This window comes from Mesoplodon densirostris, chromosome 9 (genome assembly GCF_025265405.1).
Source record: "Mesoplodon densirostris isolate mMesDen1 chromosome 9, mMesDen1 primary haplotype, whole genome shotgun sequence".
NCBI classification, from domain to species: domain Eukaryota; kingdom Metazoa; phylum Chordata; class Mammalia; order Artiodactyla; family Ziphiidae; genus Mesoplodon; species Mesoplodon densirostris.
The window spans coordinates 28433333-28576393 of NC_082669.1; the positions used below are offsets into that span (position 1 = coordinate 28433333).

General features: G+C 44.6%; 4 protein-coding genes and 1 long non-coding RNA gene across 7 annotated transcripts; 2 read left to right on the top strand and 3 right to left on the bottom strand.

Moving 5' to 3' along the window:
- Positions 1-23044: 23044 nt before the first annotated feature.
- On the bottom strand, positions 23045-25949 carry MRPS24 (mitochondrial ribosomal protein S24). Its single transcript, XM_060107713.1, has 4 exons — positions 25873-25949; positions 25717-25785; positions 25473-25584; positions 23045-23477 (listed from the first exon to the last, which is right to left on the bottom strand). Exons 1-4 carry the CDS (start codon positions 25909-25911, stop codon positions 23194-23196), a joined length of 504 nt encoding a protein of 167 aa, XP_059963696.1. The 5' UTR covers positions 25912-25949; the 3' UTR covers positions 23045-23193.
- A 7548-nt stretch (positions 25950-33497) lies between these two features.
- URGCP (upregulator of cell proliferation) lies at positions 33498-102579 on the bottom strand. 2 transcript variants are annotated; one of them, XM_060107712.1, is made up of 6 exons: positions 102492-102579; positions 91495-91618; positions 51476-51546; positions 38831-38863; positions 38574-38612; positions 33498-36826 (listed from the first exon to the last, which is right to left on the bottom strand). In XM_060107712.1, the coding sequence occupies exons 4-6, from the start codon at positions 38844-38846 to the stop codon at positions 34233-34235; spliced, it is 2649 nt and encodes an 882-aa protein (XP_059963695.1). In that variant the 5' UTR covers positions 38847-38863; positions 51476-51546; positions 91495-91618; positions 102492-102579; the 3' UTR covers positions 33498-34232. The 2 variants fall into 2 exon arrangements, with proteins under 2 accessions (XP_059963695.1, XP_059963694.1); XM_060107711.1 differs by lacking the exons at positions 91495-91618; positions 102492-102579 and adding an exon at positions 66498-66617.
- Positions 66771-99898, top strand: LOC132495773 (uncharacterized). Its single transcript, XR_009533334.1, has 3 exons — positions 66771-66962; positions 96465-96553; positions 99118-99898. It is a non-coding gene; the product is annotated as an uncharacterized LOC132495773 (long non-coding RNA).
- Positions 102580-114081: 11502 nt separating the features above from the next.
- DBNL (drebrin like) lies at positions 114082-126775 on the top strand. 2 transcript variants are annotated; one of them, XM_060108152.1, is made up of 13 exons: positions 114082-114239; positions 117893-117948; positions 120058-120170; positions 120781-120855; positions 121851-121997; positions 122794-122871; positions 123175-123326; positions 123434-123482; positions 123904-123997; positions 124600-124695; positions 124798-124910; positions 125144-125240; positions 125720-126775. In XM_060108152.1, the coding sequence occupies exons 1-13, from the start codon at positions 114157-114159 to the stop codon at positions 125857-125859; spliced, it is 1293 nt and encodes a 430-aa protein (XP_059964135.1). In that variant the 5' UTR covers positions 114082-114156; the 3' UTR covers positions 125860-126775. The 2 variants fall into 2 exon arrangements, with proteins under 2 accessions (XP_059964135.1, XP_059964137.1); XM_060108154.1 differs by having other exon boundaries at positions 123437-123482.
- An 864-nt stretch (positions 126776-127639) lies between these two features.
- PGAM2 (phosphoglycerate mutase 2) lies at positions 127640-129934 on the bottom strand. Its single transcript, XM_060108336.1, has 3 exons — positions 129521-129934; positions 129235-129415; positions 127640-127806 (listed from the first exon to the last, which is right to left on the bottom strand). The coding sequence occupies exons 1-3, from the start codon at positions 129932-129934 to the stop codon at positions 127640-127642; spliced, it is 762 nt and encodes a 253-aa protein (XP_059964319.1).
- Between the last annotated feature and the right edge of the window lie 13127 nt (positions 129935-143061).

Sequence of the window (143061 nt, forward strand, 5' to 3'; positions counted from 1 at the left end):
TGGGTCTTTGTTGCTGCGCACAGGCTTTCTCTAGTTGCAGCGAGCGGGGGCTACTCTTTGTTGCAGTGCACGGGCTTCTCATTGTGGTGGCTTCTCTTGTTGCAGAGCACGCGCAGGCTTCAGTAGATGCGGCGCGTGGGCTCAGTAGTTGTGGCTCGCATGCTCTAGAGTGCAGGCTCAGTAGTTGTGGCACACGGGCTTAGTTGCTCCATGGCATGTGGGATCTTCCTAGACCAGGGCTCGAACCCGTGTCCCCTGCGTTAGCAGCCGGATTCTTATCCACTGTGCCACCAGGGGAGTCCGAGAAAGCTTTTACTCTCTACCATGAGGGAGGGAGTCGGATTCTTTGGGAATAAAGGTTGTGATATATTAGTCTAGGGACAATCATTCACTTTGCTGAAACTTGAACCACTGTGTGTGTTTCCACTACAAGTCCCTCTGATACTTTCAGGACAGGCTTTGATTCAGAAAAACTCCATTCACCTCAAGAATGTGGCGACATCTCCCTTACAAAGGGCACAGTTGCCCTTCATGTGCTCGTGCCCCTTCAGCCACAGAGGCCAGCTGTACTCGGAGCTCTCCTATGGAAGATCTGTATGGCCCCACACCCCACAGAGGAGATAAAGTAAATAAATAAATGGAGAAAGTCTCTGAGGGCTTGGCATGAGCTCTGTCTCCAGCTCAGAAATAAAAGCTCCTCTAGGGCTTCCCTGGCGGCGCAGTGGTTGAGAGTCCACCTGCCGATGCAGGGGACGAGGGTTCGTGCCCCAGTCTGGGAAGATTCCACATGCCGCGGAGTGGCTGGGCCCATGAGCCATGGCCACTGAGCCTGCGCATCCGGAGCCTGTGCTCTGCAACGGGAGAGGCCACAACAGTGAGAGGCCCGCGTACCACAAAAAAAAAAAAAAAAAAAAAAAAAAAAAAACAGGAACAATATTGTACCAAATTCAATAAAGACTTTAAAAATGGTCTATATCACGGGGCTTCCCTGGTGGCGCAGTGGTTGAGAGTCTGCCTGCCGATGCAGGGGACACGGGTTCGCGCCCCGGTCCAGGAAGATCCCACATGCCGTGGAGCGGCTGGGCCTGTGAGCCATGGCCGCTGAGCCTGCGCGTCCGGAGCCTGTGCTCCGCAGTGGGAGAGGCCACAGCAGTGAGAGGCCCGCGTACCACACACACACACACACACACAAAAATGGTCTATATCACAAAAAAGAAATCTTAAAAATTTTTTTTAATAAAAATAAAATATTTTATTCAGAAAATGAAAAGATGGCACACAGAATGAAAGCAAATATTTGCACGTTATATATCTAATAACAATCCATTACCCAGAATACAATTACAATTACAGTTCATCAACAACAAAAAAGCAACCCGATATTTTAAATGGACAAAAGACTTGAACAGACCCTTCTCCAGATAAGACATTCAAATTCGTCAACAAGCACATGAAAAAAATGTTAAACATCATTAGTCGTGATCAAAACGCAAATTAAAGGCCACAATGTGATACCCTTTTACACACACTAGAATGGCTATGATCAAGAAAACTAAAAGTAACAAATGTTGCAATGATGTAGAGAAATTGGAACCTTTAAACACTGCTTGTGGAGCTCTCAAATAGTACAGCCTGTGTATACAACAGTTTGGCTTTTCCTCAAAAAGATAAAAATATAATTACCACATAGTTCAACAACTCCTCCACCCCTAAATATGTACCCCCAAAGCTGAAAACAGGTTCTCAAACGAAAACTTGTACAATATTCATAGCAGCACTGGTCACAATAGCCAAAAGCTAGAAACAACTCAAATGTCCATCAACTAGTCAATGGATAGACAAAATTAGGTAGAACCATAAACTGCCATATTATTCTGCCATATAAAGGGATACAGTAAAATGGTACAGCTACTATGAAAAACAGTATGGCGGTTCTTCAAACACTTAAATGTAGAATTAATGTACGATCCAGCAATTTCTCTTCAGGATATATACCAGAAAGATTTGAAACCAGAGACTCAAATAGATATCTGTACACCTATATTCATAGCAGCATTATTCACAATGACTATATTTCCACAAAGGTGAAAGCAACCCAAGTGCCCCTTAAGGGAAGAATAAATAAACAAAATGTGGTCTACACACAAAGGAATATTACTCAGCTTTAAAAACTAAGGAAATTCTGACACATGCTACAACGTGGATGAATCTTAACATCAGCCAGTCACAGAGGACAAATATTACATGATTCTACTAATATGAGGTACTCAGAGCAGTCAAATGCAGAGGCAGAAGGTAGAATGTGGTTGCCAGGGGCTGGCGGGGCGGGGGGGGGAATGTGGAGTTAGTGTTTAATCCATACAGAATTTCACTTAGGGAAAATGAAAAAGTTCTGGAGGTGGTCATATTTGTACAACAATGTGTGAATGCAGTTAATGTCATAGAACTGTATACCTAAAATGGTTTCAACGGTAAATGTTATGCATATTTAAACAATGAAAAACATGAATGAAGTACTGATAACAACGCAGATCAACACTGAAAACATCCTAAATGAAAGAAGCCATACAGAAAAGCCCACCAAAATTGGAGTTATCCGGGCACCTTAAATCCATCAAAGCTGTGAAAATGAGGGAAAGTCTCAGGAACAGTGCTAGAAAAAGAAAACTGGATCAGAAAGGAAAACGACATTTTCACACAGTTGGGATGAGTGGTAAAAGTTGAAGTGGGCCTGTGGTTTGGATTATAAGGTGGAAACCATAATGCTTTCCTCATTTGGGGTTATGTGGTGAGTGCCTGGGGTAAAACACACTGGAGTATTCGTGCCACTTCAGCAAATATGGTAAAGCATATGGTAAAGCTGAGGAATCTTAATGTTGAGGTAAAGAGTACTTTGTACTGCAATTGCAGGTTTTCCGTATGTTTGAAATTACTGGAAAGTAAATTACTTTTCAAAACAACCATTTCAGTATCATGCCAGAAAAGCAGAGAAGCATCAAACTTCCTTATAGAGACCAAGCCTCTGGAACTCAGATCCAGTTCACCCAAAGTGGTGAAGCTAATTGCCCTTGTAGGAGTCCACATGTTATTAAGAGGCACTGTGGGAAGATTGTATTAGTAGCCACCATGTCTTGGGTGTTGTGGATGACCTGGATATGGTTGAAACAGTGGGATTTTTAAAATTCCAATATTCCACTGCCCCATCAAAAATCTATTAGATGTTACAGTACACCTGAAACTAACACGACATCGTATATCAACTATACTCCAATTTTTAAAAAATTAAAAAAATAAACTCTTACAATTTAAAAGAAAACAACAGAACTAGTAAGCAAATTCAGTAAACCTGGAGGCTACAAAATCAATATAAAAAATTAGTTGCATTTCTATACACTGACAACAAACCATCAGAAAGAGAAATTAAGAAAACAATCTCATTTACGACTGCATCAAAAAGAACACAATGCTTAGGAAAAAATTTAACCAAGGACTTGAAAGACCTGTACACTGAAAACTGTAAGACAGTGAAGAGAGAAATCGAAGAAGATACAAATATTTGGAAAGATATTCTGTGCTTATGATTAAAAGAATTAATATTGTTAAAACACCTATCCAAAGCAAACTACAGATTTAACACAGTCCCTATCAAAATTCCAATGGCATTTTTCAAAAAAATAGAGCAAACAACCCTAAAATGTGTATGGAACCACAAAGGAACCCCAACAGCCAAAGCACCTTGAGAAAGAAGAACAAAGCTGGAGGCATCACACTTCTGACTTCACGCTGCACTACAGTGCTATGGTAACCAAAACAGAGTAGTTTTGGAATAAAAACAGGCACATAGACCAGAGGAACAGAAAAAAGAGCCCAGCAATAAAGCCACACATACGTGGTCAGTTAATTCACGACACATCAGCCAAGAACATACGATGGGGAAAAGACAGTCCTCTCGATAAGTGGTGTTGGGTAAACTGGACACCAGACACAAAAGAAGACCATAGACACCATCTTACATCACACACAGAAACTGACTAAAAACACACACGCAATTTTCCACATCAAGCCCTTCCTCTCCTGGGCCTTCTGAATACCGACTCCTCAGCACAGAAAGCATCTCCCCACTTTCCCTCACTTTTCTGCTCTTTCTCCCCCTGCAGGAGTGTCTCACCCAGCGCCTCCCAGCGGGTCCCAAGGAAACTGATCTCCCTGCTCCCGTTCATTGGCAGGCAGACAAGCCTCAGGCAGGGCCTGCGTCACAGAGGGGGGGCTCAGTGACCCCTGTGAGCCAGGGGGGAAATGCAGGTGCACCAAGCAGAGGCAGCACCCCTGCCAGCAGTCCTGCTGAGTCCATTAAATTTCAGAAAGTCAAACTAAAATGGAGCTGAATATCCCATAACTCCTCCAAAAATATTTAAGGAAAAATTCATTGGAGGTGATATGGAATGAAATGAATGTAGACACAAACGGTACAACTTATACCAAAATTTACTCAAAATTATCTATAGATAAATCTTATTTGTCTTTAAATATTTATTTATTTGTTTGTTTTTATTTGGTTGCGCTGGGTCTTAGTTGCAGCATGTGGGCTCCTTAGTTGTGGCATGCAAACTCTTAGTTGCGGCATGCACGTGGGATCTAGTTCCCTGACCAGGGATCAAACCCTCGACCCCTGCATTGGGAGTGTGGAGACTTAACCACTGCACCACCAGGGAAATCCCTACAGACAAATTTTAAATGCAAAACTGTAAAATATCTAGAAGAAAACTTAGAAGGAAATCCACATGACCTTGGGTTTAGTGATGAGGTTTAAAAAACAACACCAAAAGCCTATCCACAAAGGAACAATAAACAACATGAACTTTATAAAATTAAAAATTTCTACTATGTGAAGGACTTTGCTCAGAGAACCAAAAGGCAAGCCAGAAACTGGGAGAAAATATTTGCAACACATATATCTGATAGAATTTATACTCAAAATACAGAAAGAACTCTAAACTGTCAACTGAAAGAAAAACACACAACGTGAGAGTTGCAAGTTAAGTTTTATTCAGGGTCTTACTGAGAACTACAGCCCAGGAGACAAACTCTCAGTAGCTCTGAGAAGCTGTTTCAGAAGAGGCTGGGGAAGAGGCAGTATATATATGAATTTTTTGGCTGGGAAATACAAGTAGTCAACCATAAAAAGATTACTGCTAATCACAAAGAACAGAAATCTCAAGTTAATGATTTTAGTGCTTTTCTATGTATGGGAAGGTGCAAGAATCATTGAAATTTTTCCTTTGATATGCATCTTAACCATCTAGGGGCCCGAATATCCAAAGCACAGAGCGCTTCATCCTGTTTTTTCCATCCTGAATTCCCCTCAGGGCACACTGTCAGTGGGTAACTGCAGTGAGTTGTGACTCAATCCTTTGTATAATGATGAGTGATGATGAGTGACACTCTTGCTTTTGTTTGCAAAAACAAACAACTCACTGAAAATGCATAAAGATCTGAACAGACACCTTGCCAAAGAAGTTAATATACATAGTAAATAAGCATATAACATAATGCTCAACACCATACAATTACAAATTAAAACAACAGTGAGGAAGCACTGCACACCTATAGAACCACTAAACTAAAAAAAGAAAATGACAATACCAATTGCTGGAGGGTGACAAACAACAGGAATTCTAATTCATGGTTGATGGAATGACTACAGCCACTTTGGAAGATAGTTTTACTGTTTTTTTTCCAAAGCTAAACAAGTCTCACCTTAGGAGCCAATAATCGTGACTCTAAGTATTTAGGCAGCTGCTTTGAAAAACTGTCCAAACAAAAAATAGCATGCAACTATGCACAGCAGCTCTATTCCTAATAGCTAAAAACTTTAAGAATTTAGGAAGCCCTCCAGTAGATGAATGCATAAGTATGTCAAGGGGAGAAGAATATGCCACCCCCAAAATATGCCTCTTTGGCATAAAGGTTATTGGGGGGCTGATTAATTTTTAAAAACAGTAGACACAGAAGAATCTCTGAAAACCAGAATAGAATTGCCCTTTTGAGAGGGAAATTTACACTTTTAAGGGAAATCTCCATTTTTAAGGGTGTCTCCCTCTCTACCAGGAATAGAAGGATGACTAAATTTCAAGAAACTCTTATCAAAGAAGAAGGCCTGGACTTAAATCTGCATAACCACCACTCCCTCCTTTACTGTGCTTGGCCTGATAACCTCTCTTACCTGGATCCCCACTCCCTCCACATCTTCCTTTTGTTTTTAGATGAAGATGGTATTTAAGGATGATGGCGTAGGCCACTTTGGGGAGCTACTCATTTTTCCTGGGTCTCTCCCATGTATATAGGAGGTATTCATGTTATTAAACTTCTGTTTGTTTTTCTCCTATTAATCTGCCTTTTATTACAGAGGGCTCTCAGCCAAGATCCTCGAAGGGGAGAAAGAAAATTGTTTTCCCTCCCACACATATACAATGGAATACAATTCAGCAGTAGAAAGGGATGAAACATCAACTCACGTAAGGACACGGATGAATCTTCCGTGCATGTTGCCAAGTGAAAGAATTCAAACCGAAGGGGCTACAGTATGACCCCCATTTATACGGTATTCTGCAAAACTATAGTGATGATAAACAGATCACGGGGCAGGGGTCTGAAGTATTCCGTATGATATTTAGCGATGGACACTGCCCCTATACATGTGTCAGTGTAATGGAGCAGGGACCTGTGAGCCCTTCCCAGGACAGATGCCCCTCCCCCATGTCCTCCACCTGCCCCTTGTCTGTAGAAAAACTTTAGCCAGAGAATAACCTTCATCAGAGAAGTGAGAAAACGCAGAAGCAAAGGAAAGCAGTCAAACAAGACAACATAATTATAGTTTAGCCATTACACAAAGTCAGGGACCTTTAGTTCCTCCTCAAGGACTAGAGATAATTTTCTGAGCCATGTCCTTTGAGCTGTCCTGCAGATACTGAAAGCCCCACCAGGCGGAAGAAGTTAACTACATAATGACCAGACTGTAGCCATGACATGAGCTGTTCCACCTTGCAAAATTCCAAGAACTGGCCTCAAGGAAATGGGAACAAACCGACCCTAGAACTGAAGATTAGCTGTACTTAAAGCAATCAAGATGACATTGATCAGACCACCGCATGACCAATGTCAAGACAACTGTCAGAGCTGACTGTGCTATTCCGCACATAGCCCCCTCCCTCTGCCTATACACTCCTAAAACTCCCCTTTAAAAGTTCTTCCCTGCCCCGAACAGCAACTGGGATTTGGTTTTTGGATGCAAGTCCACCTTCTCCCCAGGTTGCCAGCCTCCTGAATAAAGCAAACTTTCCTTTCCTACCAACACTTGTCTCTTGAGTATTGGCTTTCAAGTGGCGAGCAGCCAACCCTGAGTTTGGTCACATCAAAACCTACAGATTTTTACAGAACAGTGAGTAAACCATAATCAATTCAAAGTAAGTTATTTAGGATGTAGGAGTGGTGCAGGATGGAACACAAAGTATGACAAAGAATCTAACTGCACTAGAGACATATGGGAAAAAAACTCACTGTAGGTTATGGAGCAGAAGGTACTGAGCTCAGTGATTTGGAAACGAATGGAATAACGGCAAAATGTACGGTTCCTAAACAGTGCACTGTATTTCATAAAGTCCTTTCCCATAGGGTAGTAGCTAACAATTCTGAAACCACTATATCTCTAATCTGAAAAGGAGCAATGAATTGAATAAATGGCAGGTAGTGGGAGCCAGGTTCCTCACTGTTGGAGTGGTAGTTTGTAAGGAGAGAAGGCTCTGCCCTCCTAATCCTGGGTCTGAGCTTCCTGGGAGGATGGTGCGGGGAACTGACTGGCCCTAGGGAGCGCACAGCTCTTTACCCTGGGAAGGCCCTGCATACAAAGGAACCTCACACCCAATCTTTCCACCCAGAACAGCTGGGCATTTAATTCTCAGCACTCTAGAATCAGTTAGTTGCAGCTTTCAAGACATTCTCACCCCCAAGCACATAAAGGGGTATGAAGGTCTTGCCTTATCCCTAAGTTGCCCCAGAATGCAGGCCCTTCCAGGTCCTGGGACGTGGAGCCAGGATGGAGGTGCCTGGGTCTCTGAGCAGCAGCAGAGAGCAAGGAGGGAGCCCAGTCCAGAGGGCAGGGTTCTCCTGAAGTCTGTGAGTTCTGGTGCCCTGATGAGATCCATTCCCAGTGGGGACACTGGCAGGGCCTGCAATGGTTCCATTTTCCACCTGAGTTCCTTTGATTAAGCCACGGCAAAACCATCACTGGATTCAGGTGTCTCCTGGTGGTTCAAACTCTGACACAACAGCTTTACAAGGGAGCACAAGAATGTGCTTCAGAACCTTCTAAAATGAGGAGAGAAGAGTGAAATTGAAAGAAATGAACCCCGAGGAGCTTTTCCTACAAAGACCCCCCCCCCGGGGGGAGAGAGAGGCAAGAACGGAAAAGCAGGGAACTGTTGAAAAACAGTCCCCGCCAAGCACCTCCCTTGCACACGGGAAAAGCATAAGGGCCATTGTGGAACACAAAGGCCTCATTCCTGATTGAGGATGCCATGCTGGAGGCCGCCCACAAGGGGACCCTCCCTTGAAGGTCCCTGAGTGGTGGGCTGCCAAGCACATGGTACAGAGACCTGGGAAATCCCTTGACCCATCCAGCCGCGGTGTGCACATCTCTAAGATCAGGCCACTGCTCACTGAATAGTAAAGCACAAGACTCTTGGACCCAAAGAAGTAACCCTGACACCAGCTGCCCCATCTGCTGCTAACAGTTTTCCAGTCTTCTCTTCCTGTCATGGCTGCCAGTGAACCTCTCCTGCACAGCAGCTGCCCCTACCTTCCATCTGCTATGCTCCAGCCCTCCTACAGCTAAAATTTTTGGAACAGAGTGCAGAAGAAAACAAGTGGCCATGAGCCAGAGCCTGAGGGGCACACCAGTGTACAAAGCTGTGCCCTCACCATCACCATCTGGACATGATGTGGCCCTCAGGGATTCTGGGATGTCTGGGTCAGCCTCACATGGGTGTCAACCTGGTCATGTGCACATACGTGAGCACCTGGCTGTACCTAACTCTTAGCAGTCAAGATGTCTGATCTTAGGGAGATTTCAACTCTGTAAGCCAGGTTATATACTACAGGGGTTGATGACTGTGAAGGACAGATGCTCCCCAGATCTAGGCTGCCCAGATCTTATCTCTGAGTCAGAGAGGCAGAGGAACACAGGGTCTGTTTGCTGGAGCCAGAGGCCTCCATAATCACACGTTTCCTAAAAGGCAGGCAGGAAGTCTAGCTCCCATTCTGGAATGTGCACATGCACTTGCAGAATGAGAACAGCCCATGTAACTGACCCTTTAATTATAAAAAAGAAAGAAAATCAGGTAAAGCAAATTGGCATCTACTAAGATGGCATTTTCATCCCGAACACTACTCGAGTGTTTTTTTAGGAAGGTTAATCTCATTTATAATAACTTAAAAAACTGAATATTCAGCAGCATGGCACTGACTAAATAATGCGACATTATGGAAACTTTGCAAACCACTTATTGGCATGAGAACACGCTTATGTAACAACATTGACTGAAACAAGAAGAATGCAGATTATGGAACAGATGTGAATGGGTGTGTGGTTCTGTGCACACAAGTGACATGACAACTGTGGAGCCAGTCTGGGGACCGGCCAAGGATTCTGATGTCAGGCAACAGCAACACCAAATAAGGGCCAGGCATCATCAAAAAATCTGCAAACAGTAAATGCTGGAGAGGGTGTGGAGAAAAGGGAACCCTCCTGCACTGTTGGTGGGAATGTAAACTGATACAGCCACTATGGAGAACAGTATGGAGGGTCCTTAAAAAACTAAAAATAAGGCTACCATATGATCTAGCAATCCCACTACTGGGTATATACCCTGAGAAAACCATAATTCAAAAAGATACATGTACCACAATGTTCACTGCAGCACTATTTACACTAGCCAGGACATGGAAGAAACCTAGAAGTCCACCGACAGATGAATGGATAAAGAAGATGTGGCACATATATACAATGGAATATTACTCAGCCATAAAAAGGAACGAAATTGAGTTATTTGTAATGAGGTGGACGGAGCTAGAGTCTGTCATACAGAGTGAAGTGAGTCAGAAAGAGAAAAACAAATACCATATGCTAATGCACATATATGGAATCTAAAAAAACAGCACTGATGAACCTAGTGGCAGGGCAGGAATAAAGACACAGACGTAGAGAACGGACTTGAGGACACGGCAGGGGAAGGGGAAGCTGGGACGAAGTGAGAGAGTAGCATTGACATATATACACTATCAAATGTAAAATGGATGGCTAGTGGGAAGCTGCTGCATAGCACAGGGAGATCAGCTCGATGCTTGGTGACAACCTGGGGGCGGGGAATAGGGAGGATGTGGGGGAGGGTCAAGAGGGACGGGATATGGGGATATATGTATATTTATAGCTGATTCACTTTGTTGTATAACAGAAACTAACACAACATTGTAAAGCAATTATACTCCAATAAAGATATTAAAAAAATAAATAAATAAGGGCCAGGTTTCTACCTCTCCCAAACCTAGACATGCTTCCTGAGAGCAGGTAAACACAAAAAGGTTATAAATGAGCAAAAAAACTCACTTGTGGGCTTAAAGTCCTCAAGGCCATTTGACCTATATCCTCCACCCAAAGATCTAAGAGCCTTATTAAACAGGAGCAAACCAGGACCAAAAGACCAAACACAGAACCTGCCACACAGTAGATATTTAATAAAGAACTGTTGAATTAATGTAGTTGCTCTTTTGTGGAAGCTGAGTAAGGGATCTGATACATCACACAGTTCTTTATAAAATAATCACTGAAAATGCCAGCCCTCTAACAAGGTCTAAGCTGACTAATTATAGAATTTAACAAATTTATTTTAAAAGGTAGCACTAAAGAGTGTCTTTGTAAAGAACATAAAAACCTGTCACATTCTTTGTCATACAAATTGACCTGTGTGCAATGTAGCCATTTAATAAAAAGCTAGGGCTTCCCAGGTGGCACAGTGGTTGAGAATCTGCCTGCCAATGCAGGGGACATGGGTTCAAGCCCTGGTCCCGGAAGATCCCACATGCCGTGGAGATACTAAGCCGGTGCGCCACAACTACTGAGCCTGCACTCTAGAGCCCGCGAGCCACAACTGCTGAAGCCCGTGCACCTACAGCCCATGCTCCGCAACAAGAGAAGCCACCACAATGAGAAGCCCATGCACCGCAATGAAGAGTAGCCCCGCTCGCTGCAACTAGAGAAAAGCCCGCGCGCAGCAAGGAAGACCCAACACAGCCAAAAATTAATTAATTAATTAATTAAGAAAAAAAAGCTAGCATTTATTAAACGTCAATTATTAGCAGGTGACCACTGGAAATAATGTTCTAGACCTGTTCTAGATGTATTTTATATATTCGATCATGCATATAACCAACTCTCTAGATGTAGCAAAAGATACACAACATGAGTTGCCAATTTATTTCTATTCATGATCAGGTGGTGGGCAGAGGGGAAGAAGAGAAAAACAAAACATCAAACCATGGTCCTTTATTCTTAGAGACCTCGGTCCTCCATACACGAAGGACAGGCTTGGCTGAAATAATGGCTAAAGTGGGTGAAAATGAAAGAGTAACTTAAACGCATTTACCCAGGAATGTTTCCCAGTTGAAAAGCATGTGAAGCAGGTATCTTCAGGGCAGGTGGGCATCTGGGAGCAGAGTGGGTGTCCACCAGCATTTGGGAGCCAGGACCGGGGGCAGGGGGACACAGGGGCTGCTCTTCCAGAGGCCTGCAGGGGGGCCCTGGTACTCCTGAGACTTCACTGAGATCCCCAGCCACCCACATGGAATAACCCCCTCAAGCCAGGCTCCTCAGATACGGCTCTCAAGACAGAGCCAGGCTGTGTCTGCATCCTTCAGGGCCCTTTGACGAGCTGCCATGAAGGAGGTTGATGCCTCCCTGCCCTCCCTGCACAGGTCCTGCATTTCACCCTCACAGCCTCAACTTCCCTCTGCAGGACAAAGCTCCCTCATACCCACAGACGTCTTCCGAGACAGCTGAAAGGTCTGGTGCTCAGACCCAGGAGTAACCAGCTGGGAGGTTCTACAGAGGCATCACTGATGATCGCTCCAAATTGAAAATGCTCACTTTGGAGAAAAGGAAACCCTTGTGCACGCTTGGTGGGAATGTAAATTAGTGCAGCCACAAGTTCCTCAAGAAGTTAAAAACAGAACTGCCATGTGATCCAGGAATTCCTCTTCTGGGTATATTTCTGAAGGAAATGCAATCAGTACCACAAAGAGATATCTGCACTCCCATGTTCATTGCAGCACTATTCACAATAGCTAAGTCATAGAAACAACCTAAGTGTCCATCTACAGATGAACGGCTAAAGATAATGTAGTATACACAGAAGATGGAAAACTATTCAGCCATAAAAAGAAGAAAATCTCACTATTTGGGATACATGGATGAACCTGGAGGACATTATGCTAAGTGAAAGAAGCCAGATGCAAAATGACAAATGCTGCATGATCTCACTTTTATGTGGAATCTTAAGTAGTTGAATTCATGGAAGCAGAGAGTATGGTGGTTACCAGGGGGAAGGGAGAATGGGGAGCTGTTGGGATATTAGTCCATGGGTACAAAGCTTTAGTTATGCAAGATGAGTAAGTACTGGAGACCTAAGGTACAACAATGTGACTTTACTAAATACTTGAAATGTGCCATTGAAAGGACTGAATTATCAAGCCATGCAGACAAAGATGAAGATTAAGTGCATATTAATTAGTGAAAGAAGCCAGTCTGAATGGACTACATACTGTTTGATTCCAGCTATATGACATTCTGGAAAAGACAAAACTACAGAGATGGTCGACAGGTCAGTGATGGCCCATGCTTTGCGGGGAGGGGTGAGTTGAAAAGGGGATTGGGTTGATGGAAGGAGGTCCAAATGGGCCAGATGAGAGTGAACTTCCTCTGGTTAGAAGATCATGTGATCATGCTGGGTATGAATGAAAAAGCCTGGGGTGTGTAGTACCAGTGTGAACAAGAAGGCTACTTCTCACTCTAGGAGACAAAGGTCTTATTCCATATTACATGTAACTATTTCAGAACCAGTTCTGACAAATTTAACTTTTACTATAAAAAATATATAACAAAAAATTTTCCATTAAACCATGTTTAAGTATGTGATTCAGTTGCATTAAGTATATTCACAATGCTGTGCAACCACCCACCACTGTCCACTTCCATATATCGTTCATCATCCCAAACAGAAACTCTGAATCCATTAAACAATAACTCCTCATTCCCTCCTGCCCCTAGGCCCTGGGAACCTCCATTCTTCTTCATGTCTCTATGAATTTATCTTTTATAGATACTTCATATAAACTGAATCATACAACATTCATCCTTTTGTGTCTGGCTTATTTCGCTTAGCATAAAATGTTTCCAACATTCATTCATGTTATAGCATGTGTCAGAGTCTCATTGCTTTTAAAGACTGAATGATTATTCCATTAAATGTACCATAGCACATGTGGTTTATCCATTCATCTGCTGACGGACGTCTGACTTATTTCCATGTACTGGTGATTGTGAATGATGCTACTATGAACACCCGTATACAAGTATCTGTTTGAGTCTGTTTTCAATTCTTTTAGGTACATGCCTAGAAGTGGAATTGCTGCATCATATGGCAATTCTATGTTTAAATTTTCAAGAAACCACCACACTGTTTTCCATAACAGCTGCACCATTTTATATTCCCACCAACAGCACACAAGGCTCCAGATTTCTCCATCTCCTCGTCATGTGAAGCTCTTCGGGAAACCTTCCCGGGTAGCCATCTTGGGATACAAAGATGGCAACAAAATTGGGATATTCTTTGAAAATAAGATGACTTACTCCTGCTAGAACCTGCTTCCATAGTTACTTTCCCAATACTTGGACACCCCTCTCGAACTTCTACACGAACAGTTTCTTCTGCCTTGATGCATTATCCCCGGGTGCCTGGAAAATCCCTTCCAATGCCAGCTCAGCTTGTCCTCCTTTGAGCAGTCTTCCTTGGTTCATCCATGTCAAGTTGCTGTCCTTCCCTTGGCGCCAGGCTAACCTTTGCCCACATCACTGGGTAGTGATTGTCTGAATGTCTGTTTCCCCCAAACCAGGAGCTCTTCCATGGCGGTCTCTGAGAGGGATCCTCAGCGTCCTCAGGGCACAGGATCAATCATGGTACATTGGAGGAAACCTTTGTCCACTGAGTGACAACCAGTTTAGGCTCAGGTAAAGCCCTGTGATGGGGCCCTCCAAGATCTTCCCTGTGCTCCTGTGTACCAGGCCATATACCATCCTCACAGAGCCTGCTGTCGGGGGGGAGGGGGTGTGTGCAGGGAGGTAGATATTAAATAGTCATCAAATCGCTCTTCCATTAGAGCTATTGTGATCAGTGCTATAAAGAAATTTACAGAGGTGGCCATATACAATGGGGATCAGAATATGGCTGGTGTAAATCAAAGCTTCTACCAAGCGGGACTCAATTAACATCGGTTTTACAAATGTAAAAGAAAATGACTTTTAGGTTGACATCTAAAGTTTGAGTACTGCATTAGTTTTCTATTAATGCTGTAACAAATCACCACAAACTTGGTGGCTTAAAAGAACACAAATATTATCTCACAGATGTGAAACTCAGAAGTCTAAGATGGGTTGGCAAGGCTCTGGAGAAGAACCCCTTCCCTCACCTTTCCTGCCCTGCAGGCCACCTGCTTTCCATGGCTCATGGTCCCTTCGTCCATCTTCACACCTCCAGAAGGAAATGCAGCTCTGCCAACACCCTGAGTTTAGCTCAGTGAGACCCAGGTCTGACTTCAGCCTACAAAACTATAAGAAATAAACTTATATTGCTCTAAGCTACTACATTTATGATCATTCAAAAGCAGGTGGGTAGGGCCTCAGGGGGCTGTGAATCCAAGGCAGGCTGTGATCCTGCCCCACCTTCACTTGCTGAGGAGGGGGGAAAAGTGAAACTAGAGCATACAAAACAGGGAGGACACTCACAGGAGACAGAGAATTTGTGGAGGTTCAGCCAGCCTGACAGGAAAACCAGGCACATCACTGCAGGAGATGGAGACAAATTTGGAGGCAGAGGAGAAGGAAGGACAGCAAGGAGTCAGTGCCCCCTCCCCAGGGCAACACTGCAACATGCTGGGCTTTCCCAGGTGACAGCAGTGACCTCTCTCGCAAGGGGGGCAGAAAGCGGAAGTGGTGAGCGGCTCACTGCCCAGCTGTGTGGATCGCAGCTGGAGGGATCCATTTCTCGCCGGCAGCACCCGGCTTTCTGAGAAGGAGCCCCCGTGACGGGGCAGGGAGTTGGGGAGGGGAGGAAAGGGAAAGAGGCGGATGAGAACAACAAAGGGCATTAAAGGGTGTGTTTTCTGCTGTCTGCTTCGGGATTCAGCAGGTCTGCCTTTGAACTTCTGGGAGTGCTCCCACTGAAGGATCCCCCGACCAGGCTGTGGGTAGCCTGAAGCCCCAGGTGCTAAGCCCTCACCTCCGCACACTCTGCCACCAGCTCTTTTTAATGTGTCCCTGAGTGCAGCCATGAGAGCCAGCACAGGTAAAGAGAAACCAAAAACTTGAGCTATACTGCCACCTTCCGGAAAACAAAAGAAAAGTTTCTAATTGCCAGCCTGTATGTACAAAGTAAGCAAAGGCTTCCTTAGTTAAGGAGGTTATTCGCTGCTTCAAATGTGATGGCAGAGGCACATTTCATCTGAAACTATGAAAAATCACGGTAATATGGCATCACAGAAAGAAAATGACAATGCTCCAGCAACTAAACTCCAATGTCCACAATGCTGTGATCTAACTGATAAAGAATTCAAAATAGCTGGTTTGAAGAATTCTATAAGCTACAAGGAAACTCAGAAAGGCAATTCGATGAACTCAGGAATAAAATTAAAGAACAGAAGGAGTTCTTTACCAACGAAATAGAAATTTTTATAAAGAACCAAACAGAAATTCTGGAGCTGAACCATTCAATTAACGAGATGAAGAATGCATTAGAGAGCTTAGGGCAGACTGGATGGAAGAAAGAATAAGCAACTTGGAGGACAGAAATCTGGAAATGACTCTTTCCTCAAAGAGAACTAAGTCTTTTAAAAAGTGAAGAAATGCTACAAGCTATGAGATTTAAAGAGAAAAACAAATATAAGAATAATTGTTATATCAGAAGAAAAGAGAATGAGAAGGGAGCAAAGAGTATATTTAGAGAAATAATAGCTGAGAACTTCCCAAACCTGGGGAAGAAACTGGATATACAAGTCCATGAAGCTAAGAGAACATCTAACCACCTCAATGCAAAAAGACCTTCTCCAAAATATATTATAGGAAAATTGTCAAAAGTCAATGACAAAGAATCTTAAAGGGAGACTGTGGGAAAAAAGGAAGTAATCCACGAAGGAACACCCATTAGGCTATCAGCATAGTTCTCAGAAGAAACTCTACGGGCCAGGAGAAAGTGGAATGACACACTCAAAGTGTTAAAAGACAAAAACTGCCAGCCAAGAATACTTTATCTGGTAGTTATCCATCATATTAGAAGGAAAATTAAAGGCTTTCTCAGACAAACAAAGCTAAGGAAGTTCACCACCACTAGATCTGCCTTACAAGAAAGGCTGAAAGGAGCTCTTCAAGCTGAAATGAAAAGACTAATTAGTGACATAAAAGCAAATGAAAGTACACAATACTCTAACAAAGGTGAAAAATAAACAGTCAGAATTAGAAAACTGTAACTCTACATATTAATGCAGTGGTGCATTACCCACTTAATATAAAGGCTAAAAGTACATTAAAAATAACTATAGCTATTGATATTATAATTTCTCAAAAAATTCAGTTTTCATAAAAAGAGGTAAATTGTAACATCAAAAGTATTTTTTAAAAAAGGAGTAAAATGGTGGAAACTTTATAAGTGGATAAAGTTAAGGTGCTATCGGCATAAAAATGACTATTTTATCTGTGAGATGTTTTATGTAAGCCACATGGTAACCACAAAGGAAAAATCTACAGTAGAGTCACAAAACACACACAAAAAAAGGGAGACTGAGAAAATTACCATGGAAAACCACCACTTTACAGAGGTAGACAGAAACAGAGGGAAAAGAAACTTAGAGATACAAAATAATCAGAAGGCAAACAATAAATAAGATGGCAGCACTAAGTCCTTACACATCAGTAATCACTCTAAATATAAATGGATTGAATTCACCAAACAAAAGACACAAAAATGGCTGGATTGATTAAAAAACAAGACCCAACTACATGCTGCCTACAGGAGACTCATTTCAGCCCCAAAGACACACAGGTTTAAAGTGAAAATAATAAAGAGGATATTCCATGCAAGAGGAATCCAAAAGAAAGTATGCATAGCCATACATATATCAGACAAAATAGGCTTTAACCCAAAAATGGTAACAAGAGACAAAGACGGTCATTATATTGATAAAAGGGTCAATACATCAGGAAGATATAACGATTGTAAATATATACACACCCAATACTGGAGCACCAAAATATATTAAACAAATAATAACATATCTAAAGAGAGAAACAGACAATATATTAATAGTAGGGGACTTCAATACCCAATTGTCAGCAATGGATAGATCATCCAGACAGAAAATCAAGTAAGGAAACAGTGGAACTGAACTACACTCTAGAACAAATGGAATTAACAGACGTATAAAAAAAATTCCATTCAACAGCAGAAGAATACACATTCTTCCCAAGTGCACATGGAATATTCTCCAGCATAGATAGTTTGAAAGGACAGAAAACAAATCTTAGAAAATTTAAGAAGATTGAAATCATACCAACTATCTTTTCTGACCACAATGGTATAAAACTAGAAATCAACAAGAGGAAAGCTTGAAAATCTACAAATATGTAGAAACTAAACAGCACACTTCTGAACAACCAATGGGTCAAGGGGGAAATAAAAAATATCTCAAACAATTGAAAACAAAAATACAACATATCAAAACTTATGGGGTGCTGCAAAAGCTGTTCTGAGAGGAAAGTTTACAGCAATAAATGCATATAGTAGGAAATTAGAAAGATGTCAAAAAACAAATTTCATAATTCGTGGTACTAGTAAAAGAAGAACAAATTATGCCCAAAGTTAGTAGAAAGAAGGAAATAATAAAGATCAGAGTGGGAAACGAATGAAATAGAGACCAGAAAAACAATAGAAAGGATCCACAAAACTAAGAGGTGGTCCCTCCAAAAGATAAAATTGACAAAACCTTTACCTAGACTAAGAAAAAAAGAGAAGACTTAAATAAATTAAATTAGAAATGAAAATGGGAAAAAAAAGAAAATGGAGACATTACAACTGATAAGGCAGAAATACATAGGATCATAAGAAATTATTATGAACATTATAAGATGAAAAATTAGATAACCTAGAAGACATCAATAAACGTCTAGAAACACACAACCTATCAAGACTGAATCAGGAAGAAATAGAAAACCTGAACAGACCAATAACAAGTAAAGAGATTGAATCAGTAACCAAAAACCTCCCAACAGAAAACCCCAGGACCAGAAGGTTTCAATGACAAATTCTACCAAGCATTCAAAGAAGAATTAAGACTAATCCTTCTCAAACTCTTCCAAAAAACTGAGGAGGAGGGAATACTTCCAAACTCATTCTAGGAGGTCAGCATTACCCTAATAACAAAGCCAGATAAGGACACAATGAGAAAACTATAGACCAATATCCCTGATGAATATAGATGCAAAAATTCTCAACAAAGTATTAGCAAACAGAATTCAGTAACACATAAAAAGGATTATACACCATGATTAAGTAGGATTTATCCCTGGAATGCAAGCATGGTTCAACATATGCAAATCAATAAACATAATATATCACATTAATAAAATGAAAGAAAAAAATCACATGATCATTTCAATAGATGCAGAAAAAGCATTTGACAAAATACAACATCTTTCATGATAAAAAAAAAAAACCACCCCTCAGCAGATTGGGTATAGAAGGAGCATACCTAACATTATAAAGGTCAAATATGACAAACCCACAGAGAACATTATACTCAATGGACAAAAACAGAAAGCGTTTGCTCTGAGATCAGGGACAGAATAAGAACGACTACTTTCACCAAAAAAACTGAAAGCTTTTGCTCTGAGATCAGGAACAGAACAAGAATGGCTACTTTCACCATTCTTATTCAATATAGCATTAGAAGTCCTAACTAGAGCAATTAATCAAGACAAAACAAAAGCATACAAGTTGGGAAGGAAGAAGTAAAACTGTTGCTATTTGCAGATCATAGGACTCTGTATATAAAATAATCTCCGAAACTCAACCAAAAAACCATTGGAACTAATCAACAATTTCAGTAAAGTTGCAGGATACAAAATCAACATACAGAAATCAGTTGCATTTCACACACTAAGGATGAAACACCTGAAAAAGAAATAAAGAAAACGATTCTATTCACAACAGCATCAAAAACAACAAAATACTTAGGAACAAATTTAACCAAGAAAGTGAAAGATCTGTATGATGAAAACTTCAAGGCTTTCCTGAAAGAAACCAAACTCACAAACAGTTCAGAAGACATCCTATGTTTATGAATTGGAGAAAGTAATATTGTTAAAATGTCCATATTACCCAAAGTCATCTATAGATGCAATGGAATCCCCATCAAAATACCAATGGTATTTTCCCCAGAAACAGAAAAAACAATTCTAAAATTTGTAGGGAATCATAAAAGACCCCAAATAGCCAAAGCAATCCTGAGGAAAAAGAACAAAGCTAGAGGTATCAAATTTCCTGATTTCAAACTATACTACAAAGGTATAGTAATAAAAAAAAAAAAAGTATGGTACTGGCACAAAAATAGACACATAGACCACTGGAACAGAATATAAAGCCCAGAATTAAACTGCTACTTATATGGTCAACTAATATTCAACAAGGAGCCAAGAGCACCCAGTGGGGAAAGGATAGTCTCCTCAACAAATGATATTGGGAAAACTGGAGAAACACATGTAAAGCAATGAATCTGGACACCTATCTTACACCACTCACAAAAACTCACTCAAAATAGATCAGACTCAATACCTGATACTATAACTCCTCTAAGAAAACGTAGAGAAAAAGCTCCTTGACATTTGTCTTGACAATGATTTTTAAAATACGACACCAAAAGCACAAACAACAAAAGCAAGAATCAACAAATGGGACAACATTAAACTTTAAAGCTTCTGCACAACAAAAGAAACAAAAATGAAAAGGCAACTTGTACAGGAGAAAATGTTTGCAAACCATATATCAGATAAGGGGTTACTATCCAAAATATATAAAGAACTCACAGCTCAAAATCAAAAAAGGAACAACCTGATTTAAAAATGGGCAGAAGAAATAAAGCCACCTTTCCATAGAAGACATTCAAATGGCCAACAGGTAAATGAAAAGATGCTCAACATCACTAATCATCAGAGAAAATGCAAATCAAAACCACAGTGAGGCAACACTCACACCTGCTAGGATGGCTACCATCAAGAAGAGAACAGGTAACAAGTGCAGGCAAGGATGTGAAGAGGACACCTACGCACTGTTGGTGGGAATGTAAATTGGTTCAACAACAGAAAACAACATGAACCTTCCTCAAAAAAAATTAAAAATAGACCAACCATATGATCCAGCAATTCCACTTCTGGGTATATAGCTAAAGGAAATGAAAACAGAATTTCAAAGAGACATCTGCACTCCTATTTTTATTGCAGGATTATTCACAATAGCCAAGACATGGAAACAATATAAGTATTCATCAAATGGATAAAGCTCTCTCTCTCTCTCTCTCTCTCTCTCTCTCTCTCTCTCTCACACACACACACACACACACACACACACACACACACACAGGAATATTATTCAGCCTCGAGGAAGGAGGACATTCTGCCATTTACAACATGGATGGACTTGCAGACATAGACAGAGTATGACATCACTTACATGTACAATTTAACAAAGCTAAATTTTTAAAAATAAGTGATTAGCAGGGGATGAGGGGGTGGGGGGACAGATGTTAAGAGTACACATTTACAAGTAGTATATAAGCCCTAGAGATATAATGCTTAGTACCGTACAATAGGGACAAAAATATTATAATCATCAAACTTGCTGAGACTATAACAATTTTTCCAACTACCAAAAAGAAAGGATAATTTTGTAATGAGATAGAGGTGCTAATTATTGCTACAATCACATTAAAATATAACAATGTCCTTAAATTAACATGTTGTACACCTTGAACTTATATAACTTTACCTGTCCAATGTATTTCGATTAAAAAAAAAAAGGATCAGGGTCAAGGTCTGGATGAGTCACTATCAAGGCAAGGGTGAGACTAAGGGTCACAGTCAGGTACAGGATTGGGTCAATGTCAGGTTGAGGATTTGAATAAGATTCAGTACGTGGGTGGATCTGGGTCATGAGGGTCAGGGACATAATCGAGTCCAGCTGCGGTTCAGTCAAGGTCACAGTCAGTGTAAGGGTGAGGGTCAGAACACCTTCTGGTCAGTCAGTATTATGATGCAAACGTGGAACAGGGTGAGGGTCAAATTCAGATGAAAAGCCAGGTCCAGGATCAGACTGAGTGTGAGGGTCAGTGTGAGAGTGAAGGTCAGAAGGGTCAGGGTGAGGATCAAAGTCAGGTTCAGGTTGAGGTTTGTCGTCAGGGTATCAGGGTGAGTCTCAGGGCCTGAATGACAACTTCAGGATTGTTGAGTCTAATAGGGTCACGGTCAGGGTCAAGAGTAGGGTCAGATCTGTGTGAGGGACAGGGTCTGGGTGATGGCTGAGTTTCAAGGTCAAGGTCATAGTCTGGTTTAGTGATGAGTGAGGATCAGGATTAAGGTCGGATTTAAATGACTTTCAGGTTCACAGTCAAGGTCCTAAGAGTTTGGATGAGAAGCATAATCTGTCAAAGCGAGCATCAGTGTTACCAGTTAGGATGAGTTAGGGTCACCATAAGGGTCGAGACAGTGTTAGGATGAAGTCTTCAGTCAAGTTTCTGACTGAGTCAGGGTTACATAAATGTAAGGGACACAGGGTCAGGGTCATGGTGAGTCAGTCAGTTAGCATTGGAGACAGGATGGGGTGGGGTGGGGCCTGGTTGGCACCCTCGGGTAGGAGTGAGACTGAGGGTAAAGGTCAAGTTGTGGGTAGGATCAGGGACGATCAAGGGTTAGGATTAGAGTGGGTGTGTTAAAGTTCAGGGTCAAGTTAAGGGTACCAGGATCATGGTCAAGGTGAAGGTCATCAGTGTCAGGGTGAAGTTGAAGGTGAGCAATCCCTGTCCCATTTCCCAGCACCATGTGTGGCTTTTGCAGATGCCACTTTCTGAAATGTTCTTCCTCCATTTACCTGCATATCTATATTCCTCACCTGCTTGGCGTCTTCAATGCGGCCTAACCCTACCTGTCCCCTACCTGTCCCCTTCCGCTGGGATACAAGTCTTATGAAGGCAAGGATCTTGGAATGGAATGTTTTGGTCATTGATGGGTTCCAAGCTACTCAGAAGAGTGTCTGGCACAGACTAGGTGCAGTTAAGCTTGTTTAATAGATGACTGTTTGCTACAGTATTTCTGGGGGAATAAAAGTACATCTGGATTACGACAAACTGTTCACAGTAGCTTCCTCTGGGGTAGAATTACAAGTAAGCTTCACGGCTGATTTAATACATGTCCATATTGTTTTATAATCTCCAAAAATGGCTCTTTCCATTTTAAGAGAAAACAAAGAACTTCAGGTAAAGTTCCTGACACAGTGATGGGCACAAGATACTCACTGAACCATAGCTATTACCTAAACCTCAGGAACTGGCGGCCTTCCTGGGAACCCTGGAGCACTCTCAAAGAAACCCTATTCTAGTTCTCTAGGCAGACCAAGAAGCAAGACAACATAGAGAGTCTATTTATTCAACAGCCAACTTCAAAGACAAAGCCTCAGTAGTCTGAGGGGATGCATTTCCCCTGTTTCGACTTCAGTCCTTTTCCACAAGTTTGTCCTTTGCAGGCTACAGTTTGATGCAAACAGGTTGGTTGTCCTAGATATACTTATACACAACCTTTGAGGGCACAGTTTGCAGGTGCAGATGCACAGGACACTTGTAAAAGTGGGACAGCAGAGTCTCACTGTAGCCCACAAGGAAGTAGAACTTATGTGCAGGTAGCTGCCTCAGGACCAGGGCACAGATCTCCAGCTGGTTAGCCCGGCGCTTTAGAACAAGCTGGTCAGCCAGGCAACCTGGGAAGGTGCCCAGCATAAATTTACGAAGGAAAACATCTTCCACTATTCTCTCTGCAGCATGGTCCTCCCCATCCAGGTTACCTGAAGAGAGAAGGGCACCATGGTGAGTTGGCCAAAACTCCAGAGGTTAACATCCAAGAGCACTGGGCACTCAGGTCCACACCCCACTCCAGCCTCTTCTCCTTTCTTCCTTAAGTGGAATAACACTCTAGAGTTCAAAGAACATTATTCCAATAATCCCCAAACAAATCCTGTGAAGTACGTATTATCATTATCCTTGTTTCACAAAAGAGAAGAATGAGGCCTTAGCAAGGGCACAAAACTCAGATGATTCTTCTATGTAGACATAGAGTACCCCTCTCCTTCTTTCTTGACTGCCTTATAGAAGCACTGGTCATCCCACGGACCAGAGAGATGAGGCCACCAGCTACTTTTTTTTTTTTTTTTTTAATTTATTTATTTTTGGCTGAGTTGGGTCTCCGTTGCTGCTCGCGGGCTTCCTCCAGTTGCGGCTCTTCGTTGTGGTGCCCGGGCTTCCTACCGCAGTGGCTTCTCTTGCTGCGGAGCACAGGCTCCAGGCGTGCAGGCCTCAGTAGTTGTGGCTTGCGGGCTCCAGAGCGCAGGCTCAGTAGCTGTGGCGCGTGGGTCCAGCCACTCCACGGCACATGGGATCCTCCCGGACCAGGGCTCAAACCCGTGTCCCCTGCATTGGCAGGCGGATTCTCAACCGCTGCGCCACCAAGGAAGCCCTACCAGCTACTTCTGACACGAGGGATGTGAGCTCTCTCACTGACTATAGAGCCACGGCCTCAACCAGTGGATTCTCACTGTGGACCACGGAACCTTTGCACCTCTTACAGTATCTGTTAAGAGTCTCCACACTCACACCCAGACCTTAGTACTAGAACTTGAAAAGGTTGGGGGACAGAAATCCATATTCTAAGGTAGTTCTCTAGACAGGTGTATCTCAAACATTCAAGTTGAGAACCCTCAGAGTGAACAAAATACTGTGGATCCTCATCAACTCACAGTAGTTATGTTCTATAACGTCACTCGTTATGTTCTATAAAATCACCATGAACAACGAATTAGCAAATGCTAAACCACTGCTCCTGGTGGAAATACAGTTAGGTTTCTGCAAGCCTTTGGTTACAATATTTTTATCAACAAAGTGATGTGTAGCCTTATTTTCTTTTTCTGTTTAAAGACACCTACAAATGGCTGATTAACACTGCACTCTCTCCCAACAGCTCTGTAACTCATGCCTGAAGGAAGCTTTTCTAACAATCATGCCATGTAAGGTACACCACAGTCTTCTTGAAATTAGGAATACGAGAGAGCACTTCAGCATTACAGGCTATTTCAAGGCAGTGGAATCACCAACAAAAAGTACAAAACTTGAAAACACGGCACTCATAGATCTCGAAAAGGGTACTTGTTTACAGCATGCGAGCTGAAACTAGAAGGCAGGGCCTTGTTCAACCGCAGCTGGGAAGGTGCATGTGGGGTGCTTGCTCTGCCCACGTCTGAGAATGAACGTGAAAGCACCTAGAGTAGGCAAACTCACAAACATGGAATCTGCAAATAACCCGGGCAAACTGTACATACCTGTAGTGAAAGATGTGTGCTTCAATATTTACAACAGCCTTCCGGGTCATCGAATTCCAAGGGGTTTCACTCTTTTCACTGCCTCTGGGCTATTTTACATCCCTAAATTACACATAACGGGCAGCGACGCAAAACAACTGTCTTTAGGCATGCAAACAATTTCTGTGGAAGTTCAACCGAACCCTTGAACCGTTGACCCCCATGGAAAAAGCGTTTTGCATCCCTTTCAAATATATTTCAACGATCCTGACCACATACGTCTGTCTATTTTACTCCTCTTTTGAAAGCGTCTGACTGATTTCTGAACCTCGCGTTGAGTACCGAGTTAAACACAATCTCTGACACGTGTTCACGTCGTGTTTATGTGACAGACAGTCACGACTGAGAACGCCTTCCCTGGGGCCACGGGTCGGGCCCACAACACGTCCTCGTCCTCTCCCGCCACCGCGACAAGCATCGTCCCCTCACCTGTGTGCAGCGACAGCCAGCCCTTACGATGGGCGATGTGGTGCGGCGCGTGCGCCTCCTCGTAGGTCACTGGTTTGTCCCCCTTGCCCACTCGGACTCGGGCCGCCCGGTTCTGGAAAGAAAGAGGGCCCGTGACTCTCCGTGACCACAGACCCAGGGCGCGGCCTGGATCACACCCTCGCCCGCAGGTCCTACCCTCCGAGGCCGCGGGCGCCCAAACCCCAGGCCTCCACGCCGCACTTACCTTGGCGCAGACCGCGGAGGTGTGCAGGGCGCGCCAGACGCACGGCAGCTCCCGGTTCCAGGACAGGACCTGTAGGGAGAGTGGGGCATAAGACCGAAACTAGGGCTCCCCGCGCCCCTCCTCCAACCGCCGGCCCCGCCCGTGCCCCCCACTCACCAGCGGCCGGAGCCTCAGACCGCAAACGGGCGCCGCCATCTTGGGCCGAGAGAAGAGCGGGGCGGGGCGGCGTCAGGTTAAAGGTCAGGCGCGGGCGAGACCACACGCGAGACGGTGCGGGGGTGCGAGCCTCTCGGCCGGGCGGGTGGGTGGGGGGAGCTGAACTCTCCGCCTCCCCCCGCAGCCCTGGACACGTCTTGCACCCCTCCGTCCTGCCCCAATCGTGGTTTGCGTCGTGTTTCAGATCCGGAAACTGGATGATGCGCAACGTGAGGTTTCGCGGTCCGAGAGCTCGCAGCGGCCGGGCGAAGAGTGTTTTGGCGGGGGGCGGGCCGGGGGAAGTGGGCGCCCACCGCCCCGCCCCTCCCGGGCGGCGGGGACTGTCGGGGGAGCGGAGCGTCTCACCAAGTCCTAGAAATTAGGCTGCTGAGTCCTGTCTCCAAATAATATCCTTTAAAAAACAGAAGAAAAGAAAAGAAAGAAACACCCTGACTTTTATCCACAAATAGAGAGGAAATATGTTTTGGTTAAAACTTTACCTAGTTCTTGGGAGGGGCAAGATAGGGGTAGGGGATTAAGGAGCACAGCCTGCAATGTAAACAGAAAGAGGCTACAAGAAAATACTGTGCAACGCAGGGAATATGGAAAAATTTTTTATTTTATAGTAAGTGAAGTATAACCTATAAAAATATTGAATTACTGTATCGTACACCTAACATAATATTATAAACGAATATAATATTGTAAACTCACTGTACTTTAAAAATCAGCCAGTTCTTCAAGGATGGGTTATGCAGAGGGTAGTGTTTCACATCTGACCATACCCTAGTGTCTGGTCCTTGGGGAAGGAAAATTTTAAGGGAGAAAGGGCTGATGGTCGCTTAATTCCTGGAGATGTTACAGAGCTGCTGTACTCAAACCAAAGCATTGCCACTGTAATTTGTATCCAGTAATTATTTTCCGAGGGCAAAATAGCAGCACTGGATATCCTAGTTCAGAACTCACACATAGTAATGGAAAAAAGTGGACTCTGGATTTAGGCTCAGGTGTAACAATCTTTGTGCAATTGAGCCTCAGTTCCATAATCTGTATAATGGGTTTTGTTAATAATAACCACTCATAGAGCTGTTATTAGTTCTGTTAGGTTGAATCATGTGAAATTGCCATGTGAAATTGGCCATTTTGACTGAATCATCCACCCTAATGCTCCTTACGTACTGCTGTGGTTTCCTATGGAAGGGAGGACTAGATTATCATCTATGTGGAAGGGAAATGGAGGCAAAGGCAGACAGTGAGCCGCCTCACATCACACTGGGGAAGGTCCAAGAGGGACTCTTGGCTTCAGTGCAGTACATTTTCCATGGTCAAGATTCCTCTGACCATTTGGAGGTGATTTCTCCAAAAAGGGACAGCATCTTTCATGTCCACTCTACTAGGAATATTTTATTTCTAAAATTTAAACTGTGGCCTCCAGCTGTTCTGCATATTGGATAAGGGGACAAAACAGGAATAAGATGTTCTCCAATCACAATACTATCCAAATATAAGAACTTTCAACTTTAACTGAAGGACCCTTTTTTTTAAATTTATTTTATTTATTTATTTTTGGCTGCATCGGGTCTTCGTTGCTGCGCGCGGGTTTTTCTCTAGTTGCAGAGAGCAGGGGTTACTCTTCATTGCGGTGCGTGGGCTTCTCATTGCGGTGGCTTCTCTTGTTGCAGAGCACGGGCTCTAGAGCGCAGCCTCAGTAGTTGTGGCGCACGGGCAGAGTTGCTCCGCGGCATGTGGGATTTTCCCGGACCAGGGCTCGAACCGGTGTCCCCTGCGGATTCTTAACCACTGCTCCGCCAGGGAAGCCCCTGAAGGACCCTTTTAAGCTGGTAGTCTTTTTTTCTTTTTAAAGTTTCCATAAAGTTTGATAATTTGATAATTTTATATAATTTTGTGGATGTGCTCCAAAGTGGTGAGGAACATGGGATCTGGTATCTGAAATACAGCTTCCTGGCTTTGCAATTTCAGCAAGTGACTTGACCTTGCTGAGCCTCAGCTTCTCTCATCTATAAAATGGGGACCATAATGATTGTTGTGAAAACCACACTGTAAAATAAATGCCTGATGGAGTGAGCAGCTAATGAATGTTTTTTTTAAAAAAGGATCGAGTCCCTGCTATCTGCCTCCTCTTAGGGAGATGAACCAGCCATTGAGGGTCCATGAGAACTCACTGGAACACCACCAGAGGAAAGGAGAAGAGGCTGGTTCTCCATGCAGGTGACAATGGCATGGACTTCTATCGGAGCAGCAGCAGGCGGTGCTGTCCAGCTGAGCAGGGGCTGTTGTGCTTGGGGTTCAAGTTTTGCCACTCTTCCTTAGGCCTGAAGAGTCTCCCAGGAATTCCAAACTGATCTAGATCTTTCATTGGCCTTTTGTTTATTATCTTTGTTTTATACTATGCCTTGTTGCAAAAAGGGTTTCACCTGGTTCCTTGAAGGGCGGGGGTGCGGAATGGGGGAAGGGCATCACGTGAATGTGTTTGCATGATTTAAATAACTTAAAAGTGCATTTTAATGCATTCGTATGAACTGTTACATTGTTTTAAATCACCAATAGAAAAATTTTAGTAGGATATTTATTTCTATTTAAGAAAACACTAACAGTGTTTTGATGCACTTTTTGCGTCTCCCATCAATCCTGTAAAGGAGGCAGTATTGTCCAGGTTTGGCAAATCAGAAGATGGAGGCTCCGAGACTCCCCTGGGGTTCCAGAACTAGCCAAGGGTAGCAGCCTTCTTGTTCCAAAGCATGTGCACGTTCCACATCTGAGGTTCCACTGCACCACGGGGTGGGAGTGAGTGTTCAGAGCCGTGCAGGATGGAGGAATGGGCTGTGTGTCTGTGGCTGGACACAGACCACTCAGGACTGGCCCTGGGGGGACTTCCAGGGCTTGGAGAAGCCACATCTAGGAGCAAGGGACTCACATGAAGAGGCTGCCTGCTCCCCTGCTGGGGGCTCCAGACCAGAGCCTTGAGGAGACAGGGATGTCCAGCTGTTTATTCTCACACATGAGCCCCTGTGCTCTCCTCATGATAACCAGGAGGGTCCAGACTCCCTCTTTTGCTCTCAGAGCAGCGATTCTCCACGCCGGTTGCACATTAGAGCCCATTGGGTCCCACACCACAAGGACAGTACTGGACGGGGCATGGCACCCGTCCTTTTTCAGTGCTCCTTAGATAATCCCAATATACAGCCAAGGTTGAGAACCAGCATCCTAAACTCCAGGTTTATGTCAGAGACCCCCAGAACCTGATCTGTAGAGACCCCTTTGCAGGAGAGGGATATTGGATGGTCCTTACAGCCCTTTCCTACCACCAGTCCTGCAAGGCCATCACAGCTCTTAACTCTGAGGGGACTGGGCCACAAGACAAATAGGGAGCTGCAGTGTGGTCTGGATTTTTTTGAAGACAGTCTGTCCCGAGGGCTCACCTGTATCAAAGGAGAGAACACTGGCCAGGCCGTGGGGTGACACTGTGCAAGAGGGAGACTCTGAGCCTACCTGGACTTGCAGAGCACAGTCCAGCCTAGAACATAGTGTTTGTTTCCTGGAACTCACCAGAATCCAGCCTCAGGGAGAGTTGCCCCAGGCAGAGACGTCTGCCTTCCTGTTGGCTGTGGGATTAGCGGAGACAACTCCACTCATGTTGGTGCTCACAAGACGGACTTATTCTGATTCAGAACTGCTGACACTTCACATTTTGTAATCCTATGGTTTTTATATTACTCTTGCTAATTCGTTTTCTCCTAATAACCAACCCATTCACCAAGAAGAATCCCAGAGGTTCTCGCAACCTCGATTCCGGGAACTAAGCCAAACAACCACTGGGACCAAAGCAGAGTCTTGAACTGTCTTCTCTCTTGCATAGGCAGCCAGGGGGCTCTTACCCCATGTTTCCCTTGAGCTCCTGCTGCGTTCTCCTACCCCCACTCTGCTTCTGCTGAGGTGCAGGAAGAAGCGTCAAGTCCCAAGCTATAATTACTGACTTCAGCTTTGGGGCGCTGAGGAAGTCCAGTCTCCCGATAGTGGAACCAATTAGAAGCACCCTTTGCCACACCGGTACCCTGGGCTGAACGTCAGAACTCCAGGGCTTGGAGTAGATGGATAGGAGGAGTGGGCCTCATGTGTGACAGCCATGGAGACCTCACTCCCTGATTCTCAGATGCTGTGCTAGACCTGGACACACAAAAAAATGGGCTTGATACCCTTCCTTCCGATGGGGAGCACAGAGAAGCAGGCAAGCAAAAGGAGCTTAGATAAGGACCATGACAGGAACACATAAAGGCCCCTGACCCCCTCAGGTGGTAGAATGGAGGTGGGGCTGCCATCAAAGTCCGTCCTGAAGAAGTGCCAGCCTAACCAAGAACAGGTGGAAGGAGGCCCCAGGCAGACAGAGCATGAATGAAGCCACAGAGTCCAGAGTGTGTGGGTCCTGTGGGTGAGGGTGGAAAGTCACAAAAGCCAGGACAAAGGGCACCTTGGCTCTCTCTTCTGTGGTTCTGACTTACTGGTACTTGTAAGGCTGCACTCTGATGTAATTTTGTTGAAGTTTTAGGAACTCAGGATAGGTGTGTAGCGTAAATCATTTTTTTATTACTGGCTCAGAAAGAGAGAAAGGATTTTTCTTTACTGTGTTAATTCACATCTGAGGAGCTGGGGAGAGCTACCAGATCAAGTTTACATTGGTACACATTTCTCAGCACCAGCCCTGCTAGATAATGTGTTTCAGCAAACCTAAGATAACATCGATTAGAAGACATTACTTGATATACCATTAAGAAAGAGAAACGGACGCAAATTAATTTTAAGATACCACTGATCGATTACAAGATGAATCCTGTTTGGCCTGTTAACATGTTTGAGGTCGATGTAGAAGGCACACAGCTTCCTTTGCACGAGCCTCATGGGTGCACAGACTGGTGTAGGCACAGCTTCGGGTGCCTTACGTGCACAGGCTGGCTCCTCCAAAACCAGCTTTTGTGCACTCACCACAGAGCAGGTGCTAGTAGTGGGAAGTAAGGCTTAGAGAAGTTGAATGACTCGCTCAAGGGCCGTGTAATTAGCAGGAAGCAAGACCAAGTTCAGAACCAGGCCTCGAGTTCTGTATGCTGAGGGAGCTACTTCCCATCTCCAGGGAGAGGGACAGGGGCCCTTGTGCCCAGTCTTAGACTCCCAGGCCCATTTACTCCAAGATCACTGACATGGTTCCTGCTTTCACCAAAGTTCCTGATCCCCCTGGGAGCAGCCCAGCCACCCTTCTCTCTCTGAGAGCCTGTCACATCACTAAGCTGGGCTCCAAGGACACTGCTGCCCAGTAGCCCCATAGCAAGTTCTGTGACCTCTCAGACCCTAAGATGTCTTCAGGTCTGATGTAGGCGGGCCCTCTGGCTGTGGTGAACCCAGGAATGGCTAGGGTAGACTGATGTTTAGTGTTCTGGGCTCCAGGGCACCAGTCAAGACCCGGGTATTGTGGAAATTTAATTACAAGAGCGACACTGACTTCAGGGTCTGAAGGTGAACCCCTCTCTCAGGTCATGGAATTCCACATCAACCCCTAAAAACGGGTGATGGGAGCACCATAACTGACTCTGGAAAAATCGCTTGCTCCAGGGCAACCTGTCCTGTTCCTGCACCTGAGAGAGGCAATGGTCTGTGGACACTGCCCAGGCAGTTGCAGAATACCTCAGTTGCTTGACTGTGAGTCCTCCAAGGCAGTCCTGCCTGGGGCTGCCCGAGGGCAACCTCTTGCTCAAGAGGTTACATTCAGTCTTCAGACTGGTCTGTTTTCAGAACTTTAAATACACTGGGCAAATGTTTGATGTGATGTTGTAGTTTCTTAGGTCCTAGGGATATATGGAATAACTTTCCTGATTACTAAGCAGTTATTAATCTATCTTGGATCCTGCATCCTTTTGAAAATCTGTTGAAAGCTATGAACTCTTCCTCCCCTCTCCCTTCCAAAAAAAGCACACACCTAATTTTCAGGAACTGAGTGACTGAACCTTATGTTTGGACAATGGACAGACCCAAAGTAAAGAATCCTCAGGAGCCACTAAAATAGGGAGCCACTAAAGCTGGCTTCCCTGTTTCAGATTTCAGGAATAGCTTGAATCAATTTTTAAAGGAACTGGTTGATAGTCAACAATTGTGAGAGAGATTTCCAGTGCCTGAACTTGGGGCCCGGGAATATCCTGGGTGAAATTCCTACAGTGCTAGAGAGGCAACTGGGTAGTTTTCATGGCTCTAGGGGGAAAAAGTAAGGAGAGGTATTGGTATTTCCAGGTGATCCAACATCTTAATATTTGTGTTATTTAATGATCCACGAAGAAATAAATTTGTAGTGCCTGAGGATTAGACACTCTTTTTTGAGTTTCAGAAGTGAAAAGGTTTAAAGTGAATTTATTAGCAAAAGATTAGGTTTCGGGCTTCCCTGGTGGCACCGTGGTTGAGTCCGCCTGCCGATGCAGGGGACACGGGTTTGTGCCCGGGTCTGGGAAGATCCCACATGCCGCGGAGCGGCTGGGCCCGTGAGCCATGGCCGCTGAGCCTGCGCGTCCGGAGCCTGTGCTCTGCAACGGGAGAGGCCACAACAGTGAGAGGCCCGCATACCGCAAAAAAAAAAAATTAGGTTTCCTGAGTTCCAGCACTTCTTCCAGCCTCCGTTTCACACATCAGAGCCAGATTCCCGGAACACAGGGGCAACTTTCTGGACATCATTGGAGCAGTAGGTGGAGCATCCTGGGGCCAGAGAAGGGGCTGAGAGCCTTGGAACCCAAAAAAGGGTTACAGTCCAGAGGGCTCCGTTTTCGAGTCTGGGAGGAGGAGTTCAAGGAATAGAGAGAAGCTCCTGGTTACCACCCGGGGGCCTGATTTTCCTGGAATCACAATATACAGAGGGGAGGAGGCCCTAGGGCCCAAGCAGAGATTCTCAGAACTAGTGACACAGCTGGGATTGGGGTCTGAGGCCAGAGAGGTGACCCTGGCCCTCGGTAAGGGCCAGCACAGACGAAGGTTCCAGCTGGAGACTCAGCAGAGGAGGAGCTCCACGTTCCGGCTCACGGTGTCAAGTGGGCCGCGGATGATGCCAGGGAGGAGGCCTGGCGCTGGAGGCATGGAAGTGAGATGAAGGGCTGACACCCGGGGGCAAGGCTGGGGGTGAGCCTGGAAGCTGTGGAAGTTTGGGGAAGATGAACGGCCGGGTAGCAGAGGCGCAGAGCTGAGGGCACCGGCGTCCCCATCAGCTCTGCTCTGCCGATGCAGGTCTGTGGGCTGGACAAGCTGCTTAACTGCTCTAGGCCTCCTTGCCTTGTCTCTAAAACTGGGTAAGGATGGAGCTGTTTTGGAGCCCCTGTGAAGATCCTTAGTTCTGTTTTCCAGTAACAGGCTGAAGAATGGATCTCTGCTTAAAGAGAGGGGACGTGGTGGCATTTTTAAAGACACCTCTCTCAGGTGTCCACTATTTCAGATGTTCTAGTAAGCAACCCCCTCAGACAGACACTGTGATCCTCTTGGAGGAAACAGAAAAATTAAGGCACAGAGCGGAAGCCGCCTGTTACTATCATTTGTGCATTCACTAGTTTCATTCATTCAACACACATTTATTAAGTGCCTGCAGTGCGCCAGGCCCTGGGGGTACAAAGTTGGGTAGTGTACAGCCCCTGCTCTCAAGGAGCTCACAAGTCTAGGGGAGAGGCAGACACGTGCACAGGTAAGTCACGCTGCGCGTGCTCAGTGTTGCGGCAGAGGTGTGAACGGAGCGCTGTGGGCGTGCAAAAGCCCACAGGAACCCCTCCTGAGGCAGGGTCGGTCAACACACAGAATATCACGGTAGCCCTTGCCCACGGTGGGCCCTTTCCTCAGTGGGCAGGACCAGGTCACCGAGGCCGATGCTGAGGTTCGCTGGAGGGAAGGCCTACCTCTGCCTCCTCAGGGCAATGCCCCAACCCTGTCCCCGGTACCAGCTGCCCGGGCTGCAGTGCTCAGGAGCCACTCTCCACTCCAGAGGCAGAGAATGGGGCGCAGCTGTATGAAAGGCCAAGCCACCAGGGGACTCGAAGTTCACAGACAAAGGACAAGTTACCGCTTGTGTCTACACCTCCTGCCCCAGGGTTCTTATACTCCCAAGAGCATCTCTGAGCTGATCTGTGAGGTTACATCCTTCCCTGACACTGCGTAGGCAACTCCAGACCTGGGCCCCGTCCGTCACTTTGCTCCCCTCTCAGAAGCTGGGCACAGCCCCACGTGGACACCCCCATCAGAACAGGCTGCTCGCGGCGGGCCTCTGGCAGCTGGACTCCTTTTCTTTCGATGCTTCACAGCCGTCGTACCAGCTCGATGAGCTGCTGAATGTTTTTGTTTTGGTTGGACAGGCCATTCCGGATGTTTTCCAGCAGGCACCTCTTCAACTCAAAAATGGCCTCACTGTAGCCCAAGCTCACAGCGGCCATGGGGGGCACTCCATGCCACAGGCCAGGGATGTGCCAAACGTGCTGCTTCTCAGGGTCACAAAAGGCCAGGCCCGCCAGCGTCCGGATCCCGCCGCCCTGATCCTCCATGTGCACCGTGGCTCTGCTCACATCCCTGGGCTCGTCCGGGAACTGCTTCCTGTCTCTTGGCTTGGAGCCGGGGGCAGACGCATCCTGAAGGCTCTGGTACACAAACTGATAGTTGGGCATGTGCCCTGTTTTCTCCAGCCTCAGGAACGCATGCAGGATAGCCGGCGGGATGTCCCTCGTTTCGGCTAAACTGACCACGGTGACGTCGCTCAGCCCCATGATCAGAGTGGCCAGGGAAGCCTCCTGCTCCAAGCTCTCCCCTGCCTCGGTCAGGGCTCCGCCTATCAAGCCCCCAGAGTGTATGACCAGGATGTGGTCACAGCCCAGGTCCTGGCTGAAGCTCTCGGCCACTGTCAGGAGCTGCATGAAGGCCCCTCGAGGAGCACGGCCCCTTCCCGTGGCAAACCGCAGCCCAAACATGGTGTTGAGGAGGGTGGACTTGCCTGTGCCCGGCACGCCGAGCACTGACAGGACGACCAGGCGCGACCTCCTGTCCAGGCGGACGTGCAGCTCCTTCAGGAGCCCCGTGACCCAGCGCAGGGGGGCGCTCAGGGTGTTCCCGTCGATCAGCTCCAGGGGGAGCCCCTTCAGCAGCAGTTCCAAGGCCAAGCCTGGGAAGTGCGCGAACCGCCTCTGCCCTGCCGGCAGCTTCCCGGCCTCCACGAGACAGCTTTCGGCCTCGTAGAACTGCCCCATCTCCCGCAGGAAGTGCTCCACCCCAAGGGGCTCCGGCCAGAGGGGCTCGCTGACGTCCACGGCCCCACGGTGCTTTGCTCTCAGGGTACGCATCGTCTCCGGAGACGGTCTTGGCCTTGGCTGGGCCGCCCGGGCCAGTCCCCACTCCATCCACCTCAGGAAGTACTGCTTCTCGCCCAGAGAGGGGCTGCTGATGCCCGAGATGAACTCCTGAAGCCCCCAGGCAGGGTCGTGGCCGTTCTGCTGCGTTCGAAGTTCCAGCAGCCGATGCCTCAGCTCAGCCCTGCACCTCTCAGGGGGGTCCCCAGCCCACTGGGCCTGGCAGAGCTCCCTCTCCACCTGGGCCGCCTTTCTCCACGGGTCCCCCTGGAGCCACAGCTCGGCCCGGCGGTAGGCGTCCGAGTCCTGGATCTTCCTGGTGATCTGCTCCATCCGGTCCTTCGCCCGCTGGCACTCGTCGCAGTCCTCGTCGACCTTTAGCCCCAGCTTACGGGCCGCGTGCGCCATGTCCTCCACGGATACCCTCCTGCAGGGGGCCCGGGTCACGTGCGCCACGATGGCGCGGACCCGGCGCACGAAGCCCGCGCTGTCCGTGCTGCTGACCTTCACCAGGACGTGCGAGGGGTCCATCTTCAGCACGGGGATTAACCTGTTGAGAAGCCGCAGGTTTGTGTTTCGCTTCCCGCGGTAAGGGCTCAGGATGAAGTAGTATTGCGTGGCCGACCCCTTCATGGAGCACAGCAGCTTGTATTCTTTCTTGCTGATGTTGTCGGTCAAGATGAACACGGCCGAGGAGATTTCCGCCAAGAGCTTAAACTGCAGCCAGTGAGAGCCGATGTCACCTCTCAGGTTGAGAAAGGCCACGGGCTCTGGGAAAATGTCCAAGTCCTCCCTGCCACTGGGAAGAAACCAGGAAATCTCCACCAGCCCATCCGCAATCTCCCGAGGGTTGGTGCCCAAGTTCAGATCCCGATGCCAGAAACAGTCCCGCTGCCTGTGGCCAGGGCTGAGCACGGCGTTGAGAAGCTGGGACTTGGAGTTGCTGCTGACCTCCATGCGCACGAAGGCGAAGGCGGGCGTTCGCGACAGGACCACGCTGTCTTCTCTGAAGCTGCCCACCGCCCTTGGGGGCTGTGACCCCCATGTCCGCACAGTCCCCCTCATGGCCCACAGCAGAAACGTGTGGTAGTGGTTTTCTGGGTCGGGCAGAACGAGAGGGAGTGCAAACTGGCAGAGGGACATTTTGAGCACGATTTCTTGTTGCAGGAAACTATCCGAGGAAAGCAGAAGGGCACAGAGAAGGTCCAAGGGGTTCACAGGCGTATCGGGTGTTGGCAGCTCAGAGAAGGAATAGATGTCCGCAGAGATGTCATCGGCCGTGTCCCAGTAGATGATCTCCTCTTCCACCTGGCTCTCCTTCTCCACAGGCCTGGTGTCCGGGGGTACGTCCAGCACCATGGTGGTGTTCCTGGCTTCGGCGTTGAGGGCCTGCAGCTTCCTGAGGAAATTCCAGGGCAAGTCTTTGGGAGCCTGTGGAGCCCAGTTCTTCATGCTGTCACTACTGATCTGCAAGGAGTCCTGGAGGCTGAGTTTCTGTGCCTGGTATGTCTCTAGTCCCAAGAGGGACAGCATTTCTTGTAGTCTGCTCCTCTCCACTGTGGGGAGAAATGAAGATGTCAGCACTTAGCCTGCGTGTCAGGGACCCAGGTTAGAGGTGGGGAGGGAAGAGCCCAGCCTGGCATGTAGGAGGTGGCCTCCTTCAGGGTAAAATGCAGGCACCCCCAGGCCACCTGAGACCAAGACAGAAGTAACATCACCCACCCCAGATTCAAGTGGGGTCGGCAACGTGTGACATGAAGAGGGAAGAGAAAAGGACGCCTGCGGCAACTGTTAAGAATTGGGAGGATCTATGTAAAAAAATGTCTGGTTTCTCTTGAAACGTCCGAGACTGAGCAACACGAAGCCCAAATTTAATTGGCTGGAGTGAGCAGCTGTGCACCCTAGATGTGGAACACAGGCCCCATTCTCTGGCCACGCCTCCACTCCCTCCAAGATACTCCTGTGCTTCTGGCCCAGCAGTGGATTCCCTAACCCTGTCACCAGAAATTCCCCATAGGGCACACAATCACTGATTCACTTTGGTTCTCTGGTTAATGTTCTTTGCTCTTTACAGACGAGTTGGAAAATGTGTAAAGGAAACAGGGAGTTACTACTGGGTACAGAGTAACAGAAATCACAGATAAATAACATTTTGCAAAACTGAGGTCAATAATATGGTTTTAAATTCTCACTGATAAACATATTTGGTAGAAATTATCACAAGTCTGTGCTTATTTGTTCAGATTTTCAACCATAACATCCAATACAGTATGAATTCTTACAAGCACTAGATGCTCAGGACAGTAAGGCCACCTGCAAAGGTTTCATCCACCGACCCCGTTCTTGGCCACGGCCTCTTATCCATTTTCATTGCATATAATTTCCTGCATATAATTGGTAAACTTTAAATGGTAAGTCTATTAACAAAATAAATCAATACAAATCCTGCTGAGCTCCAGGATTCTCTCCATTCTTTTCTCAAAAGAGGAAGCTACTATGTCTGTGATGCTACCTTAAATGTGGATATAAACCACAGGAGGAAGCACAGGTGATCAGCCCTCTTCTTGTTTCCCAGGAAGTCATATGATGGGTTCAGGACCATGCCTGGTGAACAGCAGGACTCAAAGCACTGGAAAAGAGGGGTCTCATTCCCCTGTAGGGGTCCACTTGCTGCCTAATGTATCTCTTCAGAAACTCCACCCTCCACAGGGGCTGAGAGAGTTCTGTGGGCTGTGCCACCACCCCAGAGAGTACAGGAGCTGGCAAACTTGTTGCAGAAACAAAAGAACTCTATGGGGAGAGAGACTGTAGTAGAAATCCATCATATATGTAACTCGGGTTTCTAAGTGTTGCCTGAATGAAATCAGGGACACTGTTTTTCTTATCCAGACAGAGAACAACTGTTCTTCAGTAGCATGGTAGCTAAGTGCGACAGGGAAAAGCCAGAGCAAACACACCTATTAATATATGCACTCATGCCCAGTCCGGGACCCTTGGCAGATCTATTATTGAAATCACTGGATCAGACGAAAGATTCCCAGACTTGGATGTGCTTTAGAATCACTTTGGGAACTTGTTAAAAATAAGATTTCTCGGCTTTACTTCCAAAGATACAAACTCTCTGTGTTAACTCTGTATGGTAACAGGTCCCCGGGGAGTTGTCTGTCTGGCAATATTATTTATGGCACATAAAGGGTTAATGGACTAGCAGTGATTTTGATGCAGTCAGGGGTTGGAACTACCAGCCCAGATGATGTCTTCCTTCAATAGGACAGGCAACGAGAGCAGAGAGAAGAAACATACCTGTTGGAAAGTCACTGTCCTGAGCCTCATTCGGACCATCTAAAAAAAAGCAAAGGAAAATGAAGTGTCAATCAAATCAGGTGGCTTGAATTGACACAAATTAATTTTGTGTCAGAACCCTCTCTCTTCCTTACTAAGATAGCAACTTCTTCCAATTGTTCAAAATCTAAAATCCCAGTTATTGTTCACTTTGCCCTCTTTCCCCAATCCAATCTGTTGCCAGATCCTGTAGTTTCTCCCTCCATAATGAAACTCACCATCATCTCCTTCCATTTCTCTCCATTCCAAATCTGGAAGGAAAAAACATTCACACACAGTTAGTTTCATCAGCAAGTTAGGACCCTTCTACCAAAAAGTTCAAGTGAAGAGCTGGTAGCTAATGTTTATTTTGAATACTATTATTAGCTTTGGTTTTTCCTACATAAATTTCATTTGTTTACAACCCCAAAAATGACACAAAGTTGTAATAGCTACACACAAAATAATGATTTGCTCTATGATATACTCCTTGTAAAATTTACTAAATTTTGTGAAAATAAAATATAAATAACTTCATGAAACATACATAGATTAATCTTTGATTTTAGAAACTATTTAAAATATAAGTTGATATAAATTCTTTGGTTTAATTTCAAGATTACCTCCTACAAACTTTATTTTTATTCTAGCATAAGGAGTTCCTGTTATCACTTCAAATGATGCACATGTATGGGGGGAGGGCATAGAGTGGGGAATAGCTACAACTTACAAGTAGACATACTTGTTCAAAGTCTCTAACAGCATACTGTATTCATCAACACTAAGTACTTTTAATTACTGAATTATTTAATTTAGTGCTATTCAGATATTTACATCGGGAAAAAAGACCGTAAAACCCTAGATTTGCTAGCAAAAGGGGAATGATGGGAGCAAGACTTCTCTGTACATATTTTTATTGTTTCAACTTTTGATCAAAGTAAAAGTATCACCTATTTCAAAATTAAAATTTTATTTTTTTTTTTGCGGTGCGCGGGCCTCTCACTGTTGTGGCCTCTCCCGTTACGGAGCACAGGCTCCGGACGCGCAGGCTCAGCGGCCATGGCTCATGGGCCCAGCCACTCCGCGGCATGTGGGATCCTCCCGGACCGGGGCACGAACCCGTATCCCCTGCATCGGCAGGCGGACTCCCAACCACTGCGCCACCAGGGAAGCCCTAAAATTGTATTTTTAACAGCCTATAAATCAGGAAAAAATTATGACAGTTCCAGATTTATTCTCTCATGATTTCCATATAATCAGATAGATAAACAATTCAGTCTTCTTTAATCATATCTCTGGGAGATACACATGAAGAGCTGGAAAGAGAAAAACAAGAGAAGAGGAAGGGGGCTTTGGAGAGCATGAGCATGAACATACTAGAGAAAACACAGATGATTCATATAGATTGAACCATAGTGTTGAGCAGTCTAAAGATTATTTTATTCACAGTGGACAAAAGACATCAGAAGAATACTTCCAAGGAGCCTAAAATGCCATCTGAGAAGTTACAATGGTTAAAGACGAGAACGGGACACCTAGGGAAGCCTGAGATGGGATCAAGGTGGCTCTGAGAGAGTAGTTTTGAGCTGGAAGCAAGGAATAAACTTCAGACCCAGAGAAGACAGGGCCTTGCTTTGCTAGTAACAGGAGATAGCTCTGATTTGGAACAGAGAGATAATAGGTGGATAAAGTCAACGTGGATAAATAGGTGGATAAAGTCAAGCACAAAGTGGCTGAAGGTCACGCTGTCAGACGAAGGAAATCGATGATGAGGCGTGGGAGGGCTTCTGAGTAGAGAACACTGGAAGCCAAGATAACCATTGGTCACCAGCAGACTACAGAAGAGGCAGAAGAGGAGGCACAGGGCTTCAGCCAAGGACACAAGTCAGCAGCAAATACAGGAGGCCAGCAAGGGCTTGGTACTGTGGGCCAAGGTCTCCACTATATTTTCTGTTGGACAAGAACTGGTCAGGGTGGGACAGGCTTGGGTTCCAACCCAGTGGGGATGTTGGGCTCAAATGGAACACAAGGGGCAGAATGTGGACAGGACCTACCACTGAAATGAACTCTAAGTGGGGCAATTAAAACCATCTCAGCCATCAAATTGAATGACTGTTTTTTTCAATTATTAAAGTAGCCAGTACTCATGCTGTAGAGTTTTTCACCACATTTTGGAATGTTTGTTATTGGGCAGTAAATGGATAGTTAAGACACTATTTGACACGTTGGGGCTGTTAGTGTTAAGAATGAGCTATGGACACCAACATGCAAAAGAATGAAGTTGAACTCCTACCTCACACCATATATAAAAATTAACTCAAAATGTATCAGTGACCTAAATATGAGCTAAAACCATAAAACTCTTAGAGGAAGACATGAGGGTAAATCTTCATAACCTTGAATTTGGCAATGGATTCTTAGGTATGACACCAAAAGCACAGGCCACAAAAGAAAAAACACATAAACTGGACTTCATTAAAGTAAAAATCTGTATGCATCAAAGAACATTATCAAGAAAGTGAAAGACAACCTACGGAGTGGAGAAAATATGTGCACATCATATGTGATTGGGTCTAGTATCTAGAATACATAAACAACTCTCACAACTTCATAACAAAAAAGACAAAAAAAACTCAATTAAAAAATGGACAGGGCTTCCCTGGTGGCGCAGTGGTTGAGAGTCCGCCTGCCAATGCAGGGGACGTGGGTTCGTGCCCCTGTCCGGGAAGATCCCACATGCCACAGAGCGGCTGGGCCCGTGAGCCATGGCCGCTGAGCCTGCGCGTCCGGAGCCTGTGCTCCGCAACGGGAGAGACCACAACAGTGAGAGGCCCGCGTACCGCAAAAAAAAAAAAAAAAAAAAAATGGGCAAAGAACTTGAATAGACATTTCTCCCAAAAGATATACAGATGGCCAACAAGCACATAAAATGATGCTCAACATCATTACTCACTAGGGAAATCAAATCAAAACCACAGTGAGATACCACTGCACACCTACTAGGATGGTGATTTTAAAAAAAGGATGGAAAATAACAAGTATTGACAGGATGGGGAAAAACTGGAACCCTTGTATCTTTCTGGTGGGACTGTAAGTGGTGCAGCTGCTGGGGAAACAGTTTGGCTCTTCCTCAAAAAGTTAAACACAGACTTACCATTTGAGTGAGTAATTCCACTCAGAGGTGTATACCCAGAAGAACTGAAAACAGGGACTCAAAACAAGTACAGGTACATGCATGTCCATAGATAGCATCACTGTTCACAATGCCCCAAATGTGGAAACAACCCAGATGTCTGTCAGCAGATGAATGGATAAACAAAATGTGGTCTACCCATGCAATAGAATATTATTCAACCTTAAAAAGGAACAACATGGACGAACCCCAAAACACAATGCTGGGTGAAAGAAACTAAACAAAAGAGGGCCCATATTGTACGACTCCATTTATAGGAAAATACAGAATAGATAAACAAAGGCTTAACATAGATTGGTGGTTCCTATAGGGACTGGGAGGAAGGAGGGATGGGAGAAACTGCCTAACGGATACCCAGTTTTACTTTCAAGTGATGGAAATGTTTTGGAAATGAATAGATAAGTGGTGATTTCACAACTTTGTGAATGTACTAAATGTCATAGAATTATTCGCTGTAAAATGTTTTCCCAATATTTTTCCTTTTTAAAAGTTGTGTTAAAATACACATAATATAAAATTTACTGTCTTAAACATTTTTAAGTGTACAGGTCAGTGGCATTAAATATATTCACATTGTTGCATAGCCATCACCACCATCCATCCCCATAACTCTATTCATCTTGTACATACGAAATTCTATACCTATTAAACAATAACTCCTCAATCTCCCCTCTCCCCAGCCCCTGGCAACCACCATTATATTATACTTTCTGACTTTATGATTTTGACTACTTAACTCACATAAGTGGACGCATACATTATTTATCTTTTTGTGACTGGCTTATTTCACTTAACATAATGTTCTCAAGGTTCATCCATGCTGTAGCATGTGTCAGAATTTCCTTCCTTTTAAAGTCTGAATAATATTCTGTTGTATGTATATACCACATTTTGGTAGTCCATTCATTCACTGATGGACACTTAGGTTGCTTCCATGTTTTAGTTACTGTGATTAATGATGCTATGAACCTGGGTATACAAATCTCTTTGAGACATTGCTTTTGATTTTTTGGGGTATATACCCAGATGTGGAATTGCTGGATCATATGGTAGCTCTATTTTTAATTTTTTGAGGAGCCTCCATACTGTTTTCCACAGTGGTTTCACCATTTTACATTTCCACCAACAGTGCACAAGGGTTCCAGTTTCTCCACATCTTTGCCAACCCATGTTCTTTTCTGTTATTTTTATAGTAGCCATCCTAATGGGTGTGAGGTGGTATCTCATTGTAGTTTTGATTTGCATTTCCCTAATGTAATTAGTGATGTAGAACATCTTTTAGAGTGCTTATTGTCCATTTGTATATCTTCTTTGGAGAAATGTCTATTCAAGGACTTTGCCCATGTTTGAATCAGGTTTTTTTTTTATTGTTAAGTTTTAGGAGTTCTCCATATATTCTGATATTAATCCTTTATCAGATATATGATTGCAAATATTTTCTCCCACTCTGTGGGCTGCTTATACTCTGTGGATAGTGTCTTTTTGATGCACAAATTTTTTAAATTTCCATGAAGTCCAATTTGTATATTTTTTCTTTTGTTGCAGGAGCCTTTGGTGTTACATTCAAGAAACTGTAGCCATATCCAAATTCACGAAGCTTTTGTCCAGTGTTTTCTTCTAAGACCGAGTTTTCAGTCTTACATTTAGGATTACATTCATCCATTATGAGTTAATTTTTGTATAGTTTTAGGTAAGAGTCCAACTTCATCTTTTGCAAGAGAATACCCAATTTTTCCAGGACTATTTGTTGAAAAGACTGTCCTTTATCCATTGAATGGCCTTGGCACCCTTGTCAAACATCATTTGACTGTATATGCAAAGGTTTATTTGTGACTTCCTATTCTGTTCCATTGGTCTGTATATCTGTTTTTATGCCAATATCACATTGTTTTGATTACTGTAGCTCTGTAGTAAGTTTTGAAATCAGAAATTGTGAGCCTCTAGTTTGTTCTTCTTCAAGATTGTTTTGGCTATTCACTGTCCCTTCAGATTCTATATGAATATTAGAATGAATTTTATATTTTTGCAAAAACTGTCATTGGGTATTTGATAGGAATTGCACTGAACCTGTAGATTGCTTTGGGTAATATTGACATTTTAACAATGTTAAGTCTTCTGGGGGGGAAAGGCAAGATAGGGGTAGGGGATTAAGAGGTACAAACTACTATGTATAAAATTAATAAGCTACAGGGATATATTGTACAGCACAGGGAATATAGCCAATATTTTATAATACCTATAAATGGAGTATATAACTTTTAAAAATTGTGAATCACTGTTGTACACCTGAAATTTATATAATATTGTAAATCAACTATACCTCAATAAAACAAACAAACAATATTTAGTCTTCCAGTCCATGAACTTGGTAACTCTTTCCACATATTTATATCTTCTTTAATTTCTTTGAAAAATATTTTATAATTTTATTGTACAAGTCTTTCACCTCCTTGTTTAAGCTAATTCCTAAGTATTTTATTCTTTTTGACACTATTGTAAATGGAATTGTTTTTTTAATTTCCTTTTCAGGTTCTTCATTTTAGTATAAAAATGCAATTGATTTTTGTGTGTTGGGTTTGTATCCTGCTACTTTGCTGAATTCATTTATTAGTTCTAATAACTTTTTTTGTGGATCTTCAGGATTTTCTATGTATAAGGTCATATCATCTACAAAGATAGTTTTACTTCTTCCTTTCCAATTTGGATGCCTTCTTCTTGCCTAACTGCTCTGGCTAGAATTTCCAGTACTAGATAGAATAGAAGTGGTAAAAGTGGGCATCATTCCCTTGTTCCTGATCTTAAAGGAAACGCTTTCTGTTTTCACCATTAATGTTGTTCATATATGTCTTTTATTATGTGAAAGTAGTTTCTGTCTCTTCCTACTTTGTTGAGTGTTTTTTTTTTATGATGAAAGGATATTAACTTTTGTCAAATGATTTCTCTGCATCAGTTGAGATGATCACATGGGTTTTTTTCTCCTTTGTTTTGTTGATGTGGTATATTACATAGATCTATTTTCATATTGTTAAATCATCCTTGCAATCCAGGAATAAATCCCACTTGGTCATGGTGTATCATCCTTTCAATATATTGCTGAATTATGTGTTTTTTTTGTTTGTTTTTTGGGGGGTTTTTTGTGGTACGCGGGCCTCTAACTGTTGTGGCCTCTCCCGTTGTGGAGCACAGGCTCTGGACGCGCAGGCTCAGCAACCATGGCTCACGGGCCTAGCTGCTCTGCGGCATGTGGGATCTTCCCGGACCAGGGCATGAACCCGTGTCTCCTGCATTGGCAGGCGGACTCTCAACCACTGCGCCACCAGGGAAGCCCTGAATTATGTTTTAATATTAGTGTTTTGTTGAGGATTTTTGCATCAATGTTCATGATGGATATCGGTCTGTAGTTTTCTTTTCTTGTAGTGTCTTCATTTCAGCTTTGGTGTCAAGATTATGTTGGCCTTAGGAATGAGTTAAAAAATGTTCCCTCCTTTTCAATTTTTTGGAAAAATTTGAAAAGGGTTGGTATTAGTTCTTCTTTAAATGTGTGGTAAAATTCACCAGTGAAGCCATCAGGAACAGGGCTCTTCTTTGTTGCAAGGTTTTTTTTTTTTTTTTTTTTTTTTAAATTATTGTTACTGATTCAATCTGCTTACTCCTTATAGGTCTATTCAGATATTCTATTTTTTTGTGATTTAGTCTTGTTAGGTTAGGTCTATTCAGATTTTCTGTTTCTTTGTAAATTTTGTGTTTCTAGGAACTGTCTATTTCACCTAGGGTTATCCAATTTGGGGGCATACAATTGTTCATAGTACTCTATTTTTTATTTCTAAATGTCCCCACTTTCATTTCTGATTTTAGTAATTTGAGTCTTCCCTATTTTTTTCTTAGTCCACCTAACTAAAGGTTTGTCAATTTTGTTGATCTTTTCAAAGAACCAACTTTTGGGTCACTGATTTTCTCTATTCTCTATTTCATTAATCTCCACTCTAATCTTTATTATTTCCTTCCTTGTGCTAGCTTTGCATTTAGTTTGTTCTTCTTGTCCTAGTACAACTTAAAGTTGTAAAGTTAGGCTGTTTATACGAGATGTTTCTTGTTTTTAATGTAAGCATTTATAACTATAAATTTCCCCCTCATTACCACTTTTGATGCAGCCCATAACTGTTAACATGGTGTGTTTACATTTTCATCTATATCTTCTTAACTATTTTCTGATTTCCTTGTGATTTCATTTTTGATCCACTGGTTGTTTAAAGGGACGTTGTTTAGCCTCTGCAATTTTGTGAATTTTCCAGTTTATGTTATTGATTTCTAATTTCATCCCACTGTGGTCAGAGAAGATACATTGTGTGATATCTGTCTTTTAAAAAACCACTGAGATTTACTTTGTGGTCCTACATATGGTCTATCCAGGAAAATGTCCCATGTGCACTTAAGAAGAATATGTATGCTGCTGTTGTTGGGTGGAGTGTTCTGTATAAGTCTATTAGATTATTGTGTTGTTGAAGCCCTCTATTTCCTCGCTTATCTTCTGTCTGGTTGTTCTATCCATTATTCTGAGTGGGGTATTGGAATCTACAACTATTATTGTAGAACTGTCTATTTTCCCCTTCAATTCTGTCAGTTTTTGTCTCATATATTTTGATGGTCTGACATTAGGTGCATAAATGCTTATAATTATTATATCTTCTTGCTGTTTTGAAATATTTGTTAACATGTAATGTCCTTCTCTGTCTCTTGTAACTGTTTTTGATTTAAAGCCTATTTTGTCTGAAATTAGTATAGCCACTGCCATTCTGTTTTGGTAATTATTTGCATGTAATATCTTTCTCCATCCTTTTACTTTTACAAGTTTGTGTCTTTGGATCTCAAAAGTGAGTCTCTTATACACTGCATATAGTTGGACCATGTGTTTTTATCAATTCTGCCAATCTCTGTCTTTTGATGGGAGAGTTTAATCCACTTACATTTAAAGTAATTACTGATAAGGAGGCACTTATTTCTATATAAAAAACAAATTTTCTATAGACCTATAGCTTTTTGTCCCTCATTCCCTGCATTCCTCTCTTCTTTTGTGTTTAGTTGATTTTTTGTTTTTTTTTTTTGTGGTATGGGGGCCTCTCACTGTTGTGGCCTCTCCCGTTGCGGAGCACAGGCTCCGCATGCGCAGACTCAGCGGCCATGGCTCACAGGCCCAGCCGCTCTGCGTCATGTGGGATCTTCCCGGACCGGGGCACAAACCCGTATCCCCTGCATCAGCTAGAAGCCCTAGTTGATTTTTAAGTAGTGAAATGTTTGAATTCCTTCTTGATTCCCTTTTGTGTATATTCTATAACAATTTATTTTGTGGTTGCCATGGGGATTACATTTAATGTCCTAATGTTGTAACATTCTAATTTGAATTTATAGCAGTTTAACCTCAACAACATACAAACACTCTGCTCCTTTACACTCTGTCCCCACTGCTTTTGGGTTTTGATATCACAAAATTACATCTTTATATAATGCATGCCCCCAAACATAAACTAATAACTCTTTAAATGCATTAGTCTCCTAAATTACATACTGAACAAGATTTGGAGTTATAAACCAACAGTAATGCTAGCTATTACATTGATTTTTTAATTTAAATATATTGGTCTCTTAAATCATTTAGAAAACAAAAAATGCAGCTACAAACCATTGTTACAATAATACTAGCTATTATAATTGCCCATGTATTTGCCTTTACCAATATCTTTATTTCTCCGTACAGCTTAGGGTTATGGTCTAATGTTCATCTTTGCAGCACACCCTTGAGCACTTCTTCCAGGGCCAGTCTAGTGGTCACAAACTCCCTCAGCTTTTGTTCATCTGGGAATGTCTTGATTTCTCCCTCATTTTTCTTTTTTAATGTATTTATTTATTTTTGGCATTAGCAGGCAGATTCTTAACCACTGCGCTACCAGGGAAGTCCCTCTCCCTCATTTTTGAAGGACAGTTTTGCTGGATACATGAATCTTGGTTGACAGGTTTTTTTTTTAAAGCACTTTGAATATATCTGCCTACTATCTTCTGGCCTCCAAAGTTTCTAATGAGAAATCTGCAGATAATCTCTTTGAGGATCACTTGTGTGTAATGATTTGCTTCTCACTTGCTGCTTTCAAGATATCTTCTTTTTCTTTTTCTTTTAAAAATTTAATGATAATGTGTCTTGGTGTACGTCTCTTTGAATTCATCTTATTGGAGTTCATTGAGCTTCTTGAATGATTACATGTATGTCTTTCTTTAGACTCAGGAAGTTTTCAGCCATTATTTCTTCAAATATTCTCTCTGCCTCTTTCTTTTCTCCTTCTGGGACTCCCACATGAGTATCTTGGTCCTTTTGATGATGTCCAGTAGGCTCTATGTGCTTTTCTTCAATCTTTTCTCTTTCTGTTCCTCAGCCTTGATCATTTCCATTGTCCTATCTTCAAGTTCCCTGATTCATTCTTCTGCCTGCTAAGTCTGCCTTTGAATCCTGCTAGTGAATTTTTCATTTCAGTTATTGTACTCTTCAGCTCCAGAATTTTGTTTTGGTTTATTTTTAGGTTTTCTATCTCTTCATTGATATTCCCATTTTGTTCACTCACCGTTCTCCTGACTTTCTCCATATCTTCCTTTAGTTCTTTCAGCATCTTTAGGATTGTTGTTTTAAAAGCTTTTTCTAATATATCTGCCATAGTCTTTTCAGGGACACATTTTGTTGATAGATTTTTTTCCTTTGAATGGGCCATACTTTCCTGTTTGTTTGTATGCTTTATGATGTTTTTGTTGAACACCTCTGAATATAATAATGTAGTAACTCTGGAAATCAGATTCTTCCACCTTACCCAGGGTTTGCTATTGTTATTTTTTGTTTGTTTTTTGGTTTTGATTGTTGTTGGCTGTCTCTGTGCCGAGGATCAGCCTAAGGTGTAAACTTAAGGTCTTCTCTGGTCTTTTCTGAGCATTTTCCTGAGAATGCACAATCACTTTCTAATTTTCCCCATATATGCAGTTGTTTCTTGCGGGGGGGTGTTTTTTTTTTTTTTAGTTATTTATTTTTATTTTTGGCTGTGTTGTGTCTTTGTTGCTGTGCATGGGCTTTCTCTAGTTGTGGCGAGCAGGGGCTACTCTTCATTGCGGTGAGCGGGCTTCTCATTGCAGTGGCTTCTCTTGTTGTGGAGCGAAGGATCTAGGAGCGTGGGCTTCAGTAGCTGTGGCACGCAGGCTCAGTAGCTGTGGCTCGCAGGCTCTAGAGCACAGGCTCAGTAGTTGCAGCGCATGGGCTTAGTTGCTCCGCGGCCTGTGAAATCTTCCCAGACCAGGGATCGAACCCGTGTCCCCTGCATTGGCAGGCAGATTCTTAACCACTGCACCACTAGGGAAGCCCCTATGCAGTTGTTTTTGAATGTTCTAGTCTTTAATGTGTGGCTTACAAAAGAGGAATAAGCAAAAAATGATGCAGAGAAGGTGTTGGCCTTTTAATTCCCCTGTAAGTCACTTCAGCTGGAGGGGGAGAGGCTTGAAACAATGTTTGGAGGTGTGACAACTGCTGCCCCCCTCTTTGTCTTCACTTCTGTGATCAGAAGCAGCAATCAGCAATTAGAGCATAGATACCTGATATTTGGAGGGCAGGGGTTTTTTGCCCACCCTCATTCCCACAATCTGTGTCAGGTTGCTCTAAGATCATGTGCACAGCTGCCTGCCACTTGGCTGGGAGTGGGAGATGGGTAGCTGCTACTGTGTTTAGAGCTGAAACTGACCAAAATTAACTGCAGTTTACCCTCTAATTCTTCCACTGGAAGTTGCAAGCCTTCAACAGACTCTAGAGTTCCAGAATAATTACACAGACAGATTCTGCCAGCACAACTGCTGTCCAGGTGGGGAGAGGGATTCCTGGTGCTTCCTGTGCCATCTTCCAGAATTCTCTTTAATGATTTAAAATAAATGTTTTAAAAGAATGAGTTATGAAGTAATTAGAGTCCTCAGACTTGAGATAAGGCAAATACATTCTATAGGATGATTATATAAAGCACAAACCAGGCAAAACTAACCCTACATCTATGCTTTTGGAAGTCTGGAGAGTGGTTACCCCTGGCAGAGGCAGGGTAGGAAGTGATTAGAAGGTGGACTTCTTAGGTGATGTTTTCGTTTGGCTTCTTCTCCTGGATGCTGGTTAACATAGGTCAGTTCACGTTTGTGAAACTTTATCAAGCTATGCACTTACAGTATGGGCACTTTTCCATATGTATATTATACTTCAATACAACTTTTTTTTAATCTTATAGGTTGAAGAGCTTACTTTAAGTCTTAAAAATAAAATATGTACTGAAGAGGAATTCACATACCTCAGGAAGAAATTTTTTAAAAATAATTACACAAGGCTTATTCACTGGAGAGACACACAAAGATAGAATTTGGGGGAAGGACCAGAAGGTCTCTGAGCCTCAGTTTCCTCAAATGAAACAAAGGACCAATAATAACTATCTTATGAGGCTGTTGTAATAGGGCAACCTAGCTCACAGTATGCCAGTAAGGTTGTTTCTTTTCCTCAGCCCACTCTCAAATTTTCTTTCCTGGTTTTCTATAGCAATGCCCCCTAATAGAACGTCTTGTGATGGAGCAAATGTTCTATTTCTGCACTGTTAAACATGCAGCCACTCGCTGTATGGCTACTGAGTACTTGAAATATGGCTAGTGTGAATGAGGAAGTGAATTTTTAATTTTGTTTAATTTTAAGGTGTGTGCCTAGTGGCTACTGTATTGAGTAGCCAAGATCTTGAGACACTGAAGGGCTCTGGGCAATTACTGCTTGATCCCAACTTTGCTATGAGCCTTGACCATGAACTCCCATAGTGCCAACCTTCTAGAATTTAAGTTCCATGAAGACCAGGACTTTTGGCCATTGTATTCACTACTGTTTCCTATATTCACAATCCCTACAACAAGGCCAGCACATGGTAAATAGTCAATAAATATTTGTTTGAATGAGTAAAATAAAATTGGATTAACCCAAATGTATTTGCATATTTTTGTGGGGTTATTTTTGCATAAGGCTATTAATATCCAATAGAACACATTCATTCTGAGAAGCACCAAACTAATGAAAGATAGATGAAAGATAGATCCAAAATGATATGAAAGATAGATCCAAAATGAGTTATTAAGAGAAATTAAGATGTCTAGAGTGTGGCCACCACACCTTAAAGCTGAAGTCATGAGGGGCAGCTACAGCCCCACCCCTCCAAATCCCCAAAGAAAGAAAAACCAGCTTATAAGGACCATGATCAGGAAGACTATAAGTCCCAGTCTCCTAGGGACAGTCCCAATTCATACCTCTTGTCCCAACAAAACACACTGTTCACTCTCAGGTGTGCCCAGTTTAGAAACTAGACAGTTGCCCTCAACACAGCTCAGAATGGCAGGAACAGCAACGTGCTGAAATTGGAGTGATGTGTTCCCGGTAAAACTGTGTGGTAAATACCTTTTTAAAAGTGAATCCTATTTTGGATATATGAGGGAAGCTTAAAAGACCCTTAAATGGGTCTTCTTGTAAAAGGGAAAATAAAAACCTTATACTTATTTATTTTTGAGGTCCATGATCCACAGCCCAGGGTGGTGCTAGAATCCAGAATCCCAATGGGCCAGAAGAAACAAATCTGCTTCCGAATAGACACAAGCCCAATTTTACCTGCAATGGCCACAGCTGTTCGTCTCTCAGATGCTTTTATTTCTGGGACCACTTCTCCCAAATCTGAGTGTCTGAAACAATTTCAGAAGAAAATTATAATTAAATTAATGAAATACCACTTTCACCTATCAAATTGGCTGCACATCAAAATCTCTTGAGGAGCCTTTGGAAACTACAAATCCTGGTTACACTCCAGATCCTCGAAACTAGAATCTCAAAGCCAGGCCTGGGCATCTCTGCTTTTAAAAGTGCCCACACTGGTCTAGAGAAACCTGCACTCTCAAAAACTGTGAGACAGAGCAAACAGCCATTCAGAAAAACATAAAACTATACATATCCTTTGACCAGTAATTCCACTTCTACCCTAAGGAAATAATTAAAATTTAGTTACAAATATGTGGATGACAACTTTATATATAATAGTGAAAAACTGGATGCTTTTTTTTTGGCCATGTTGGGTCTTCATTGCTGTGCACAGGCTTTCTCCAATTGCAGCGAGCGGGGGCTACTCTTCATTGCGGTGCATGGGCTTCTCATTGCGGTGGCTTCTCTTGTTGCGGAGCATGGGCTCTAGGCGTGTGGGCTTCAACAGTTGTGGCACGTGGGCTCAGTAGTTGTGGCTCGCGGGCTCTAGAGCTCAGGCTCAGGTGTTGTGGTGCACGGGCTTAGCTGCTCCGTGGCATGAGGGATCTTCCCAGACCAGGGCTTGAACCGGTGTCCCCTGCATTGGCAGGCAGGTTTTTAACCACTGCGCCACCAGGGAAGTCCCCTGGATGCCTTTTAAATCAAAGTACAATAATAGGAATTATGGTACAGTCTTATTCTGCAATCATTAAAAAATATTCTATGGATCTCATTTTGTGGACAAAAAGATGTTGTATGATATGTTATGGAATGATGTTAATGATATGTTCATTAGTGGGGGAAAGTCAGGTTATAGAAGAGTATGTACAGTGTGATTACTATTTAATAAAACTATGTCTGTTTATCTATACGTGTATACAGGGAGATCTAGAAGGATGTTCATCAAAGTTAATAGTGTGGGCAGGGAGGGATGATCCTGAATTAATTCAAGTAGGCTTGATAAGTACAGTCTATTTAAGAATAAACTATTTTAGGTATATCATAGGAATGAGTAAATGTGTTGATTTCATCAGAAGTCAGGGTTCCATTGTTGAAGAAAGGGTGTACAAATAAGGAATGGAAGGAGTTAGAAAAAGAATTCACAGAGCTACACTGGAACTGGAGGTCCTGGTGTGTACTCGTGATTTCTATATGCATGCTCGTTGTATACATGTGTATCCATTTGTGTAAACGTGCATACATTTCTTAGCTCTGTCTGAAAGGGCCACGAAGCAAAGACACTATAGTACCAGTGAGCATACCAAGCACCCTTTAATATCATTCCACACTAACAGATACCAGGTCTCCTTGGAGAAATTACAGATTCCAGGGCTGGAGCAGCAAAAGAACAAGATGAGCCTGAGCATCTTATTTCAGAAAATTAGGAAGTGCTCAAAAAAAGAAAAAAGAAAATGCTGGGGCATGTCACAGGACACAGGAGCCAGCTTGAAGGGGCTCCCACTACCAAGTGTGAGTCAATTTGGGCCTGAATATAACTAAATACAGTAATTAATTTAACACCATTGAAAAACAGGTAGGGCTTCCCTGGTGGCACAGTCGTTGAGAGTCCGCCTGCTGATGCAGGGGACATGGGTTCGTGCCCCAGTCCGGGAAGATCCCACATGCCGCGGAGTGGCTGGGCCCGTGAGCCATGGCTGCTGAGCCTGTGCGTCCGGAGCCTGTGCTCCGCAACGGGAGAGGCCACAGCAGTGAGAGGCCCACGTACTGCAAAAACAAACAAACAAAAAAAAAAAAAAAGAAAGAAAAACAGGTATTAATGAGCCTGTATAGATAACAAATAGATAAACAAATCGGGGGGGTGAGGGCTCTTGTTTATAACAGAACGCTAATGTGAAGGGTGCTGCAGCTGGCACAGCATCACTTTCAGAATCATCCTAATCAAGAATGGTTCAAGCTGGCAACACCAATGAATGCCAATTCTTGCAGTAAAATGTTGACAAGGAGCAAGATACTTGCCCAGGCTCAAAATGTTTCCTCACAGATTGCTTAATAGGTGCTGGGAGAAAAATAAAACCTAGCAATTATACTTGGCTGGGTAATCAAAGCCAGTGACCATGGGGACAGATGGCTATGTGTGCCCCCAGCTGTGGTACCCTGAGGAAGGACACATCATCACCTATACAGCATTCTGGCTGAGAATGTAGAACCCTGATGTCATCATAAGGACAAACCCAAAATGAAATGTTATGCTAGAGGGGGAGAACAATATTATCTCAAAGTATGAATGTCACAAAAGAAAAAAAAAAGATTGAGGAAATGTTCCAGATTAAGGGTGCTAAAGAGACAAGAAAAAATGCAATACCTAACCCTAGACTAGATCCTGAACTAGAAGGAGGCAATTGGGGGTCTACTGACTAAATTTAAATATAGGTGCTGTCAATGTCACATTTACTGATGTTGATAACTGTACTGTGGTTATGTGAGAGAATATCTCTATTCTTAGGAAATAAGACACTGAAGGATTTAGGGATAAAGGGTGATGATGTATGCAAGTTACTCTCTAATGGTTAAGAAAAAAATTATATACATGTGTATTTATGTGTGTGTGTGTATACACATGCATACACATAGAGAGAGACAGCAAGAGAGAAAGAATGATAGATGAGAATGGTAAATGAGCTAAAATGTTAAGAATAGGAGATTCTGTATAAGGGGCCTTTTTCATTTTGTAATTTATCTCTAAGTAGAAATTATTTCCAAATAAAATGTTTTAAAATTAATAATGGTTAGTTATTTCTGGGTAGTATGATACCCATTTATTTTGTCTTATTTGAATTTTTTAAATAGAAGAGGCATGTATTGATTTAATAAAACTAAATGAGCTATTAAAGTAATGCTGTTAGTCAGGGTCAGAGCCAGAATCAGCTATGTGTGTGCCCCAAGAAAACTTGGTAATCGGGCACCCCTTCAAACCAATGTTCTTCCAAGAGTGTACAGGTTTAAACTTTAGTTTGTGGCAGGCCCCCTCAGAGACAAGCAATCCAGTTCCATTTAATTCATCAGAAAGAGAACTGTTTTGTGTTAATCAAATCCACCCTCCTAGAGGAAAGAAGGATTTCAGGACGCTTGGTTGTTATTCCAGCATGTTCCCTGAAGGTCTCATCCTCAGCCCTCTCCGAAGGGAGTTGCAGTAACCTCAGTGGTCACCGTGTTCACGGCTGTTTTAGCCACTTTATCAGTGTAGAGTACTAGGCAACTCTCTGACTTAATCTGACCCTGATGCTGATAAAAATGGGACTTTTCATTGTCTTCTCTTTGTTTTTCTGAAACGAACATATATTGCTTTTGTAATAAGAAAAAAAGGTAACCTTAAAAAAAGAAAACATGACTGGTTAAAAATAGTTTCCCAGAGGGGAAGAAGCAGGCCCGCCCTGGTGGTGGCATGGAGCCCTGTGCTGAGACCCAGGTAGGACAAGGGCAGAGGACAAGTAGTTACACCCAGGGCGTTGCCCGGCCTCTTCCCACCGCACACAGGCTCTCAGGACACACTCACCAGAATTTCCCAGGAGGGGAGCTTAACTCCAACCCTATATTTTCCATGCAAGAAAGTAGAAAACAAGAGTGAAATGATCACAGGGACAACCCTGAGTTTGTGCTAATTTCTGAAAATATACATATAAATCTGTTCTTCATTCTTGCCAACAAAGTTCACACCTAATTGAGTCTCTGTGTTGTAAACTGGAAGCAGAGGCAAGTCTTGCAAGAGAGAACAGCAATAGAATGTCACCTTTGTGCAATGCTTTTTAATTTACAACTCTGCTTTCAATACCTGTATGGCCTGAATTGTGTCCCCTCAAATTCCTATTTTGAAACCCTTTTGGATATATGGCCTTTAAGGGAGTAATTCAGGTTGAATGAGGTCACAAAGGTAAGGCCCTGATCTGATGCGATTGGTGTCCTATGAGAGGAGGAGACCCCCAAGAGCTTGCTCTCTCTCTGCAGGTGCACAGAAAAAGGCCAGCTGAGGACACAGTGAGACAGTGGCCATCTACAAGCCAGGGAGAGACACCTCAGGAGAAACTGAATCTGCCTGCACTGGGATCTGGGACTCCCAACCTCCAGAACTGCAAGAAACGAATGTCAAGTTACCCAGACTGTGGTCCTTTGTTATGGCAGCCTAAGCAGCCCAACATCACCAAGCTAGGAAGCACAGGGCCAGAACCCGAACGTGAATCTTCTGCTTCCCTTTTGGCTCACTATTTGTAAGGCTCAGATAGGTTTTAGGTAACTTATAATTATAGCTGGTAATTACAAAAACCACAAAAAACAGCCCATCTGCCAACTCCAAGTCTTGCCAAGCCTGCTCTTGCCTCCACAGGCAGACAAGACCAAGGGAGTGAAAACAAGCAGTGCTTCCAATGGCCCCAGACGTGAGCAGAGCGGCCTTCTACAAAGCAGTTTTTGCAAACTGCTAATGTCTTTTTCTGATTCCAAAAATAAGACAAATATACAGAAAAGTACCAAGAAAATGCCTTTGCTCTTTTGAACAATTACTCAATATGTTAACCGATTCTCCCCGACCCCTGCCTCCTACTTCTGACCTATTCATGTTGCTGTAGCTCATTGCATTAATTGATATATAGGACTACATTCTCTGCATCCCGTTTTACTTCCTCATTAAGGGCTATTTAGATTTTGGTCTTCTCCTGAGGCCCATGTGGGTCCTTTCAAGACCCCAGGGCATACAGCCAAAAGTGGAACCCAGCTCAAGCCCTGCCTGGGGGCCACCAGCACAGAGGTCCGGCCCAGGCATGGGCTCCTGGTCTCCATGCTGCCCAGGCCTGTAGCCTCGGTGCCGTGGCATCACGGCTCAACTTCCCTTCTGGGGGCACCTCCCCACACAGACTTCTCTCCAGGGCAAGAAGTGATCTGAATGCCACCCTGAGGGCCAAGCGTGTCCAACAGTTCTTTCTCACGAAGTTAGGAAGCAGACATCCTGGTTTGTGCACAGGGCTCCCTTCAAGTCTGGCAGGCAGAGTCAAGACCCTGACAACTCTAGGCCATCCGCCTCACTGGATGTCAGTCCTAGGAGACAGGGCAAGGCACACTTATCTCTGTCCTTCATTCTCTTTTTCCATTGCACAACAGAATTACCTGAGGAGCTTTTCTATTTATACCCGGAGATTCTGATTCAGGAGACCCATCTCTGAAAGGGAGATGCCTGCTACCACCTCAGAGCTGGGCACTCCTTGGACAGTGCCCCTCAAGGGCAAGAATAAACTGTCCAAACCTTGCGAGCAGGGCTAATTCCTGGCAACAAACCTGGCTCCTTCATTGGGTGGTGCCAATAAAACAAGATGGCATAGAAAATCTAACAAAAGGAGACTAAAAATGGGGCAGCTGCTTACCATAATGTAATTGACAGTATATTATTAATAACTTTGGATAATAGTTTGACCCAATTTTTGCTGTTTGATGCTAATAGCTTTCAAGATCTTCCACTTCCTGACCTGCCCCACATCTGGGCCAGCAGACAAGAAAGCCTGAGGGCTCCTTTCTTTGGTGTTAGCTAGGGACCCTCACCCCATTACAACACCCCAAACAAAACAAAAAACAAAACAAAACCTGAGGCCAGTTGCTCTACCCAGAAAGCCTCACTAAATTAGTAATAAACTTTTTCAAACCCTCTTGGTGGGTTGAACTGTGTTTCCCCAGAACATATGTTCAGGTCCTAACTCGCTACTATGAATGGGACCTTATTTGGAAATGAGGTCTTTGCAGATCTAATTAGTTAAATTAAGATCATGTCATACAGGGGTAGGGTGAGCCCCTAATGCAATGAATGGTATTCTTATCAGAGGAAAATTTGGATACACAGGGAAGAAAACATGTGACAATGGAAGTGGAGACTGGAATGATGCATCTACAATCCAAGGAACACTGAGGATTGCTGGCAGCCACCAAAGGGTAGGAGAGGGGCTTGGGATAGACTCTCCCTCACAGCCTCCCAAAGGAACCAACTCTGCTGACACCTTAGTTTCAGACACCTGGCATCCAGAACTGTGAAAAAAAAGATTTCTGTTTTTTTTAAGCCTCCCAGTCTGTGGTACTTTGTTTTAGCATCCCTACCAAATGAAGACAATGGATGTGTGGCTCTTGACAGCTGTATTAGTTTCTGCCTCTCTTGACATGGGTTCTCCCCTGTATGTGTCCACATATCACTCTTTTTGAAAATACTTTTATTTATTTATTTTTTTGGCTGCATTGGGTCTTCGTTGTGGCACGCGGGATCTTCGTTGCAGCACGCGGGATCTTTTTGTTGTGGCGTGCAGGCTCTTTGTTGCGGCACGTGAGCTTCTCTCTAGTTGTGGCACATGGGCTTCAGAGCGTGTGGGCTCTGTAGTTTGCGGCACACGGGCTCTCTAGTTGAGGCACATGGGCTCAGTAGTTGTGGCACGCAGGCTTAGTTGCCCTGTGGCATGTGGGATCTTAGTTCCCTGACCAGGGATCGAGCCGAGGTCCCCTGCATTGGAAGGCAGATTCTTTACCACTGGACCACCAGGTAAGTCCCATGTCTGTGTCTCTTCTCTGCTTCTTTTAAGGGCACCAGTCACTAGATTCGGGCCCATCCTAACCCAGAGCAACCTCAAATTAAGTAATCACATCTGCAAAGAACCTATTTCCAAAAAAGATCACATTCACAAGTACTAGGGGATAGGACTTCAACATATGTTTTGAAGGGAACACAATTTGTCCACAATATCAGAGCCAAAACTAGGGGCCATCCCACCTCTGCAAGGTGACCACACACTTTGAAAAGTTTAAAACTCACTGTGCAGCAGTGGGGACTGGCTGAGAAAACATACATGAAAAGTTTCCATCAAACAGCACATGAGGACAAGTAGATGTCAGTTATTATGACGTAGGTAATAGACAAGCACCGTGAAGCCTGGCACTTTAGTCCCTGAAATGTGCTGGCACATGCAGGGAGCGTGGCAGAGGGACCCACTGCAGTCCTGCCTTTATGCACCTAGAATTTCCTGAAGGCAGGAGAGGCAGCACACTGGGAAAGGACACCCACCTCCTATGTCAGGCAAAGGTGTCCTACCTACTGCTAATGCCCCTCCAGCAGGACCCTGGGCCAAAAATCATTGCTACACCCCAACCTAAGAGTGTTGCAAGGAGAGAAGCAGTGTAATGAGCAACAGGTCTTGGTCCCAGGTTCGTGCCATGTAGATTCACCATACAAGAGGAAACAGCTCTAAAATGCTGCCCCAGTCCTCCAGGAGTTTATACTAGGGTTAGGCTGGGGAGATACTATGAACACTCATTACATGAACTCTACAAAATACAGGTATGTTCATCTTTTATTTATTTATTTTTTTTGAGGTACGCGGGCCTCTCACTGCTGTGGCATCTCCCGTTGCGGAGCACAGGCTCCGGACGCGCAGGCTCAGTGGCCATGGCTCACGGGCCCAGCCGCTCCGCGGCATGTGGGATCTTCCCGGACCGGGGCATGGACCCGCGTCCCCTGCATCGGCAGGCGGACTCTCAACCACTGCACCACCAGGGAAGCCCCAGGTATGTTAATCTTTAAAACAAAGCTGGCTGTCCCTGTCCTGCACACCTAATCAGGTTGCTACAGGGACCCAGAGAGATTTACACATGTGAAGCAAGTTTATATAAGGCAGCGTTCTCTTGGATTTATCCACACATTTATTTCCCACTAGGAACTTTTCTAGGAGTTTGGGATATATCGGCGAAGGACATAAATGTCTCTGCTCTTAGCTTACGTTCAGTGAGGGGGGGGGAAACTGACAAGAAACAATTTTTGAAAGTTTTAAATAGAAGATACACTGGGAGGTGTTAAGTGCTCTGGAAGAAAGAAAGTGTACACTAGGATCAGGGGACCGGGCATGTGGTGACCGGGGACCGGGCATGTGGGGCACAGACTGCTGTAATTAGGTCAGGGTGAGCCTCCTGGAGAAGGGGACATGCAAGGGCAGGCTTGGTAAGAGAGGAGGGTGTAAGCCACGCGGCTCCCTGGGGAGAGCGTTCCAGGTGCCACGCAGCCCCAGAGGCGCTCAGGGATCCGTGGGAGGCCGGTGCAGCTGTTATGGAGTGAGCAGGAGGAAGGCAGTAGAAGAGAGAGGCCAGGTAAGACCGAACTATCTGGGCCATAGCAAAGACTCTGGCTTTTATTCTGGAGGATGGGCTGAGTGCAAGTCGACATGCCTGTTTGATGTTGAGAACAGATTAGAGATGACAAAGATCAGACCTGGGTGGCAGCACCAGAGGCGACAACACAGGGCTGGGCTCTGAACGTCTCTGTGAAGGACTGGACAGAGTGTGTGAGAAAGACAGAGTCCAGGAAACCTCCAAATGTTCAGGTTCAGTAGAGCTGCCACCGTCTCGAATGGGAAGCTGTGGATGAGCATGACGGGACCATGAGCAAGACCTAGTGCTCATGTTCTGGCCCAAGACCCGTGGACGACCTCCGTGGAGATGCTGAGCGGCACAGGGGCTGCAAAGGGCTGGGGCCGCTTAGGGAGGGCAGCACTCCACAATGTATCCAAAAGACCACTGTTGGCTCCCTTCTTACAGACACACAGTCTGCCCACAACAAAGGCAGAGCACCTTGCTATTGATCCATGAGAACAGAAAGAAACGATGATGTGGAAAAACTAAGAGATCAACTGGAAAACTGCTGTGAGCAATGAGAGAATTCAGTAAGCCGGGGACATACCAAACATTTTTTTTTTTAAAACCCAATTGTCTTCTTATATACAAAGAAGTTTAGCGATGTGAAAGGAAGAGTCCCATTTAGAGTAACAACAAGAAAAAATTTAAGAATACACATATAAATGTGCAACGTCTATATGAAAAGAATTTCTAAAAACTAAAGAATATAAAACACTTGGACAAATGAAAAGCCATATCCTTTGGGGAAAGGAAGGCTCACTATAATTTTAAAGTCAATTCTCCCCAAATTAACCAATAAGTGAACTTAGGTTTGAAAACAGAGGAGCTGATTCTATTCAGAAATATTTGTGCAATAATAATCAGGAAAATTCTGAAAAAGAACAGTAATGAAGGCGGACAAAACCTGCGAGACAGTAAAACATACTACAAGCCACAGTAAGTTAAGGCTGTAGCACTGGTTCATGAATAGACAGAGTTCAGTCAAAGAAGAGCCTAGAAACAGGCCCAAATACAGGTGGGAATTTTGTCCCTGATCCAGGCAGCTCTAAGTATCTGGTGATTATTCAATTACAACAACATGGAAAAAATAAAGGTAAATCGCTACTACTCCTTTCACCAAAATGAAAACTACCTGAATCTAAGAGGTAAATTAGAAAATGAAACCAAAAATGCACTGAAAGAAATATTAAAGCCTTAAAAAAAAGATCTCAGAGCAGGGAAGGCTTCATACAGTCAAAAGGTAAATAACAAAGGAAAAGCATTTGTAACACAAACAATGAAAGTTCGTTTTCTCAATGTACAAAGATCTACAAATCCATGAGATGGAGCCAAGAATCTAAACAGAAACAGAGTAACAAAAGGCATCTCCAAAAGGCATCCTGGGTTTAAAACAGAACAAGGAGGAGGACACCAGTCCACACTGTGCCCTGCCTCCCGGGAGGATGCTTCTCTAAGGAGGATGCCAGTTTCTCAGACAGGAACAGGGGGCAAGGTGCCTGAGATTTCATTTATGTTCCTTTTATACCTTTTGAAATTTTTACCATATGCATATATTACTTGTTTTTAAAAGTAAGGCAACTAACAATTTTATAAAAAGTTACAACGCGGAGAATGTAGGACAGAACCACTACTTCTGAACTACATGCAGGTGGTCTCACTCAGAATATACAGAACTCCCGGAGGGAATTCTTCTTTAAAAGAAAGAGCCGCCTCTAGGTTATTCCATGTTCAGCCATATTTCGTAAAAGCATAATTGAAAGTACAACCACTCTGCTAATACAGACAAACCAAGTGAATACCACAAACCAAGTGAATACATTCTTACTTCAGTTTCGTCCCGAGCGTGCGGGAGAGACAGGGCATGTGCTTTGTGATCAGAACAAAGTACTGAGTCCAACATTTTTGTTGTGCCTCAGTAACCAAATTTAAACCCACTATCCATAATGGGGTCATTTGGCATCAAGTTCGAACTTAAACTGCTTAGGTGGGCCTCAATTTCCTCATCCATACAATACGGATAATAACAGTACTTACTATAGCGTTGTTGTGAAGATTAAATACCATATTATAAGCAAAAGCACTTAGAACAGGGCCTAACGATACACTCTTTGGAAGGAGGCAGGATCTAAGTTTAAAAGAACATTCCCTTGGGCTGGAAAGCCCCTGCCAGGGGCTCATGGTTGTGGATAAGAAGAGGCTCTCCTTGAGCTGGGGGAGAGGTTCGCCACACGGCACTCCATCTGATGAAGCACTGGCACATCTGTCACCTACAAGGAGGTAAGTGGGCTTTGGTGAGCTGCTCTGCAGAGCCAGGGATGATTCAGCTACAACACCCCTCCCAGTTCTCTCGTTTTCTCCAGTGGGGACACACTCGGGTGGTTGCTGGCTCACTGGGCAACCCCAGATCTACTGGGTAAGAGCAAGGTCTGCATCCCGCTGGCAAAGCCATGTGTGTTCTCTGGAAGCCACAGCAGCTCCTGAGCAGAGGCCAAGGGCTCCTGTTCGACCTCACCCAGAAGCAGTTACATACCTTGTCTGACTTGCTCAGTGTCTCCTCCCCGCAGTGTGATCTGTGGGCCTTTTCCTCCCCACCCCTGGCCTGGCTAGAGGACCCATCCTCCACCCACTGTGAAGAGCTTGGAGCTCTTGTGGCCCATTTGGACCAGGCTGGGCTTCAGTGGGAAAGCTGAGCCCTTCCCAGAAGGGGAAGCCCAGGATCCTTTCCCTTCCCACAAAATGTTGGTGTTGGGAGAGAATCTTCCTGGACAGGGAAGACGAAAGGTTGAAGTTAAGTCCGGGGTACTTTTAAATGTCCAGTGGATGTTAATGGGAGTGCTTTCAGTTCCAAGGGAGATGAATCCTGTGGGAGTGACCAGGAAGGCAGATGAGGGGCTTGGTGGGGCTCCTTGCCTCCCACACTTTGAGTCCAGGACAGGTCTCATTACATCACTCCTGGCCCAGTGCAGAGACTACTTAAGTGCTACGATGACCACATTTTCTGAAACAAAAACCTGAAGGTGGGGCTTCCCCGGTGGCGCAGTGGTTGAGAGTCCGCCTGCCGATGCAGGGGACACGGGTTTGTGCCCTGGCCCGGGAAGATCCCACATGGCACGGAGTGGCTGGGTCCGTGAGCCATGGCCGCTGAGCCTGCGCGTCCGGAGCCTGTGCTCTGCAACGGGAGAGGGCACAGCAGTGAGAGGCCCGCGTACCGCAAAAACAAAACAAAACAAACAAACAAAAAAACCTGAAGGTAAGAGTTTACTTAAGGATATGGATGGTAAGAATTCGATGTTAGCAACCGGATCAAAGAAATGAGGACTGACTATTTCTGAAGAAATATAGGAGTCAGGGAGGAAGTTTCTATCTTTGAACATGGGGTGAATAAAGATGCCATTAGCTTCCTATTTCTTGACTCAATAATTCCACCAGACAGGCAAAACTTTTAAAGTCTGATGTCCTCACATGTTGGGAGGTGGAGAGAGCCCTTAAAATGTGGTGGTGGAAGGGTAAGGTGGTACAATCATTGATAAGCATACTTTGGTAGTATCAGCTAAAACAATGGGCTGGCCCTCTGACCACAATTCTTTGTATCTACTTCAGAAAACCACTTGTGCGTGTCCAGAGGGAGACACCAATTGTGCAGCATTATCTTACAAAGAAAACTGAAAACATTCTTAACTAAATAACATAACCATGACCCAGAATATTATAGAAATGTCAAATTTTAGGTAGATCTGTTCTTTGTTCTCACATGAAAAGCATTTCAAAGCATATTGCTGGGTGAATAAAGCAAGCTGCAGAACAGTATGAGTCCATTTATGTAAAAAAGGAGCAAATAAGTGTTTAAGGTGGCAAATTTTACGTTATGTGTAAAATAATAAATTTTAAAATTTGGGGGAAAAACAGAGCAAAGAACAAATATAACATGTAAATGCAATAGAAAATGTCTGTCGGGATACCTGCCTAACTAAGATAGGCAGGGAGGTTGGGGGGTAGTGGGGGTGGGGGGGGACTCTAGTTGTATCTGTAAGGATATCTCTCTGATAAAAATAATGGCCCAATTTAAAAGACACCAAAATGTTTAAAGTGGTGGTCTACAGAAAGTCAGACTACACTTGATTTTTATTCTCTGTTTTATACTTTTTTTGTTTTTCAAATTATCTACCATTAACAATCTGAAATATATATATATATTTTGCACAGCTAACTAGGTTTGCTATCCCTCTAGGTGGGTATGGATGGATGACTGTAAACTTGCTATGGCTAGGAGCCCCTTCGAGACAGGATGCAGATGGTGAGGACTATAGACCTTGGTCCCCGGAAAATGCACACGGACCCGAATGCTGCATACGGTTTCAGGGAATGCAGGACCCTGGAAGCCCACCCAGTCGTGTACCCCAGGTTAAGAACCTCTGATTTGGACATTTAAAGCTGCAGAAATGGATGCAATCATGCAGAGAACGTGTGCTAGGTAGGAATTAGCAGAGATGGGCTACGGAACCCAAGGAAACCCCAGCAATGAAGAAGCAGGCAGAGTAAAGAAGAGATGGGGGCCGTCAGGAGTGGAGGCCCGCAGAAGAGGGTAGACGGTAGCAGGCTGATGAGCTCCATCTCCCCTGTCCCCTCCACCTCTTCCATACTGCTGTCACATGGATTCCCCAAGAGCTTGATGACAAATATCCTTCAGTGAACAGTGGGCAGTAAGCCCACAAAAGGAGGCCAGGTCCTGTAGTCTGGCCCTGCCTCCGTCTCTGGCCTTGTCTCTCCTTAATTCCAAACGCACTGGGCTGTGAGTCATCTCAAATTCTCAAATATATCTTTTCCTTTGATGCCTTCATTCTTGTCCTTTTCTTTTCCATAAGGGCTAGCACATTGGTAAGCTCCTCAAAAACTGTCAGAATTTCTTCTTTCCTTCCCAACTCTCTTACGGAAATTGTCACTTAGAAAAGAACACCAGATTTGGAGGCTCCTCCATGAACAGCCCAGCAGAAATCACGGCTCCCCTCCCATCCCGGCCCTGAATCTCTGGACTTGTTCCTGCAGCACCTAGTCTTACAGGCTGTATGTCTGCTGACTTGGAGAGGCCACAGAAGCTTAGGAAACCAAGTCTCCCTGGCTAGACTCTGGTTTACCAGCAAAGCCTGCAGACATATGGAGACGTAGACTGTCCCCAAATTTGTATATACCATAATAAGTACATAGTTCGTTCCATGAAATGATGTAAAGTATACTAAAAACGCGGTGACCTCAGCTTTGCAATGGGTACCCCTCAGAAATAAGTACCAACTGCAGACTCATGAGATCCCTCAAAAATAGTCAGGACTGCAAATATCAAATCTGCACTTACATGACCTTCCACAGAGACACAGTTTAGGGACTACTGGCCCACAGAAGGGCACACCAGCCGAGCATTAAGTCCGCCTCTGACTTAATGTAGTGGGCTGGGATACCCAATGCACCAGCACTTTTTAAAGGCTTCAAGGCAGCCCCACACAGGCTCAGCCACCCACTACTGCCTCCGGTGCGCCCTGCCTCACCTTTTCCTGATACGAGGGACAGGAACCCAGTGGGACCTTGAACCTCTGGGTGACAGCCTGGCATTCTGAGGGATGAGCTGTTTATTCTAATTACAAGCTCAAAGTACTGGGTACTTCTGACCGCTCCTCCCCAAACCTAGACAGACAGCAGGTAGATGGGAAATACCCATGACTTGGCTGGAGTCAAAACCCAGCTCGCTCCATCAAGGCCCACTGCACTGAGCCAGTTCACTGCAGTGAACTTCCCTCACCTGTAAGGGGCCTGATATCCATCTTCTCTGCCTCTCAGCCCACCATTCCCCCCACCCCACCCCATGCGCTAGTAAAAGCCCTCTGTGATGTGCAAGGATGCGCAGCGAATTGCTACCATAACCACTAGGTCTGAGACACACTGAATGGTGGACAGCAGTCAAATGAAGCCTGTTACCAACTAAGCAATGACCTTGACACTAATTTTCCTCCTCTGTGAAGTGTAGCTGTTGCATTAACTCTTGTCATTCCCAGCTTTCACGACTAAATTACCAAAACAAAAAGTAATCATAATGAATTGCTGAGGTTTTACTTTGCAAAAAAAAAAAAAAAAATTTTTTTAATTACAAACTCAGTGGGTCACCATCATTTCCTAAAAGAAAGAACATTTTCACACCAAGACAGTGGAATGGAAGTGATGTCAGAATAGGGGCAGCCACTGTACCCGGGCCCGCGGCCCAGCCCAAGCTGGAGGCCCGGACCAGGCCGAGGCAGGGTCTGCCCCGGCCCCTGCTCCGGACGTTCGGGGACATCCAGGCTGCATCCCGACGGCGGTGAGAACCCAGCATCAACTCCAACGCGAGCAAGTGGAGAAAACAGATGCGGAAGGCAGGGCGGCAGACGCCGGGCGAGCACCAGACGCCGCGGCTCCAGGCCGGGGGCGCCGCTGGGAGGTGGGGGGCTGCCGATCCCGCACGCCCTCCCGCTCCGCCCGCCCCCCACCGCCGGCCTCCGCGCCCCGGGCCCCGGAGCCCGCCCCCGGAGCCGAGATCCTCAGCCCGCCCCCGCCCGGGCCGCCTCCGCCCGAGGTCGGCGGGAGAGGGCCGCGGGGCCTGGTGGGCGGGCGGGCGGGGGTCCGGGGCCGCAGGCCGGGGAAGGCCGCCAGCGGCGGCCCGCAGCCCCCACCCCGCAACCCCCCGCCACGGCGCGGCCGCGAGCGCCGCACTCACCCGGGCGACGCCATGAGCGCGGCGAGGTCTCGGCGCTGCCGCCGCCTCCGCTTCCTCCGAGCTGAGCGACTCCGCCGGGGAGGGGCCTCTCACCGGCCGCCGGCCGCCCGCCCGGGCAGCTCCAGGCGGCGGGGGCGCGGGGAGGGCCCCGGGTCAGCCGGAGACGGGTGTGAGTGGGCCCGGAGCCGGAGGAGAGTGAGGCCGGGTATCGGCTCCGAGCGTGGGGGAGCGGTGGAGACTCGGGGAGGGGGCCCGGGGTCGGCCTGGAGCTGCCTGGGGGCGGCGGGGGCCTGGGCGGCACGGGGCAGGCACCGGGGACGGGGGCGGTCCGAGACCCGCAGCCCCGACCCGCCCACCTGCCCAGGTGCCCAGGTGCCCGCAGGCCGGGACTCGCCGGGAGGCGCCTTTGGTGCCGCACCAGCCGAGAAACTGCCCCGGGGGCCACGAAGCAGCTGCAGGACCCAGGTGAAGTCACCACCTCCCTGCGAGATGAGTTTGATTTCCTTAAGAAAAGCCTTTTCTTTAGCTCTGGAGGACGAGGCGTTATTATTAGTAAGCAAAACGATAACTTTGCTCTATCTTACTTGGTATGCTGCCTTGCCCGAGTTGCTGGCCTCTCAGAGCCGGTTACCCATTGTAAAAGGTGTGTCAAATCACAATGAAGCCCTAAGGACTGTGGAGGCACTTTTTATTAGCCTTTACATTATATTATTTACCAATAATAATGAGTCTGTAATTCCTGCGGTGGGTTTCACAGCATCAGCGATGGGTACTTGAGCCTCAGTTCCTGTCTCGGCAAAATGAGTTTTCAGAGATAAATGAGCTCTTGTAAGTAAAAACACTTAAAAAGCTCTGGATAATGAAAACCACTGTTGATCACATTCTGTGTTATATTAAATATTATTAATAATCATTACTCTATTATTTTTACTACTAATAAGAACAAGAGACAGTAGAGCTGTGACTGAAAGCCTTGGCTCTGGAGCCAGACTACCTGGGTTGAAATCTGAACTCTTAACCAATTACCAGCTCTGGAAGCTCAGGCAAGATAGAAGCTTCCCAGGGCTGTAGTTTCCTCAGTTGAAAAATGAGGATAATAGGTCCCTTCCTCTCTCTGAGGATTGAATGAGTTAATATTTGTAGAGTGATTAATACATTGCCTGGTAAATGGCCTCTTAACCTCCCGTGAATCCATCACATCCTTCTTTCCTTCAGTAAAATGGAATCTCAGAATTGCTGCCTTGAGTTCAGAAGATAATGCTCTGTAAATGTGAGCTGATAAGTAAAGCCACGGGGGTTTGTGAGACCCAAAGTAGGTATAAATCTAAGAGGACCAGGGTTAAGGAAGAGTTTGAGGAGTGGGCAACTGCTAAATGGCCTGATGCAAGGCAGTAATGACTGCCATTGGAGTGGGGGAGGTCAGGTACTTTTTAAAAATAAGCTGTTGGTTTTAAAACATGTTTTGAAATAATGAATAGTGTTAATTCAATGAAATTATTCTTCCTCAGTATGAGTTTTACTAGGTATGTAGCATTTCACTGCATGGTGGACCATCATATGTTTTAACCAACCCCTATTATTAGACAAAATTTTGCTGCCAGTGTTTCATTATTATAAAGAATGTGGACAGTAAATATTCTTACAGCCAAAACTCCCCATATACATCCATGAGTATTTCCTTAAGCTAAGTTCCCAGGAGTCAGATGATACTAGTATTTTAAGCCTTTTCAGATACATATATAATCTCTGTATGTGTTTGTGTACTTATACACACATACACAAACACATATATACTAAAATACATATACACATATACTTACATATATACATACATGTATACGTATACACACACGTATATATACACACACATAGAGACTGCTGTCCCAGCATAGTCACCAACACTGATGATAGTGCCAGTTTGCCAAAGGTCTCAATAAATTTCACAGTTTCTTTATCACTGCAAATTTGATAGGTTAAAAAACAGTATTTTGGCAAAATGGCAGGCTAGGAAGTTCCAAGCTCACCTTTTCCCACGGAAACATGAAGAAAACAACCAGAAGCTGTCTGAACTCATTTTGTAGTGTCTCTAAAAAAGTTAAAGGTTTACAGCAACCAAGCAAACATTCAAGCAAGAAAAAGCCATCCTAAAAATGACAGCAAAGTTTTGTGGCATTTTCACTTGCCATCGCCCCACTCCTTCCCCAGTGTGGCAGTGGTCTTGTTCTTGAGAAGGTAGCATCCTGTTTCCCAGTCCCCACGTTCCTGTCACCTTGAACTGGAAGGAGCAGAGCAGACCTTATTTTTATACTACCTGACCTGTAAGAAATGGTAAAGGTAGTCCTTCAGTTTGAAAGGAAAGGATGCTAGACAGTAACTCACAGCAGTGTGAAGATGGAAAGATCTGACAAAGAAATACATGGGCAATATAAAAGGCAGCATTACTTTAATTTTGGTAGCAACTCCACTTTTTTATTTCCAACAGGACCTAAAGGACAAATACATTAAAATACTTATAAATTATAAATCTATATTATTGGACACACAACATATAAAGGTATAATTTGTGACATTAATAACAGGAAGGGGAAACAGAAATGTATAGGAGTAGTAGAGTAAAACATGTCATTACAAAAAAAAATCAGCTGAACACAAAAGAAGGCAGTAATAAAGACAAATGCTGTAAGACTTTTTTATTAAGTAGCAAAGTGACAGTAGTAAGTTCCTCCTTAAGTGTAGTTACTTTAAACGTAAATAGATTAAACTGTCTGATCAAAAGGTAGAGATAGGCAGAATGGATTAGAAAAATGATCCAAATATATACAGTCTGTAAGAGACTCACTTTAGCTCTAAAGACAGAAGATTGAAAGTGAAAGGATGGAAACATATTCCCTGTAAATATTAACTAAAAGAAAGCTGGGTAGGCTATACTAATTCAGACAAAATAGACTTCAGTTTAAAAACAAGAGATAAAGAGAGACATTATATATTAAACAAAAGTTAATCCAACAAGACAATTATAAACATGTATGTACCAAAAAGAGCCCCCAAATATATGAAGCAAACATTCACAGAATTGAAGGGAAAAATCATTCCACAAAAATAGTTGAATACTTCAATAATCATTTTCAATAGTGGATAGGAGAACCAGACAAAAGATCAATAAGAAAATAGAGAACCTAAACAATACTACAAGTCAATTGTACCTAACAGATGTCACCTGAAAAAAATGCACATCCTAAAAGCTGACAATTATGTTTTATTAGGACTTTCTGAGGACTTAAGCCCAGAAGACAGCCTCTCAGATAGCTCTGAGGGGCTGCTCTGAAAGGGTAAGGGAGGAACCAGGATACATAGAAGTTTTGCAACAAAAACCAGGTAGTTGGAACATCAAAAGATTACTGTTAATTAAAGAAAATCCAGACATATCAAGTTAATGAATTTAGCACTTTTCTATGTATGGCAAGATGCAAAACTATGGACTCATTGAAATCATTCCTTTGATATGCACTTTAACTATCTAAGGCCAGTATCCTGTTTTTAACGATCCTGAATTTCCTCGGGGTACACAGTCTGGGATGGCTGCAGGGGCTGATGGCTTGGTGGCTGCAACATACTTTGTTTACTGGTATGGCAGTCCACACAGACATATACAGAACACGCCACTCAATAACAGTAGAGTACACATTCTTCTCAAGTGCACATAGTACACTGTTCGGAATAGACCATACATTAGGCCACAAAACAAGTCTTAATAAATTTTAAGAGACTTAAATCATCTTTAAAGATCTTTAAAGATACTACAAAGTTACTTTTCTGATCACAGTGGAATGAAACGATACCAAAAGAGAAGGAAAACCAGAAAATTCACAAATATGTGGAAATTAACACACTCTTAAAAATCCAATGGATTAAAGAATAAATCATAAGGGAAATTATGAAATACCTTGCTAAAAATAAAAACACAATATATCAAAGCTTATGTGATGCAGCAAAGTCAAGGCTAAGAGAGAATTTTATACCTGTAAACATCTATGTTAAAGACAAAGAAAGATCTCAAATTAATAACCTAACTCTATGTCTTAAGGAACAACAGCAACAACAACAAAATGAAGGCAAACCAAACTCAAAGCTAGCAAAATGAAGCAAACATTAAAGTTTAGAGCAGAGAAAAAATAGACTAGAGGATAAACAATAGAGAAAAATCAATGCAATAAAAAGTTGATTCTTCGAAAAGATCAGCAAAATTAACAAATCTTTCGCTCAACTCACTAAGAAAAAAGGAGGGAAGACTCAAATTACTAAAATCAGAAATAAACGTGAGGACATTACTACTGATTTTACAGAAACAAAAATAATTTTAAGAGAACATTATAACAGGTGTACACCAACCAACTGGATAACCTAAATGAAAAAAAATTTCCGGGAAACACACTATCAACTATAACTCAATAATTAAGAAAGAAAAAATCTGAATGAATCTATAACAAGTAATGACATTGAGTTGGTAGTCAAGAAACCTCCCAACAAAGAAAACTGTGGACCAGGTGGCTTCACTGGTGTATTTCACCAAATACTTAAAGAAGAACTAACTCAAATACTTCTCTAACTCTTCCAAAATGTTAAAGAGCACCTCCGATTTTATGAGGTCAATATTACCCTGATACCAAAGCCTGACAAAGAAACTATAAGAAAACTACAGATCAATATCCCTTATGAATATTGATACAAAAATCCTAGCAAACAGAACACAGAAACATAGAAAAGGATTATACATCATAACCAAGTGGATTTATTCCTGGAATGCAAGGATGCTTCAAAACATGAAAATCTATCAGTGTAATATATCACATTAATATGATGAGGGGAAAAAAAACCACATGATCATCTCAATTCACGCAGAAAAAAACATCTGACAAAATTTGACAATCTTTCACAACATAATACACTAAAACTAGGAACAGAAGGAAACTTCTTCAGTATGATAAAGGTCATATATGAAAAATCCAGAACAATGATGAAAGCCTAAAAGTTTTTCCCTAAAATCAGAAACAAAAAACAACAACCAAAAAAAAGAATGCTCTCTTTTGCCACTTCTGTTCAACATAGTGCTATAAGTCCTAGAAAGAGCAATTAAGCAATAAGAAAGAAAAAAAAAGGCATCCAAATCGGAAAGGAAAAAGTAAAATTATCTCTGTTTGCAGATGACATGATCTTCTATGTAGAACATCCTAAAGACTCCACCAAAAACTGTTAGAACCAATATATGAATTCAGTAAATTTGCAGGATACAAAAGTCAACATAAAAATCAGTTGCATTTCTATACACAAATAAAAACCTATCCAAAAAGGAAAGTAAAAAAACTAAAAATCTCGTTTAGGATAGCATCAAAAAGAATAAAATACTTAGGAATAAGCTTAATCAAGGAGGTGAAAGACTTGCACACTAAAAACTATAAAACACTGATTAAAGAAATTAAAGAAGACACAAATAAATGGAAGGACATCCCATGTTCATGGATTGAAAGAATATTGTTAAAATATCCATACTACACAAAGTGATCTATAGTTTCAATGCAATCCCTATCAAAGTCCCAATGGCATTCTTTACAGAAATAGAAAAAATAATCCTAGAATTCACTTGGAACCATAAAAGACCCTGCATGTCCAAAGCAATTTTACACAAGAAGAACAAAGCGGGAGGCATTACACTTCCTGATTTGAAAATATATTACAAAGCTGTGGTCCTGGCAATAAAACAATGGAACATAGTAGAGAGCTCAGAAATAAGTCCACACAGCTACAGTCAACTGATCTTCGAGAAGTGTATCAAGAATACTGGGAATTCCCTGGCAGTCCAGTGGTTAGGACTCTGTGCTCTCACTGCCGAGGGTCAAGGTTCAATCCCTGGTTGGGGAACTAAGATCCCACAAGCCAGGTGGTGCAGCCAAAAAATAAATAAATAAATAATACAAAATTGGGAAAGGATAGTTTCTTCAATAAACAGTGATGGGAAAACTGGATATACACATGCAAAAGAATGAAGTTAGATCATTGTCTCACACCATATAGAAAAATCAACTCAAAATGCATTGAAGACATAAACATGAAACCTTTATACATAAAACTCTTAGAAGAAAACATGAAAAAAGCAAAATTTGGACTTTGCGATGATTTATTGGATATGAAACCAAGAGCTCAGGCAACGAAAGCAAAAATAGACAAGGAGAATTATATCAAACTAAAAAGCTACTGCACAGCAAAAGAAATAAATAACAAAATGTAAAGGGAAGCTATGGAATGGAAGAAATATTTGCAAAAGACATATCTGATAAGAGGTTAATACCCAAAATATAGAAGGAACCATTAAAAATTGGGCAAAGAACCTGAATAGATGTTTCCCAGAAGAAGACAAAGAAATGTCTTCCGTTATACAAACAGGCATATGAGAAGGTGTTCATCAGGGAAATGCAAATAAATTAAAAAATGAGATATCACTTCACACCTGTTAGAATGGCTATTACCAAAAAAAATTAAAAATAAAAATAAAAGATAACAAGGATGGTGAGGATGTTGGTGAGGATGTTGAGAAATGGGATGCCTTGTACACTGTGGCTAGGTATGTAAATTTTTGCAGCCACTATGGAAAACCCATGGAGGTTCTTCAAAAAGCTAAACATAGAAATACCTTATGATCCAGTAATCCCACGTCTGGGTATATATCCAAAAGTATTGAAATCAGAGTCTCAAAGAGATATCTGAACTCCCATATTCATTACAACATTATTCACAATAATCAGGATATGGACACAGCCTAAATGACTATCAATAAATGAATGGGCAAAGAAAATGTTGTATATAAATACAGAATATTAGCCTTTAAAAAGCAGCAAATTCTGCCATTTGGAACAACCTGGATGTAACTGGAGGACGTTATGCTAAGTGAAATTACCAGACACAGAAAGACAAATCCTGGGACTTCCCTGGTGGTCCAGTGGTTAAGAATTCACCTTCCAACACAGGGGATGCGGGTTTGATCCCTGGTCAGGGAACTAAGATCCCACATGCTGCAGGGGCAACTAAGCCCGCGCACTGCAACTACTGAGCCCGTGTACTCTGGACCCTGTGTGCCACAGCTACTGAGCCCACGCTCTCTAAAGCCCGCACACCACAACTAGAGAGAAGCCCATGCGCCAAAACGAAAGATCCAGCATGCCGCAACAAAGATCCCACGTGCCGCAACTAAGACCCGACGCAGCCAAAAAAATAAAAATAAAAAGACAAATATTACATTATCCTACTTCTATGAGGAATTTAAAATAATCAAATTCAGAACCAGAGCATAGAATATTGGTTACCAGGGGCTGATAGGAGGGAAAAATAAAGAGGTGTTGGTTGGTGAAAAGGCACAAAGTTTCAGTTACACAAAATGAGTAGGTTCTGGAGATCTGCTACACAACTTAAGCCCTAACAATAATATACAGTATACTTAATCTGCAAAGAAAGTAGATCTTACGTTAAGTGCTCTTACCACAAAAGAAAAAAAATGTATGATAAATATATAAGTAAACAAATAAATAAATAATAAAATTAATAAATGAATGGAGTGAGAGGAAACTTTAGGAGGTGATGCATAACTTTATGGCCTTGATTGTGGTGATGATTTCACAGGTGTATACTTATCTCCAAGCTGATCAAGTTGTATACATCAGACATATACAGCATTTTTAAGTCAATCATACTCAATCAAGAGGTTAAGAAAAGGTCAGCTGCATTTCCATACACTAAAGATGAGTAATAACTAAAAAGAAATTGAGAAACTAATTCTGTTTATATTAGCATCAAAAAGAAAAAATATTTAGAAACAAATTTATCCAAAAAGGCAAAACATGTGAACACTGAAAACAACAAAACAATATTGAAAAACATTAAAGAAAATATAAGTGGAAAGACATCCCATTTTCACATTGGAAATCTTAATATTAAGATGTCAGTACTAACAGCAATCTACAGATTCAATGAAATCCCTATGAAAATTCCAAGCATTTTCTACAGTAATAGAATAATCCATCCTAAACTTCATAAGGAATCTCAAGGAACACTGAATAATCAAAACCGTTTTAAAATAAAGTACAAAGTTGGAACTCACACATCCTGATTTGAAAACTAACTACAAATCTACAATGATCAAAACAGTGTAGGGCTTCCCTGGTGGCACAGTGGTTGAGAGTCCACCTGCCGCTGCAGGGGACACGGGTTCTTGCCCCGGTCCAGGAAGATCCCACATGCCGTGGAGCGGCTGGGCCCGTAAGCCATGGCCGCTGAGCCTGTGCTCCGCAACGGGAGAGGCCACAACAGTGAGAGGCCCACATACCACAGAAAAAAACAAAAAAACAAAAAAACAGTGTAGTACTGGCATATAGGACAATGGAATAGAATAGAGTCCAGAAAATCTCAAATATATTGTCATATATATAATTGAAGTATATTTGATTTACAGTATTGTGTTAGTTTCAGGTGTACGGCAAAGTGATTCATTTATATATATATAATATTCATTTATATATATATTATATTTTTTTTTCTGATTATTTTCCATTATAGGTTACTACAAGATATTGAATATAGTACCCTGTGGTATACAGTAAATCTTTGTTGCTTATCTATTCTATGTAGAGTAGTTTGTATCTGTTAATCCCATACTCCTAATTTATCACTCCCCCCTTCCCCTTTGGTAAATATCAGTTTGTTTTCCTATGCCTGTGAGTCTCTTTCTGTTTTGTGTATAGGTTCATTTGTATTATTTTTTATATTCCACATGTAAGTGATAGCATACAATATTTGTCTTTTTCTGTCTGACTTACTTCACTAAGTATAATATTCTCTAGGTCCACCCATTTTGCTACAAATGGCAATATTTCATTATTCTTTATAGCTGAGTAATATTCCATTATATAGATAGATAGATAGATAGATAGATAGATAGATAGATAGATAGATAGATATCACATTTTCTTAAGCCAATTGTCTGTTTATTGGCACTTGGGTTGTTTCCATGTCTTGGCATGGGGTGCATGTATCTTTTTGAATTAGAGTTCTTGTCTTTTCTGGGTATCTACCCAGGAGTGGGGCTGCTATATGATAGCTCTATATTTAGTTTTTTAAGGAACCTCCACTGTTCTTCATAGTGGCTGTACCAATTTACATTCCCACCAACAGTGTAGGAGGGTTCCCTTTTCTCCACATGCTCTCCAGAAGTTGATATTTGTAGACTTTTTGATGATTGCCATTTTGACCTGAGTGAGGTGATAACCCATTGTGGTTTCAATTTACATTTCTCTAATAATTAGCGATTATGAGCATCTTATCATGTTGCCCATCTGTATGTCTTCTTTGGAAAAATGTCTATTTAGGTCTTCTGCCATTTTTTTCATTGGGCTGCTTGGGGTTTTTTTTTTTGATATTTAGTTGTATGAGCTATCTGTATATTTTGCATATTAACTCCTTGTTGGTTGCAACATTTGCAAATATTTCTCCCATTCTGTAGGTTGTCTTTTCATTTAGTTGATGTGCGAAAGCTTTTAAGTTTGATGTAGTCCAGTTCATTTACTTTTGCTTTTATTTTTTTGCCTTGGGAGACTGATCTAAGAAAATATTGCTACAGTTTATTTATGTTCGAGAATTTTTGCCTGTATTCTCTCCTAGAAATTTTATGGTATCATGTCTTATACTTAGGTCTTTAAGCCATTTTGAGTTTATTTGTGTATATGCTGTGAGGGAGTGTTCTAATTTCATTGATTTACATGTAGCTGTCCAGCTTTCCCAATACCACTTGTTGAAGAGACTGTCTTTTCTCCATTGTATATTCTTGCCCCTTTTGTCACAGATTAATTGACCATAGGTGTGTGGGTTTATCTCTGGGCTCTATATTCTGCTCCATTGATCCATATATCCCTTATTGTACCAATATCACACTGCTTTGATTACTAGAGCTGTGTAGTATAGTCTGAAGTCCAGAGGATTATGCCTCCGGCTTTATTCTTTTTCCTCAGGATTGCTTTGGCAACTCTGCATCTTTTGTTTTTCCAAATAAATTTTAGGATTATTTGTTCTATTTCTGTGAAAAATATCATGGGTATTTTGATAGGGCTCACATTAAATCTGTAGATCGCTTTGGATAGTATGGCCATTTTAACAATATTAGTTCTTCCCATCCAAGAGCATGGGATATCTTTCCATTTCTTCGAATGGTCTTCATTTCCCTTATCAATGTTTTAGACTCTTCAGTGTATAGTTACTTCACTGCCTTGGTTAAGGCAGTGAAGTAACTTCCTCAGAGAGGCCTCGCCACCCCCTGCCCACTGTGGACCCGCCGGTACATGTGAGGTGATGCTCTGTCCTTTCCCACAGCGCTCACCACCTTGGCAATGACTGGATCTCCACTTCTGCCTCCCCCACCAGGTGGTGAGCCCCCCGAGGGCCAGGCTGGCTGTCTCGTTGACAATTGTGTCCCTAAAGGCAGTGAAGTAATGAGTAATAAGTATTTTATTATTTTGGACATGATTTTAAATGGGATTTTTTTTTGGCTGTCTCTTTCTGACATTTCATTGTTAGTGTAAAGAAATGCAACAGCTTTCTGTATATTAATCTTGCATCCTTCTACCTTGCTGAATTCATTTATTCTAATAATAGTTGTGTGGACACTTTAGGGTTCTCTATATGGAGTATCATGTCCTCCGTAAATAGTGACAGCTTTACTTCTTCCCTTCCAAATTGTACTCATTTTGTTTCTTTTTCTTGTCTGATTTCTGTGGCCAGGACTTCCAGTAGAAGTTGAATAGAAGTGTTGAATAGAAGTGGTGAGAGTGGGCATCGTTGTATTTTTCCTGAATTTAGCAGAAAGGCTTTCAGTTTTTCACCCTTGAGTATTATGTTGGCTGTAGGTTTGTCATAAATGGATTTTATTATGTTGAATTATGTTCCCTCTATACCCACTTTGGTGAGTTTTTAATCATGAATAGATGTTGAATTTTGTCAAATGTTTTTCTGCATCTATTGAGATGATCATATATTTTTTGTCTTTCCCTTTGTTAATGTGGTGTATCACATTGATTGATTTGTGTATGTTGAACCATCCTTGTGAACCTGGGATGAATCCCACTTGGTTGTAGTGTATGATCGTTTTTGTTTTGTTGGCTTCAGTTTGCTAATATTTTGTTGAGAATTTCTGCCTCTATAATCATCAAGATATTGACCTATAATTTTCTTTTTCTTTTCTTTTCCTTTTTTTTGTTTTTGTTTCTGTTTTTTTAGTGTCTTTGTCTGGTTTTGGTAACAGGGTGATGGTGGCTTCATAGAATAAATTTGGGAGTGTTCCCTCCTCTTCAATTTTCTGAAATAGTTGGAGCAGGATAGGTGTAAATTCTTTGTATGTTTGGTAGAATTCCCCAGAGAAGTTGTCCAGTCCTGGAATTTTGTTTGTAGGGAGTTATTATTATTATTATTATTATTATTATTACAGAATCTATTTCACTTCTAGTGATTGGCCTGTTCAAATTACCTGATTTTTCTTGACTCAGTTTTGGCAGGCTATATATTTCTAGAACCTTGTCCATTTCTTCTAGGTTGTCCAATTTGTTGGCATATAACTGTAATAGTATTCTCTTTTGATTTTTTTTTTGTATTTCTGAGGTATATGTTGTTATTTCTCCTCTTTCATTTCTTATTTTGTTTATTTGGGTCTTCTCTCTTTTCTTCTTGGTGAACCTAGCTAGAGGTTTGTTGACTTTACCTTTTGAAAAAAAACAGCTCCTGGTTTCATTGATCATTTTTATTGTTTTTAATATATATATTATTTATTTCCACACTTATCATTATTATTTCCTTCCTTCTGCTGACTTCGGGTGTTGTTTATTCTTCTTTTTCTAATTCTTTTAGGTGGTAGGTTAGGTTTTGTGTTTGATATTTTTCTTGTTTCTTGAGGAAGGCCTATATCACTATGAACTTCCCTCTCAGAACTGCTTTTCTGCATCCCATAGATTGTGTAATGTTGTATTTGCATTGTCATTTGTCTTGAGGTATTTTCTGATTTCATTGTTGACCTGTTGGATTTTTTAGCAGTATGTTGTTTAGTTTCCTTATGTTTGTTATTTCCCCATATTACTTTTTGCAGTTGATTTCTAGTTTCATATCATTATGGTCAGAAAACATGCTTGTTGTAATCTCTATCCTCCTGAATTTGTGAGGCTTGTTTTGTGACCTCCTATGTGGTCCATCCTAGAGAATTTTTCTTGTGTGCTTGAAAAGAATATGTATTTGGATGTAGTGTCCTGTAGATATCAGTTAAGGCCAACTGGTCTATTGTGTCATTTAGGACCTCCATTGCATTATTGATTTAATTTCTGGAAGATCTGTCCCTTGGTGTCAGTAGATTGTTAAAGTCTCCTACTATCATTGTATTATTGTCCATTTGTCCCTTTATGTCTGTAATTATTGTTTTAGTATTTAGGTGCTCCTCTATTGGGTGCATGTTAATGAGTGTAACATACTATTCTTCCCTTTATCATTATATAATGTCCTTCTTTGTCTTTCTTTATGGGCTTTGTTTTAAAGTCTATTTTGTCTGATATGAGTATTTCTATCCCCAGTTACCAGTCATTTCCATTTGCATGAAATACATTTTCTCATCCCCTCACTTTCATTCTGTGTGTGTCTTTCACTGTGAAGTGAGTCTCTTGTAGGCAGCATATTGTAGGGTCTTTTTTTTTTTCAGTCTGCCACTCTATGTCTTTTGATCACAGCATTTAGTCCATCAACATTTAAAGTAATTATTTATTGGTACATACTTATTGCCATTTTAAACCTTGTTTTCCAGTCATCTTTGTAGTTCTTTTTGTTCATTTCTTCTTTTTGTTTTTCCTTTTGTGGTTTGTTGATTTTCTTTTGTAGTACACTTGAGTTCCTTTCTTTTTGTTTTTTGTGAATATATTGTCTGTTTTTGATTTGTGGTTACCATGGAGTTCAAGTATGTTGACCCATACTATATATATTTGCTTAAAACTGATAGTTGTTCAACTTCAAACACATTCTAAAAGATGTACCTTTTTATATACCCCTCTGCCACACTTTGTGATTTTTATGTCCTATTTTACAACATCATGTTTATTCTTTTGCTGTTAATTGTAGTTATCATCACTTTTACAGATTTTTAATTGCTTTTTAAGCAATCCTCAATCCTTTCATATGTTTGCCTTACCTATTGTGATTTCCCCTTTCCTCTATTCTTGTTTCTGTTATTTCATTATTTATTTATTTATTTATTTATTTATTTATTTATGGCTGTGTTGGGTCTTTGTTGCTGCTCGCAGGCTTTCTATTGTTGCGGTGCATGGGTTTCTCATTGTGGTGGCCTCTCGTTGCAGAGCATGGGCTCTAAGCATGCAGGCTTCATTAGTTGTGGCACACAGGCTCAGTAGTTGTGCCTCATGGGCTCTAGAGTGCAGGCTCAGTAGTTGTAGCACATGGGCTTAGTTGCTCCATGGCATTTGGCATCTTCCAGTACAGGGCTCGAACCCATGTCGCCTGCCTTGGCAGGATGATTCTTAACCATTGTGCCACCAGGGAAGCCCCTTGTTTCTTTTCTATTTGGAGAAAACCCTTAAATATTTCTTTAGGCTAGGTTTAATATTGCTGAATTCTTTTAGTTTTTGCTTGTCTGAGGAATTATTTATCTATTCTTCTATTCTAAATGATAATCTTGTTGGATAGAGTATCCAAAGTTGTAGGGTTTTCCCTTTCAGGAATTTGAATTTATTGTTTGACTCCCTTCTGGCCTGCAAATTTTCTCTAGCAAAATCAGCTGATAGTGTTATAGGCGTTCCCTTGTGACCTACTCTTTGTTTTTCTCTTGCTGCCTTTAGAATCCTCTTTTTATCTTTAAATTTTGCCATTTTAATTCTTATATGTCTTGGTATGGGTCTGTTTGGGTTCATCTTATTTGGGATCTTCTGTGCTTCCTGTCCCTGGATATCTGTGTTCTTTTTTTTCAGCCATAATTTCATCAAATACATTTTTGATTCCCTTCTTTCTCTTCTCCTTCTGGAACCCGTATTATGCATCCGTTGACATGTGCTGTATTATCCCATAGATCTCATATATTGCTTTTTTTTTCTTTTGTCTTTCTGTCTGCTGTTCTAGCTAGGTGATTTCCATTTTTCTGTCATCCAGATCACTTATTCGTTCTTCTGTGTCATTTAGTATGTTATTCATTGCTTCTAGATTGGTATTTATCTCAGCAACTGAATTATCTAATTTTGGTTGGTTCATCTTTATAGTTTCTAGTTTCTTGTTACAATGCTATGCATTTCTAATGATAATCTGTCTTAAGTCCTTTAGTTTTTTTTGTTTTTTTTTTACTTTTTGCGGTACATGGGCCTCTCACTGTTGTGGCCTCTCCCGTTGCGGACCACAGGCTCTGGATGCGCAGGCTCAGCGGCCATGGCTCACCGGCCCAGCCGCTCCGCGGCATGTGGGATCTTCCCGGACCGGGACACGAACCCACGTCCCCTGCATCGGCAGGTGGACTCTCAACCACTGCGCCACCAGGGAAGCCCAAGTCCTTTAGTATTTTTAATACCTCCTTTTTAATTGGGTTCTAGTAAACTGAGGTCTGTTTCATTATTTGTTCTTTCAAGGGATTTCTCTTGTTCTTTTTTTTTCCTTTTTTGCGGTACATGGGCCTCTCACTGTTGTGGTCTCTCCCATTGTGGAGCACAGGCTCCGGATGCGCAGGCTCAGCGGCCACGGCTCACAGGCCCAGCCGCTCCGTGGCATGTGGGACCCTCCCGGACCGGGGCATGAACCCACGTCCCCTGCATCAGCAGGCGGACTCTCAACTACTGCGCCACCAGGGAAGCCCCTCTTGTTCTTTTAATTGGGAATAATTCCTCTGCCTTTTTATTTTACTTAACTTTATCTCTATGAATTTAGGAGAAACAGTTGTCTACTGTGATCTTGAAGGGGAATTTTTATGTGGGAGCATCCCTGCGTAGACTGTGTGTCCAATATTTTTGGTGCAAGGGCTGGTTTTGGTATGGATACCAGACATATCTTTCCTCTGAGTGTGCTGGCTGTTATCCCCTTGATAGGGGGCGTGGTTGGTGTTTCAGTGTCTAGAGCCTGTGCTGGATATGAGGTGGTTCTTTCTCTTTGTTCATGGCTGTCACTGCCCTGCTGGGGGCAGGGTCCATTTCCCAGTTGGAATAGAAGCCTTGAGGGTTGGGTTTCATCAGGCTCTGTTACCCTCGAGTGTGTCGCCTGCCCCAAAGTTTGTAATTGCTGAAGTAAGTGAGGCCTGTGTGGTCACAGCTAACCTATGGGTCACCCATGCAGGTGTCCATGGTTCCACTCAGAAGCATCCCAAGGTTCCGTCCCTTTCTCTGTTATGTTCATCCCACATTTAGTGCAGGGCTGTGGTGTGGAGTAGGCTGGGACTGGGGGTTGGGGCATTGTGGCTGCAGGAACTGAGGTGACGGTGCTCCATCTGAGACCTGGGCTGCCTCTTTGGCAGACTTCTCCAAGGACCTGTCTGCCCCAGATCTAGTGCTAATCTGTGGTGTGTCTAGTGCTAATCTGTGGTGTGGAGTGGGTGGAGTTGGAGCACTCATGCTAGGACATAAGCCACTGTGTACTCCTGCCCAGGGCCAGTCTGCCTGAGAGTCAGTGCTTAGCGTTTGTGCATTCTTATGGCATCACCCAGTGTGTGCGCTGACAATGTCTGCCCAGCTAGGCTTGGTGCCCCAGTGCATGTGCTGACAGTGGTCTCTGTGGTTCCACCCAGATCACACCCCAGGTGCCCTGGTCTGTCTCTGCATAACTAGACTGATCTTTGCCCTGATCTTGTGCCAGGCTGTGATGTGGAGTGAGCAGGAGTGGGGTATTCATCCTTTTGGACTGGGAAGAGTGGCAAGGTAGCAGCAGCCAGTACAAGGCTCTCTCCACCCTGATTCTTATCAAGCCAACATGCAGGCACTGCTCACAAGTAGAGTCTAGGCTTCCTCAGCCCTTCTATCTGTCTCAGCGGATTTCCCAGCAGACAAGGGGGCTTGTCTCCTCCCTGCAGGACCCCAGAACTGGGATGCCCATATTTTTAGTCAACCTGCTCCCCAGGGTGAGAATTCACCTATGTGGACTACTGTTCCTTACAGATCCCTGCCAGGGGTGCAGGTTCTGACCCAATGCCTTTTTTCCCATCCTGCACAGTTACATGGACATCTTTCTTCCAGCTTTGGCTGTATAGGAGTTCTTTTGCCAGTTTCCAGTTAGTTTTCCGTGATTATTGTTCCACATGTAGATGTACTTTTGATGTGTTTGTTGGGGGAGGTGAGCTCCATGTCCTCCTACTCTGCCATCTTGGTCCCCCTTGGCCCAATATACTTTTGACTTAAGTACTAAGGCCGTTTAATGTGGAAAGGATGGTCTTTTCAAAAATGGTGCTAAGAAAACTGAATATCCACATACTGAAGACTAAAGTTGGACTTATACCCCACATCATATACAGAATTACTCAAATGAATCTAAGACCTAAACATACAAGTTAAAACAATAAAACTCTTGGAAGAAACATAGGGGAAAAGCTTCCAGGCATTGGATTTAGCTATAATATTTTGGATATGGCACTGCAAGCATAGGCAACAAAAGAAAAAATAGATAAATTGATCTTCATCAAAATTTCAAATTTTTGTGCATCAATGGACACTATGAAAAGAGAGTGAAATGGCAACCTATAGACTGGGAGAAGATATTTGCACATCACATATCTGATAAGGGATTAATATCCAAAATTCATAAGGAAACCCTACAACTCAACAACAAAAAAACAACCCAATAAAAAATGGGCAAAGGGCTTGGCTAGACATTTCTCCAAGGCAGAGAGATATACTTAAAGCCTCCGAGTATATGAAAATATGCTCAACACAATTAGTCATTAAAGAAATGCACATAAAAACCACAATGAGATACCACTCCCCACGTACTAAAATGGCTACAATCAAAACAACAAAAAACCCCAAGTGCTGATGAGAATGTAGAGAAATTGGGACCCTCAGACACCATTGGTGGGAATGTAAAGTGATTCAGGCACTGTGGAAGACAGTTTGGCAGTTGTTCAAAAAGCTAAACATAGAAATTCCATATGATCCAACAGTTCAACTTCTAGGTATATGCTCAAAAGAATTCAAAAGAGGAACTCAAACAGATACATGCACACCAATATTCACAGCAGCAATTAATCACAATCGCTAAAAGATGGAAATAACCCAAATGTCCATCAACAACTGAGTGGATAAACAAAATATGGTATAAATATAAAATGGAATATTATTCAGTCATAAGAAGGAATGGAATTCTGAATCATGCTACAACATGGATGAAGCTTGAAAACATGCTAGGTGAAGTAAGGCAGACACAAAAGGATAAATATTGTATGATTCCATTTAGATGAGATAACAAGAACAGGCAAATTAATAGAGAAAGAAAGTAGATTAGAGGTTAGCAGGGGCCAGAGGTATGAGAAATGGGGAGTTATTGCTTAATTGTTACAGAGTCCCTAGAGATGATAAAAATTTTTTTTTGGAAATAGATATAGTGATGTTGTGGTTGCACAACATTATGAATGTAGTTAATGCCCCTGAATTGTACACTTAAAAATGATTAAAATGGTACATTTTATGCATATATATGTTACCACAACAAAAAAAATATAAGAGAATCAATTACATATCTCAGAGTCTTTTAAATATATTGTTGAAATTAAAGAATTACTAGAGGTTATGTTTGCATAATCTTTTAAGTATACTAAAAACAATGGAATTGTATACTTTTAAGTGTTGAATTTTACAATATGTGAATTTTAAATCAATTTTTTAAATTAACCATATATATGTCTATAAAGTCATTCTCAAAATGTTTCAGATTAAAACAATATGGACCACATCTCTGACCACAATGCAATTAAAGTAGAAATTAATAAGACAACTTAATAATATTTCTATGTTTAGAAATTAAGAAACTCACTTTTTTTTAACATCTTTATTGGAGTATAATTGCTTTACAATGGTGTGTTAGTTTCTGCTTTATAACAAGGTGAATCAGTTATACATATACATATGTTCCCATATCTCTTCTCTTTTGAATCTCCCTCACTCCCACCCTCCCTATCCCACCCCTCTAGGTGGTCACAAAGCACCGAGCTGATCTCTCTGTGCTATGCGGCTGCTTCACACTAGCTATCTATTTTAAGTTTGGTAGTGTATATATGTCCATGCCACTGTCTCGCTTTGTCACAGCTTACCCTTCCCCTTCCCCATATCCTCAAGTCCATTCTCTAGTAGCTCTGCATCTTTATTCTCGTGTGTGGGTTTATCTCTGGGCTTTCTATCCTGTTCCATTGGTCTATATGTCTGTTTTTGTGCCAGTACCATACTGTCTTGATTACTGTAGCCCTGCAGTATAGTCTGAAGTCAGGGAGCCTGATTCCTCCAGCTGTTTTTTGTTTGTTTTTTCTCAACATTGTTTTTGCTGTTCAAGGTATTTTATGTTTCTACACAAATTGTAAAATTTTTTGTTCTAGTTCTGTGAAAAATGCCATTGGTAATTTGATAGGGATTGCATTGCCTCTGTAGATTGCTTTGAGTACTATAGTCATTTTGACAATATTGATTCTTCCAATCCAAGAACATGGTATATCTCTCCATCTATTTGCGTTGACTTTCTTTGATCAGTATTTACAGTTTTCTGCATACAGGTCTTTTGCCTCCTTAGGTAGGTTTACTCCTAGGTATTTTATTCTTTTTGTAGCAATGGTAAATGGGATTGTTTCCTTAATTTCTCTTTCTAATCTTCCACTGTTATTGTATAGGAATGCAAGAGATACCTGTGTATTAATTTTGTATCCTGCAACTTTGCTAAATTCCTTGATTAGCTCTAGTAGTTTTCTAGTGGCATCTTTAGGATTTTCTATGTATAGTATCATGTCATCAGCAAACAGTGAGTTTTCCTTCTTCTTTCCCCAATTGGATTCCTTTTATTTCTTTTTCTTCTCTGATTGTCATGGCTAGGACTTCCAAAACTGTGTTGAATAATAGTGGTGAGAGTGGGCACCCTTGTCTTGTTCCTGATACTAGAGGAAATTCTTTCAGGTTTTCTCCATTAAGAATAATGTTTGCTGGGCTTCCCTGGTGGCACAGTGGTTGAGAATCCGCCTGCCGATGCAGGGGACACGGGTTCATGCCCCAGTCCGGGAGGATCCCACATGCCGCGGAGCAGCTGGGCCTGTGAGCCATGGCCGCTGAACCTGCATGTCTGGAGCCTGTGCTCCGCAATGGGAGAGGCCACAATGGTGAGAGGCCCACGTATCACAAAAAAAAAAAAAAAAAAAAAAGAATAATGTTTGCTGTGGGTTTGTCATATATTGCCTTCATTATGTTGAGGGAGGTTCCCTCTATCCCCACTTTCTGGAGAGTTTTTATCATAAATTGATGTTTAATTTTCTCAAAAGCTTTTTCTGCATCTATTGAGATGATTATATGGTTTTTACTCTTCAGTTTATTAAGATGGCGTATCACATTGATTGATTTGCATATATTGAAGAATCCTTGAATCGCTGGGATACATCCCACTTGATCATGGTGCATGATCCTTTTAATGTGCTGTTGGATTCCATTTGCTAGTATTTTGCTGAGGATTTTTGTGTCTATGTTCATCAGTGATATTGGCCTGTAATTTTTGTGTGTGATATCTTTGTCTGGTTTTGGTATCAGGGTGATGGTGGCCTCGTAGAATGAGTTGGGGAGTGTTTCTCCCTCTGCAATTTTTAGGAAGAGTTGAGAAGGATAGGTGTTAGCTCTTCTCTAAATGTTTGATAGAATTTGCCTGTGAAGCCATCTGATCCTGGACTTCTGTTTGTTGGGAGTTTTTAAATCACAGTTTCAATTACAGTACTTGTGATTGGTCTGTTCATATTTTGTTTCTTCCTGGTTCAGTTTGGGGAGGTTGTACCTTTTTAAAAATCTGTCCATTTCTTCTAGGTTGTCAAGTTTATTGGCATATAGTTGCTTGTACTAGTCTCTTATGATCGTTTGTATTTCTGTGGTGTCCATTGTAACATCCCCTTTTTCATTTCTAATTTTATTGATTTGAGTTCCCTCCCTCTTCTTCTTGATGAGTCTGGCTAAAGGTTTATCAATTTTATTTATCTTTTCAAAGAACCAGTTTTTAGTTTCATTCATCTTTTCTATTACTTTCTTCATCTCTATTTCATCTGTTTCTGCTTTGATCTATATGATTTGTTTCTTTCTACTAACTTTGGGTTTTGTTCTTCTTTCTCTAGTTGCTATAGGTGTAAGGTTAGGTTGTTTATTTGAGATTTTCCTTGTTTCCTGAGGTAAGTCTCTATTGCTATAAACTTCCCTCTTAGAACTGCTTTTGCTGTGTCCCGTAGGTTTTGGATTGTCATGATTTCATTTTCATTTGTCTCTAGGTATTTTATGATTTCCTCTTTGATTTCTTCCGTGATCCATTGGTTGCTTAGAAGCTTATTGTTTAACATCCAACGTGTTTGTGTTCTGTACATTTTTTTTCTTTCATGTAGTTGATTTCTAATCTCACAGCATTGTGGTCAGAAAAGATGATTGTTATGATTTCAATTTTATTAACACATTATTGACCGGAGACGTATTAATACATCTTTTGTTACCCGAACGTTATTGACCAGAGACGTATCAATACGTTCTTAGAGAGTGCTACAATTAACATCACTGTGCAATTTGTTAGAGCTTAAATTGATCAAGGTTCTTTATACAACTTACAATTATCGTTATCATTCACATTTTGCTCCATTAAGTTTTTGTTCCAACCTTGTATATATTATATACGTAAAATCTTCCAAAATGACGCATTGCAAAATTTTGAGTGAAGAAGAATTTTTCAGTCAATTTTATGCAGATACTTTCTCTGATTGTCTGAGCGACATATGTACTAGTGTCTCAGAAGATGATAGTTTTTCAGAATACAGTTCTGATTCAGATGATGTGAATATTAGACCAATAAAAAGATTTTAAAAAATAGTGACTGATTCTGATACAAAAAGTGAAAATGAAACTCAGGGTGCTGGAGAATGCACCTTTGCTTCTACAGAATAGTGAATTGAAAACAACATTTCATGAAAATTAGAAGATTTTACAGGTATGTCAAGTGTCTCTATTGAAGGCAATAATCCACAAAGTGTTAGTGAAATAACAAAATTAATTTTTGGCCAGCCAAAATAAAAATCACCAGCTAAAGGCATTACTTTCTGCAAAAATCCCTGGGTCAATAATCAGTAAAATTTACCGAGGCTCGCTTTGTGGCCCAGCATGTGATCAATCCTGGAGAATATTCCATGTGCACTTGAGAAGAACGTGTATTCTGCTGTTTTGGATGGAATGCTCTATAAATATCAATTTAGTCCATCTGGTCTAATGTGTCATTTAAGGCCTGTGTTTCCTTATTGATTTTCTGTCTGGATCATCTGTCCATTGATGAAAATAGGGTGTTAGAGTCCTCCACTGTTTTTGTGTTACTGCTGATTTCTCCTTTTATGGTTGTTAGTATTTGCCTTATAAATTGAGGTGCTCCTATGTTGGATGCATATATATCTACAATTGTTGTATCTTCTTCTTGGATTGATCTCTTGATCATTATGTAGTGTCCTTTTTGTCTCTTGTAACAGTCTTTATTTTAAAGCCTATTTTGTCTAATATGAGTATTGCTACTCCAGCTTTCTTTTGACTTCCATTGGCATGGAATACATTTTTCCATCCCCTTACTTTCAGTCTGTATGTGTCCCTTGATCTAAAGTGGGTCTCTTGTAAACAGCATATATACAGGTCTTGTTTTGTATCCATTCAGCCAGTCTATGTCTTTTGGTTGAAGCATTTAATCCATTTACATTTAAGGTAATTATCCATATGTATGTTCTTATTGCCATTTTGTTAATTGTTTTGGATTTGTTTTTGTGTTTTTTCTTCCCTTTTTCATTCTCTTCTCTTGTGATTCGATGACTAACTTTAGTGTTGTGTTTGGATTGCTTTTTCTTTTTTGTGTGTATCTATTGTAGATTTTCAGTTTGCTGTTCCCATGAGGTTTTGATATAGACATCTGTATATAAACAACAATATAGATTGTTTGAATTCAATAAAGACAATATAGGTTGTCTATAATTTCAAATGCATTTCCGATATCCTGCATTTGTGCTCTCCTCTTCTCACAATTGCTGATTTTGATATCATATTTGTGTGCAGATGATTTCCTACCTTTACTGTATGTTTACCTTTACCAGTGAGCTTTTCATTCATAATTTTCTTGTTTCTAGTTGTCGTCTTTTCTTTTCCACCTAGAGAAGTTCCTTTAGCACTTGTTGCAAAGCTGGATGGTGGTGCTGAATTCTCTTAGCTTTTGCTTGCCTGTAAAGCTTTTGATTTCTATGTTGAATCTGAATGACAGCCCTGCTGGGTAGAGTATTCTTGGTTGTAGGCTCTTCCCTTTCATCACTTTAAGTATATTGTGCCACTCCCTTCCGGCCTGCAGAGTTTCTGCTGAGAAATCACCTGACAACCTTATGGGAGCTCCTTGTATATTGTTTGTTGCTTTTCCCTTGTTGCTTTTGATATTTTTTCTTTGTCTTTAATTTTTGTCAGTTTGATTACTATCTGTCTCAGTGTGTTCCTCCTTGGGTTTATCCTGCCTGGGACTTTCTGCACTTCCTGGACTTGGGTGACTGTTTCCTTTCCCATGTTAGGGAAGTTTTCAGCTATTATCTGTTCAAATATTTTCTCAGGCCCTTTCTCCCTCTCTTCTCCTTCTGGGACCCCTATAATGCAAATGTTGGTGCATTTCATGTTTTCCCAGAGGTCTCTTAGACTGTTCTCATTTCTTTTCATTCTTTTCTCTTTATTCTGTTCTGCGGCAATGATTTCCACCATGCTGCCTTCCATGTCACTTATCCGTTCTTCTGCCTCAGTTATTCTGCTACTGATTCCTTCTAGTGTATTTTTCATGTCAGTTATTGTATCATTCACCTCTGTTTGTTTGTTCTTTAGTTCTTCTAGGTCTTTGTTAAACATTTCTTTTGTCTTCTCGATCTGTGCCTTCATTCTTTTTCTGAGATCTTGGATCATCTTTACTATCATTACTCTGAATTTTTTTCAGGTAAGTTGCCTATCTCCACTTCACTTAGTTGTTCTTCTGGGGTTTTATCTTGTTCCTTTATCTGGGACATATTCCTCTGCCATTTCATTTTTTCTAACTATCTGTGATTGCAGTTTCTGTTCCACAGGCTGTAGGGTTGTAGTTCTCTTGCCTCTGCTGTCTGCCACCTGAGGCTGTCTGGTGGGAGGGACTGGTACCTGCCCACTGGTTGGTGGAGCCGTGTCTGGTCCCTCTGGTGGGCAGGGTCGTGTCTGAGTGTGTGTGCATTATCGGGTGGCTGTTTATTAAGGAGGACTTTAAGCAGCCTGTCTGCTGATGCATGGGGCTATGTTTCAGTCCTGTGGTTGTTTGGCCTGAGGTGTCCCAGCACTGAAGCCTTCAGGCTGTTGGGTGGTGCCAGGTCTTGGTGAGAAAATGGCACCCTCCTAGAGGGCCCATGCCAATGAGCACTCGCCAGAGCCACTGCCACCAGTGTCCCTTTCCCCACAGTGAGTCACAGTTGCCTCCTACCTCTGCAGGGTACCCTCCAACAATAGCAGCTAAGTCTGGCCCAGTCTCTTATGAGGTCACTGCTTTTTTCCCTGGGTCCTGGTGCACATGAGACCCTGTGTGCACCCTCCAAGAATGGAGTTTCTCTTTCCCCCAGTCCTGTGAGAGTCCTGTGGTCAAACCCCAGTGGCTTTCAAAGCCAGACTCTCTGGGGGCTCTTCCTCCCATTCCCAGGCCCCCAAGCTGAGGAGCCTGACATGACGCTCTCAACTTTCACTCCTGTAGGAGAACTGCTGTGGTATAACTATTTTCCATTTTGTGGGTTGCCCACCCAGTGTGTATGGGATTTGATTTTATGGTGATTGCACCTGTCTTACCATCTCTTTGTGGCTTCTTCTTTGACTTTGGATTTAGGGTATCTTTTTTGGTAGGTTCCAGCATTTTTTTTTTTTTTTTTGGTCAGTGGTTTTTCAGCAGTTAGTTGTGATTCTGGTGTTTCCATAAGAAGGGGTAAGCTCACATCCTTTTACTCTACCATCTTGCCTCCTCTCCTTCCATTAACTCTTTTCAGGGACAGATTTTGTTGATATATTTTTTCCTTTGAATGGGCCACACTTTCCTGTTTTTTTGTATGTCTTCTAATGTTTTTGTTGAATACTGGACATTTGAATCTAATAATGTGGTAGCTCTGGAAATCAGATTCTTCCCCCTTCCCCAGGGTTTGCTGTTGTTGTTGTTTTTGATTGCCATAGGCTGTCTCTGTCCTGAGAATCAGCCTAAGGTGTAAAGTTAAGGGCTTATGTATTTCCTGAGACTCTTCTTAGGCATGCATAATCACTTTCTAATTTTATCCATATATGCAGTTGTTTTTTAATAGTCTAGTCTTTAATGTCTGTCTCCCAAAAGAGGAAAAGCAAAAAATGAAGTGGGGGGTGAAGAGTGCTGGCCTTTAAATATCTTGAAAGACACTTGAGCCAGATGGGGTAGGGGCTTGCAATAATGGGAGGAGGTGCAACAACAATGGCTCCCCTCTAGCTCTATTTGTCTGCACCTCTGTGATCAGAAGCAGCAATCAACAATCATATAACAGATCCCTGACATTTGAAAGAAAGGGTACTTGTTGCCCACCCTGACTCTCACAAGCTGGGTGCAAGTTGCTCCAGGAACACAGTCACACAGATTGTGTGTTGGGAATTGGTAGCTGCTACTGTGCCAAATGTTGATTATTGACAGAAATTTACCATCCAAGGGTTCCCATAAAAGTTACCTGTGTTCAACAGACTCCAGAGCTCCAAAACAGTTACATCAGATGATTCTGCTGGTGCAATTTTTGCCTAGCTGGGTAGACAGATTCCTGGTGTTTCTGGCTCCACCATCTTCCCAGAAGCCTCCTTTTTTAAAAAAAAAAACAAAAAGTTTTGTTTTCATTCATTTTCTCTGTCATTTTTCTAATTTATATTTCATTCATCATCTCTGTTCTAATCTTTATTATTTATTCCTGGTGCTAGCTTTTGGTTTAATTTCTCCCTCCCTTCTAAGGACAGTTTGGGGCAGATTTAGGATTCTTGATTGACACTTTTCAGTGTTTTTCTTTTGGCACTTTGAATATACCAGCCCACTGACCTCTGGCCTCCAAAGTTCCAAGTGAGAAATCTGCTGATAATCTTACTGAAGATCACTTTTATGTGATGAATCACTTCTCTCTTGCTGCTTTCAAGATTTTCTTTTGCTTTCAACAGTTTCTGTGTCTTCAGTGTGACCTTCTTTGAATTCATCTTATTAGGAGTTCATTAAGGTTTTGAGTGTTTATGTTCATGTCTTTCTTCAAATTTGGGAAGTTCTTAGGCATTATTTCTTCAAATAATCCCTTTGCTCCTGTCTGTCTCTCTCTTCTTCTGGGACTCCCACAATGCATGTTGATACTCTTGAAGATGTTCCACAGGTTCCTTGGGCTTTGTTCACTTTCCTTCAATCTTTATTCTTCCTGTTCTGCAGACTTGACAATTTCAATTGTTTTATCTTCTTCTTCACTGATTCTTTCTTCTCCTACTCAAATCTGCTTTTGACTGGGATCTAGTGAGTTTTTCATTCAAGTTATTGTACTTTTCAGCTCCAGAATCTCTTTTTGGTGTGGTCTTATATTTTCTCTTTATTCATAGTTCCATTTTGTTCATACATAATTATCTTGACTTTCTCTGTGTCTTCCTTTAGTTTTTTGAGCATCTTTAAGACAGGTTTTTTTTTTAATTCTTTGTCTATTGGGTCTGCCATATGGCCTTTCTCACCAGTTTCTGTTGATTTTTTTTTTCTTTGCATGGAAAAAAATTTTTCCTGTTTCTTTGCACATCCTATAATTTTTTTCCCTGAAAATTTAATATTTGAATCTAACAATGTAGTAAGTCTGAAAATCAGATTGTTCCATTTCTCAAGGGTTTCCTTTCATTTTTGTTTACTTTATTAGTATTTTTATTGTTTTATGTTCTCTTTCCCAGGGATCAGCCTGAGGTATAAACTTAAGGTCTTATCAGGTCTGAGTCTGTGTTTTTCCTTAGACATGTATGGTGATCTGTACATGGGTTGCTTTTGAATGTCCTAGTCCTTAAATGTCTGGCTCCCAAAATAAGGAAAAAAGATAATAAAGATGGAGAGAAAGGTGCCAGCTCTTTAAATCTCCTAGAAGTTGTTTCAGCTGTAGGGCTTGGGGCTTGCAACAATGGGAGGGGTGGTGCAGCAATGACTGCCCACTTCTATGTCTGTACTTCCATTATCAGAAGCAGCAATCAACAATCAGAAAACAGGTCCCTGATATTTGGAGGACAGGGTCCTTATTGCCCACCTTGGGTCAGCAAGCTGCATGTAAGCTGCTCCTGGTACAAATGCACAACTGACTGTCTCAGAGCTGAGGGTGGGGGATGGGTAGCAATTGCTGAAATTGACCAAAATTAACTGCAATTTCCCATTCAAGCCTTCTCCTTGAAGTTGCAAGTCTGAATAGACTCCACAGTTCCAACATAGCTATATCAAGCAGATTCTCCCAGTATAATTGTCCAGGAAAGAAGACAAGGTTCCTGGCACTTCCTACTCTGTCTTCCCAGAATCCCAAAGCTCTTTTTATATATTGCTGAATTCCACTTATTAATGTTTCATTGAGGATTTTTTGCATCTGTATTCATGAGAGATATTAATCTGCAGTTTTCCTTTCTTGAATGGTCTTTGTATGGTTTTGGTATCAGGATAACACTGGCCTCACAAAACGAGTTGGGGAATTTCTCCTTTTCTGCTTTCTGGTAGATAATGTATAGAATTGCTTCTTCTTTTAATGTTTGGTAGAATTCTCTGCTGAAAACATCTGATTCTTTCTTTGGAGTTTTTATGTTTTATTTCTATTTTATTTATTTATTTATTTGGCCACACTGCATGACATGTGGGGTCTTGGTTCCCTGACCAGGGATTGAATACATGCCCCTTGCATTGGAAGCATGGAGTCTTAACCACTGGACCTCCAGGGAAGTCCCTTCTTGGGAGGTTTTAAATTAAAAACTCAATTTCTTTAATATTTATAGAACTATAAAAATTTGTCTTCCATATTGAATGATTTTTGAGGAATTAGTCCATTTCACTTTAGTTGTCAAATTTAGGTATGTAAAATTATTTATATTTCCTTATTACTCCTTTGAAATCTACAAGATTTGTAGTGGTATCCCACTTCATTTCTGATATTGCTAATTTGCATCATTTGGCAATATTATTGATCTTTTCAAAGAACCATCTTTTGCTTACTTTCTCTATTGTTTTTCTACTTTCAACTTGCACCTCTGGGTTTACCCTGCTCTTCTTTTTATGGGATCCTAAAGTGAGAGCTTACATGATTTTCTTGAGACTTTCCCTTTTTTCTAATGTAAGAATTTGGTGCTATAAATTTTTCTCTAGCACTACTTTAGTTATAGCCCACTCATCTTGGTATGTTTTAATTTCATTTTCATTTAGTTCAATGTATTGTTTTTATTTCCCTTGAGACTTCCTCTTTGACTCAAAGATTATTTAGCAACTTGTTTCCAACTGTTTGGAGATTTTCCTGTTATCTTTCTGTTACTGATTTTTAGCTTGGTTCATTTGTGGTGAGAACACACACAGTATGATTTCAATTATTTTAAATATGTTGAAGATTGTTTTATGGCCCTATCATGGTAAGTGGTCTATCTTGGTAAACTATCCACGGGAACTTGAAAAGAATGTGTATTCTGCCGTTGTTGGGTGAAGTGGTGTGTGTGTGTGCGTGCTGCATCATGTTAATTTATGGTACTGTTGAGTTATTATATAACCTTGCTGATTTTCCATGTAGTTCAGTCAATTATTGAAAGAGGGGCAATGAAGTCTCCAACTATAATCATGGGTTTGTCAATTTCTCCTCTCAGTTCTGTCCGTTTTTGCTTTAAGTATTTTGCAGCTCTGTTTGGTACATACAAATTTAGGATTGCCATGTCTTCTTGATAGACTGACCCTTTCAGTATTATGAAATGCCCCTCTCTGACCCCAGTGATTTTCTTTGCTCTAGAGTCTACTTTATCTGACATTAATGTAGCCACTACAGCTTTTTTCTGATTGTTTGCATTGCATATCTTTTGCCATTTTTTTACTTTCAACCTACATATACCATTAATTTTGAACTGAGTTTCTTGTGGGGAGCATATAGTAGGGTCTTGTTTTTTATCTACTCTGTTCTTCTCTTTTAGTTGGTATATTCAGACATTTACATGTAATATAATTATTGATATGCTAGGACTTCAGCAGGGTTTTTTGTTTCATTTTGTTTTGTTATGTTTTCTTCTTCTGCCTTCCTTTGGGTTACTTGTACCTTTTTTTTTTTTTCTTTTAGAATTCCATTTTGCTTTATCAATAGTGCTTTTGAATGTATCTCTTTGTATAGACATTTAGTTGTTGTATTATATTATGCACACATAACTTTTCATAGTCCTCTGGTGTCAAGATTTCACCAGTTTGAGTCAAGTGTAAAAACCTTTCAATCCTTTCAGTTCCTTTACCCTCTGTCATTTATAATACAATTGTCTTAAATGTTTCCCCTACATGCTTTGAAATCCACAGACAATGTTACAATTTTTGCTTCACTCACCAAATATAATTTAGAAAACTTAAGAGAAAAAATTCCATTGTATTAACTAATATTTTTACTCTTTCTATTGTTCTATCTCCTTTCCTGATGTTTCAGGAATTCTTCTTTTATCATTTCCTTTCCAGTTCAAGAACCTCCTTCAGCCCTTTTTTTTAAAAAAATAGGGTGGATCTACTGGTGACAAACCCTTCTAGTTTTCCTTCATCTGAGAATGTCTTGATATCTATACACTTTATTCCTGAAGAATATTTTCACTGCATATAAAATTCTTAGTTATAGTTGTTTTCAGCACTTGGAAATGTGATGCCCCTTCCTTCTGGCCTCTTTGGTTTCTGATAAGAAACTTGCTGTAATTCAAATTGTTTTTTACTTATAGGTAAAGTATTATTTTTTTCTTTCTGCTTTCAAGATTTTTCATCTTTAGTTTTCAGAATTTTGACTATGATGTATCTTGGCATGATATTTTGGGGGGTGCATCCTATTTTGGGTTAGCTCAGCTTCTTGAATCTGTAGCTTTATGTCTTTTGCCAAATTTTTTTTCAGTCATTATTTATTCAAATATGTATTCAACCTCACCCTCCTTCTCCTCTCCCTCTGGGATGCAGATGAGATAAATATTAGATCATTTGTTATACTACCACAGGTCCCTGAGGCTCTATTCACTTTTTTTTTCCAATCTATTTTTCTCTGCTGGTTAATTTCTATTGTTTTATCTTTACTTTCACCAATCCTTTCCCTATCATTTCCACTCTGCTACTGAATCCATCTAGTGAGTTTACTATTTCCTTTATTGTAATATTCAGTTTAAAATTTTCCATTTGGTTCCTCTTTATATTTTGTATTTCTTTGCTGAGACTTTCTAGTTTTTTGTTTCAATCATTTTCAGATTTTTTTAATTAAAGTATTTTTATCATGCCTGCTTTAAAACCTTTGCAAGAAAATGCCCATCTCTGTGTCATTTCTGGTTTGGTGTCTGATGATTATCTTGTCTTTCTCAAGTTAAGATAGTCTTGGTTCTTGGTATAATGAGTGATTTTCAGTTGTACCCTGGACATTTTGATTACTGAATTGAGACTCAGATCCTATTTAAACCTTCTGTTTTACAGGCTCCTCTGACATCACATCAGCACAGAAAGGAAGACCCCACCTCAATTCTACCAAGTGGGGGTGAAATTCCATCACCCTGGCTGGGAGGGTATGATGATTAATTTTATATGTCAGTTTGACTGGGCTATAGGATGCCTTGATCATAAAGATTATTTCTGGGCTTCCCTGGTGGCGCAGTGGTTGAGAGTCCGCCTGCTGATGCAGGGGACGCGGGTTCGTGTCCCAGTCTGGGAAGATCCCACATGCCGCGGAGCGGCTGGGCCTGTGAGCCATGGCCACTGAGCCTGCGCGTCCGGAGCCTGTGCTCTGCAACGGGAGAGGCCACAACAGTGAGAGGCCCACGTAACGCAAAAAGAAAAAAAAAAAAAAAAAAAAAAAGATTATTTCTGGATGTGCTGTGAGAGTGTTTCCAGAAGAGGTTAGCATTTGAATTGGTGGACTGAGTAAAGCTGATGGTCCTCCCCAAAGTGGGTGGGTATCATCCAATCTATTGAGAGCCTGAACAGAACAAAAGCTCAAGCGCAAATGCTTGAGCTGATATCAATCTTCTCTTGCCCTTAGCGTTCCTGGTTCATCTCTTCTTCCCACCTCCCTCTAGTTTCTCAGGAGAACCCTAATACGAGGCATGAGGGGTGGGGGGAAGAGGGGAGAGTGCCTTGTAACTGCTCCCTACATGTTCATGACTTTCATGAACACTATGTCATGTTCATGACTTTCATGAACACTATGAAGGATGAAAGGTCTCATTATCATTGGGTGGCCATGACAATCCCAGCTTCTCTTGGTCTTTTCTGAAATCATCCCAGCAAAACAATCATGGAAGTCTAGGTTCCCCACTTAATCTTTGCTGAGGGGGATTACAGCCTATTTTGTTCCATGGTGTTTGGCTGCAGTAAAGCAGTTATTGTCTGTAAGTTTTCTGTCTTGCTAAGTTGCCTCTTTCCTGGTCCTTATTTCCCCCCCAAATTCATTATTTTGAAGCCCTACCCCTGAGTGTGGCTGTATTTGGAGATGGGGCCTCTAAGGAAGTAATTAAGGTTAAATGAGGTCATAACGTTGGGCTTTGATCCAATAGGGCTAGTGTCCTTATAAGGCACACCAGAGAACTAGTGTTCTCCCCATGCAGCCCCACTCCCTACGTAGATGCACCAAGGAAAGACCATGTAAATATATAGTGAGAAGGACCAGGAAGAGAGCCCTCACTGGAAACCAAGTCAGCCAGAACCTTGATCTTGGACTTCTGACCTCCAGATCTGTGAGAAAATAAGTTTCTGCTGTTTAAGGCACCCAGACTGTGGTACATATGACAGTCCTAGCAAACTAATACAGATTCCCTTGGCTCAAGGTTTTTCAGGGGTTGCAGTCAAGCTGTCAGCCAGGATCATCCCAAGGCTTAAATAAGGAAGGATGAATTTCCAAGCTCATTACTATGGTGTTGGCAGGATTCAGTTTCTTGTGGGGTGTTGGGCTGAGCGCCTGTTTTTCACTAGCTATTGCTATGAGGCCTCTCTCAGTTCCTTGGCACAGGGGCCTCTCCACAGGGCAGCTCCCAATATGGCAGCTGGTTTCCATCACAGTGAGGAAGTGAAGGAGCAAGGCAACAAGAGAATGAGAAAGCAAGAGTGTCTGCTCAAGAGAGAAGCCAGTCTTTTACTTAACCCTAATCTCAGCAGTGACATCCCATCACCTTTTCGATTCATTAGAAACGTCACTATATCCAGCCCACACTCAAGGAGAGAAGATTTAAAAAGGGCCTGAATACTAGGAGGTAGGTATTGTTGGAGGCCATCTTAGAGGCTCTCTACAAGCTTTCAACGGCCAAATTTGGGACAATTTGAGCAGCATAATAAATGACACTAATGGATTAATACTGATAGAATAAACATCCATGAGTCCATACTGTTATAAACAAAATAATTGAATGAATACAGATCTTCAAAATATGATGGGGTTATGTCCTGATAAACCCATAAGTTGAAAATGCATTTAATACACCTAACTTATGGAACATCATAGCTTAGCCAAGCCTATCTTAAATGTGCTCAGAACACTTACGTTAGCCTAAAGTTGGACAAAGTCATCTAACACAAAACCTATATTATAATAAACTACTGAATATCTCATGTATTTTATTGAATACTATGCTGAAAGTAAAAATCTAGAATGGTTGTAAGGGTACGGAATGGTTCTAAGTGTATTGGTTGTTTACCTCCCTAACTGTGTGACTGACTGGTTCACTGCCACTGCCCAGCATCACAAGACAGTATCATACTACATATCACTAGCTCAGGAAAAGATCAAAATTCAAAATTCGATGTACAGTTTCTACTCAACTTCTATTGCTTTCACACTGTCGTAAAATCAAAAAATTATAAGTCAAACCACTGTAAGTCAGGGACTGTCTGTAAATAAATGGAGGGGAAAGGACAGCTCTTCCTTAGAGTAGAATTCCATTTAACAAAGGTAGAAAGAAAACAGGAAATAGAAAATCACCATTTGGTAAATACCACAGTAATACTTGCTGTGAGCAAGAATGAAATCTACAATTACTGGATGAAATTCTGATTTAAAAAATAAGGTAAATGCAAAGTCTTAAAGTTTCTCCCCACAAGCTACTTATTAATTTAAAAAGAAAATTTTTTAACTTTACAGTGGAGAAATCTGATGAATAACAACAGAATGATCAGACTTAACCAGTAATGACTTACCAATTCACGTACCTCTAATATGATGCACCAAGAAGGGCACATCACTTCTGTAATCGTCTTGCCAAAAATGCGTCAATCAGAAAACCCAAATTGATTGATTTCTCATCAATCAGAAAACCCCAATTGTGGGACATCTTACAAAATAATTTTCCCATACTCTTCAAGTGTCAAGATCATCAAAGACAAAGAAAGACTAAAAATTGTCTAAGATTCCAGGAGGCTAAGGCAACAGGATAAACCTACGCAACATGGGATCCTAAATCGGATCCTGAACCAGAAAAAAAGACATTGCTTGGATAAATTTTTTTTAAGAACCATCTTTTATTGAACTATTTTGTTTATTTTTTTAAATTTTTATTGGAGTATAGTTGCCTTACAATGTTGTTAGTTTCTACTGTATAGCAAAGTGAATCAGCTATATGTATACATGTATCCCCTCTTTTTTGGATTTCCTTCCCATTTAGGTCACTACAGAGCACTGAGTAGAGTTCCCTGTGCTATACAATAGGTTCTCATTATTTATCTATTTTATACTTAGTATCAATAGTGTATATTGACCCCAATCTCCCAATTCATCCCACCCCCCTTTCCCCCTTGGTATCCATGTTTAGATAACTAATGAAATTTAAATGGAGACTGTAAATTAGTAAAGAGTATTGTATAGATGTTAATTTTCTCAAATAATTATATTACAGTTATGTAATATACTAACATTAAAAGCTGGATGAAGGGTATACAAGAACTCTGAGTATTGTTATATTTCAAACAACTTTACAGACGTATAATTTACCCACTAGCAATCCTGCTCTCCCTCAGCCCTAGGCAACTACTAATACACTTTGTCTCTAGAGTTGCCTATCCTGGACCTTTCATATAAATGGAATCATATGGAAATGGAAGCTTTTTGTAACCGACTTCTTTCTTTCAGCATAATGTTTTCGAGGTTCATCCATTGTTATGTGTTGAATTGTGTACCCCCAAAAGATGTTGAAGTTCCCAGTACCTGTGAATGTGCCTTTATTTGAAATTTGGATCTCTGCAGATGTCAAGTAAAGATGAGGTCATTAGCTGTGGTGGGCCCTAATCCAATGATTGAGTCCTCGTAAAGAGGGGAAATTTGGACAGAGATAGATACACTTAGAGGGAAGATGAGGTCAAGACACAGGAAGAACACCATCTGCAAGCCACAGAATGCCTGAGGCTACCAGAAGCTAGAGGATAGGCATGGAAAAGATTTTCTTTCACACCCCTCAGAAGAAACCAACCCTGCCAATACCTTGATTTCAGACTTCCAGCCTCCAAAACTATGAGACAATAAATTCCTGTTAAGCCTCCCAGTTTCTGGTACTTTGATATGGCAACCCCAGAAATCAAATATATTCATGATGCATATTATCAGTACTTCATTCCTTTTTATTGCCAAAATTATTCCACTGTGTGGCTGTATGACATCTGGCTTATCCATTCAACATTTGGGTTATTTTGACCTTTTAGCTAGCATAAAAAATGCTGCTGTAAATATTTGCATACAAGTTTCTGTGTGGACATGTTTTAATTTCCCTTGGGTATATACCTAAGAATGGAATTGCCAGGTCATATAATTGTATGTTTACCTTTTTAAGGAACTGCCAAACTATTTTCCAAAGTAGCTGCACCATTTTATATTCCCACCAGTGAAGTGTGAGGGTTTCAACTTCTCCACATCCTCACCAACACTTGTTACCATCTGTCTTTTTGATCATAGCCAAGAGAGTATGAAGTAGTATCTAATTGTGGCCTTGATTTGCATTTTTGTAATGACTAAGGATGTTGAGCTTTTTTTGTTTTATGTGCTTATTGGCCATTTCTATATCTTCTTTGAAGAAATTTCTACTCAAATCCTTTGCCTAGTTTTTAATGAGTTTATCTTTTTTATTGACTTGTAAGAGTTTATATATTCTGGATACTGAATCCTTATCAAATATATGATTTGCAAGTATTTTCTCTCATTCTTTTTGCTTTCTTGATGGTGCTGTTTGAAGCACAAGTTTTACATTTTTATGAAGTCCAATTTGTCAACTTTCATATCTTTTATTATATTTGCAAAACTTCAGTGCATCTAAAATTACTTCAACATAAAAAAAACTATAAAAATCTATGTAAAAAGTTTAGAAGACTATGTTCTAGACTACCAAAAGGAAGTAGAAATGGAATTTTTCATTTGCTATTCAATACAGTTCTGTTTCTTTTCTTTTTTCTAGATTATACAAGTGATGCAAATTCTCTGGAAATTTTAGAAATTAACATTAGTAAACTAATGTAGTAAACTCACCATCCAGGGATAACCATCACTGTCACTGAAATTTATAGTCTCACACAAACGTATAAACATTCATAAAAATTGAGGATCATTTGTTCTATGAGGGGAGAGCCATGTAAACAATGTGGGGATGGATGACTCATGGACTAACAGGAATTTGTGTTGCCATGCTACACCAAGGAGAGGTGGTGCCCAACCAGGGCCATTCAGAGGGCGATGGCTTGAACTGGCTTTACAAGGTGAGTGATGGCTGTGCTTTAGGGGAAAAAGAGAGAGAAGTTTTCTAGAGGGCAACCAGGAGTAAAGGAATGTCAACGGAGCAGTGATGTAAACCCCTGATAGTAAGCCAGACTGGATGACACTGGATTCTGAAGGGCCTTCCATGGCATGGGATGCAATCCATGCAGGCCACGGGGCGTCCTTGAAGACTTCTGGACAAAGACATGGCCGGGGACCATGGAAATGTCTGAGATATATTTTATATTCTGCGTACTCACATGCAGATGACCATACGTCCTGGTTGGTCGGAGACAGCCTCAGATTACACCTTTGGTCCTAGAGTTGCACCCCCTTTCACTCTCAAAAGTGCCCAAATTTGGAGGATAAATATTATCATCTACACACACACACACAAACACACACAACAGAACTTTCACAATTCTCACCTTTATTATGCGAAATGCACTGAGATTTTGCATTCTGTTTTATTTCATTAAAATATATATATATTGGTTGCAACCCATTAAACTGACTTTGACACACTAATAGCTCCTAGCCCAAAAACTCTGACCTAGATGCCTGTCAGGTCTTGGGAAAAGGGGGAAGAAGACAGTTAAGTTTGGATATGTACAGTTTAAGGCCGTGGTTCTCACCCTTGGCAGTGCATCAAAATCAACTAAAGCATTACTGAAAATGCACATCTTCAGGTCCACTGCATATAAAGCTCTACTACGTGTATTTCTATGGAAAGAGCTGTAGCATATTTGACAAATAACACATGAAAGGGGATGAATACTTACAGAATTAAGTTCAAAGCAGAACCACTACTTTCAGGAGTATGTGACAGCCTGGGATGGAACACGGCGCGGGGGTGGGTCAGAGGGCACGGCCGCGGTACCTCCTGGGTGTTCGGCGGGTCCCTGTTAAACCAACGACCGCCCCTCTCTCCGCCAGCCTCCCTAGACCCTCACTGACCCGGGAGGTAGGGTCGCGGGGCGGCAGAGACCAGAGGAGAGGCAACCGGCGGCGCGGCCGCTCCGGGTCGCCAGGGCCTGCTCCACTCAACGGCGCCGGGACGCGCCGGGACGCGCCGGGACGCACCACAGGCAGAACGCCGCCCCATAGTGCCCCGCGGCGCGCACGCGCAGGCGGCCGTTCCCAGCTTGCAGCCCAGCGCGGCGGCCAAGCCGGCCGGGGGCCGCCTCTGGCAGCCCCGGGCCGGACGCCCCTGTCCCCAGCAGCGGGGGCAGGATGGCGCTGAATTGGATCCAGAAGGTAAGGAGTCTTCCCGCCCTCAGGCTCCTTGCTAGTCCGAAGCGTCGATTCGCGAGCGGGGGTGGCGCGGCCGCCAAGTGAACGCAGCTGAGAAGGAACGGAGTATGGCCACACCTGCCACTAAGAGAAGCAGAACCAGCGCCCGCGCGGCCTTAAAAGGGCACCGCGCTGCGTGCGGGGCGGGGCGAGGCCACGTGCCTAGCGTGGGGCGGAGCGGGGCGAGCAGAGCGTCTCGACCCGGCACTTGGAACCAGCTGCGGACTCGCCACGCCTTGGGCCATGTGCGCGGGCTTCCTGGGCAGAGTGACGGCGGCGGGCCCCAGAGGAAGGAGGGTATGCTCTTGTCGGGGGGTCTGGAGGGCTGAGCAGAGGAGTCGAGTTTGGAGCTGGGCCCTAAGGGATGAGTAGGATCTCAGCAGGTGCAGAAAAGGGACAAGGGCATTAGTGGCCCGGGAGAGACGACGTGGTTGGGCTTGGAGCGGGGAGGGGATGACTGGGGTTTAAGCGCTGCTGGAGCAGGGGATGGGAGTGGGTGGGCCTTAGGGGCAGTGCTGGGATAACTTTTTTATCCTGTAAGTAATCGGGAGTCCTTGCAGGCGTTTAATATATTAACTAGAATTTGGAAAATGCACAACAGTAGAAGAAAGAAAAGGTATTTTCACTTCTGCCATATTTCACTTCTGTTTGTTGACATTCTAGCATATCTACTACCAATCTTTTACCTATACTTAAAATAAATTATGCTATATTTTGTATCCTGCTTTTTCATATAGCATTAAACGTGGGCATTTTTCATGTTGTGAAATAGTATTCATAACGGTAATTTTTTTTTTTTCCCAGTACGCGGGCCTCTCACTGTTGTGGCCTCTCCCGTTGCGGAGCACAGGCTCCGGACGCGCAGGCTCAGTGGCCATGGCTCACGGGGCCCAGCCGCTCCGCGGCATGTGGGATTTTCCCGGACCGGGACACGAACCCGCGTCCCCTTCATCGGCAGGTGGACTCTCAACCACTGCGCCACCAGGGAATCCCCATAACTGTAATTTTTAACATTAGCATTCCGTAAGTACATTACCAGTAACTTATTTAATCATTACCTGTAGTGAGTAAACACACTGGACATGGATGTCAGAGGGCAAGGCACTTAATCATTCCCACCCTCCGTGTCCACATATTTTTACAGGTGTTTTTTTGAGACTTAGATGATACATGTTTAGTACATGTTTGGCATATATCAAGTGCTCAGTATGAGTTAACTGCCCCTGATATTCTAAATTTTATATAAAGTAAATAATGCTGTAATAAGCATCATTGTGTGGTGAGCTTAGGCTTGATTGCCAGAGGTGAGATTGCAGGATCTCTAAGGGTATGGCTCCTTTTTAATAAACAGCCCTCCAAAAAAGAATGTTTTCGGCAAATTATTCTCTGAAAGAGGTCATCTGTCATCCTAGGACTTTGAGACAGGTGAATGACATGCTCAGATCTGTGTTGTAAAAAGAGCCTTCTGGCTCTGATGTGGCCTGGAGTGGGCCAGACACTGGAACAAAGGGAGAGTGAAAGTCCAGCAAAGGCTTCATCCGAGTGAATGACCATGGAATGGATACCGAGGCAAGAACTATACTTGGATGATGTGGAAGGGCAGAACTGACAAGACTTGAAAAAGAGTATGTGGTGAAAGTGAGAGAGGGAGGTGCACAAGATGGGTAGCTGGCTGGATGGTAGTATTACTGCCTGTGTTGGGGAATCAGACATTGTGAGGGCAGGGAGCAGGGTGCGGGAGATAAGGAGGGTAGGTTTGAACTTACATGTGTGAACATGTAGGCTGGTAAGATTTACAAAAAGGAGAACTAGGAGTAACAAGCTTGGACCTTGAGGATGACATGGGAACCGTAGATGTAAGGTAATTGAGGTCACAAGGCCAGGGAGAACTTTCCTTGGTAGGAACCAATAAAGGAAGTAAGCAGAGCTGGCTTCACCAGTATGTGACTCATAAGGTCTCACAGGGCCCCTTGTGAAGGACCCTGCCCTTGGTTTAATGCTGTGCAGTCACCGTCTTGAAATTCTCAATAATTTTGACCAAGAAACCCCGCATTTTCATTTTGCATGAGGACCCTGCAAATTCTATATCAAGACCTGGAAGAAACAGCCCACAGTGGTCAGAAGACATCACTGGGATGAGTTAGGAAGCCCTGGCTGCAAGTAACAGAGACCCAGCCACCCTTGCTCACAGAACTGAAGGTCCATAGAGCTTTGGAAGTGATTTTGGAGCTCCTGCTCTGTTTTTGTGAAATTCTCTGGACTGAGTAACTCTGGGCCCCAGAGCCCACTGGACATACCCTGGGAGACAAGGAGGCGTTGGCTTCCAGAAGTTCTCAGAAAGCCCAGCAAATCTTTTTTTTTTTCCTTTACCCCTTGTTATGAATCATTTCACATGCTCATTCTTGAACCGGTGGATAGTAAGGGGTGCAGCTCCTCTTAGACCTGGGGCTGAAGGTGAGTCTGCCTCTCCTGAGGGACTGGAACTGAACAGGAGCTCTTTAAGACAGAGGAAGAGGAGTGGATGCCAGCAGTATGAGGCCTGATCAGTAGGTGGCCTTGCACTAGCTGTCCCCTTAGCTCCCAACCCACAGCCCTTGCCAACCAACTTCATACCTTTTTTAAAAGATTTTTCCAAAGAGTTGAGTATTTGTGCATGAACGTTCAGTTTATTGATAAAGTATTTCCTTCAATTAAACAAGAATTCACATTTAAAAATCTGAATATGAGTCAGTGTAACATTTCTAAATGTCTTCAACAGGGACAGGAATTTATGTGGCAGCTTTATATTTATGTTTACATTAATGATTATTTTTTGCTTTTTAAGGTAATATGTATCCTTTAGAGAAAATTTGGAAAATACCCCAAAATGCAGTCTTTTAAAAAGTCATCTGTAGCCCCATGAGATAATTATGGTTAACGTTTTGATAAGATTTCATTCCAGTCTCTTCAGTGTGAATGTATGCTTCTGATTATCATAGTCACATGGTACATCCAGTTTTATATTCTGCCTTTTCTCCCTCTTTTTACCTTAATGTTGTTTCATGACTTTTACTCCTGTAGTCTTTAGAAACTATAATTTTTAATGATTACATAATACTTGATTTAGCTTTTCAGAAAAAGTTAACTCTTTTTCTGACTATGAATGTTAGTTGTTCTTCAGAGAGAACTTGGAAAATCAGGAAAGTATAGATAATACCCTATTTCATCTACTCTAAGATGAACTTTTTTTTTTTTTACATTTTCACATCTCTGAAATTGGGATGCTGCTTAAAATCGCTGTCAGCCCGGCAGCAGCTGTAACTTGGTTTTCACCATCTGTATGTGAAAGCCATGTCCCAGCAATGTATATTGAGGTTAAGTGCATTGTTGGTGTGTTGAGTAATTGCTTTAAAAATGTCTTCAAGAAGATACTGTGGGAGGGAGACACAGGAGGGAAGACATATGGGGATATATGTATATGTATAGCTGATTCACTGTTATAAAGCACAAACTAACACACCATTGTAAAGCAGTTATACTCCAATAAAGATGTTTAAAAAAAAAGATACTGTGACTTAATGCTGAAAATAAAAGCTTTTGTGGACACAGGCACAGAAGCAGAACAGTGGGGAGTAAGCTTTATACCAATGGAATAAATGTTGCTGGAGAAAGGAGTGCAGTTCTTTGTTTCCACGCCAAGCTAGCCAGATGCTTCATAGACCACAGAAAGGAAGGTTCCACCTACCCTCAGGTCGGTGAGGCTGGGTCACCTTTATTCACCGAGGTTTGTGCAAAGAGATGGTGTATTGTGGGCCTTTGCGGAATGGGTATCAATGGCTTGGAAGAAAACTCCAGAAGCAGTATAGTGGAGGACTGTTTAAGAATTGCCACATCATCATTGCCTGAAAGGCACAGAGGATGATCGTGAGGACATCCGTGACCCAGGGTTAGTATTGGACTCTAAACGGGAAGAATCAATTTATTTATTTCACTTGTTTTTCCTTTTTTGTGTGTGTGGTATGCATGAGTGATTGAAAAACAAAAGCATGTGCCCAGGTGAGCTTAAAGCTGAGTTTTAAAATAAAAGTTTTAAGTGTAAAGAATATTATATGATATCACTTGTGTGTGGAATTTTTTAAAAATGAGACAAATGAACTTATTTACCAAACAGAAATAGATTCATAGACATAGAAAACAAATTTATGGTAACCAAAGGGTAGAGGGTTGGGGGCGATAAATTAGAAGTTTGGGTTTAACAGATACGTACTATAAAATAAACAATAAGGACCTACTGTGTAGCACAGGGAACTATATTCAATATCTTGTAATAACATATAATGGAAAAGAATCTGAAAAAGAAAAAATATATATATGTGTAACTGAATCACTTTGGTGTAACCCAAAACTAACACAACATTGTAAATCAACTATACTTCAATAAAAAAAGATTTTTTCTAAAGATAGCAAGAACACAACCCACAGAATGAAGGAAAATATTTGTCAAATATCTGAAAAGGGACATGTGTCCAGAATATGTAAAAATTCTTACAACTCAACAATAAAAGACTGTCCAATTAAGAATAGAAAAAAAAAGAATGCATTTGGTCTTAGTTTAATTGCCAGTGTGTTTTCTTTCTTAGTTGTATATAAGATGGTCGTACATTGAATGAGATCTTGGATTCAGTGAAACAGTAACATAATTGAGTGTGTAACTATTTAAAGTGTAATGGTTTGCTTAACTATTTTCCTCTGGTAATCTGCTATGCTTTAACCTTTTCCCTTTTCAGGACTCACTTTTATCATCAATGTTATTTATAACAATAATTATTACACAATTTTAACCTGCCTAGTCCTTTACAATTTATAAAATATATTTTTTATGTGTTTATTGAATAGGTAAGAAATTCCCATGATTCAAAATTCAAAAAATACAAAAGGGTCTACAGGGGAAAGTCTCCCATCCACTCCTGTCCCCAGCCATCCAGTTTTTCTCCCAGGGTGTCATCAGTGTTATTAGTTTCTTCTGTACTCTTCCAGTACTAGATATCTCTACCCATTCCTCATTCTTCCTTTTTGTAATAGTAATGACTGCATCCTCTGTGCACTGTCAGCCTTGACTCTACTGGGTATACTTGGGAACGGTTATACACATTACGAAATTATAGCCAAACATTAGTGCTGGCTGGTTGGCAGGCACGTGTTATAATTACAACTGAACAGATAATTATACTGAGGCCCAAAGAGGTCAAAGTTATTTTCCCAGTGACAGAGCTGGGACTCAGACCTGGGTCTTCTAGACGCTATTGGGAAAACACAGGAATGCGATATATTAGTGAACTAGTTTCTTTCAAATCACACTGTTCTTCCTTGAAATGCCAGTTAGCATTTGAAACTCCTTGGTGCTAGTTGGAACCTGTCAGTTGAGACCCACTTCTGGGCCTTCAGGAATCATCAACTCTTAGTAACCTTTCACCACACCTTTTATGAGGTATATGCGCTCTAGGGACAGGGAACAGCCCACGTGAATGCCTGCAGGTGTGGAGAAACCTGCTGAGTTGGGGGGGGAATTGGCCAGTACTGCTAGCTTTTCCTGCCCCTGACTGCTCATCTGGTCTCTCTGGGATTTGCCTTAGTGCAGAGGGTATAAACAATCCCCTACAGAGTGGTAGTGGAGGTGTGGAGGACACAAAGCAGAGGGAAGCAGGAAAGGAACTGTTCTGAGGTTCCAGGAGCCATACTGCATTTTTGAGCATGTCCTCTGGTCCCCTCACATGACCTTAGTTGTTCCCCAAGCTCATTTCTGTTGTGACAACTAGCAATGCTGAGTACTGAGTGCTTACCAAGTGCAACCTATTTAGATACATTAGATACTAGCTAAGAACTGACCGGTGGTATACTGGTAGGTGTTTAAAAACCAACCCTCTGGGGCTTCCCTGGTGGCGCAGTGGTTGAGAGTCCGCCTGCCGATGCAGGGGACGTGGGTTCGTGCCCCGGTCCGGGAGGATCCCACATGCCGCGGAGCGGCTGGGCCCGTGAGCCATGGCCACTGAGCCTGCGCGTCCGGAGCCTGTGCTCCGCAATGGGAGAAGCCACAACAGTGAGAGGCCCGCGTACCAAAAAAAAAAAATGTCGGCAAAGTTGTAGTTAAACCGCAAAATCCCCATCACCAGTGTCTTCTGTTTCCTTGAGCCTTATGGAATTTCTGCTGACTCCTTGCTGTGGGCCCACCCATCTACAACAGGGAGCTTGGCTGATGCATGTATGTCTCCAGGTCTATGAGGCTGAGGCCTCAGGCAAGACTTGAGAAGCTGGAGGCCCTCACAGCAAGAGTGATGTGAGCAGCAAGCGTGCCTTCTCTGTGGCCTTTGTAAATGGTTAGGGTGGCAGGAAAGAGCACTGCTCCTCCTGTGAGCCACCTCGTACCGACCTGTGGCTGCCCCTCGTAGCCAAGCCTTACATGACAAGCAGACCACACTGGTCACTCCCCACCTGAGGGCCTGGGTCCCAGACCAAGGTCGGGACTGCAGCCCTCCCACCTTCCTGCTACTGACTGCTTACTCCCTGTTTAAATCATAACAGGGACTCAACTAGGAAGGTTTGGGTTGGTTGGTTGGTTGGTTGGTTTTTAATCTCTCAAGATGTGAAGTATTTGTTTACTGGATTCCACTTACCATGCAGCATAAATAAGTTTTCTTTTTAGGGCAGGAAAAGCAACGATTTCATTTCTCTAACTCTGTAGTAATGTGGCCATGTGTGGCTGGAGCAGAGAGATGTGATCCTGGTGGTTTTTAAGAAAATGCTTTTCTTGCTAATTGACACTTCTGTGGAGGAAGACTTTGAATAAACACCTATTCTTTCCTACTGATGGCTGTGGTCTGAATGATTGCGTCCCCTCAAAACTCCTATGTTGAAATCTTAACCCCCAAGGTAATGACATTAGGAGGTGGGGCCTTTGGGAGGTGAGGAGGTCCTAACGGAGGGCATGGCATTAGTGTGCTTATACAGGAGGCCCCCAGAGAGCTCCTTTGCCCCTTCCACCATGTGAGGACACGTGACGGCCATCTGTGAATGAGGAAGTGGGCTCTCACCAGATACCAGATGTACCAGTGCCCTGATCTTGGACTTCCAGCCTCTAGAACTGTGAGAAATGAATTTCAGTTGTTTGTAAGCCACCCAGTCTGTGGTGTTTTGTTACAGCAGCTCGAATGGGTGGAAACCCTGGGGGACACTACTGTGGCAATTCTTTTTCTTAATGTTGTTGACTCCTTCTAGGCAGTGGGCTCCGGAAGGCGTTTACCAGCATGGTCCCTCCACACTTGGGCCCAGATGCCTTCAGGACACAGCTGCCCTCAGAGTGTGAAGGACACTGACCATTTGGAGCCCTGCTTTCCTGCCCTGGATCTGTTATCCAAACGCACCAGGAGAGCATCAAGAAGTAAAGAAGATCTGAGTCTATCCACGTGCAAGAAGAGTATACAGGCTTGTGTGAATGACAGAGCAATTTGCTAAGGAGAGGAGAGAAGAGTCCTAGGAATGACCTGTGGAGACATCTCACATTCTCAAACCAAGGAAAAACCAAAAAGAGGGAGATGGCCAAAAGGAAATAGGAACTCAGGAAAAGCAGGAGTGGGAGGGAGAGGGGCGTGGACAGGATCTACACACAGCAGCCAGAGGGATATTTTTTTTTTAATAAATAAATAAATAAATAAATAAATAAATAAATAAATAAATAAATAAATTTATTCATGGCTGTGTTGGGTCTCGGTTGCTGTGCATGGGCTTTCTCTAGTTGTGGCGAGCGGGGGCTGCTCTTCGTTGCAGTGCACGGCTTCTCATTGCGGTGGCTTTTCTTGTTGCGGAGCACGGGCTCCAGGCACGCGGGCTTCAGTAGTTGTGGCGCGTGGGCTCAGTAGTTGTGGTGCACGGGCTTAGTTGCCCCGTGGCATGTGGGATATTCCTGGACCAGGGCTCGAACCCATGTCCCCTGCATTGGCAGGCAGATTCTTAACCACTGCACCACCAAGGAAGTCCCCAGAGGGACATTTTTAAAAGCATCCCTAGATCAGGGACTTTCCTGGTGGTCCAGTGGTTAAGACTCCATGCGCCCAATACAGGGGGGGCCCGGGTTCGATCTCTCGTCAGGGAACTAGATCCCGCATGCCGCAACTAAGAAAAATCCCACGTGCCACAATAAAGATCCCACATGTGGCAATGAAGATCCCGCGTGCCACAACTAAGACCAGGCGCAGCCAATAAATAAGTAAGTAAACACAAAAACATCCCTAGGTTATGTCCTCTCTGTTTAAAGCCCTCCAGGGATTCCATCACACCTAAGAATAAAGTCCTCCCCCTGACCCACAGGGTCCTACAGGATCCAACCCGCACCCATGCCTCCTTCCCTCTCTTTTTCTCTGGGCTCCCACCTCAGAGCTCCAGCACCTCTTGTTCCCTCTTCCTGGAACACTTCTCTCCAGATCTTCCACAGCTGGTCCCCCACCCTCCCACCCCCGTATCCAGTCTCTGCTCCTGTGTTACCTCTGGGAGGCCTTCCCTGATCTGTCAAGCTGAAATAGGCTACCACACACTAGAGCAGGAAGTGGAATCCTAATGTCCCCACCTTCCCACACCAGGGACCCCCTCAGCCTTCTTTCAGTGGAGCCTGGGTCTCCCTGCTCTTCCCTCATCAGTATGGATGGACCGGGTCACCACACTGAGCTGATCTAGTGCCAGAACAAAGAGACCTGCCTCTTTGGTCTGCACAGCCTGATTCAGGCAAGGTAGGGCCTCCCCCAGTTGACTAAAGTGTTGAAAAGTGCTCTCTAGTAGGCCTTTGGGATCTAGGACCCCCAGGCTGGGGACTGGCAACCAAGTGGATGAAGGAAACTGGCAACTAGGACGTGTTTAAATAGGAACATTCCCAGGGAAAGAAGAGAAAACAAAGACACGTGGAGCCAAAGAAAATAAGGAACAAGAACAATACGGCTGTCTGTGGGTTGAACTCCCCTGGAATATGGAGGCTAAAGGAACTGGGGTGGATCAGAAAGTCACCTGAAGGTCAAGTCTGAGGAAAAAAATGACAGCAGAGATGTTACTGAAGACAAAAAAAAGACTAGAAATCGGGAGAGCTGGGAGGCCTCCATTTACTAGAGTTCATTTTTCCGATGCAAACACATTAGCAAAGTCAAAGTGGAGAAACGAGGAGACCTGTACACTGCAGAAGATCCAGGGTGGTTGGGGAGTAAGGAGGGCCATAGACAGAGCTGCTGAAGGCAAGGAGTATTTGGCCAGGACCGAAGGTTTCCCCGGGGTGAGACCAGGTAACTGCTCTGCCCATCAGAGAGATGTCAAGAGTTTCAGCCTGTAAGACAAGCAACAGTGATGTGAACAGAAATGAAAATGGACATAACAAATGAAAAGTATTTGTGCCCAAATAAGGTTTACAAGCCCTTAAATGCACAGTCCAGACCCCAACACCTTAAGATTTTGGTAACTGATTTGGCAGCAAAATCTGACCTGAACTGCCATGAGGCTATTTAGAGTCTTTCTATAACCCATTTAACTGATTTTTCAGACGTCACTGCAGAAAAAATGAACACGTTTGATTACCAGACTCTGCTCGGGTTCCTGTGGTAGAGTTTATAGAGTATAAAGGGTATATGCGATATTTTCTTAAAGCTGAACGACTCTGAATTCCAAAGCATGGAATTCTAAGGGGCTATGGGACTGTGGATCTGAATTTTAGGGAAGTGGGGGAGTTCTCTAGGGCAGAGAAGGAAGCTGTGAGCTGATGTGGGCCGGACATGTGTCTCTGTTTCCCTCCAGGTAGGTCAGTCATAGTCAGGTGCAGGTTGAGGCATGGTGGGCCCCTTCCATCAGTCAGCCAGGGCCTGGAAAGAACCAGGACCTTGATGGAGCAGGACCGTATGGGGCCTTCCCGGGGCAGACACCCCGCCCCTGCCACCATGTCCTCTGCCTGCCTCTTGTCTTTAGAAAAACTTTAGCCTCCTAGGCCTTCCCTAAGTTCCAAAGAATAAATTTAATCAGAGAAGTGAGAAAACGCAGAAACAAAGGAAAACAGTCAAGCAAGACAAAATAATAATAGTTTAGCCACTAAACAAAGTCAAGGCCCTTTACTGCCTCCTCAAAGGCTATAGATATTATTTGGAGCCATATCCTTGAGCTATTTTTTGCAGATACTGAAGCCCCCACTAGGTGGAAGAAGTTGACTGCGTGCCGTCCACAACCCAGACTCGTTGGAACCAGAAGGTTGACCATGTTGATTACCGGTTACCTCATCACCAACCAATCAGAAGAATGTCCACGAGCTGATCACACACCCTTCAGTCCCCTTGCCTCACCCTATCTTTAAAAATCTTTCCCTGAAAGCCAGCGGGGGGAGCTCAGATCTTTTGAGCGCTAGCTGCCTGGACTCCTTGCTTTGGCGCCCTGCAATAAATGCTGCACTTTTCCTTCACCACAACTTCACGACAGTAGATTGGCTTTACTGCACTGGGGCCAGTGGACCCAAGTTTGGTTGGGTAACAGGACCAGCACGGGGCAGGTTCTCATCTCTCCTCCGCCACCGCATCCTCTACCTCACTATAAAATGCAGGTGAAGTCAAAGAAACACGACAGCACTTTGAGTTAGGTTTGTGACAGTGTGACCATCACTTAGTGTTCATTTTTATTCTTCTCATTAATTCATGCCTGCTTCATTCATAGATAAAATTTCTTTTGAGGGTCCACACAGAGGGTCGGGGGATCCCGTGCCTGTCATGAATCCAGGATTCTCAAGCAAGTGCTTTAACTGCAACAAGAGTTGAAGAATAAAATGCACGATGCTCCGTGAGTGCAGCGAACAGGGGACTGGGTGGGGTCCCTCCGCCGGACCCACAAGGCGCGCCCGGGCTCGGCGGGACAGAGCACGGGGACGCGCAGAAGGCCGCGCCCTCCCTCCATCCCCTCGTCCAGCTGTCTGCAGACCCCGACCCGCACGCGAGCCCCGACTCCCCACAGCCCTCTAGACGCCTAGCCAGCACTCTCCCGCTCCCGCTGGCCCCGCCTGCACCGCTTCCGCTTCCGGCGGTCGGGGCGGGGCTTCCGGCCGACGGGCGGGGCATTGGGCCGCCCGGGCCCGGAAGCGGCGGCAGCAGCGCGGGCACTGCAGGGTCGGCCATGGCTGTGAACCTGAGCCGGAATGGGCCGGCGCTGCAGGAGGCCTACGAGCAAGTGGTCAACGAGAAGTCCCCGACCGACTGGTGAGCGCCGAGGCGGCCAGGGGCGGGCCGGGGGCGGGCTGGGGCCGGGGAGCCAGGGGGCGCGGAGCCCTGTCTGCCCAGCACCTGCGCCACACCCCGGGGGGGGCGGTCCCCACCCTGTCACCCCTTGCCCCACCGTGCGTGGGCAGGTTAAACCCAGCGTGGGGGTCCGGTGAGTCCCCAGCCCTTCCCTTCCGCTGGCCACCGGTCTCTGCTGTACGGGCCTCGTTGATGCATCCTGTGCCTGGCTGTGCTTGAGGGCTTCGCCAGGTTCTCCTTTCTTGCCCGGGGACTTCCGTGGACAAAGGGACCCTCCACAGCCCTCCTTGAGAAAGCGGAAGCTACGCTCGGCGTCTTCCAAACGCTGTGTTCAGGGATGGCACTCTGAGGGTGGTCTGGCAGCCTTGCTTTGGAGATGTCAAGCAGGAAGGTGGAGGGGTTTAAGTCCCTGGTTCCCTGTGAATATGTATTCGAGAACCTCCCCTTCTCCAAGAAGAATATACTTCATATTCCTGAGCTATGGGGAGATGAAGGAAAGGACGATGCTGGTTATGTGTTTGGAAAAAGGTCCCATCTTCCGTCCACCTCCCAGTGACATCCTTTCCTAGGCTGTCGGTGTTAGGGGCTTTATAGTCCTGGAAGCCTGGATCTGAAGGCTCTGGGAGAGCCCTGGGCAGCCCACACATAGGGTCTGCTGTCTGTCCTGCAGCTAGGGTTGTTTTTTGCATGGTAATTCTCTGTTACCTTCCTTTTTGCTTAAATTGTGTTCACTGACCAGTTTTGAGAACTTGTACTTCCAAGAAATATGCTGAGTACGATCGAGTGAGGTGACCAGCTTTTGGGGTGGGAGCCTTTTCCCATTGCCTAGGGAGGGGCCCGCTGGGCGTGGCTGAGCTACTGTGGCTCTCTCCACTTGTCAGGTGCTACTGCTTTCGCATGTCTACTTTCCCTGGTGCCCAGCACAGAGTGGCTTTTGTACAGTGTACTGTTGTGACACTGAGGACATTGTTGCCTTGCCTTTCCTTCACCCCCAGGCCTTTTAGGGAAGAGCTTCAGGACACCAGTTGCCTGGGTCTGCAGAATCTCTGGGGCCACGTCAATGTGGGCAGGTCCCCACTCACTAGCTGAAAAAATATCTAGACCCATGTCACTTCCCTGCTTAAGCTCTGCAGTGGCTTCCTGTTGCATCATAAACACAGCCTGGACTCTTTGCCATGGCCGACAGGCTCCTGACCGCCCCTCCTGTTTGCCATGCTGTGGTCACACCTGTTTACCACCACTCTAGCTTTCTTTCTTTTCCTTAAACTTGCAAAGCAGTTTTCTCCTCATAGCCCTTGTTCTTTCTGCTTCCTCTGCCTGGAGCGCCTTTCCACATCATCCTAGGGAGCTCCCCAAACTTCATTTCTCAGCTCTGATGTTGCCTTTTTGGAGAGGCCTTTCTGGATTCCTGTCTCCCTGGCTGCAGTCACATTTTCCCATCTCCCTGGTTGACTGCCTTCAGGCATGCACCAGACACCCTCACTGATTTTCTTATCACCTTTGCTCTTCACCAGAAAGGGTGGGGTGGTCCCCATCTCTGTCCCTGATGTAGGGGTCCTGAGAGCGGTGCGGAAGAAGTGGCAGAGGATATCAGAGCAAGAACAGGTGGTCTCCGGTGTGGCGGGTCATAGCAAGTTTCTCATGCAGAGTGGGTGCCCTGGGCCAGGCCCTGGAGCCAGCTGGGATGGAGAGCAGCCACAGCATCAACTCTCCATACCGGCTCTCTCTCCTGGTTCCCCCAGGTGGTTCTTCCCCTAGATTGTGGCATGTTTGCTCACTTCCTGCACCCACTGCACTATCTGACAGTACGTTAGTGTTGATGTGTGTGTGTGTTTGTGTGTGTGTGTGTGTGTGTGTTTTGTTTTGTTTTGTTTGTCTCCCATTAGAAAGTAAGCTCCAAGGGCAGGGCCTCTGAGGGATTATTTGTAGCTGCATTCCCATCGCTAGCAAGCAGCAAGTTCTCAGATTAGGTTTTTGGAAAGTGACTGAATTATAAGGTGCTCAGTGCCCCATACTCCTTGTGCTATATGCCTGCACAAGCCAACACACCATTTTTTTTTTCACGTCGGTTTGAAAGAAGGGTTGTTTGATTGAATGTGGGATGAGCCTCTGAACCGGGAACATTCAAGAAGGAGCCCAGGGTGGAGGGGAATGAAGTCAGAGGGGTAGGTGGCAGGCACGGAGCATGGCCTTTGCTAGCTGCTGGATCCCTTCTTGGAAAAGCTAAGCTGAGCAGCCATCTCTGTTTCTTGCTGCTTGTCCGGTGCCCCTGTCTTCTGCAGCCAGGGGCTTCTTTCCTCCAGGAGGAAGGCTGGTCAGGACTCTGGCCACCAGAGTCTGGATGTCTGCTACCACCCAAGTCTTCCTTTTTCGTTTCTCTGAGTGTTTCTCTCCTTCTGCACTCTCTCTCCTCTGCTGGGAAGCAGTGGTTCTTTCCTGGCCGTCTGTCCTCCCTCCCAGCCAGATCTCTGGACCTGGGTCTAATTTCTTCTGACTTTCTCAGGCTTAGGCAGCTCTGCCCAGTGGCATTAGCGAGGCCCTGAAGCTGAGTGGCAGTTGACGTGGTTCCTGTCAGACTGTTGACCCTGGAGCTTCTGTCTGGCGCGCCTCAGCAGGCCTGTGCCGTGGAGCATGGGGTGATGATACCCCAGACCGGGTTTTGCCTTTGACTTGCTGTCCGATGGATTAGCAGCCTCACCTTGTGGTCTGCCAGCACTCCCTGGAGCTGAGCTGCTGCAGAGTTCATGCAGATGTCTGGGCTTCATGTGGACTGCACAGAAGCAACCTATTCTAGAATGTTCTCTTTGAGTGACCTTTGTTCTGGTCAAGGGACCTTCTGTGGCCCATATTTAATACAATTTACCGTAATTTATAAGCCCACATCTTTACCAGAGTTCTTATGAATAATTAGGCTTACAGGAGAAGGGCGATGTGACCCAGGGTCACCTGTAGAGACCTAAGGCTCTGCTAGATACAGCACGTTCCCAGCCAGGGAGCCTGTCTTGTGAGGAGCCTGACTCCACGTTGAGTCATGGCCCCTGTGGTTTCCAGTGCCATACGCAACCGATAAAAGCCTGTGTGTGCTGGAAGAGCCTCAGGCCAGACAGACCTGCTCCACCAACCCTTCAGGCTTCCCAGAAGACCACAGATATACACAGGGTCATTGAAAATGCACATATTTCTCCTTCCTGCTTCTCCTTGGGGTGCTTTGGTTTCAGGAATATGCAGGTATCTTTTGTTTGTTCAAATGCACATACATGGTAGCTAGGTGAGTATTTCACACATAAGTGTGTAGACGGTTGCCATAAAACTTCACAGCTTAGTTTTCTTCCGAGTAGATGTGTGCTCCCCGTCTCCGTAGGCTTGTTCTCACGATAGGCCGCTCTGGTAAGTCGGCACACGGCACACGGCACACGGCAGCTGAGAAGGCTCAGCCCTGGGAGGCCCAGCGGCCTACTGAGGTCCTGCCTTGTAGTTCAGAGTGGGGTCTGTGTCAGCCTACAGGGTTACTGTCAGGCTGAGCTCTTTGGGGTGCAGCGTGAAGCTGGTGGGCACAGTGAGGGCAGATGGTGACCAGGGCACTGGCTGTAGAGCCTGTTTGTGTTTTGTTTCAGGGCCCTCTTTACCTATGAAGGCAACAGCAATGACATCCGTGTGGCTGGCACTGGGGGTGAGTATGGTCAAGCGAGGAAGCAAATGGGCTCTTATGGACCATCAGGAGGCAGAAGCCCGGGAGGGAGGGTGAGGTGCGTGGAGGGGAGAGAGTCGTGACATCAGTGCTCCATCTCTGCTGGCGTTTCAGCCGTCACAGCGGGAGGAAGGGCACTCAGGGTGCATAGGTGTCCCCTGCATGTGGCGTGACTGCAGTGACACCTCCCCTGGCTAAGGGTGAGCCTACCCCACATCAGCTTCATTCAATGTTCAGGAATTCCCTGGTACCCTGATCAGGCTGACTGCAGCCAGCCAGGCAGGGCAGAGGCTTCCACTGAGCAGTGTGGGCCCCCCCCCGGCACTCAGCTCCTTCTGGCCAGCTTTGGGTTTCAGATGTTTCTTTTTTTTTTTTTTTTTTTTGGTGGTACGCGGGCCTCTCACTGTTGTGGCCTCTCCCGTTGCGGAGCACAGGCTCCAGACGCGCAGGCTCAGCGGCCATGGCTCACGGGCCCAGCCGCTCCGCAGCATGTGGGATCTTCCCGGACCGGGGCACGAACCCGCGTCCCCTGCATCGGCAGGCGGACTCTCAACCACTGCGCCACCAGGGAAGCCCTCAGATGTTTCTAAGTGAAAATACCTTCTCCTTGGCTTTCTCTGCCTGGTGGTGCAAGGCAGCACTGCTCTCCGTCTGTGTTGTAGTTGGAAGAGCTGAGATGGGAAATAGGCCAGCCCTCTCCAGCTTGCAGGCAGCCCAAGGCCTGGCCTGTGCTGCATCCTTAGTCCTGGGCTGCAGCTGGGAGGGTAACAGTCCCACAGAGCTGGGTGCTGGTGGTGGAGGAGAAGGTGAGACACATCCTTCCCTCTGTCCTCTTCCCGGTGGGCTGAGTATCTGCAGGGCACACCCTCAGCCAGGAGAGGTCACATCCGTGCACATGGTCCACTGGGACAGGGTGACCTGGAAAAGTGCTACTCAAATACGGGGTGATAAGAAGTGCCTCGGGAAGAAGAGGCTCTTGGCCGGTGCTGGGCAGAGGGGTAGAAACTGCAGACCCCCCACCTGATACCCCTGACTCCTCGTTCTCAAGGCCGGCTCACCTGACCTGAGTGACACGGCTTCACTGTTCAGTGCATGTTCACTAGCATGTTCTCTGCTTGCGCCATGAATGGTTCTGGTGACTTGTTGGTAGAAAAGGTCTCCCTCTTTCGAGTGCCTCTCCTTGGTAGTCCTCTTTCTAGAAGGACTGCCACTGACGGTGGTCTCAGGTGCAGTGTGACGCCATAGGGGACTGAGAATTGCAGAGTTCAGCTGAGTGTCATACCACCATCCTCAGTGGTATTCACAGGCTCTGCTGTAGGAGCCCAGAGCAGGGCCTCAGGACTGCCCCAGGTTCCCTGGAGCCCTTTAGCTAAAATACCTGATCCAGGTCCTTCTCACAGTCAGGAGGTTTGGGATACCTGATGAGAACCCAAAACTCTAGTACATGCTGGGGCTCACAGCCTGAGTGTCAGGGGAGAACGGCATAGGGTGGTTCATTCCTGTGCCCCATCACTCCCTTATCCCTGCTCAGAGAGTCTAAGAGCTGAGGCCCTATATGGCGGAGAGTTAACATCTGCTTGGAATCCTCTGGGTGGCCCTGGAGTCTGAGCAGACGTGTTATTCCAGGGCAGTTTGTGGAGTCCAGGCAAATGGTAAAATTGTTGCAGAGCCCCTCCATCTGGAGGTCTGGTGCCTGCCTGGTTTGTAGCATAAATGACATTTTTGCTTCCAGAATTACCTGTGGGTTTACAGGAGTGGTTTTTAGACGAGTGTGGCTTAAAAAATCACCTGAGCTGCCTTTCCTCCCTCCCTCCCTCCCTCCCTCCCTCCCTTCCTTCGTCTTCATTGCTTCTTAGGGGCTTTCTCTCGTGGTGAGCGGGGCTGAGGTGCTTTTCACAAATGCAGATCCTGGGTCCCATCCAGTTCTCATGAGTCAGCTTAGTGCGGGTAGGCCTAGGAATCTGATTCAGATGCAGATGGGGCTGAGAACCGTGGTTTAGAGGCACTGGGGTTTCCTTTCCTGATGGACCAGGTGCCAGGGTGGGCGTGGGGTGCCTGGGCTGCCCCTGACTCTCCTTGTGACTGCTGCAGAGGGGGGCCTGGAGGAAATGGTGGAGGAGCTCAACAGCGGGAAGGTGATGTACGCCTTCTGCAGAGTGAAGGACCCCAACTCCGGCCTGCCCAAGTTTGTCCTCATCAACTGGGTACGTGGAACTGGAGGGCTTCCGAGTTCTCATCTGGGTGAGACGCGGAAAAACTCCCTTTTCATCTTCCGTGCTTTGCCTTTTGTGACTGGAGCAGAAGAGGACTTGACTTTAGAACAGCTTGAATCCGGTGAATTAACAGGAGAGTGGATTAATTCAGTGTGGCCCAAAGAATACGTAGGGCCTTGATAGTGCAGAAGTCACTGTTCCAGCCCAGAACTACTCCTGTGAAATGGACTACACACAATCACAGGGCACTCATGTTCTTGTCCCCTTCAGGGTAGTCATCCTGAGGGAACAGAGTGCGTGGATTAGGGCTGGGAGGGCACTGGGAGTATAGGAGGGGCTCTAATGAAGTGGAGCCCCCTGGGTGGGGACTAGGGAATCCTAAGGCAACGCCCCACAGTGGACGCTGGCGACCGTCCTGCTCCAGGAACCTCCCTGACTCGGAGGTATGGGGGCTCACCGTGTCCTCTGCTTTGGGGTTGCGGTTTGCTCTTTCCCGGGACACAGGGAAACTGCTGAGTCCCTGGAGTGGGCAGTGGCTTTGCGGGGAGACCTGGGTCACACCGAGGAATTGGCGGGTCACGCTGGGTGTGCTGTGTTGCAGACCGGCGAGGGTGTGAACGACGTGCGGAAGGGAGCGTGCGCCAGCCACGTCAGCACCGTGGCCAGCTTCCTGAAGGTGAGGGCTGCTCCGCACAGGGCCTCCCAGAGTCCACCAGGTCCCTAGGTTCCTGGGTGTGAGTGAGCGGGAATCACAGCCAGAGTGGGAAGTGTGCCTCAGTCCCTGTGCTCTGTCTGGACTTCAGGGCGTAGCCAGAGGCTGCTCTCCTGCCCAGGAGGTAGCCAGAGCCACCTGCAAGCTGGCTTCAGTGGGAAGGAAGGACGAAGGACCTTGGGGAGGCCCTGCTGGAGCTGGTCTTGGGGCGGGACTAGGCCTCGGGCTGCATTTGTTTTGAGGACAGACTTCTAGCAGTTCTAGCAGGATTTGGACGAGAAGGAAAGTTGCTTCTGCTTGCAACCTCAACGTGCGTGTTCCCTTTAGCGCATTCTTTCTAGTCCATTTCTGCACGTATTTATTTCAGACATCATATAATGGAACCTTGTTTAACCTCAAAAGCATTTTGTATCAAAAAGCATTTGTTGTTCACTTGTCAGCTTACTCTGCATTTCTTTGGTTACTGGCAAGGAGGCTCAGGACTTTGTTTTCTGGTTCTGCCAACGCTTCTTCAGACGCACCTCAGTTTCTCCATCTAGGAGCTGAAAGAGAAGGTCCCAAGCTTATTGGTATTTCATAACAACAAGGTCATAGTTCTAACTTCTCAAGAAGAAATCAGTAGCTTGCTTTTTGTAGAAAATGTGCTTGTTTCCAGGTGACTTTTAAAGTTGGATTTCATTCACTAGAAAGAAGCCCTTTAATGCCGGGGCTGTCTTGTAGCACCACAGAACAGGCCACACCGTGGAGGGCAGGGGCCTCCCACGCGGGCTGGGACAAGAACGATGGGTTTCCCTCAGCCGGTTTTCCGGAGGCCTTGTGGGGAGCGTGCCTTGGTTCCTGGCAGGGTCTCCCAACCCTGAGCGTGGTGCAGCCGTTGTGCTGTGCAGACCAAGGTGTGCGGCCTGTCCTCTCCTGGGGTTGCAATGCTTCTTCTTCATTAAGTGCTGCTCCTGCTGCAGGGGGCCCATGTGACCATCAACGCCAGGGCCGAGGAGGACGTGGAGCCCGAGTGTATCATGCAGAAGGTGGCCAGGGCCTCCGGGGCCAACTACACCTTCCACAGAGAGAGCAGCCGCTTCCAGGACACGGGCCCCCAGGCCCCGGTGGTGAGTGCCCTGTGGGCCTGAGGTGGCCGGGCAGGAGCGTGCGGTTCTAGCTGCCGGACTGATTCGGCCTGCACTCAGCGCTTCCTCCCTCAGGGGCTGGGCTCCCCCTGCCTGGCTTCCGGTCCTGGAGCCGGACTGAGGTGCAGATGGTGACCCCGAGCCTGACAGGAGCAAGAGCTGCCTGCTGGTGAGGCGGGTGCTGGTGGGCATGAGGCGTGGCCTTTGACCCTGCCTGGTAGTTCCAGAGCCTCTTGTGTGTGCTCAGAGGTTCTCTGCAGGGAAATTCCATCCACCCTCCAGGCCGTGGCCCCAGAGTGTCCTGTGCCGCCCTGGACGGTGGTTGCTTTGGAGAAACTTCTGGTGGTGGACAGGGCAGGCCCCTCTGAGCTGTGGGCAGATGGACGCCTGTGGGCCTGTGGTCCGGTGCAGGATGGGAGCTGGGGTTCTTGGAGAGCCTGTGGGTGCTGCCATGGCAGTCAGCTGTCTGAGGGCCCCCTGTCCAGAGGCCTGCCTCAGAACTGCCCCACCTCCAGGAATCTCGGTCAGGCCAAGGGGCCTTTCCTGCCTTGGCTTCCATCCACAGGGGCCTGGTGCAGCCAGAGACTCGTCCAGTGTTGTCTGGGGTTGAGCTTCCCCACTTGCGGTTTCCAGGGCCTCTCAGGCCCTTTTGGTATCAGTCTCCTTAAGGGTCACTGGGCCAGGCGCCACTCCCTCTGCCAGGTGCCATCCTAACAGCTCTTACCTGCGTGCTGTGCTCCTGTCAATGACCCTACAGTGAATTCTCTGTCCGCCTCAGGGCTCTGTGTACCAGAAGACCAACGCCGTGTCTGAGATCAAAAGGGTTGGCAAAGACAGCTTCTGGGCCAAGGCAGAGGTAAGTGCCGCCCAGGGCATGAGGATGAGAGCTGGCATTCGGGCTGGTCCTGTGTGCACCAGACAGGAAGTGGTTCACCTGCTGTGTCTCGGTTTTCCTTACCGTGAGCTCCTAGAACAGATGGCCCTGGTAGCACCCATTCGCAGATGGTTGAACTAGGGGTCAGAGGTGTTAGGGAACAAGGCCAGCGAGTGTTGCTGTAGAGCCCACGCTTGACCGTGGCCCCTGCGGGCTGCCTGGGCGGGTCCACGCCGCCGGCAGCGCCGAGGCCGAGGGGTCAGCCGCCCGTGGCTCTCCCCGCAGAAGGAGGAGGAGAACCGCAAGCTGGAGGAGAAGCGGCGGGCGGAGGAGGAGCGGCGGCGGCTGGAGCAGGAGCGCCGCGAGCGGGAGCTGCGCGAGGCCGCCCTCCGGGAGCAGCGCCACCAGCAGCGGGACAGCGAGGCCGGGCCCCCCAGGTGAGGCGGCGCTGCCCCCGCCTCCTCTCCCCTCCTGAGGGCTGTCCCCCAGGGCGGGGGAGGCCGGGCTGAGGCCGGGCTGCAGCTCTTCCCTCTGCCCCTCCCAGCAGGCAGGGTGAGCAGCAGGAAGTGCTTTCAAGGAGCAGAGAGGAGCAGGTGAGTCTCGGACGCTCCCACCTTGAGGGCCAGAGTGACGCGCCTGGGTCCCGGATCTGCTGAGGCTCGTCCGGGACAGGTGCGCAGGCTGCCTGCTGTGAGCCGTGGTGGCCGCGTGGGTCCCTCCAGATGCACACGCCCCGCCCAGCAGGCCCGAGGGAGGCGCTTACTGAGAGGGGCCTGCAGCCTGCTGGGGCAGATTAGAATGTGGGACACGTGGTGTGTCAGGGCCGTCAGTGGAGAGGAGAGCCGAGGGCAGAAGCTCAGGCCGGCATGGACCTCCGCCTGGTGCTGGCAGAGGCCTGTGAGCCCCTCAGCTTTGGTGTTTTGCTTCCTGACCCCCTGCACAGCTGCAGGGAGCCAGGCAGGCCGATGGCTCCTGGATCCTCATTCATTGCCGGCTCCATGCGCGCTCCTTCAGGAGCCTGTCTGTCCACAGCCAGCACACCCACGGGAGATCTTCAAGCAGAAGGAGAGGGCCGTGGCCGCCACGTCCACCTCCAGCCCCCAGCCAGGTGAGACTTCGCTCTGCGCCCAGCTGTGAGGCAGGGGAAGGCTGAAGGGGAGCCTGGGGTCCCAGGGCAGGGCCCCCTGACTTAGTGACAGATGTTTCAGAAGGTGAAAGGGATGAATAAGGAGAGCCCGTGCTCATGAGTGTCGCTTCTGGCCCGGGAGCCGGGGACCCAGGTGTCCCCTTCCTGCTCTTGACCTGGTGGGACAGGAGGGGCCTTGTGTGGCTCTAGAGTGGACACCCTCCAGCCCCGGCCCTGTAAACCCCCCAACGTTGGGCTGTTAGCTGGGTCTCAGGGGCCTGCATCAGTCACCTCTCTGGCCCCCAAAGGCTATATCGGACTGCACTGCTGGTCAGCTCTCCAGCCCTGCACGTGGCCCCCAAGGGGCTGCTTGGAGTGTACGATGTGTGTGTGTATGTGATGTGTGCACAGCGGGTGGCATTCCTGCAGCTGCTGCATGTGCCTGTTCGTTCCCTGTGTGACAGCCACTGTCCCAGAGCAGGTCCACCCTCTGGGCAGTACAGGGCACAGAAGGGGCAGAGAGGGCTCGGCTCTTCCCGCTTTCCAGCAGTGTGAGGTCTTCGATGTTTACCGTTGGTTTGCAGGCAAGCTGAGGAGCCCCTTCCTGCAGAAGCAGCTCACCCAGCCGGAGACCCCCCTCAGCAGAGAGTCAGCTCACGCCACCTCAAGGCCCAGGGCAGGCAAGGCTCTCAGCTGCCCTGTGGGGGGTTGGGGGAGGGAGGGAGACGTGGCACGTCCTCTCCCCTCCCCTGGGTCAGAGTGGGCCGTGTCCTCCCGTGCAGATCTCCGCGAGGAGCCAGTGCCCAGCGCCCCTCCGTGCTCGGTGCCGGCGGAAGAGGAGGCCGTGTACGAGGAGCCCCCAGAGCAGGAGACCCTCTACGAGGAGCCTCCAGTGGTGGGTTCTGTGCAGCAGGGCAGATGGGTGAAGGGTCCACGTGCCCGGAAACGCGTTCCTTGGCCGTACCCATTCCGTGGCTCCCTACCTGTGAATCACCTTGTTTAATTTTGGAGCATCCCGTGCCCCGTGTGCCCTCCCCCTAAGTCTGCCGTGAGCCCTGGTCACAGGCAGGGTTGAATCTGGGTAACCACGATCCCAGGCTTCTCTTCTTCTTTCCCGTCCGTGGGCAGGTGCAGCAGCAGGATACCCGCTCTGAGCGCATTGACCACTACCCGGGGCTGAGTGGGAAAGGGCTCTGTGCCCGGGCGCTGTATGACTACCAGGCAGGTAACGTGCTGCAGCCCTGCCCCTCAAACCACAGGGCCCAAGCTCAGGAGGCAGGATTTGCCGACTTCCTCAAGGGGAGAGCCCGGGGCGTGTCGGAAGTGAAGACAGGAGGGGGAGAGGGGAGAGTGGGTGGGTGCCCTGCACAGCTCAGGCCTCCCCCCGTGCTCCGGGCAGCTACTTGCTGTCCACTGGTGTGAATCCCAGTTGCCTGCCTTGTTCTAGTGCCGGAAAGTGTGACCAGAGAAGAGGGGCCAGGCCTGGATGCCGGTGCCCCTGCTGACCCTGGGTAGAGGCCTCGGGGAGCAGGCTGATGTGTGGAAGTGCTGTGCTCCAGCCTTTCGCTGGGACAGTGAGGCCAGGGCCAGGCCCTGTCGGAAGGTGTGTGCTGGGGGAGTGGCCCCAGGAGCAGCGTCAGCACAGGCTGTGGGCTGGCTGGCCCAGGGCCCTCAGCACCACATCTGGGCTCACCTTCTTTGCAGCCGACGAGACTGAGATCTCCTTTGACCCCGAGAACCTCATCACGGGCATTGAGGTGATCGACGAAGGCTGGTGGCGTGGCTACGGGCCGGACGGCCACTTTGGCATGTTTCCCGCCAACTATGTGGAGCTCATTGAGTAAGGACCCCCGACTGCTGGCCGAGGCCGAGGGCTGTCCTTCCCTTGCCCACCCAGACGCGATTTCCTCGTTGCTGGAAGAGGTGGCGTGAGGGTTGTGTACGGCACTTCTCTGGGAATGGGATCCCCTGATGAGGGCAGGCCCTTGGGCTCCCTCTGGCTTGGGTGGCTCGGCCTCTGTTGCCCCAAATGCAGCAATAACCTGGTGATCTCCAGACGTGCTTCCAACAGCTTCCCAAGTCCTCCCAACCAGCCTGGTCCTTGACCCCCAACAGAAGACATTGAGCCAAGCCCTGCCCAGAGCCAGCCTCTCAGTGACCTCTGCCAAGGAGTATGGCACTGCCAGTCTGCGGGGGTGGCTCTGAGCAGGGGCATCTAGAGGTCTCCTTCTGCACTTGCCTTTTTTTCCTTTTCCTCTTGGCTTTAAGGGACGGTGTCTGTAGCTATCAGTGACCCTTGGGAACAGTGAACTTAGAGTTTATGACCAAAGTCAGAGTGGGTCATGACAATTTTGGTAGCAGTCTTTCTGGAACCTGCTCTGTGCTCCCCATTTCTCTGTCCCTCTACCTGGGCTCTGGGCAGTGGAGATAGGAACAACCAAGCCCCCATCTAAGTATGTGAAAGAAGAGGTGAAAACATCAGCAGACACTGCGTGTCCTTCCACGTGGCTCACTCTTGTCTGCTGGCCCCGGTGTGCGCCTCAGTTGATACGGTTTAGGGAAAGTAACCATGGTGGCCTGTTCCTACTGTCTTTCCTTCTTTGTGCCCCAGCCCATCCATGTCTGCTTCTGGAGTAAGAATTGCCCCACACCGGCCCTAGCTCCAATCCCCGCTGTTGCAGCCCTCATGTGTGCACCCTCAGACCTCTGACCCACCCTTAGCCACCTGGAGGAGGCATAAAGGTCAATGTGTGACTGCAAGTCAGCCTCCTGCATTTCAGTTCTTGGGGAGGGGCCGAGGGCCCCCCGACTCCTGCTATGGGGAGCCTCCACCCACGCAGGACAGCCAGTGTGCACATGTACCTGCAGTGAGGCACCTGCACCCACAGAACGTCTGGGGAATTCAGCTCTTATGCTCTGGGAGGTGCCAGGTGGAAGCAGCTTGGGGCAAAGGATGCGCTGAGGGGGCTGTCGGCCCAGGTGGTGGCCAATCCCAGTGCCCCCTCCCCCCTGGCTGCAGATGGCGTTTCCTGTCTTCTTAGGCTGAGCTGCAGGCAGGCCTCACCATGTCCTGATTTCTTAGGACAGCCTTCAGGGCCCACCCCAGCTATGAAAGCCCCATGAATCAGGTATTGCCAGCTTTGAGGCTACCTGTGGGCTTGTCTGCCCCTGGACAAGGGGACCCCCGTGGGGCAGGGCCCTTCCCACCCTGGGGCAGCCAGGACAGTAGAGGAAAACCAGTGCGAAGGAAGTGGTGTGTTGGCCACAGTCCTCACTCGCCATGGGGAGGGCTGGGTCACTTGGACTCTCCTGAAGTGACCCTGGGCACTCGGATTTAGAGCAAGGTTACCAAGTGGCTCTTCTGCTTTGCGGGTCATCGTAGGGGCTTGTCAGGAGCCACTCGATAGCCGGGGATAGGAAGGCTCTTGGCCTCCGTGTTTCCGGGGTCCCTGCACCCAGTGGGGGAGGCTTGGGCAGGCAGCAGGGGCCCGGGGCTGTGTGTGTGGAATCCCGGGCCCCAGGCCCGTGGAACCAGCCCTGAGTGAGCGCTGGGGGGCGGGCGTCCTGGGGCCACACTGGCCTGAGGCAGTGAGAGGATGTGCCTTTATTGCCAGAGCCCACCCTTCACTTGACCTTGCCCTGGGCAGCCACAGCTTCCATGGCCTTGCGCACGGTCTCCTCGTCACCCAGGAATCTCATGGGCTTGGTGGGCTTCAGCGCCTGGTCCAGCTCGTACACGATGGGGATCCCCGTGGGCAGGTTCAGCTCCATGATGGCCTGGTCCGACATCGCTGGACCGGAGGAACAAGGGTCCTTAGGCCCTCCCAGCCTGTCTGCCAGGCAGCCACCTGCTCTCGCATTTAGCAAACTCCGTGACCTTTAAGGGCCACAGGGCTGTCAGCCAGGCAGCAGCCCTCCCACCCCGACAGCAAGGCCGCAGAAATGCTCCTTGAGAAGGTCAAGGCAGCACTGGGACGGCAGCCTACAGAAATAGCTGTGGTGAACCGAGGACCTCGCTCCAGCCCGAGCTGTCCTCATCTGGGGTGACGCCATTGGCCCCCTTGGCCCAAAGTGAACTCTGGTCAGACGGGTGGGTGTTTGGGATCAGGAAAGACCTTAACCACTTGGCTTCTAGAGAGTTCTAGTTTCTGGACGTCCTAAGCAGCGGAGCAGGGCTGCTCCTGAGAAGGGGGGTGTGATAGGGACGGCGAGAAGCACTGCCCGTGGCCGAGGTGGAGGGGACGCCCTGCCAAGTGAAGAGAGTTCTCTGTGGAAACCCGACCCAACCCTGCTGGCCTCCCGAAGACCTGGCCTGGAATAGCAGCTCGACCTTTGGTATTCCTGTCAGCCCGCCCACCCCGCTGGTGCAGGGAGGCCTTAAGGGAACATGCTCTGGGCAGTGGGAGACCCTGGTCACGTTTGCCTCGGTGCATTCGTTTCTCCTGGACCAGGCTGCAGGGAGCCCCCAGAAGGGAGGGAGGGCAGGTGGTCTTTCCATCTGCGAGGCTCAGTGCCAGCCGTGAGGCGTCTGTGTGGACTCAGCCTCAGAAAGTCCTCAGAAAGGCGGACGGGGGCTTCCATGGAGGAAGCTTGTCATGCTGGGAGGGGCTGCTCCCCTTTTAGCGGAAGCCAAGCTACCAACCTAAGGTCTCTGGTGTTCTCCGCACCCTGCACCCTTCTTTTGACTAGTCTTTTGCCCCGAGTGGGTGAGCTGGGGTGCGGGCAGGGCCCCACCCTCAGTCCCATATCCAGCAGCTGCCAGTGAAGTGACTTGACAAGGGTCACTCAGCAAGCTGGGATTTGGAGCCAGATGGCTCAGCCTCTTCAGGGGTGGGTGTCCTTGGGCAAGATGCCACCCCTGGGCCTGCCTTCCTCGCACCTGAGGCTTGTGTTCGGGAAGCCGGGCCAGCTGTGGACCCCTGTGCAGGGCCTGGGCCCTGTGTCAGTGGCAGCACACATTTTCACCCAGAATCTTCAGAAGGAGACTCAACTGTTACACAGTGTCCCAGTACACACGGCGAGTGGATGGTTCTTTCTTACAGAGCTGTTTTTTCAAGTGGTTTCTCGCCCCTCCCAGTCCAGTTCACAGTTTGGAGGCCCTGCCCTGGGTGCGGATGTCTGCGAAGCCGCCTCGGTGAGGCAGCTGGGGGCTATCTGGTTCAAGGGGACGTGTCACCCAACCCGCCTCTGCCCACACCCTGTGTGAGGATGGGCCTCACCTTCCAGGTGCTTGACGATGCCCCGCAGACTGTTCCCGTGGGCTGCAATGAGCACTCTCTTGCCAGCCTTGATCTGGGGGACGATCTCATCATTCCAGAACGGCAGGGCCCGGGCGATGGTGTCCTTGAGGCTCTCATGCGTGGGCAGCTCCCCCGGCTTCAGGCCTGCATAGCGACGCGCCTGGGGGCATCCGTGCTGCTGTTCACTCCCCAGACAGCCGCCCGCCCCCGAGCCTGGGCCCCCGTCCCCAGACCTCCCCTCCAGCCCCGCAGCCCAGCCGCTCACCTTGCTGATGGAGTTGTGGTAGGGGTGCTTCTCATCCATGGGGGGTGGAGGGATGTCAAAGGAGCGCCTCCAGATCTTCACCTGCTCCTCCCCGTGCTTGGCGGCCGTCTCTGCCTTGTTGAGGCCAGTGAGACCCCCGTAGTGGCGCTCGTTGAGGCGCCAGGTGCGCACCACAGGCAGCCACATCTGGTCCGTTGTGTCCAGGATGGTCCAGAGGGTGTGTATGGCCCTCTTCAGCACCGACGTGTAGCAGATGTCAAATTCCATCTTCACGTCCTTGATGGCCTGGGCCCCCCTCTTGGCCTCCTCAGCCCCCTTCTCGCTCAGCTCCGCGTCAAACCAGCCGCAGAAGCGGTTCTCCTGGTTCCAGGTGCTCTCGCCGTGCCGAACCATCACGAGGCGGTGGGTGGACATGGTGGCGGCGGACGGCACTCGCGGGCTCCAGACAGGGACAGGTGATCCCCAGGCGCCCCCAGCTTTATAACGGTGCCCAGCCCCCGCCCCAGCCAACTGCCAGTCAGCATTCCAGGCCTGACGGGCGGCAGCAGGTGGCCGGCAGCAGAGCTGGGTGGAAGGCGGGCCGAGAGCCGGACTGGAAAAATGGCCTCATCAGCCACCAGGCCCCACCTGCCCAGAGCCCAGGCTGGGCGGGGCTGCCGAGCAGGGCTGGGCATGAAGGGCAGAAGTCCGGGCCTCCAGCAAGCCTGAGAAGGGGGCTAGCGGGAGCGCAAGGGCTGGCCGGGGAAAGACTCCCCCTGAGGGCGGGGCCCGGAGCCCCGTCAGCCTGCCGCCTGCTCACGGGGGCTGCCGCTGTCGGGCAGGGGCACGGGGAAACCCTGACTGCCTCCTCCGAGTCACTCAACGCAACCGGGGACAAGCCTGCGTCTCGGGAAGTACACTAGCCTGGTGTCAGAGGGAGCCGAGGGTTGTGAGTACGCACGTGTGTCCGCCCACCCACACGTGCATGCCTAGGTGCGCGTGCACGTGCTGCGCACCTACTGCATGTACACGTCCGTGTGCCTCGCGCTCAAGTCTGTGTTGCCTGTGCGCACACCTGCGTGCGTACGTGTGAGCTGCCAGGAGGTTCCCCCTGGGGCGCTGTTCTGCTCCCCCGTGAGTGGGGTCTGTATATTGGCAGGGGATCTTCCCCGGGACTCCTGACCCCCCTCCTCAGGTCCCTCTGCCCTGGCAGGCTCTGTGCCCCAGCCTTGCCCGCAGGATGAGCCCTGTGGAAATCTCTGGCTGACAGCCAGGCTGGGAGGGGCTGTGCCGTCATCTCCACACGGGAGGAGGAAAGGTCGCCGATGAGCTGATGAGCACCGTAGCCCTGGGGAGAGGTCTGGCCTTGGGGAAGGTGGCAGCAGTGTAGGGCAAGGGCTGAGCTGGGCAGAGCTGGGCTTCCAGGAGAGCCAGGGGTAGCTGGGGGCCTGGCTGCTTGGGCCAGAGAGGAACAGAAGGGTTTCTGCCTTCTCATCCCTTTGTCAAGTTCTTATCCACATGGGCCACACTCTCCCACCCTAGTTACCTTCACCCAAGCCAGGCTCACTCCTCCCAGCTGAAACCACCTTTGAAAAGAAAAAGAAAAATCCAGGATTCATGTCCCCAAGGAACCCCAGAATCAGAGGTACTGATTATTAGGTCTGTGCCCAGCTTATCAGGAGCGCCCAGAGGTAGGCCGAGGTTGGGACTAGGGGGCAGTGTAGAGTTGGGTGCAGGCCCAGGACTTCTGCATTCAGGTTTTGGGGGACAAGGGCTACTGCGATCTGGGCTGTGAAGAAACGAAGCAGAGCGGCGGGGTCAAGATGCCAAGTTGCAGCTGCACCAGCAAAGAACCAATCCTCATAGAACAGCAAACAAGTGCGTGTCAGAGAGGCATAGAGGGGCTGGGCCTTGTGTCCTAACGAATGGGGATCACTGGAGAGTCTGAAACATGGTTATATTTTAAAGTCACTTGCCGCTGTGGAGGCAGGATTGGAGGCCAAAGGCCCTGGTAGAGGTGGTGGCTTTGAGTTAGGTGAGAACAAGGCTGCTTGGCCTGGGCTGGGTGCAGGTGGTGGCGTGGTAAGGAGCTGCTAGACTGGGGGGCCACTGGAGCCTTACTGACAGCCAGAGGGAGGGACGGGACATGCCTTCCTGCCTGTCTGATGGCTGTTGAGAAAGCCGGGGACCTCAGAGGAGAGTTGAAGCCTGAGAAGACTATAGACACAGCTTCTAAGCCTTGGCTCGCTCCAGCCTGACTCTTAACTCATTCAAAAAGTATTTGCTGGGCATGTCTGGTGTGCCGGCGCTGTTCAAGCACTGGGCAAGCAAGGCCCTGCTCATGGGGGTCTCCATCCCAGTGATGGGAGATGGACAACATGTGACGTGTGGCATGGTAGGCAGAGATGAGGTCCATGGAGAAGCGAGCAGGGGGGCAGGAGGACTGCTGTTTCAACAGGACTGTCCTGGGAGGGTGGAGCAAGCACCCTCCACTGGTCTCTCCACGTGACCACAGCTATAAATCCTGGACAAAGGCAGAAAGCAGATCTCAGAGAACTGAAAAGTAAGTAGCAGGCAGATGAAGCAGATCAGATTCCAAGTTCCATGGTGAGTTTACCATTTTTTTTCTCCCAGGATTGCCCAGCTTGAAACCTAGAAGTGTCCCCAGTGTGGACAGAAAGGGCTCCAGAGAATCCCTCTGGTCCAAGGAACAGAAATAAAGTTCCTACAGGCCCCTTCCCTTTTTCCCCTTCTTACCCACCACAGCTCCTGGGCAGTAATGTAGAGGTGGCAGTGTCAGCCAGGCAGGCACCTGAAACCCTGAGAGAAGAGCTACCCTCTAACCAGAGGAGGTGAGGCCACAAGAGTGTATGGCAAACACCCACTGCTTTCTCTCTCCTCCCTCCTGCAGCTGAGGACTGGATGCAGCTGCAGGGGCTGTGCAGCAAGGCGGAGGCGGGGGGACTAAGGCCCCAAATTTCTGGCTGGAAGTCTTGGAAAGCAGGCCCCAGGGAGCTGTCAAGTATCAGGTCAGGCATGAAGAGGAGGGAGATTAGGTGAGTGATGCAGTACAGTTACAGGTGAATTCCTGGGCTCTGACCCAGGCTGACCCACTGGTGACCTGATTACCTGCCAAAACAATACGATCAACATTCTCCTTAGGATTTAAACAGACTCTCAAAATAATATTCAAAATACCTAGGACAATTTTGCATGTGACTGTCCAGTTCTCCCAAAACCATTTATTGAACGTCCTTTCCCTATTGTATATTCTTGGCTCTTTTCTTGTCAATTAATTGACCACATGTGGGTGGGCTTATTTCTGGGTTCTCTATTCTGTCCTTTGGTCTATGTGTGGGTTTTATGCCAATATCATACTGTTTGATCACTATAGCTTTGTAATATAGTTACAAAGAACTGTGATGTCTCCAGCTTTGTTCCTCTTTTTCAAAATTGCCTTAGCTATTCATGGTCTTTTGTGGTTCCATACAAATTTTAGTGTTTTGTCTTTTTCTGAGAAAAATGCCATTGGAATTTTGATAGGGACTACATTGAATCTATAGATTGCTTTTGGTAGTATGGACATTTTAACCATGTCAATTCTTCCAATCCGTGAGGATGGAATATTTTTACGTTTATTAGTATCATCTTCAGATTTTTCATCAATGTCTTAGTTTTCGGTGTACAGATCTTTCACCACCTTAGTTAAATTTATTTCTAGTTGTTTTATTCTTTTGATGCAATTGTAAATAGGATTTTTTTTAAATTTCTCTTTCTTCTAGTTGTTAGTGTATAGAAACAGACTGATATTTGTGTATTAATTTTGTATTCCGAAACTTCATTGAATTTGTTTACTAGTTCTGACAGTTCTAGATTTCTTCTAGATTGTTGAATTTGTTGGCATAGTAGTTTCTTATCCTTTGTGTTTTATCAGTTGTAATGTATCCTCTTTCATTTATAATTTTGTTTGAGTCCTCTCTCTTTAATTGATAAGAGTAGCTAAAGGTCTGTCTATTTTGTTTCTTTTTTCAAAGAACCAGCTCTTAGTTTCATTGATATTTTCTGTTGTCTTTTTAGTCTCTGTTTCATTTATTTCTGCTCTGATCTTTGTTACTTCTGTCCTTCTGCTAACTTTGGGCTTTTCTAGTTCCATCAGGTGTAAGGTTAGATTGTTTATTTGAGCCCTTTCTTTTTCTTAATGTGGGTGTATATTGCTATGAGCTTCCTTCTTAGAACTGCTTTTGCTGCATCCCATATGTTTTGGTATGTTGTATTTCCATTTTCATTTGTCTTAAGATGTATTTGGGTTTCTCTTTTGACTTCTTTTTTGACTCATTTATTGTTCAGGAGTATGTTGTTTAATCTCCACAGGTTTGTGAATTTTCCAGGTTCCTTGTAATTGATTTCTAGTTTTACACCACTGTGTCAGAAAAGATGCTTGATATAATTTGTCTTCTTAAATTTATTAAGACTTGCTTTGTTGATATTATCTATCCTGTAGAATATTCCATGTGTGCCTGAGAAGAATGTGTATTCTGTTGATGGATGAAATGTTCTGTATATGTCTGTTAAGTCAATCTGATGTAATGTGTAGTTTTAAGTCCACTGTTTCCTTATTTTCTGTCTGTGTGATCTATCCATTGTTGAAAGTGGGATATTAAAGTCCCCTACTATTACTGTATTTCTGTCTACTATTCCCTTTATGTCTGTTAATGTTTGCTTTATATATTTAGGTGCCCCTATGGCAGGTGCAAAAATATTTTTTTAATATTTGAAATTACTCTTGTTGGATTGACCCTTTTACCTTTATATGACATTCTACGTCTCATACATATATAATTTTAAGTGATTTTATTTTTTTTAATTTTTATTGGAGTATAATTGATTTACAATGTTGTGTTAGTTTCAGGTGTACAGCACAGTGAATGAGTTATACATATACATATAGCCACTCTTAGATTCTTTTCCCATATAGTCCATTACAGAGTATTTTGTCCAGAATTCCCTGTACTATACAGTAGGTCCTCCTTAGTTATCTATTTTATTTTTTTTATTGAAGTATAGTTGATTTACAATGCTGTGCCAATCTCCGCTGTGCAGCAAAGTGACTCAGTTATACACATGTATACATTGTTTTTTTTAATAGTCTTTTCCAGTATGGTTTATCACAGAATATTGAATATAGTTCCATGTGCTATACATTAGGACCTTGTTGTTTATCCATTCTAAATGTAATAGTTTGCATCTACCAACCCCAAGCTCCCAGTCCAACCCTCTCCCTCCCCCTCTCCCCCTTGGCAACCACAAGTCTGTTCTCTATGTATATGAGTCTGTGTTTTGTAGATAGGTTCATTTGTGCCATATCTTAGATTCAACATATAAGTGACATTATATGGTATTTGTCTTTCTCTTTCTGACTTACTTCACTTAGTATGATAATCTCTAGTTGCATCCACATTGCTGCAAATGGCATTATTTCGTTCTCTTTTTACGGTTGAGTAGTATTCCATCGTATATATATATACCACATCTTCTTTATCCATTCATCTATTGATGGACATTTAAGTTGTTTGCATGTTTAGGTTATGTGAACAGTGCTGCTATGAATATAGGGGTGCATGTATCTTCTTGAATTGTAGGTTTGTCTGGGTATATTCCCAGGAGTGGGATTGCTGGATCATATGGTAATTCTATTTTTAGTTTTCTGAGGAACTTCCATACTGTTTTCAGTAGTGGCTGCATCAATTTACATTCCCACCAACAGTGTAGGAGGGTCCCCTTTTCTCCACACCCTTTCCAGCATTTGTTATTTGTAGACTTTTTAATGATGGCCATTCTGACCAGTCTGAGGTGATACCTCATTATAGTTTTGATTTGCATTTCTCTAATAATTAGTGATGTTGAGCATCTTTTCATGTGCCTGCAGGGGCTTCTTTGGAGAAATGTCTATTAAGGGCTTCTGCCCATTTTTCGATTGGGTTGTTTGGGTATTTTTTGTTGTTGAGCTGCATGAGCTGTTTGTATATTTTGGAGATTAAGCCCTTGTCTATCTCATTATTTGCAAATATTTTCTCCCATTCCTTGGGTTGCCTTTCTTTTTTTTTTTTTTTTTTTTTGCGGTACGCGGGCCTCTCACTGCTGTGGCCTCTCCCGCCACGGAGCACAGGCTCCAGACGCGCAGGCTCAGCGGCCATGGCTCACGGGCCCAGCTGCTCCGCGGCATATGGGATCCTCCCAGACCGGGGCACGAACCCGTATCCCCTGCATCGGCAGGTGGACTCTCAACCACTGCGCCACCAGGGAGGCCCTGCCTTTCATTTTTTTATGGTTTCCTTTGCTGTGCAAAAACTTGTAAGTTTGATTAGGTCCCGTTTGTTTATTTTTGTTTTTATTTCCATTGCCTTGGAAGACTGACCTAAGAAAACATGATTTATGTCAGAGAATGTTTTGCCTATGCTCTCTTCTCGGAGTTTTATGGTGTCTTATGTTTAAGTCTTTAAGCCATTTTGAGTTTATTTTTGTGCATGGTGTGAGGGTGTGTTCTAACTTCATTGATTTACATGCAGCTGTCCAACTTTCCCAGCACCACGTGCTGAAGAGACTGTCTTTTCCCCATTTTATATTCTTGCCTCCTTTGTCGAAGATTAATTGGTGTGTGGGTTTACTTCTGGGCTCTCTATTCTGTTCCATTGATCCATATGCCCATTTTTGTACCAATATCATGCTGTTTTGATTACTGTAGCTTTGTAGTATTGTCTGAAGTCTGGGAGAGTTATACCTCCTGCTTTGGTTTTTTCCTCAGGATTGCTCTAGCAGTTCTGGGTCTCTTATGGTTCCATGTACATTTTTGGATTATTTATTCTAGTTCTGTGAAAAATACCATGGGTAATTTGATAGGGATCACATTAAATCTGTAGATTGCTGTGTGTTGTATTGCCATTTTAATGATATTAATTCTTGGAATCCAAGAGCATGGGATATCTTTCCATTTCTTTGAATCCTAATTTATTTCCTTTATTAATGTTTTATAGTTCTCAGCATATAAGTGTTTCATCTCCTTGCTCAGGTTTATTTCTAGGTATTTTATTTTCTTGGTGTGATTTTAAAAGGTATTGTTTTTTTTACATTCCCTTTCTGATATTTCATTGTTAGTGTAAAGGAATGTAACTGATTTCTGAATGTTCATCTATATCCTGCTACTTTGCTGAATTCATTTATTAGATCTAGTAGTTTTTGTGCAGAGTCCTTAGGGTTTTGTATATATAGTATCATGTCATCTGCATGTAGTGACAGGTTTATCTCTTCCCTTCCAATTTGGATACCTTTTCTTTCTTTCTTTCTTTCTTTCTTTTGTCTGATTGCTGTGGCTAGGACTTCCACTACTATGTTGAAGAGAAGTGGTGAAAGTGGGCATACTTGTCTTGTTCCAGATTTTTGTGGGAAGTCTTTCAGCTTTTCACTGTTGAATATTATATTGGCTGTGGGTTTGTCATAAATGGCTTTTATTATGTTGAGATATGTTCTCTCTATTCCCACTTTGGTAAGAGTTTTTTTTATCATGAATGGATGTTGAATTTTGTCAAATGCTTTTTCTGCATCTATTGAGGTGATCATGTGGTTTTTGACTTTTCTTTTGTTAATGTGGTGTATTACATTGGTTGATTTGTGTATGTTGAACCATCCTTGTGAACCTGGCATGAAACCCACTTGGTCGTAGTGTATGACCTTTTTTTTTTTTTTCGGTATGCGGGCCTCTCACTGTTGTGGCCTCTCCCGTTGCGGAGCACAGGCTCCGGACGCACAGGCTCAGCGGCCATGGCTCACGGGCCCAGCCGCTCCGCGGCATGTGGGATCTTCCCGGACTGGGGCACGAACCCGTGTCCCCTGCATTGGCAGGTGTACTCTCAACCACTGCGCCACCAGGGAAGCCCTGTATGACCTTTTTTTATGTGTTGTTGGCTTCAGTTTGCTAATATTTTGTTGAGAATTTTTGCCTCTATATTCATCAAAGATATTGGCCTGTAATTTTCTTTTTTGGTGGTATCTTTGTCAGGTTTGGGTATCAGGGTGATGGTGGCTTCATAGAATGTCCTTGAGAGTGTTCCTTCCTCTTCAGTCCTTTGGAAGAACTTGAGAAGAATAGGTATAAGTTCTTCTTTGTATGTTTGGTAGAATTCTCTTGTGAAGGCATCTGGTCCTGGACTTTTGTTTGTAGGAAGTTTTTTTAAATTACAGATTCTATTTCATTTCTAGTGATGGATCTGTTCAAATTATCTATTTCTTCTTGATTCAATTTTAGTGTATGTTTCTAGAAAGTTATCCATTTCTTCTAGGCTGTCAAATTTGTTGACATATAATTGTTCATAGTATTCTCTTATGTTTTTTTGTATTCCTATGATATCCGTTGAGATTTCTCCTTTTTCATTTCTTATTTTGTTTATTTGGGTTCTCTCTCTTTTCTTCTTGGTGAGCCTGGCCAGAGGTTTGTCAATCTTGTTTACCCTTTCAAAGAACCAGCTCTTGGTTTTGTTGATTTTTTTCTATTGTTTTTTAATCTGTATTTTATTTATTTTCTCCCTGATCTTTATTATTTCCTTCCTTCTGCTGATTTTAGGTTTTGTTTGTCCTTATTCTTCTAATTCTTTCAGGTGGTAGGTTAGGTTGTTTACTTGAGATTTTTCTTGGTTTTTTTGTTTGTTTGTTTTATGAAGACCTGTATCTCTATGAACCTCCCTCTAAGAACTGCTTTTTTGCCGCATTCCGTAGATTTTGTGTGGTTGTGTTTTCATTGTCATTTGTCTCAGGGTATTTTTTAATTTCCTTTTTGATTTCCTCGTTGACCCATTGGTTTCTTAGTAGCATGTTATTTAGTCTCCATGTAATTGTTGTTTTTTTTTTTCATTTCTTTTCCTGTGGTTGATTTCTGGTTTAATGACATTGTGGTCAGAGAAGATGCTTGAAATATTTCTATACTCTTAAATTTGTTGAGGTTAGTTTTGTGCCCTAGGATGTGGTCAGTCCTAGAGAATGTTCCGTGTGCACTTGAAAATAATATATATTCTGGGTTTTTTGGATGTAGTGTCCAAAAGTCACTACAAAAATAGTGATTGAGGGCTTCCCTGGTGGCGCAGTGGTTGAGAGTCCGCCTGCCGATGCAGAGAACGTGGGTTCGTGCCCCGGTCCGGGAAGATCCCACATGCCGCGGAGCGGCTGGGCCCGTGAGCCATGGCCGCTGAGCCTGCACGTCCGGAGCCTGTGCTCCGCAACGGGAGAGGCCACAACAATGAGAGACCCACGTACCACAAAAAAAAAAAAAAAAAAATAGTGATTGAAAATATCACTATTTAAAATGAACAATTAGGGGCTTCCCTGGTGGTGCAGTGGTTGAGAATCTGCCTGCTAATGCAGGGGACACGGGTTTGAGCCCTGGTCTGGGAGGATCCCACATGCTGCAGAGCAACTAGGCCCGTGAGCCACAACTACTGAGCCTGCGCATCTGAAGCCTGCTCTCTGCAACAAGAGAGGCTGCGACAGTGAGAGGCCCGTGCACTGTGATGAAGAGTGGCCCCCGCTTGCCACAACTAGAGAAAGCCCTCGCACAGAAACGAAGATCCAACACAGCAAAAAAATAAATTAATTAAAATGACCAATTAACTCTAACTGTTCTGTTGTATCATTAGGGCCTCTGTTGCCTTATTGATTCTCTGTCTGGAAAATCTGTCCATTGATGTGAGTGGGGTGTTAAAGTCTCCTACTGTTATTGTATTACCATCAATTTCTCCCTTTTTGTCTGTTAGTATTTGTTTTATGTATTTGGGTGCTTCTATATTAGGTGCATATATGATGATTAGTGTAAAATCCTCTTCTTGTTTTGATCCTTTTATCATTATATAGTGTCCTTCTTTATCTTTCCTGATAGCCTTTGCTTTAAGTCTATTTTGTGTGATACGAGTATTGCAACTCCCACTTTCTTGTCATTTCCATTTGCATGAAATATCTTTCCCAATCCCCTCACTTTCAATCTATGTGTGTCCTTTGCCCTAAGGTGGGTCTCTTGTAGGCAGCATATTGTAGGCTCTTGTTTTTTTATCCAGTCTGCCACTCTATGTCTTTCAGTTGGAGCATCCAGTCCTTTGATATTTAAGGTATTTATTGATACATATGTATTTATTGACATTTCAAACCTTGTTTTCCAGTTGATTCTTTGTTTCTTCTTTCTTCCTTTCTTTTTCTTTTTGTTTTTCTTTTTTGTGGTTTGATGATTTCCTTTTATTTTATGCTTGTGTTCTCTTCTTTTAGGTTTTTGTGAATCTGTTGTATGTTTTTGATTTGTGGTTGCCCTGTTTTTCAGTATGTTAATCCCTTTCTATATCTGCTTGCTTTAGACTGATAGCCATATAGGCTCAAATGTTCTAAAAAAAAGGAAGAAAAAAGAAAAAGAATTTGCATTTTCTTACCCTCCTTCCCCACATTTTATGATTTTGATGTCCCTTTTTACATCTTCATGTTTATCCTTTTGCTGTTCCTTGTGTTTATCATTGCTTTCACAAATAGGTTTTTTTCTTTTTCATCTGTATACTGGCTAATTTAAGTGATTTACTTTCCAATTGTGATTTCCTCCTTCCTGTTTCTTCTGCTTTTCTATCTAGAGATGACCTTTCAATATTTCTTTTAGGATAGGTTTAGTATTGCTGTATTCTTGAAGTTTTTGCTTGTCTGAGAAATTCTTTATTTCTCCTCCTATTCTAAATGATAATCTTGGTGGGTAGAGTATTCTAGGTTGAAGATTTTTCTCTTTCAAGATTTTTAATATATTTTGCCACTACCTTCTGGCCTGCAGTGTTTCTGTAGAGAAATCGGCTGATAGCCTTATGAGGGTTCCCTTGTAAAGAACTCTTTGTTTTTCTCTTGTTACCTTTAGAATCCTCTCTCTATCTTTAACTTTGACTATTTTTATTATAGTATGTCTTGGTGTAGGTCTGTTTCGGTTCATCATCTTTGGAACCCTCTGTGCTTCCTATATCTGGACATCTGTTTCCTTCTTTAAGTTTGGGGACAATTTTAGCCATAATCTTTCAAATACATTTACATCCCCTTTTCTCTTTCTTCTCCTTTTGGAATCCTTATTATGTATAGATTGGCCCGCTTTATATTATCCCACAGGTATCTTATCTTGCTCTCATTTCTTTTTTTAATTTGGCTTTCTGTCTGCTGGTTTTTTGGGGTTTTTTTTTTGTCTGCTGTTTTGATTGGGTAATTTCCATTAGTCTATCTTCCAGATCACTTATTCTTTCTTCTGTATTATTCATTCTGCTGTTCATTGCCTTGAGCTCAGCTTTTGTCTCAGCAAATGAATTTTTTAAGGTTTCTTGGCTCCTCCTTATGGTTTCTAGTTCCTTTTTACAGTAATCTGCATTTCTGTTGATAGCCTTTCTTAATTCCTTCAGTATTCTTATTTGAACTCCTTTTTGAACTTGGTGTCTATTAGACTGAAGAGGTCTGTTTCATTGTTTGTTCCTTCAGAGGAGTTTTCTTGGTCTTTTAACTGAGGATGGTTCCTCTGCTTTTTCATTTTGCTTATATTTCTCTTAGTCTGTGAGTTTAGGAGAAACAATTATCTACTGTAGTCTTAGAGGGCTATTTATAAGTGGGAATGTCCCTGTGTAGCTTGTATGGGTTTAATGTTTTTTGGCATGAGGGCTGTTTTTGGTTTGGATGCTTGCCATCTCTTTCGTCAGTGTGTGCTGGCTGTTATCCCCTTGATAGGGGGTGTGCAGGTGCACAGCTCCTGTAGGCTCCCAGGAAGGCAGGGGCAGCGGTTGGCTCCCGGTCACAGGTCCCTCCACAGCGGCAGTGGCGGTGGGTCATGCGCCCCCAGGGAAGTTGGCCCCGGTCCCCACGGAGGTGGAGCAGTGACCTGCACCTGCTCACAGGACCCTCAGCGGTGGCAGCGGCAGCAGTCTGTGCCAGCCCCTGGAGCTCGTGTAGGTGATGCCCTGCTGCCTGTGAACTTGGAGAAAGAAGCTCCTATGGCAGGCCCGCCCCTCTCCTTGTGTGCCCCGCAACAATGGCACCTTGCCTCTCTGGCGGGCCCAGGCTTTTTCTGGACTCCCTTAGTTGTGGCACACTACAACCTAGCCCCCTCAGGCTGTCTTCACACAGCCAGTCCCAATCCTCTCTCTGGGGTCTGACCTCCAAAGCCTGAACCTCAGTACCCAGCCTCCACCTGCCCCAGTGGGTGAGCAGATGAGTGTCTCAGGCTAGGGAGTGCCGGTCAGCACCAGCCCTCTGTGAAGGTCTCTCTCCACTTTGCCCTCAGCACACCTGTTGCTGCACTCTCCTCCGAGACTCTGAAGCTCCCCCTCTGTCCCTGCCAGTGAGGGGACTTCCCAGTGTGCAAAGACCTTTCCTCTTTCACAGCTCCCTCCCAGAGACGCAAATTCTGTCTGGATTCCTTTCTCTCTTTTTTTACTTTTGCCCTACCCAGGTATGTGGAGATTTTTGTGCCCTTTTGGAAGTCTGAGGCCTTCTGCCATCATTCAGTAGATGTTCTGTGAGAGTTGTTCAACATGTAGGTGTATTTCTGATGTATCTGTGGGGAGAAGGTGAGCTCCAGTTCCTACTCCTCCGCCATCTTGATCCAATCTCCCTAGTTATCTATTTTATATACAGTAGTGTGTACACGTCAATCCCAATCTCCTAATTTACCCCTCTTCCTCCTTCCCCCCTGACCAGTAATCGTAAGTTTGTTTTCTACATCTGTAACTCTGTTTCTGTTTTGTAGATAAGTTCATTTGTACCCTTTCTTTAGATGCCACATATAAGGATATTATATGATATTTGCCTTTCTCTGACTTACTTCACTCAGTATGACAATCTCTTGGCCCATCCGTGTTGCTGCAAATGGCATTATTTTGTTCTTTTTTATGGATAAGTAATATTCCATTCTATATATGTACCACATCTTTTTCATCCATTCATCTGTTGTTGACATTCAGTTTGCTTCCATGTCCTTGCTATTGTCAGTAGTGCTGCAATGAACATTGCGGTGCATGTATCTTTTTGAATTATGGTTTTCTCCAGATATATGCCCAGGACTGGGATTGCTGGATCATATGGTAGCTCTATTTTTAGTTTTTAAAGGAACCTCCATAGTTTTCTAAAAACCTTTTAGTTTTTAAAGGAACCTCCATAGTTTTCTGCACCAGTTTACATTCCCAGCAACAGTGTAGGAGGGTTCCCTTTTCTCTGTACCCTCTCCAGCATTTATTATTGTAGGTTTTTAAAGATAGCCATTCTGACAGGTGTGAGATGATACCTCACTGTGGTTTTGATTTGCTTTTCTCTAATAATTAGTGATGTGCCTGTTGGCCATCTATATGTCTTCTTTGGAGACATGTCTATTTGGGTCTTCTGCCCATTTCTTGAGGTTTTTTTTTTTTTTTTTTGATATTGTATTAGCTGTTTGTGTATTTTGGATATTAACTCCCTTGTCAGTCACATCGTTTGCAAATATTTCCTCCCATTCCGTAGGTTGTCTTTTCATTTTGTTGATGGTTTCC

Coding starts and splice junctions, on each gene's coding strand:
- DBNL (XM_060108152.1), top strand. CDS start 114,157: ATGGCTGTGAACCTGAGCCGGAATGGGCCGGCGCTGCAGGAGGCCTAC. Junction 114,240..117,892: donor GAGAAGTCCCCGACCGACTG/GTGAGCGCCGAG, acceptor GTTTTGTTTCAG/GGCCCTCTTTACCTATGAAG. Junction 125,241..125,719: donor GCTGTATGACTACCAGGCAG/GTAACGTGCTGC, acceptor CCTTCTTTGCAG/CCGACGAGACTGAGATCTCC.
- PGAM2 (XM_060108336.1), bottom strand. CDS start 129,934: ATGTCCACCCACCGCCTCGTGATGGTTCGGCACGGCGAGAGCACCTGG. Junction 129,416..129,520: donor ACCACAACTCCATCAGCAAG/GTGAGCGGCTGG, acceptor GGATGCCCCCAG/GCGCGTCGCTATGCAGGCCT. Junction 127,807..129,234: donor CATCGTCAAGCACCTGGAAG/GTGAGGCCCATC, acceptor CCTCCGGTCCAG/CGATGTCGGACCAGGCCATC.
- URGCP (XM_060107711.1), bottom strand. Junction 38,864..51,475: donor AACAGCTGTGGCCATTGCAG/GTAAAATTGGGC, acceptor TTTTCCTTCCAG/ATTTGGAATGGAGAGAAATG. Junction 38,613..38,830: donor AGAAATGGAAGGAGATGATG/GTGAGTTTCATT, acceptor GCTTTTTTTTAG/ATGGTCCGAATGAGGCTCAG.
- MRPS24 (XM_060107713.1), bottom strand. CDS start 25,911: ATGGCGGCGCCCGTTTGCGGTCTGAGGCTCCGGCCGCTG. Junction 25,786..25,872: donor GTCTGAGGCTCCGGCCGCTG/GTGAGTGGGGGG, acceptor CTCTCCCTACAG/GTCCTGTCCTGGAACCGGGA. Junction 23,478..25,472: donor CTGGCTGTCGCTGCACACAG/GTGAGGGGACGA, acceptor TTCTCTCTTCAG/GTAACCTGGATGGGGAGGAC.